The sequence below is a fragment of the Dendrobates tinctorius genome, unplaced genomic scaffold, assembly GCF_039654945.1.
Source record: "Dendrobates tinctorius isolate UK_male_01 unplaced genomic scaffold, ASM3965494v1 ptg000016l, whole genome shotgun sequence".
In the NCBI taxonomy this organism is placed as follows: domain Eukaryota; kingdom Metazoa; phylum Chordata; class Amphibia; order Anura; family Dendrobatidae; genus Dendrobates; species Dendrobates tinctorius.
The window spans coordinates 57,539,663-57,676,465 of NW_027361684.1; the positions used below are offsets into that span (position 1 = coordinate 57,539,663).

At 44.4% G+C, this 136,803-nt stretch overlaps 1 protein-coding gene across 1 annotated transcript; it reads left to right on the forward strand.

Moving 5' to 3' along the window:
* Positions 1-49,178: 49,178 nt before the first annotated feature.
* PDK3 (pyruvate dehydrogenase kinase 3) lies at positions 49,179-121,182 on the forward strand. The gene is made up of 11 exons (XM_073565900.1): positions 49,179-49,505; positions 88,850-88,991; positions 90,333-90,404; positions 94,330-94,514; positions 96,966-97,055; positions 98,589-98,666; positions 99,532-99,608; positions 107,065-107,166; positions 110,728-110,838; positions 113,934-114,047; positions 115,960-121,182. The coding sequence occupies exons 1-11, from the start codon at positions 49,400-49,402 to the stop codon at positions 116,101-116,103; spliced, it is 1,221 nt and encodes a 406-aa protein (XP_073422001.1). The 5' UTR covers positions 49,179-49,399; the 3' UTR covers positions 116,104-121,182.
* Positions 121,183-136,803: the final 15,621 nt, after the last annotated feature.

Genomic DNA, 136,803 nt, shown 5'->3' on the forward strand with positions numbered 1-136,803 from the left:
AACACATCGCGGTAAAAAACACAGTATGATCATTCATTTTGCGGTAAAAAACACATTTCCAACTATATTCTATGAGAATGTGGATGCTCCGGAAAAAAACGCATAAACGCGCAAAAAACGTGTTTTTCCTGGAAAGGAGTCCGGTTTTTAGTCAGGAATTTTCTGCATACGTGGGTACATAGCCTTAAGATTGTCTACAAGCGTGTTTCGATACTCCAGCATGCTTGCATCACTGTGACGAACGTCAGCTTACGCTGAGTCGTTTTCCTTTTTTGAGTGGAACCTCTGAGCCGTGGTGCCCACCACCTAGAGCGAGCTGACCTAGTGAGAACCCACCCCCAGTACAGGGAGTGTCAGGGGCAAGACCAAGGGGGTGAGCCACCACGGCAGCTGGACCAGACGGCCGGCTCAGGGAGACACTATTGAGTGTCTGGCAACAGGACGGACAGGATACCAAACACAAAACGAAGTCACAGGGTTTCTTCAGCAAAACGTGGTTTCACACTTTATTCAGGTGCAAGGCATAAACAGGGAATCAGGTGCAGGGCACAAACGGAGAAACACGGCAAGGTGCGTGCAAGGGCACACCAAATGTTCTAGACATAACACGTGCACGAAAAAATACCAGAGGCCAGGGCAGGGTACGTGTTAGGGATCACACCAGAGTTCCTAGAGGGGATGCGTGCTAGGGTACGCCAGAGTCCAAGACAAAGTGCGCGCCGAGAGACACGCCAGAGTCCAAGGCTGGGTGCGTGCAAGGACACGCCAGGATCCAAGACGGGGTGCGATGGCATCGGACTCCTGGCAACGACCGACAGGGTCCAGGCATCAAGCTGCGGACATCAGCTCTGGATATCAGGCCGCAGTCATCTGGTTCCGGACCTCTGGCAGCGGTCGGCAGGTTTCGGGAATCCGGCAGGCAAGCCAGGGTTCAAGGGAAGGTGCGTGCTTGGAGCCACGCCAGGGTTCAAGGCAGGGTGCGTGCTTGGAGACACACCAGGATCAGGTTTACAGGACGGAGGCCTGCGCATGCCGAGGGGCATGCCAGGGACAGGTACAAGGACGGAGGCCTGCGCGTGCAGAGAGGCACGCCAGGGACAGGTACAAGGACGGAGGCCTGCGCGTGCAGAGGGCACGCCAGGGACAGGTACAAGGACGGAGGCCTGCGCGTGCAGAGGGCATGCCAGGGAGAGGCACAAGGACGGTGGCCTGCGCGTGCAGAGGGCACACCAGGGACTGGTACAAGGATGGTGGCCTGCGCGTGCGAGGACACGCCAGGGACAGAGTACGAGAACAGGGTTAGGGCCTGTGCGTGCAAGAGAGCACGACAGGATACAAGGCAAAACCTGCGCGTACTTTTATAGAAGCACGGGGAGGTATGCCAAGGGCAGGCGAGGACCTGCGCGTGCTATAGAGAGCACGCAGAGCACAGTGCAGAAACAGCGTGAAGTGCAAGGAAGCACAGAGAGCATGGCTGGGACTCTGGCTAGCTGATCGGGCTGCGGCACTGACAGACGGGCAAGACTCCAGCGAACCCGACTGAGGCATGGCAGGCGACACAGCTGTCACTGACCGACGAGCACAGCTGAGGCACAAGCAGGCGGGCACGGCTAGGGCGGGCACGGCTGAGGCACAAACAGGAGGCTAGGAAGGCCAGGTGCATGCAAAGGGCACATGAAGCAACAGAGCAAGGCAAGACAAGAAACCAGGCAGAGCATAGGCAGAGTACGGAACCAGGAACGGAAGCATAGGTAGAAACACGGAGTCAGATCAGAGCGAGAACGGAGCTAGCAGCGGAGCGTAGGCCGAAGCCCAGAGCCGGGCCAAGGGAGAGCCTTGGAACTAGCCTAGAAACGTGCAAGAGAGCACAATAGGAAAGAGGAGGAATGGTGCATGTGCCAGAGGGCACTACAGAGCACCATAGGAGAGAGCGAGGCAGAGCAAGCAAAGACTGAGACCATATGGAGGAACAAGGCAGAGCAAGGCAAGGTACGGAACAAGGCATAGCGAAAACAGGCAAGGCAGGGAACATAGAAAGTACTACAAGGCAAAGCAAGGCACGGACAAACATGGCACGAAGGACAAACACTAGACAAGACACGAGAGAAGAGACGGAGTATGAGCATGGAGCATGTGCAGAGACGTACGACAGAACAAAATGCAAGGGCACAGAATAGAGGGAGCGACCCAGCAGACCAAGCAAGGGAAGCAACACAATACTCAGGCCCTGAGCATAGGAAGGGGCGGTCTGATATAGGGCATAGCACCTCCACTTCCGGGTCAGGACCAGGGAAGAACTTCCAGTTCAGTCCTCCAGGATCACAGGGAGCAGTCACATGATCAGGATTCCAGACATGCAGGGATGATTGCAGAACCAGTGCTGAAACCTAGGTAGGTCACATGATCAGAGTTCCAGACATGCAGAGATGAATGCAGAACCAGCCTCTGCTGGAACATAGGAAGGACACATGATCAGGGGTTCTAGACATGACGAAACGATCACAGAAGGCAGAGCAGAAACGCAGGCATCCCGCAGCTCAACAGTCATGAGGTGAGTGTGCACACTGCCTTAGGGAACATGCAGGATAGCAGACATGAGATGCGCGTGCACACCGCTCCAGTGGTCATGAGGCAAAACAGGCATGGCGGACATGGCGAGCATGACAATCACTTTCCAAGGGAAGAAGCAACTAGTAAAATTGAGTCTTGTACCGTGTATCTAACAGAGTGGCAACCCAGTAGTCACACTATTTCTAATCATAACAACTTACAAATTCTGCTACATCTAGATGGCAGGGTGCATTGTTGCATGATGCAACTATACAGCCTGCTATCCAGCAGAGACACTGAGCAACGTGTGCTAGCACTGCTCAGTATCTCACTGTGAACTCCTATGACCTTGGTGATGTCAGTGAGGTGACAGTTCACCATGAGACACTGAGCTGACCAAGCACACACAGCTCAGTGTCTCTGCTGGCTGGTAGGCTGTATATTCGAATTATGCAACAATGCAGCCTGCCATCTAGATGTAGCAGAGCTAGACGTGTTGCGGGATTATCTTCTTGGTGGACAGGTAAGGAATATTGTTTATTATTTTAATTCTGTTAGAGGGGACATTTGCTTCAGTGGACTGGGCAATGACGTGTGTATGGTTTAATTTAGGTTCAAGAAGGGAGTCTGGGTCATTCTTTCAATTACAGGAATTTATTCTGGGTGTGTTTTTACACAATGTCACTATGGGGTTAGTAATGGGGGCTTCTTATAGATGCCTCTCCATTACTTACCTCTGGGCTTGATGTCACCTGACAATACAACCCCCCCAATTATCACCCCACTTGCCACTGCACTAGGGCAAGTGGGAAGAGCGAGGCTAAGTGCCAGAATTGGTGCATCTTATGGATGCCCCTTTTCTGGGGTGGCTGAGAGCTGATGTTTTACGTCTGGGAGTGGGTCAATATCCATGACCCCTTCCTAAGCTATTAATATGAGCGCGCAGCTGTCTTCTTAGCCTTTGCTGGTTAGTAATTATAGAGGACCCTAGGTTATTGGTTTTTGTATACAGCTGTGAGCTGATATTAATAGCCTGGGAAGCTCCATGGGTATTACTCCCTTTCAAGGCTATAAACATCTGCCCCCAGTTGTCAGCTTTCCCTCTGTTGGTTACTAAAATTTTGGGGGACCCCACGCAATTTTTTTCTGAAATTAATTTATGTCAGTCACACCCCACTTTCCCTCACACCTGATTTTCCTTAGCCACACATATATTCAGTACCATTGGTCTGCCCCAGACAAAGTCTGCTCCATCTAGTTCAAATTCCATATTTCAAATTACAGATTTCTAATTACACTACTCTGAATTAGACTAGAATTGGACTGGAATTAGACTGTAAGGTAACGGACTATAACACCACTACAATGCTTCAGCTTCTTGTTACTATCACCCCCCATACTACTCTATTTTTCCCTAAATCCTGTAATCCCCCCACCTAATAAGGAACTAGTCAGTTCCCCCTCCATCCTCCCCAGCCATCTCACCTCCTCAGAACTGATCCTCCACACACAATCCTTTTTCTCCAGACACACACGGCCACATCATGTCCTATCCTGCTCCCACCTTCTAACGCTCTGTCTGCTACTCCTCATTGCTGGCGACATATCCCCAAATAATGGCCTTCCTCAACACATCCCCACACTCATTTCTAACACCCTGCCATGATCCTCTACACGTTTTTGCAACCATGACAACCTCATACCTATTCATTCAGCCCCCACTCCCCCGATCCCCCTACCTGAAGCTCTATGGAACGTACGCTCTGTCTGCAACAAGCTGTCGATTATCCATGACCTCTTTATCACCAACAAACTCTCCTTCCTTGCCATCACTGAATCCTGGCTCACTCCGTCTGACACAGCCTCTCCAGCTGCGCTTTCCTTTGGCGGATTCCATCTCTCTCACACCCCTCTCCCCAGCAACAAACGTGGTGGAGAAGTTGGCTTGCTCCTGTCTGATACCTGCTTCTTTACCCCTATTCCACTCCCACCCTCCGCTACTCTTCCCTCGTTCGAGGTGCACTCTGTCCGCATTTATTCCCCCTCCAACCTCCAACTGGCTGTCATCTACTGCCCCCCAGAACTAGCCATCTCCACCTTTCTCGACCACTTCACCACCTGGCTACTTCATTTCCTCTCTGCTGACATCCCCACCATCATCATGGGCGATTTCAACATCCCCATTAACACTTCCACCACGGCTGGCTCTAAACTTCTATCGCTCACAGCTTTCCTTGGCCTCACTCAATGGTCCTCTGCGGCCACTCACAAAGATGGTCACATGCTGGACCTTATTTTCACCCGTCTCTGTTCCCTCACTAACTCACCCCTCCCCCTGTCTGACCACAACCTACTGACATTCTCTTCCCTCTCCTCTCCCACTGCGCAACCCCACTCCACAATCTCGCTCACCCTTGCAGGAATCTCAAACACTTCAATTTACAATCACTCTCTGAGTCCCTTCTCCCTCTTACAGACATAGATTCCCTTCATGACATAGACGCTGCTGCCACTTTTTATAACACCACAATAACAGCAACACTTGATTCGGCGGCCCCCCTCACGCAGAGCAAAACTCGTACAATCAACAGGCAGCCCTGGCCGACCATCCTGACCAAAGAAGTGAGACGGGTTTCCAGGGCCGCTGAGTGGAGATGGAAGAGAACCCATTCTACCAAGCACCTCAACGCATACAAGCAGTCCCTTGCCAGCTCCAAGTCCATGCTCTCTGCCACAAAACAAACTTACTTCGCATCTCTCATATAGTCCCTGTCTCACAACCCTAAACAGCTCTTCAACACTTTCAATTCTCTACTCCGTCCCACAACACCTTCTCCCTCTCCTCTCATTTCTGCTTTTCTGCATTTCAGCTCTCCACTCTCCTGTCAAGATTACACCTCACCACTTGCACGCTTGACCTGCTCCCGTCCCACCTCATCCCTAACTTTGCCACAGTCTTCATCCCAACTCTAACACACCTCTTCAACCTTTCACTTACAAATGGTGTCTTTCCCTCACCCTTCAAACATGCCTCAATCACACCCATCCTCAAAAAGCCCTCCCTCGACCCATCCTCTGTGCCTAACTATCGCCCAATATCTCTTCTCCCTTACACTTCAAAACTACTGGAGCAGCATGTATATCTTGAAGTGTCCTCCCACCTCTCCTCCTGTTCCCTCTGACCGGCTACAATCTGGCTTCCGACCGTATCACTCAACCGAAACTGCCCTAATTAAAGTCACTAACGACCTACTAACCACCAAGAGCTAGCGACATTACTCTGTCCTCCTTCTCCTGAACCTGTCTTCTGCCTTTGACATCGTGGACCATTCCCTTCTGCTACAGATTCTCTCATCTCTTGGCATCACAGACTTGGCCCTATCCTGGATCTCATCATACCTAACAGACCGAACATTTATTGTCTCCCTCTCACACACCACCTCCTCACCTCGCCCCCTGTCTGTCGGTATTCCTCAAGGCTCAGTCCTAGGACCCCTACTCTTCTCCATCTACACCTTTGGCCTGAGACAGCTCATAGAAACCCTCGGATTGCAGTATCACCTCTACGCCGATGACACGCAGATCTACCTATCTGGACCTGACTTCACCTCCCTACTGACAAAATCCCACAATATCTATCTGCTATCTCAGCCTTCTTTTCTGCCCGCTTTCTCAAACTGAGCATGGACAAAACAGAATTCATCATCTTTCCCCATCTCACTCTACCACTCCACCAGACCTATCCATCAATGTCAATGGCTGCTCGCTTTCCCTAGTACCACACGCTCGGTGCCTTTGGGTGATCCTCGACTCTGCCCTCTCTTTCAAACCACATATCCAAGCCCTTGCCTCCTCCTGCCACGTCAAACTCAAAAAAATTTTGCGGATCCGTGCATTCCTCAACCATGAAACAACAAAAACACTAGTGCACACCCTTATCATCACCCGCCTCGAATACTGCAACCTCCTATTCTCTGGCCTCCCCTCTAGCACTCTGGCATCACTCCAGTCCATCCTACCCTCTCCTGCCCGACTAATCTACCTGTCTCCCCGCTATTCCCCAGCCTCCCCCCTATACCAGGCCCTTCACTGGCTTCCTATTGCCCAGAGGCTCCAGTCCAAAACCCTAACCATGACATACAAAGCCATCCACAACCTGTCTCCTCCATACATCTGTGACATGGTCTCCTGGTACTTACCCGCACGCAACCTTTGATCATCTCAAGATCTCCTTCTCCACTCCCCCCTTATCTCTTCTTCCAACAACTGCATACAAGACTTCTCCCGTGCTTCCCCCATACTCTGGAACTCTCTACCCCAACACATTAGACTCTCACCAACAACAGAAAACTTCAAGAACTTGAAGACCCACCTGTTCCGACAAGCCTACAGCCTGCAATGATCCTCAGTCTACTGAACCACTGCACAACCAGCTCTACCCTCTCCTAGTGTATCCTCACCCATCCCTGTAGACTGTGAGCCCTCGCGGACAGGCTCCTCTCTCCTTCTGTACTTGTGTGTCCCTTGCCTTACACATGTTTATTGTACCTGTCTATATTTCCCCTTTTCACATGTAAAGCTCCATGGAATAAATGGCGCTATGTAAATGTATAATAATAATGTGAAATAATACATGTACAGTAACCTACAGAAGCACTGCTCTAATTATATGTGACTGATATCTTTATATCTACCTAAGCTATGTGTATATATCTATTCAATGCTATTTTTTCTCGCACCCATTGATTTGCATTACTGAGTCTCGTCTAAGATACGAGAACAATCGCAGCATGGTGCAATTCTTTTCTTAGTGTGAATTCAGCTGGAAAAAATTGCAGATGAGTTAGTTGTGACTCATAGCTTAACATTCGTCAGAGTGCAATCCGATTTTTTTATTGCAATGTGCTCGTCCATTTTTCTTGCAGACGAGTATGAACCCTAACAGTATGTTTGGTACCATGAGCCCCCATCGATCGCTGTAATCCATCCTCCATCCGCCTGTGCGGCGACTGTCCTCAACTTATAGATATTATCTCTTCCTTAACTCCTCTTCTTCCTCTGTGACCACCACCTCCTCCGACAAACTATTCAAAGTGTGTTCCAGCATGCAGATGACTGGAATAGTGATGCTGATGATTGCATTGTCAGTGCTAATCATTTTAATAGCCATTTTAAAACTGTGCAGAAGGGAGCAGAGGTCCTCTGTGCCCGCTCCGCAAGCATGATCTGCACCATGTCCGTACTACTTTGGACCAGGTTATGCAAAATAACATACTGCACCAGGTCTTATCACTGGTGCCACAGTCGCTGCAACATGTGGAGAGTGCAACTCCACACTGTCGGCACATCGCATATCAATCGGTTAACCGGTAGCCCAAAAGACCTCACTAGCGATGCAAGACGATGACCCACGGGGTGCAAACGGCGGAAGTGAGCACACAGCGACCATGCTTTCTGCAGCAGCGCATCCACAGTGGCAGAGAAATTGCTGGGCCACCAGGTTAAGGACGTGAGCCATGCAAGACATGTGTATGAGGTTGCCCCGGCATAGTGCCGCCACCACGATGGCATCATTATCACACATGGCCTTCCCTGCGTCCAGGTTCAGTGGAGACAGCCATTGCTCAAACTCGGCCTTGATAGCTGTCCACAACTCTTGAGTTGCGTGACTGAGATCTTCAAGGCATACTAGTTTAAACATTTCCTGATTGCAGTGAGCCCTGGCTGCACAGAACGAGGGGGAGGGATTCTTTCTGCACTGTTGGAAGGTGTGTCTCATTAAGGGAGGGGTTGAGAATGAAGGTGGAGACCCTAGAGAAGGTGGAGGAACAGAATCAGTGCAGGAAGTGTTAGATACAGAGGTTTGTCCAGCAAGCCTTCGGGATTCCTATACTTGGTGTCTAGTGATTTAGGTCACCAACCATATGTGTTCAGTAGTTTCATTCTCCAATCTCTGTTGTCTAGTAGTTTAGTTCTCCATCTTCTGATGTGTAGTGGTTTAGTTCTCCATCCTTTGGTGTCTAGTGGTTTACTTCACCATCTCTTGGTGTGTAGTGGTTTAATTATCCAACCATAGGTGTATAGTAGTTTAGTTCTCCAACCCGTGTTGTCTAGTAGTTAAGTTCTCCATCCTCTGGTGTATACTGACTTAGTTCTCCATCCCCAAGCACCGTGCAGGCCTTGGAGAGTCCAAGACTTGTGGAACAGACCCTTCCCCGCCTTCCCCCACAGCAACCAGAGTCATCCAGTGCCCAGTCACTGAGATGACATGCTTGCTCATCTAGGTGTCAGTGGTGAAATGCACACTGGCAGACATGGATATTTTCAAGGAACGAGCTAAGCTACTCAGCTGTGTACCTCTAGGTTCACACCAAGTGGAATCTACAACCTCATCATCAACCTGTGTTTTCCTATTCCTCGCTCTGAGAGTCACCCTCTTCTTCCTGCTCTGACAGCACAATACAGTCTCCATGCACCTCAGGAATCTGCGTCTCATCAGGATCACCTCCACCCCGGGGGGTTAATGACTGGTGATAAGGGTATGGACTCTGCTAGGACTGTACTTTGTCCTGCCCCAGATGCAACTGAAAAAAATTTTGGGCATCAGTACAGATGCTTTTCTCTATTTTGAGTCTGTGAATCTTTGGAGAAGACCTCTGATGACCATGGAATAGAATGTATGAACAGCTCTGCAGACTCTTCCATCTGTAGTTCCCCACAGTCAGCTGGGCAGTTGGAGAGTTGTGACATGGGGGGAACCAGAGTAATTGGAGTGCCACCTCTGTGGCCTGTACTATGTGTGATGCTGAGGTGGAGGAAGAGGAAAAGCCACTTGATGCAGTGCTTGAAATCCAATGAACCACATGTTGTTTCTGATCCTCATATACAAGGCGAAGATGAGGGCGTCCCGCAAACTCGCTGCTTCGGGGTAACCCTGGACTCTTATCTCTCCTTCAAAACACATATCAATGCCCTTTCCACTACAACCCAAAAATATTTTCCAAATCCGTACGTTCCTTAATCAAAAATCTGCAAAAATTCAAGTCCATGCACTCTTCATTTCCCACCTCGACTACTGCAACCTTCTGCTTTATGGCCTCCCTTATAACAGTCTCGCACCCCTCCAATTGATACTAAACTCTGCTGCCCGACTAATCCATCTATCCCTCTGCTATTCCCTGGCCTCTCTCCATTCTGTCAATCCCTTCATTGGCTCCCCATTACAGAATTTAGTTCAAAACCCTAATCATGGCATACAAAGCCATCCACAACTTGTCTCCTCCATACATCTTTGACCTAGTATCCCGGTACTTACCTGCACGCAACCTACGACCCTCACAAGATCTCCTTCTCCACTCCCCTCTTATCTCCTATCGTTAGATATCTCCTATCGATATCTCCAATCGTTACACCGATGCCTCTACCTTGTGACAGTCATTACACTGGCTACCCATCCACTCCAGAATTCAGTATAAACTTATTACCCTCACCCACAAAGCCCTCCATGGCTCAGCACCACCCTACATCTCCTCCCTTGTTTCAGTATACCACCCTACCCGCGCCCTCCGTTCTGCTGATGACCTGAGGTTAGTATCCTCAATAGTCAGAACCTCCCACTCCCGTCTCCAAGACTTTACACGTGCCGCGCCAATTCTTTGGAATGCACTTCCCAGGTCAATACGATTAGTCCCCAATCCCCACAATTTTAAGCGTGTCCTGAAAACGCATTTATTCAGACTGGCCTATCGCCTCAACACATTAACCTAACCTATCCCTGTGTGGCAGAGCCAAAAGTTTTACCATAACCAGGTTCCCAGCATCATGTTCCCACATGCTTTATGCATCCATTAGCCCTCTGTGTCTGTACTGTTACACACTTAACATTATGGCTGGTCCATACAATCAGGGCAACTGTTACCACCCACCTTTCGTGTCTACCTCTTTCCTCATAGACTGTAAGCTTGCGAGCAGGGCCCTCATTCCTCTTGGTATTTGTTATAATCTACTGTATGTGATTATTGTTATGCTGTAATGTCTATTGTCTGTACAAATCCCCCCTGAAATGTAAAGTGCTGCGGAATATGTCGGCGCTATAAAAATAAAATTTATTATATTATTATATTATTATCTCCTCTTCCTAGAATCAAATTACAAGCATGTAGCACAAAATGGACTCCATTCTGAAGATAAGCACAGATCCCAGAGGATGGTTCTGAATCTATCAGACATGTATAGTATATTCTGTGCATATCCCAAAATTTCTGAGTTGGGAATGTCCATTAATTGTCTGTTTGAAAGGTTCCTTTTAACTGGCATTGATTAGTACTGTCCTACAGAACAGGGATAATGATGTGTGCTACCTAAATGCAGAACTCAATGCATCTATATTAATTCTGCTATTTTTTTTGCTTCATTTCTTATGCCCGTGAGATTCTCATTCACAGTAATTTATGTGGGTACTTACGCACATCAAGTCAACTGTGCACCACTACAAACGATGACACAATTACTCCTGTATGCAAACATTTTAATGAAATATTATGGCAGAAGAAACAAGAGAACGATAAGAAATTTGCACATTTCTCTGCATGAAAAGGATACCAAACCGCCTGTCCTCATTCACAGAACTACAATGTGTATGAAACTTGCTACCATTATCATAGTCTTATGAATGCTGTACTATTTTATTTAATTCTCACCTCATATTTGCAGTTTCATTAAATGTAGTCAATCATCTACTTTAAATGGAGGTATATTACATACAGTTGTGTGAAAAAGTGTTTGCCCCCTTCCTGAATTCCTATTCATTTGCATGTTTGTCACACGTAAATGTTTCAGATAACAAAACAAATTTAAATATTAGACAAAGATAACACAAGTAACACAAAATGCAGTTTTTAAATGAAGGGCTTTATTATTAAGAGAAAAAGAAATCCAAGCCTACAGGGCCCTGTGTGAAAAAGTGATTGCCCCCTAAATCTAATAACTAGTTGAGTGACCTTTAGCAGCAACAACTGCAATCAAGCATTTGCGATATCTGGCAATGAGTATTTTACAACGCTCTGGAGAAATTTTGTCCCACTCATCTTTGCAGTATTGTTCTAATTCAACCATATTGGACGGTTTCTGAGCATGAGCAGATGGCCAGACATTCTCCTTCAGGATTGTTTGCTAGATAACAGAATTCATGGTTTACCACAGCAAGTGTTTCAGGTCCCAAAGCAGCAAAACAGCCCCAGACAATCACACTACCACTACCATAATTTACTGTTGGTATGATGTACCTTTTCTGAAATGCTGTGTTACTTCTACATCAGATGTAATGCAACATACACCTTCCAAAAAGTTCAAATTTTGTCTTGTCAGTCCAGAGTATTCTCCTAAAAGTCATGGGGATCATCAAGATGTTTTCTGGCAAAACTGTGATGAGTCTTCATGTTCTTATTGCACAGCAGTGATTTTCATCTCGGAGCTCTGCCCAGTCTTTTTCTTATGGTGGAGTCATGAACATTGACCTTAACTGAGGCAAGTGAGGTCTACAGTTCTTTGGATGTTGTTGTGGGTGTTTTGTAACCACTTAGATGAATCGTCGCTGTGCTCTTGGGGTAAATTAATTCGGCCGGTCACTCCTGGGAAAGTTCACCACTGTTCCATGTTTTTGCCATTTGTGGATAATGGCTATAACTGTGGTTCAATGGAGTCCCAAAGCTTTAGAAATGTTAAAACTAAAAGAGAAAGAGCGCAATAGGGTCTTACCCAAGTAAAATGGATATAAATCAAGCTATTATACTCACCAATAACAGGAGAGTTTCAGGCACAAAGGAATAGAGGTCAAGCTGCTGCACATCCAAATGGCCACTCAGTGACCATAAATCATCAGATTTACAAAGAAAGAATTTTTGGATTTAAACGTGCGCTGCTAGACAAACGACTCCTTGCAGATTGTATACTTATATACTTTTAATTCCCAACGCGTTTCGAAGTTAACACTTCTTCCTCAGGGGATGATATGTACAGACAGCCAAAGTAGTTCCCGGTTTTATACAGACAAAAAAACAACTACTTTGGCTGTCTGTACATATCATCCCCTGAGGAAGAAGTGTTAACTTTGAAACGCGTTGGGAATTAAAAGTATATAAGTATACAATCTGCAAGGAGTCGTTTGTCTAGCAGCGCACGTTTAAATCCAAAAATACTTTCTTTGTAAAGCTTTAGAAATGGCGTTTTAACCTTTCCCAGATTGACAGATCTCAATTACTTTGTTTCTCATTTGTTCCAGAATTGTTTTGGATGAGGTCTAGCTTTTAAGGATTTTTTGGTCTACTTCACTTTGTCAGGCAGGTCCTACAGTTGTGGCCAAAAGTATTGACACCCCTGCAATTCTATCAGATAATACTCAGTTTCTTCCTGAAAATGATTGCAAACACAAATTCTTTGGTATTATTATCGTCATTTAATTTGTCTTAAATGAAAAAACACAAAAGAGAAGGAAGCAAAAAGCAAAACATTGATCATTTCACACAAAACTCCAAAAATGGGTCAGACAAAAGTATTGGCACCCTCAGCCTAATACTTGGTTGCACAACCTTTAGCCAAAATAACTGTGACCAACCGCTTCCGGTAACCATCAATGAGTTTCTTACAATGCTCTGCTGGAATTTTAGACCATTCTTCTTTGGTAAACTGCTCCAGGTCCCTGATATTTGAAGGGTGCCTTCTCCAAACTGCCATTTTTAGGTCTCTCCACAGGTGTTCTATGGGATTCAGGTCTGGACTCATTGCTGGCCACCTTAGAAGTCTCCAGTGCTTTCTCTCAAACCATTTTCTAGTGCTTTTTGAAGTGTGTTTTGGGTCATTGTCCTGCTGGAAGACCCATGACCTCTGAGGGAGACCCAGCTTTCTCACACTGGGCCCTACATTATGCTGCAAAATTTGTTGATAGTCTTCAGACTACATAATGCCATGCACACAATCAAGCAGTCCAGTGCCAGAAGCAGCAAAGCAACCCCAAAACATCAGGGAACCTCCGCCATGTTTGACTGTAGGGACCGTGTTCTTTTCTTTGAATGCCTCTTTTTTTCTCCTGTAAACTCTATGTTGATGCCTTTGCCCAAAAAGCTCTACTTTTGTCTCATCTGACCAGAGAACATTCTTCCAAAACGTTTTAGGCTTTTTCAGGTAAGTTTTGGCAAACTCCAGCCTGGCTTTTTTATGTCTCCGGGTAAGAAGTGGGGTCTTCCTGGGTCTCCTACCATACAGTCCCTTTTCATTCAGATGCCGACGGATAGTATGGGTTGACACTGTTGTACCCTCGGACTGCAGGGCAGATTGAACTTGTTTGGATGTTAGTCGAGGTTCTTTTCCAACATCCGCACAATCTTGCGTTGAAATCTCTTGTCATTTTTCTTTTCCGTCCACATCTAGGGAGGTTAGCCACAGTGCCATGGGCTTTAAACTTCCTGACGACACTGCGCACGGTAGACACAGGAACATTCAGGTCTTTGGAGATGGACTTGTAGCCTTGAGATTGCTCATGCTTCCTCACAATTTGGTTTCTCAAGTCCTCAGACAGTTCTTTGGTCTTCTTTCTTTTCTCCATGCTCAATGTGGTACACACAAGGACACAGGACTGAGGTTGAGTCAACTTTAATCCATGTCAACTGGCTGCAAGTGTGATTTAGTTATTGCCAACACCTGTTAGGTGTCACAGGTAAGTTACAGGTGCTGTTAATTACACAAATTAGAGAAGCATCAAATGATTTTTCGAACAGTGCCAATACTTTTGTCCACCCTCTTTTTTATGTTTGGTGTGAAATTATATCCAATTTGGATTTAGGACAATTCTTTTTGTGTTTTTTCATTTAAGACAAACTAAATGAAGATAATAATACCAAAGAATTTGTGTTTGCAATCATTTTCAGGAAGAAACTGCGTATTATCTGACAGAATTGCAGGGGTGTCAATACTTTTGGCCACAACTGTATTTAAATGATTTCTTGACTTGTAACCTGTGTGACAGTGATCAGGCATGGGTGTGGCTAGGGAAATTGAACTCAGATTCTCAAAGATGTGATAAACCACAGTTAATTTGTGTTTTAAGTGGAGGAGGTGGGGGCAGTCACTTTTTCACACAAGGCCCTGTAGGTTTGTATTTCTTTTTCCCTTAATAATAAAGACCTTCATTTAAAAACTGTATTTTGTGTTTACTTGTGTTATCTTTGTCTAATATTTACATTTGTTTGGCGATCTGAAACATTTAAGTGTGACAAACATCCAAAATGATAAGAAATCAACTGTACGTCTGTATACCATAAATACAAGCACACACATATACATACACCATACATATATACACATACACACATACATTTGCTGTAATAAAGTACATACACATATCCCTTACATACATACACACATATACCCTACATACTCACACACACATATACCATACAAACACTCACATATTCTGTACACACACATAGACACACATAAATACTGTATGGTGATGAGCGAGCGTGCTTGGATAAGGTGTTATCCGAACATGTTCGTGTGCTAATAGAGTATCTTTGGCGAGCTCTAATACTATGTTCAATTCGTCGTGGCTGAATGTCTCTTGGCTGTTAAACAGCTGCAACATATGCAGGGATTGCCTAACAAACAGGCAATTCCTGCATGTGTTGCGGCTTGTCAAACAGCCACGAGACATGCAGCCAGCTGCACCGACGGTATGTCCGCCCGAATCTAAAGCTCAAATTATATGGAAAAACTTAAGTAGACAGTGTTTTCCGGAAATACATTTTTTACAACAAAATCATAACCTAGTTGTTTGCCAGTTAGATAAAGCTGACTGTATTGTCTTTCTAGATGCGTCCATGTACTTAAAATTAGCTTTATCGATTCTTTACACAAAAATACGTATAAACGGTTACTTTCTGACACTACTATTAAAGACTCTCTTTTCAGTTTGTAAGAGGGTCCAGCAATAAGAGTAGTAAATACTAAAATTATGAGATATTTACAACCAGATCAGCCTACTGTTCCAAGCTTTCATGGATTACTGAAGATGCATAAAAATATTTTTCCTTCTCCTTTACGCCCCTTAATTGAAGGCATAGGATCTCTAATTATGTGTCTAAGGGAAAGGGTAGATGACCATCTTTAACCTCTATACAATCAAAGAATAAAAAATCTACAGCACCTCATAGCAATAAGGGGTCAACTTTACCCACAATAGAGGCGCATGTCAATTCCAGAGAGTCCTTCCCGGAAAATATCCAGACATCCAAAAAAAAGATCATGTAAGATCGAAACGTCACCACAGATGACAGAATAAAGAAACAGAATTTTTCACCAACTTTTGAGGTGCAGTCTTCATTTTTTATTTGGACATCTTTAACCTCTAGTCACTAGGATTCCAGGTTGTATAAGGAATAATAGTTCTAAAAATATTTGATGAATTTACTTGGAATGAGGATTTTTATTTTTTTAGATGCGATGTTAACTATTTGCATTCAAGTATTCCCCATCACTTTGCCCTTGAAGCAGTACAATACCACTTGAATCAATATAGCACTTATATCAAGGAATTTAAGCACCAATCCAGGGTTTTCTTTTCAATGTTTGAGTGGCGCTTTGTTAGGCTCACCTTCTTGTGGCTTCACCTTTTACTGACGTCTCTCTGGTCCCATGGCAAGAAGTCAGAAGTTACGCCACAAGAGCTTAAAACAACTCTATGACAGCCAGAAAGAGGCTCTTAAAGAAATGTATTGAAAAGTGAGCTCCAGTGCGCTCCATGACACACTGGAACTGCCGACAGGTCACTTTTCACCATGGACTGGAAATGGATAAAGGAGGCAGCAGTTGAGTATGAGACAGGAGAATTGTATTTTAAAGCACCACTCCAGTGGTGCAATAGAAAATAAACACTGGAGTGGTGCTATAAATATTTCATTCTCTCTGTATTCTGCTCAGACATGATTTCTTCACATTTGATGGGAAATACTTTTTACAAATAGAAGGTTATAAGGTGCTACAAAGGACTTTAAATTTTCCCCACCTCTTCCAATACTTTTAATGGTTTTGATAAAACAAATCTATTTTTGATTAGATTGTCTGGTACGGCCGCTATGTCGACGATCTTCTTTTTGTCTGCTCTGGCAACATAGCGACTTTTCTCATTTTCTCATATATTTGAAAGCAAATAATTACAATTTTACTTTCTGTTCTCCTAAGTCACAAGTTTCCTTTTTGGATATTTATTGGATATTTATCTTATTGGTGTTCCTGTATCTGTCAAGGTCCATATTTCACATTACAGGAACAGTGTCTCAGGTAAGACCATTTTACAAGCATCCAGTTGTCACTCTCATCATACAGCCAAGGCGATTTCACATGGTGAAATTTTGTGTGCTTGCATATCTGCTCCGATGGCAGCACTTTCCATCGGTAGAGTGCTGTTATCAGTGACAGACTATGGAGCAGGGGTTATAATAAACAAGATGTTAAATCGGCCTTAAATAAAGTTAATGCTCAAACTAGAAATACGACTCTCTAAAGTTATAATAAAAAAACTATCAAATCAATTTATCTTCACTCCACATTGCTTTTAGTACAGCTTTTAGTGCACAATTTAATCAAACTAAGTGCATCATATTGAAATATCTGCCAATACTCATTCAGGATAATATTTAGAAAAAAAAAGTAGTAGATTTTTGATAATTATATTGTCTCCTAGTTGTTTCCTGGAGCAAACAGCTGCTTCCACATGCCTTTCTCAAAAAGGATTTTTTTTTTTTTATTGTGCAGGTAACCGCTGCAATGTTTGTACTTTTGCAGCAAAGAAGAACTGCAAATTTTCATTGCTGCATGGTAAAATAATAATCTTTATAATAATCTTTATTTTTATATAGCGCTAACATATTCCGCAGCGCTTTACAGTTTTTGCACACATTATCATGGTAAAGATCGCTGTACACATGATTTCATTAACTTGGACTCGCACCATGTCATTTACTTTAGTAAATGTTGTGTCTGTCATATGCTGTATATTAGTTCTACCCAAGAAACTCAAGACACACTGCAGAACATCTATCAGTACCAAGAATCATTCCTATTCTGACAAAGTAAAACATTTTGTTAACATACATAATGGTGATACTGCTAATCTGATCTTCTATGGGATTGAAATGGTGAAAAGTCTGAAGAGGAGAGGTATCTGGGAGAGACATCTTACTATGAGAGAAGCTCTATGGATACAGACATTAGACACAAAGCATCTGAATGGAAAAACCTCATCTGACATTAGGAGCAGCACAAAAATGATGTGGCAGGAGTTTCACGGCATGGGTTTCCGTGGCTGTATGTAAGCTGCACATTTCCAAACACAGTGCCAAACATCAAATGGAGTGGTGTAGACCTCACCACCACTGGACTCTGGAGCAGTGGAAATGTATTCTGTAGAGTCACAAATCCCTCCTATCTGACAGTGTGATGGCCGAGTCTGGGTTTGGTGAATACCACGACAATGCTACCTGCCTGACTGCATGCGGCCAACTGTAAGGTTTAATAGAGGGTGGATAATGCTTTAGGGTTGGTTTTCAGGGGTCAGCCTAAGCCCTTCAGTTTCAGTGAAGGGAAATGTTAATGACCCAGTATATCAAAATATGTGGAGGTCTAGTTGGGGCAGAAGTGCACAATAGGCAAATAACCCAAGAGAAATAAGAGAGGATGAGAGAAATGGTGGTGATCACTGGGTGGGGTTGTGTACGGACACAGAGCCTTAGAATCCGTGGCTGCGGCCCTGTGGCTGGAGGAATAATTCTTCCAGACAGCAATTCACTTTAGTAGAGATAACACGGTACTTGAGCTGAGCATGTAGGAATGAAGAATCATCGATGATAAAAAAGAAAGGTTTTTATTACACCAGCACATTTCGGCGCCGGATTGGCACCTTTTTCAAGGTAAAAAAACAAATTGAATGAGGAATAAGCCTTTAGCTTAATTTCTTTCAATCCTTTGAAATCTCTTTAAATTTTAGTTGAATTGGATTTGCAGTTCTTGTCATTAGTGCTACTGTAGGAGAGATTCAGCTCAGTTCACATCACATGTAGAGCCCGTGTGGAATGTATATGTTGGAAAGATCTCCAATGTTATGTGTAGTGTGTCCCATAATAGTGGTAAGCAGTGGAATACAGCAGCCATAGGCTCACATCATAAAAAGTATATTATGTGCCATTCTTTTAGTGACTGCATAGCTTTGTATGGAAAAAGTATAACGTATTACTCTAATCAATAACGTAACAGAAAAAAATGAAACAAATGTATTCTGACCTGACACTGACCATAAGGAGACAGTTTTGGCCTCCATTGGATAAAAGATGGCGTAGAGATGTATGCTTATACATATGCCTATATAGATGTATGCCTATACCAGGAAAGATCTTTGAACAAATTATTAAACAACATGTATGTCAGTACCTGGATAAGAATGAAGTGATTAAACAGAGTCAGCATGGGTTTGTAACTAATAAGTCATGTCAGACTAACTTAATTTCCTTCTATGACGGAATCACTGATTGAGTGGATCAAGGAAATGCTGTAGATATAGTATATCTTGACTTCAGCAAAGCATTTGACAAAGTATCTCATACAATCCTTATTGAAAAAATGACTAAGTATGGAATGGACAAAGCAACTGTTAGGTGGATTCATAACTGGCTTAGTGATCGGACCCAAAGAGTGGTCGTAAATGGTTGCACATCCAGTTGGAAGAATGTCTCAAGTGGGGTACCACAGGGCTCTGTCCTGGGCCCTGTATTGTTCAACATCTTTATCAATGATTTAGATGAAGGAATTGAGGGTAAACTGATTAAATTTGCTGATGACACAAAGCTAGGAGGGATAGCTAATACTAGAGAAGAGAAAGAGAGGATTCAAAAAGATATAAATAAACTGGAGAAGTGGGCAGTAACTAACAGAATGGTTTTTAACAGGGAAAAATGCAAAGTACTACATCTGGGCAATAAAAATGAAAAAAGCATATACAGAATGGGAGGAATAGGGCTAAGCAACAGCACATGTGAAAAAGACTTGGGTATACTAATAGATCACAGACTGAATATGAGTCAACAGTGTGATGCAGCAGCAAAAAAGGCAAATGCAATTCTAGGATGTATTAACAGAAGCATACAGTCTAGATCACGTGAAGTCATTATTTCCCTCTACTCCTCTTTGGTCAGACCTCATCTGGAATATTGTGTCCAGTTTTGGGCACCACATTTTAAAAAAGACATTAACAAACTGGAGCAAGTTCAGAAAAGAGCGACCAGAATGGTGATCGGTCTGCAAACCCTGTCTTATGAGGAAAGGTTGCAGGATTTGGGAATGTTTAGTTTGCAAAAGACTGAGAGGAGACTTAATAGCTGTCTACAAATATCTAAAGGGCTGTCACATTGTAGAAGGATCAACTTTATTCTCATTTGCACAAGGAAAGACTAGAAGCAATGGGATGAAACTGAATGGGAGGAGACACAGATTAGATATTAGAAAAAACTTTTTGACAGTTAGAGTGATCAATGAGTGGATCAAGCTGCCACGAGAAGTGGTGAGTTCTCCTTCAATGGAAGTCTTCAAACAGAGGCTGGACAGACATCTGACTGGGATGATTTACCGAATCCTGCTTTGAGCAGGGGGTTGGACCAGATGGCCCAGGAGGTCCCTTCCAACTCTACGATTCTATTATTCTATGATTATGTAAGGGGGTGAGATATTATGTCCTTCTTGCTTCCCTTCCTCTAACTGCCATTGATTTGTTAATGTTTACATGTTGCTAATATTGATAATGTACACTACCGTTCAAAAGTTTGGGGTCACCGAGACAATTTTGTGTTTTCCACGAAAACTCATACTTTTATTAATCAAATGAGTTGCCAAATGAATTTAAAATCTAGTCCAGACATTGACAAGGTTCGAAAAAAAAGATTTTTATTTGAAATGATTTTCTCCTTCAAACTTTGCTTTCGTCAAATAATGCTCCCTTTGCAGTAATTACAGCATTGCAGACCTTTGGCATTCTAGCAGTTAATTTGCTGAGGTAATCTGAAGAAATTTCACCCCATGCTTCCAGAGGCCCCTCCCACAACTTGGTTTGGCTTGAGGGGGACTTTTTGCGTATCATACGGTCAAGCTGCTCCCACAACAGCTCAATGGGGTTGAGATCTGGTGACTGCGCTGGCCTCTCCATTACAGATAGAATACCAGCTGCCTGCTTCTTCCCTAAATAGTTCTTGCATAATTTGGAGGTTGCTTTGGGTTATTGTCCTGTTGTAGGATGAAATTGGCTCCAATCAAGCACTGTCCACAGGGTATGGCATGGCGTTGCAAAATGGAGTGATAGGCTTCCTTATTCAAAATCCCTTTTACCTTGTACAAATCTCCCACTTTACCAGCACCAAAGCAACCCCAGACCATCACATTACCTCCACCATGCTTGACAGATGGCGTCATTGCACTCTTCCAGCATCTTTTCAGTTGCTCTGCATCTCACAAATGTTCTCCTGTGTGATCCAAACACCTCAAACTTGGATTTGTCTGTTGATAACACTTTTTTCCAATCTTCCTCTGTCCAATGTCTGTGTTCTTTTTCCCATAGTAACCTTTTCCTTTTATTAACCAGTTTCAGATATGGCTTTTTCTTTGCCATTCTGCTCTGAAGGCAAGCATCCCGGAGTCGCCTCTTCACTGTAGACGTTGACACTGGCATTTTGCGTGTACTATTTAATGAAGCTGCCAGTTGAGGACCTGTGAGGCACCAATTTCTCAAACTACAGACTCTAATGTACCTGTCTTGTTGCTCAGTTGTGCAGCGGGGCCTCCCACTTCTCTTTCTACTCTGGTTAGAGCCTGTTTGTGCTCTCCTCTGAAGGGAGTAGTACACACGGTTGTAGGAAATCTTGAGTTTCTTGGCAATTTCTCGCATGGAATAGTCTTCATTTCTAAGAACAAGAATAGACTGTCAAGTTTCACATTAAAGTTCTTTTTTTCTGGCCATTTTGAGAGTTTAATAGAACCAACAAATGTAATGCTCCAGATTCTCAACTAGCTCAAAGAAAGGTCAGGTTTATAGCTTCTCTAATCAGCCAAACTGTTTTCTGCTGTGCTAACATACTTGCACAAGGGTTTTCAAGGGTATTCTAATCATACATTAGCCTTCTTACACAGTTAGCAAACACAAAGTACCATAAGAACACTGGAGTGATGGTTGTTGGAAATGGGCCTATATACACCTATGAAGATATTGCATTACAAACCATACGTTTGCAGCTAGAATAGTCATTTACCAAATTAACAATGTATAGAGCGTATTTCTGAATAATTTAATGTTAGCTTCATTGGAAAAAACTGTGCTTTTCTTTCAAAAATAAGGAAATTTCTAAGTGACCCTAAACTTTTGAACCGTGGTGTATATGTTGAATGCTTGCGGTACTGCTACATATGAAGATGTATTATCGTATTATCGCTCACTTTACTGGTACTGCCACATTTCTATATGTGTTATCATGCTCTTGAGACTGCTTTTCTTAATGTTATACTGTATATATTGTAAAGTAATGTACATTGATATTTATGTACAGATGGGTAAGTCAGTGCATCCTTTTTGGGGGAAACTAGAGGAGGGCACTTTAGTAGATAGTTCTTATACATAGGGTAAGTGTAGTTCTGTTGTGGGCCACTAGATGGGGGCATACTAGTGGGCCTTATAGGTATAGCTGATAGGATGTTTATAGAGGGTTAATTGTAGGAGGGGCTGCCGGGTAGAAAGAGAGAAGTTTTTAGGAAGTTAAGTCAGATGGGGCCAGGGTGCCCTAGTGTCCACATGGGCTATAGGCCCGGACAGCTTGGCAGCCACGCAAGGTTAAAGTGCTGAAGCCCACGTTACCCACAGCCACTGTGTGTCATAGCAGTGGGCCAGAACAGGAAAGGAAAGATGTGAAGATTTATCACCTGGGCAGATGCTTTTAGGGCAGGAGTCGGTTGGACTGAGGAGAAGAAGGAAGTTGGAGCTTCGACGAGATCGGTACAGATGGGCCGGATGCTTTACCAGAGGCAACCAAACCTGGTGACTGATGATTCGGGGTGTGGGGTGAAAGAGGCAGAAGGAACTGTCATCATGGCGAGGTCAGGCCAGGAATGAACTGGCGAGCAGTCTAGGACAGTCCAGTCCAGGCGTGTACTGCACAGAAGCGAAAGCCAGAAAGGGAAAGATGAGGAAACAAGTAAATGTCATGATGTACCAACTGTGGATGTAATGTAATAATCTTTATTTTTTTAATCTATATGAAAAAATAAAGATTAAAAAAATAAAGATTATTAGTTTTCTGTAGGGGAAGGACTTTACATAGATGTTTCAGTAACTTGGTAACAACTACAGTCCTGTCCCTCCCTTACACTTATAGGAAGGTAGATACTCTGGGTGTTTGCACCAACCAAAGGCCTATCTATGGTTGTTCCGTTGGATGGTACAGTAACAGATGTCATGTAGCGCCCCTGAGGGTTTAGTTGCCACAGAGGTACTGCACCTCCTCCTGAGGTGTGGTACCCCACCATACAGGTAAGTTGGAGGCTCCTGACCACACTCCAACACCTGCACCCATCATCACAAAGTAGTGTAGCAAAGTCACATTGCGGCTCCCTGCTTGGAGTGTAGCAGAGCACCTTTGGTGGCTCCCTGCTTGGAACACGAAACGTGCTGGGAGGTGGGTGGAGTTAGAATACATAAAAGAGTGGGAAGGTTTAGGAGTTCAGTTGAGAGTTGAGTTCAGTTCGGAGGAGAGGAGATCCCCGAGAGAGGGATGGAGGAAGGAAGTGCCGCAGCAGATCACAGTGACCTGGGACGGGAAAGGAAAGAAATAGAGACAGACATTGAAGAGAACCCTGATCTTCCATAAGAAGGAGAAGACTAGTACGTAACGTAGGAGTAAAAGGGAACAGAGGACGTGGGTTAGAAGAGAACCCTGCCTAGAAGTTCTAAGCGCAAGGCCGAGGCCGGTCCCTGAGGTTGCATGGATACTAAGGGTCCTACAGCAGACACCGGTGGAATAGTGGGCTGTAAATGCACTACTCCCATCTAAGACTTGAGGGCACAACAGCAATCTTGATAGTGAGCCGGAACTTAGGAGTAAGAAGTCCCCGAAGCAGGCTACAGCTGTCTGCCGTACAAGTATAGTTCTTGGGAACATCTGACAGGAGGAACTCCAGTGTAACTCAGTACTGGGAGTACTTCACTCAAAGGCGCTATAGAGGAGACGTTCAGAAAGGCACATGTTGGCGGAGTGTTGGAAGGGAGCATTCCATCTTGCTTGGAGGTTGACTGAGCCCCTGACCCGGAGGACACAGTACGGAGGCAGGCACCTGTTGGTACTACAGACTGTAAGTAAAGCTTTGGAACTACAAGCCCTTGTGTCCTCCATTTATTCCGGCGCCAACATCCTCAACACTGCTACATTTCTGCACCATCCACGTCTCCCCGCTATCATCCCCTTTACACTGCCCTGGGACTACAGCTCCACCTGTAGGGAGCTTCAACATCTTTGCTGCACCACACCACTAGTCCCAGAGGATCTGCATGCAGCGTCGGCTTAACATCTCAATTGCCAAACACCACAGGTGGCGTCACGAACTATTCATCTAAATCTATTGTATTTCCACCATTCAATCTCCCCTATTAATTGGGCGCCCAGGGCCACGGACCGGGTCACTGCTGCCGTGACACATCCCGCTGATACCCACCCGGTACCGAGTACCCCACAGCCCTGGGAGGGCGACCCAGTCACTCATTTGGAAATGAGAAAGGCTGAATTTATATTTCCTATGCACAGCAGTGTACAATCCCTCTGTAATCGTTCACATTCCAGGCCATTTTTTAATATAGAAATTAATACTGTCTCACCAACCTACGGCACTTTTGAGACATAGACATTTTATTCTGTCTATTATACAACATGACCCACAGACCAGTATACCTTGTGCTACCTCCAGGAGAACATTTCTATTGTCTAGTATGCCAATGTATAATTCTGTTTTTTTTCTACTCTACCAGACATTTTAATATAATATTGACTCAGTTCTCAAATTTATTGCTGCTGAAAGCAGTTTTATTGTAAATGACCATGTGGTAAAATGATATTTGGCTGCAAAACCATCCGGCCATTACCAATCATAAAGCAGAAAGCAGCTTTATGTGCAACTTCATAACAACACACTTACAGGAGTCCTCATCAGATGTACATTTTGGTATTTCACAGAGAGAACACGTACCCAACACAGTCTATAGGGGGCTGTTTATGTCTGGATTTTTTTTCAGACCAAAACCTGATTCATCAAAGCAAAGTGTTTTTGATAGATTTTTGAAGTAAAACACTTAAATAAGTTGCAAAACTTTTGTGCAATTGAAGGTTTTTACCGCAGTCCTAGCCAAATCTGCCAAAGTGGAAGGAACATGGAGGGGAGGGGGTGTGGTGATGCCCACCTCACAAAGTCTTTAAAAGTTACACCACATAAGTTGCTATCTTAGACCAGAAATGTATTCCAGTCCAATTGGGGAAATATTACTGGAAAAGCACAATGAAGCGCTCATCACTGATAAGATGTACCAAATAATTCAATAAGTGGCGTGTGCTTCTTATTGAATTCAGTGCACCTTACTCCTTTACACCCTGATTAAGATGGACGTACGAAGCACTAGTCTTAAAGGGGTGTTCTCAAATAGCTTTAATTAGTTAGACAGCATGTAAATAAGCAACCTTACAATTGACTTGCTTTGTCTATTGGCTGTGATTCTCCTGCAGTGAGAGCTTTTATCTTTTATAGTGTACAGCTCATTTCCATGGAGCCCTGACCTCTGCCCTGTTTTCTCTATGTGTTGATATAGTAAAAATGGAGTAGAGCCCAGAACAAACCACTAATGGCTGAATGTGTTATAGCAGAACTTATGCTGAGCTTCACAGTTTCACTAGGGACACGTTCTCATGTTCAGTATTACGTCAGTAATTGACACCAATATTTGAAAGCCGAAATAAGGAGTTGGTGACAAAAACAGAAGTGGTGACGTGACTGTTATACTTTTCCTCTGATTGTTCCACTCCTGGTTTTGGCTTACTAATACTGATGGAAAATTCTGACCAAATACTGAACATATGAACATGGCTTAGTACTACAGCTCTACTATTCTCCAGAACTGTCACTCAAGGAGGAGAGGCCGTCCTGCCAGAGACCAGGAAGTAAGGAAACTTTCAGGGTATGTGCACACGTATGCAGAAAATTCCTGACTGAAAACCGGACTCCTTCCTCGTGTTTTTTGCACAAAAAACGCGCATTTTTTTATGCGTTTTTCCAGAGCATCCCCAGTCTCAGGCTGCATTCACACATCGCGTTTTTTTCACATTTTCTTGGTTTTTAATGTGCGATTTTGCCGCGAAAATGCAAAAAAACAGCATCCCATGCAATCCTATTGGATTCCGCAATGCTGTGTTAATGCTGCGGATTTTCCAGCGGTGGAATTGCATCACGGAAAAATCCGCAGCATGCTCATTATTTTGCTGAATCGCGGCAATTCCGCCCACATAGGAATGCATTGTTCTACTTTCTTTTCACATGTGGCTGTGCCCACCATGCGAAAAATAAGCAGAACATTTGCGGATGGTACCCACGGTCTGGAGGAGACGAGACTGTCCTCCGGGCTCTGGGTACCATATCCCTGTAAAAAATAGAATTAAAATAAAAAAAATCGGGTTATATTCACCTTCCGATGTCCCGCGCAGCGTCCCCAGGCTTCAGTGAAACACGCAGCAGGTCCCGTTCCCAGTAATGCATTGCGGCAATGACCTTTGCTGACGTCACTGTCTCGCGATACTGTAGCGGTCTTGCGAGACCGCGACATCATCAAAGGTCAGTGCCGCAATGCATCATTGGGAAGGGACCTGCCGGAGCTTCGCGGAGGCATGGGGACGCTGCAAGGGACATTGGAAGGTGAACATAACACAATTTTTTATTTTTTTTAACATTAGATCTTTTTACTACTGATGCTGCATAGGCAGCCTCAATAGTAAAAAGTTGGTCACACTCGTCAAACACTGAGCGAACCAAAGCTCTCTTTCGGGCCCAAAAGATGAATGAGTGGCCAACAATCAATATGATAATAGGACCTATAAAAGAATAAAACAGTTAAACCAACAGAGCAGGACGTATGTACAATTTAGCTCTATTAGAATCCCAACGCACCAGAAGCTGAATTTGCATATCCCCTAAACCTGCTCTAGCTGCCTCAGTGGCAGCCCCATTTCGAAATGAATGTGATGAAAAATTCAAATGCCCTAAGTTCAGACGACCCAGGCATTTTTTAAGTACTGCAGAAAATTGAAAACAAGTAACAGGTTCCCCATTTTGATGAACAAACAAGGGGCCTGCCACGTGCGGCTATATGGAACACCACTGATGAAGATTAGCTACCGGGCACACGGGAGAGCCTGGAATTTCCCGAAGCTTTATACTTACACCATATCCAAGTTGATCCATCTTAGAACGGCGAACCAGCAAAGTCACTGCAGAAGACAAAAATGAGAGATCTTCCGCTTGCAAGCCGGAGGCCCTATTACGACTATAACAGATCAATTCCTCAATATGAAAAGCCCCAAAGAATGCAGTGACAAAACAAAAACGAAACAGACAAACTTCAAATGGGGTAAAACAAACATCCTATAATGAAAACCAAAGCTTAAGCAATAAGTCCAAAGAAATCGGCCGGCGTGCATCCACCATAAAATGCAGCTTTTTCACACTTTTTAGGAACTGCCTAACAGGAAAAAGGCTCATCAATGAAGTTCCTCTGTAAAGCTGAAGAAAAAAGGAAACTCCAACGAGCAGTTTAGACAAACTCGAATGGCGTAAGCCTCGAATGGCGTAAGCCTCGATTGGCTAACATATCACAAAAAGATAGCACACAATTAATTCTATTATTGAGGACATTAAAATCCCTAGAAACACAAAAAGTACACCACTCCTGCCAAGCAGCTGCATAAGCAGCTCAAGTTGAAGGAGCTAACGGATTCCTGACATAACTTAGGGCTAATCTAAAATCAGAGACGACACCTCGGAAGGCACCACCATCCCGTTGCGGTTCACCGTAGGGTAAGCCTCCTGAAAACGATTCCATTGCTGGTGAGAGGAAACCCGCAGGATCAGGGGTGGACCTACTGCCCGTGCAGCCGGTTCATTGCACGGGGGCCCCAGGGGAGAGGGGGCCCCTCCAGCCTCCAGCACCGCATGGCTAATTATGCCATGTGGAGCGAGCGCTGCAGAGCCAGCAAGGAGGAGAGGAGAGCAGCCCCCCTGCAGGAGGCAACGGGAGGGGTCTGACTCCTCCTGAGGCTGCGTGCTAGCGCAGCCCAGTGCAGAGGAGCCAGCCCTGAGGGCTGAGGTGAGAGATCATCAGAGATCAGCCAGCGTCAGTGCCATGGGGCCGAGGAGAGGAGGGAAGACTGTGGTGAGAGTGGACTGAGATAATCAGTGACCAGCCAGCAGCATCAGTGCCATGGGGGAGGATAGGAGGGAAGACAGACTGTCAGACTGTCACTCACACTGCCGGCCCTGACTGTGGCGCCGGCCAGATGGTGGCTGCAGTTCAGTCGCAGGTCAGTGTGACTGAGGGGGGGCTATATACCATGTTGGGCTGTATTATACCATGCTGGGGGGGCTATATACCATGCTGGGCTGTATCATACCATGCTGGGGGGCTATATACCATGCTGGGGGGGCTATATACCATGCTGGGCTGTGTCATACCATGCTGGGGGGGGCTATATACCATGCTGAGCTGTATCATACCATGCTGGGTGGGCTATATACCATGATGGGCTGTATTATACCAATCTGGGGGGCTATATACCATGCTGGGGGGCTATATACCATGCTGGGCTGTATTATACCATGCTGGGGGGGCTATATACCATGCTGGGCTGTATCATACCATGCTGGGCTGTATCATACCATGCAGGGGGGCTATATACCATGCTGGGGGGGATAAACACCATGCTGGGCTGTATTATACCATGCTGGGGGGGCTATATACCATGCTGGGCTGTATACCATGCTGGGCTGTATCATAACATGCTGGGCTGTATCACACCATGCTGGGGGGGCTATATACCATGCTGGGCTGTATCATACCATGCTGGGGGGCTATATACCATGCTGGGCTGTATTATACCATGCTGGGGGGCTATATACCATGCTGGGCTGTATTATACCATGCTGGGGGGGCTATATACCATGCTGGGCTGTATTATACCATGTTGGGGGGGCTATATACCATGCTGGGCTGTATTATACCATGCTGGGAGGGGGTATATACCATGCTGGGCTGTATCATACCATGCTGGGGGGGGCTATATACCATGCTGGGCTGTATTATACTATGCTGGGGGGCTATATACCATGCTGTGCTGTATTATACCATGCTGGGGGCTATATACCATGCTGGGCTGTATTATACCATGCTGAGGGGGGCTAAATACCATGCTGGGTTGTATTATACCATGCTGGGTGTTGCACCCGCCAGCGCTCACCTGGGGTCCTCCTCCTGCTGGCGCTCCCCCTCTCCGCTCTCACACCATCCCCTGCCTGGCTTTGCAGGGGCTCGGCGCGTCGGAGGTCCGCGCATGCGCGCTCGCCCTTCCTCGGCCTCTGTGTATCCTGGGGACACGTGACCCGGTGGCTCCGCCCCATCATGGCGGCGCCCACCGGGTATTTCAGCTGGGCGTAAGGACAGGTAAGACGCCTGTGTGTCTTAGCCCATGGCGCCTGCTATCCTTGCGCAGCGTCACCCTTGGCCATCAGGTCCCCGCGCACCCTCTGTACAGCGCTCTGCTCTCTGCCTTGGTCCCCGTCTGTAGCCTGCTCCCGTGTCTCCCTGTCACTGCCTACCTTCCTCCCTGGTTCCTCTGTTTTCCTCCTCCTGTGTTCCCTGTTCCGGTCCCTCTCCTGTACCTATTGTTGCCTGCCTCCTGTACTTTACGCTCCTTCCCCTATCTCGTTCTTTGTCTCATTCCCTAGGTCCAGTCCCGGTTCCGTCCTGACCCTTCTGGCTTCCACTGCCTGCTTCCTGCTACCTTGGATCTACTCTACCCCTCGTATACCTTCCCACACTCTGATCTGCTCTCCTGTATTTACCCCGGGTCGTCCCTTTGGTTCCGGCTGTCGTGGTTCCATCTCCCTTGGGCCTGCCCCTAACGCTCCCTGTAAAGGGGGTGATCATCACCTGGTCCGCTCGCCCTCGGGGGCTCTGGAGCCACGACCCAGAGGGTCCACTCTCGGGTTTCTACCTAGAACCCTAACAGAACACACAGGCCATGGACCCCGCCGGAGCCGCTGCGGTTCAAAAGGAGCTGCTCTTTTTGCGGGAGAACCAAACCCGTATCATGGATTTCATGAAGTCCATGGATTCCCGTCTCTCTGCGCTCAAGGCCTCCGACCCGGGGAACGCTTCCCAATTGGCTGAACTGCAACAAGAGCTGGCACAGCAGAGAGATTCCCAGGCCGATATTCTTAGTTATATGGCCTCTATAGACGACTGCTTACACTCCCTGCAGGCGGCCGCCGCGTCCCCTGGCTCAGCTTTGGCACCTCACCCACCGCCCCGCCTAGCTAGGGCACCTCGTTACAACGGGGACCCCAAGCTGTGTCGGGGTTTCCTGAACCAGTGCCGTCTCCACTTCGAACTCCTGCCCCAGCAATATCCCACTGAGCGGGCCAAGGTGGCTTTTATTGTCTCCCACCTCGAGGGAGACGCCTTGGCATGGGTTAATCCTCTCTGGGAGCAGGATGACCCTGTGGTCTCCCAGTTAAGTACCTTTTTTGAGACAATTCCTCGAGTATTCGACAAACCGGGCCATCTGGCCTCTACCACGGAATCCTTATTCAACCTCCACCAAGGGTCCCAAACCGTGGGTCAATATGCCATCCGGTTTCGGACCCTATCCTCGGATTTGGGGTGGAACAATGAGGCATTGGTAGGGGCCTTCTGGCGAGGGCTTGCGGGTCGTATTAAGGATGAGTTGGCTGGACGTGATACACCCACCGCCTTAGAGGAACTGATTTCACTGGCCACACGTATTGATCTAAGATTCCAGGAACGTGCTCATGAGAGGAGGCTCCCACATTCTTCCCCAGCCATCCGTGGACCACCCTGCCCTCGGCCCGGGATATCCGCTTCAGCTTCTATGCCTGAACCCATGCAGGTAGACCGGCTTAAACTATCGGGACAACGCCGGGAGGGGAGGCGCACCAATGGTCTCTGTTTCTATTGTGGCAGCGACTCTCATCTGGTCCGTGCCTGCCCGGAACGTCCTGGAAACTCCTCCGCCTAGGTCAGGTAAGAGAGGCCTCCCTAGGTGTATGTGATACCTCTCTACCCCTCACTCTGTCCGTTTTGTTGCACGTTGGTGGTAAACGTTTTTCTTTGGCGGCCTATGTAGATTCCAGCGCAGCAGGAAATTTTATTCGGCTTAAGGAGGTTCTTAAATTCTCGGTTCCGGTTAAGACCTTAGAAACTCCACGGATCTTCACTTCCATGGACGGTAAACCTCTTCAAGAGGCAGTTACCCTGGTCACCCATGAGGTAGAACTCCAGGTAGGGGCCTTGCACAAAGAGAAGATCGCCTTTTATGTCCTAGCGGGCATCTTGCACCCTATTCTTCTTTGTCTTCCCTGGTTACGGGCCCACGAGCCTACCTTATACTGGCATAAGTGCCATATCCTGCGCTGGGGAGAGTCCTGTGGGGCGGGGTGTCTGCTGCCGGTGCGTCCCGTGGGTGGTTCCCGTTCCCTTCCCCTGGTTTCCGGGTTGCCCAGCTCTTTTTCGGACGTCTTTAGCAAGAAGGAGGCCGAGAACCTCCTGCCGCACTGACCCTATGATTGCCCCATCGATCTCGTCCCTGGAGCCATCCGCTCTCGCCGGCAGAGACGCAAGCCATGTCTGAGTACGTTCAGGAGAACTTGGCTAGGGGTCTCATACAGAAGTCTTCCTCTCCTGCGGGCGCAGACTTCTTCTTTGTCAAGAAGAAGGAAGGGTCGCTCCGCCTGTGCATCGACTACAGAGGATTAAACAGCATCACGATAAAGAACAAGTACCCGTTACCCCTCATCCCCGAACTCTTTGATCGCCTTAGAGGAGCCCACATATTTACCAAAGTTGATCTCCGAGGAGCCTATAACTTGGTCCGAATTCGCGCTGGGGATGAGTGGAAGACCGCGTTCAATACTCGTGACGGCCACTACGAGTACCTTGTTATGCCTTTTGGCCTCTGCAATGCACCTGCAGTATTCCAGGAACTCGTCAACGATATTTTTCGAGACCTCCTCTATTCCTGTGTCGTGGTTTATCTTGACGACATCCTTGTCTTCTCCCCGGATCTCCCTACCCATCGGCGGGACGTACGGCAAGTGTTGCTACGTCTTAGGGAGAACCACCTGTTTGCCAAGTTGGAGAAATGCGTCTTCGAGCAACCGTCCCTGCCGTTTCTAGGATACATCATTTCGAGGTCTGGTCTGAAGATGGATCCTGAGAAAGTGTCCGCTGTCCTGAACTGGCCTCGTCCCCTTGGACTCAAAGCCATCCAACGCTTCCTCGGCTTTGCTAATTATTGTAGGCAATTTATTCCTCACTTCTCCATCTTAACCAAGCCTATCTCTGCCCTCGTACGCAAAGGGGCAAAACCCCACCTCTGGCCTCCTGAGGCAGAGGACGCCTTCCAAGCTTTGAAGAAGGAATTCTCTACAGTGCCTGTTCTCCACCGTCCGGATGCCGATAGACCCTTTATTCTTGAGGTCGACGCATCATCTGTTGGAGCTGGAGCAGTTCTCCTGCAAAAAACCTCCACTGGTCGGACTGTCACATGTGGATTTTTCTCTAAAGCCTTTTCCCCGCCCGAGCGCAATTATTCCATTGGGGACAAGGAAATACTTGCGATAAAACTGGCTTTAGAGGAATGGCGTTACCTTCTCGAAGGAGCTGTCCATCCCTTCACCATATTTACCGACCACAAGAATCTGGCCTACGTCCAGTCTGCTCAAAGGCTCAACCCTCGGCAAGCCAGATGGTCCTTATTCTTTGGACGCTTTGATTTCGAGCTCCACTTTCGGCCGGGTAAAAAAAATACCAAAGCAGATGCGCTATCGAGGTCATTCCTCCCTACGGATGAAGAGGAGGGTCCTGCTCACATCATCGATCCAGCGAAAATCGTCACTTTAGCTCCTCTAAGTTTGGTTAATCCACCACCCGGCAAGACCTTGGTATTGGACCATGACAAAGTAAGGATTCTGCGTTGGGGACACTCCTCTAAAGTCGCCGGGCATGCTGGAGCCAAAAGGACTCTGTCCCTCATCTCCCGCCATTATTGGTAGCCATCGCTCAGCCAGGACGTCTTGAAGTTCACCGCTTCGTGTCCCTCCTGCGCCCAAAATAAAGTCCCAAGACAGTTATCCTCTGGTCTCTTACATCCGTTGCCTATACCTTCGGTCCCTTGGAGCCATATCGCCATGGATTTTATCACGGATCTACCTCCATCCTCCGGCTGCACTGTCATTTTGGTGGTGGTGGATCGTTTTTCCAAGATGGCCCATTTTATCCTTCTGCCTGGCCTGCCTTCGGCACCCGAGTTGGCGAAGATCTTCTTGCAACATATTTTCTGACTTCATGGTTTTCCCCAGCACATCGTGTCTGACCGTGGTGTTCAATTCACCTCTCGATTCTGGAGAGCCCTCTGCAGCTCAATGGAGGTAGCCCTGGATTTCTCCTCTGCCTACCACCCAAGTAGAACGAATCAACCAGGTGTTAACCTCTTATCTTCGGCATTTTTCTAATGCACACCAGAGCAACTGGGTCTCGCTGCTTCCTTGGGCTGAATTCGCCCACAACAATCACCCCAACGAATCCTCTTCCAAGTCCCCCTTTTTTGTGGTTTTCGGACAGCACCCGGGCATTCCCCTTCCCGTTTCCCCCCGCCTCGGGCGTGCCGGCGGCAGACTCCTTGTCCTCAGAATTCTCTAAAATTTGGGAGGAGATAAAAGGGGCCCTTGAGAGAGTTAGCGATCGGATGAAGAGGTACGCCGACAAGAAACGCCTTGACGTTCCTCCTTATCAGGCGGGCGATAAGGTCTGGCTATCCTCGCGTTTCGTCCGCTGTTGTGAGTTCATTTTCCCCTTCATTACTGAGGCCCGAGGAACTCCCTCTTCTGGTAAAGAAAGGTAGTGAGCCTGATTATCAGACACCTGAGGCTGATGATGATGACTGGCTGAGTGGAGTTACGGACAGGATATAAGGCTGCTGACGCCCTTCTGCCCTGCGGGTGATTTCTCTGTGGGATCCTTGGAGACCAGTCTGAATTCCTGCTTCTCTAAAGCTAAGTTTGCTGCTCGGCCTTTTGCTTTTGTGCTTTGACTTTGTTTTGCTTTGTTTTTCTGGATTTCTGCCATTCCCTGCTGGGGTGTGCTGAATTCATTTAGCTCTGTCTTCTGAAAATACCTGAGTGCTGATTTAGTTTTTGAAGCCTAGCTGCTTCAGGGCCTTTTTCATATCAGCTTGTTGGCTTATGTCTTTGATAGGGTTTTGGCAGATTGCAGACAGCAGCCTTCCTGTCCTTTCCTATCTAGATAGTTGCGGGCCCCGTCTTTGCTCAGTCTATCTTTCTGTCTGTGCTAGTATTTTCATCTTGCTTCACCGTCATTATATGTTGGGGGCTGCCTATTGCTTTGGGGTCTGCTCTGGGGAAGTTTAGATTTCCCCTTTCTTTCTTTAGGCCTATTTAATTCTCTGGCTGTGATCGAGGGGTCTAGGGCTTCGTAGGAACCCCCCACGGCTACTGCTAGTTGTGTTGATAGGTTCAGGGGTCTGCAATCTGATAGTTGCCAACTTCTCTGGTTTTCTGGACTTAGCTTGTATTTCTGCTTTTGCCTCCTACGGTGACTCATTCATAACAGAATCACCCGTTATACCGCAGATTCTAGGGTACTCAATAGCAGGAAAGAATTGTAAAAAAAAAAAAAAAAATGTGTATATTTTTTCCTCTATATCTCTGAGGCCGTAGGGGGAATTTTTTTTTCTCTCAATGGAGATAAAGCAATTGTCTGATCGTGTGGAGCAGCTCGCTGCGGAAGTGCGGGAAATTTCCGCCTACTCTGCTCATTCACATGCTGCTGAACCAAAGATTCCTACACCTTGAACCAAAGATTCCTACACCTGATGTATTTTTTGGGGATCGGTCTAAATTTTTGAATTTCAAAAATAATTGTAAATTATTTTTTGCCTTTTAGCCTAACTCGTCAGGGAGCTCCGCGCAGCAGGTTAAAATTGTCATCTCTTTGCTGCGTGGCGATCCCCAGGATTGGGCGTTTTCTTTGAAACCAGATGATCCTATTCTGACTAATGTGAACGCATTCTTTCAAGCTTTGGGGTTGTTGTATGATGAACCTAATGCCATTGATCAGGCTGAAAAGACCCTGCTGGCATAGAGCCAGGGTCGTGATTCTGCTGAATTGTACTGTCAAAAATTCCGAAAGTGGGCAGTACTTACTACCTGGAATGATAATGCCTTGGCTGCTCTCTTTCGGAAGGGGTTGTCAGAAGCCGTAAAAGATACTATGGTGGGATTTCCTGTTCCCTCTGGTCTTGACGATTCTATGTCACTAGCCATTCAGGTTGATCGGCGTTTGCGCGAACGCAAAGCTGCACGAAAGGTGTTTCCGCCTGTTGAACAAATGTCTGAACCTATGCAATGTGATAGAGTTTTTTCCAGAGAGCAGCGTCAGGAGTTCAGAAGGCGTAATAAGTTGTGTTTTTTCTGTGGAGATGCCTCGCATATTATTTCTGTCTGTCCTAAACGAGAGAAACGCTTTGCACACACGTTTTCTGTTGGGGGTGTTCAACCTAAGTTTCTCCTGGCTATTACTCTGATCTGCTCCCTGTCCACATTTTCCGCCAAGGCTTTTGTGGATTCGGGAGCAGCCCTAAACCTAATGGACTTGGATTTTGCTAAACGTTGTGGATTTCCGATGACACCTCTGCAGACGCCTATCCCTTTGAGGGGGATTGATGCTACTCCTTTGGCTAAAAATAAACCCCAGTTTTGGACCCAGGTGGTAATGCGGGTCGCCCCAGACCATCAAGAAAATTGCAGATTTTTGGTGTTGCATAATCTGCATGATACTATTGTTCTGGGGTTTCCCTGGTTACAGATTCATAATCCAGTTTTGGATTGGAAATCTGTGTCTGTGGTGAGTTGGGGTTGTCGGTGTGCCTTTAGTGAGGCTCCGGTGTTTTCCACCTCTCCTCAGTCGCATGATGTTCCTGATTATTTGGTGGACTTTTATGATGTATTTAGTGAGAATGAGTCTGCGTCTCTGCCCCCTCATAGGAGTTATGCCTGTGCAATAGAACTGAGCCCGGGGTGTAAATTTCCCAAGGGTCGGCTCTTCAATTTATCTGTACCCGAGCACGAGGCTATGCGATCCTATATTAAGGAGGCGTTGGAGAAGGGTCATATTAGACCATCCTCGTCACCCTTAGGTGCCGGGTTTTTTTTTGTAGCCAAAAAGGATGGATCATTAAGACCTTGTATTGATTATCGTGCCCTCAACAAAATTACTGTTAAATATCAGTATCCGTTACCCCTGATTTCTGATCTATTCTCCAGAGTTAAAGGTGCTTGCTGGTTTACCAAGCTTGACCTCAGGGGGCGTATAATCTTATTCTCATTAAGCATGGGGATGAATGGAAGACGGCGTTTAATACTCCGGAGGGACATTTTGAGTACCTGGTGATGCCTTTTGGGCTCACTAATGCCCCTTCTGTCTTCCAGTGCTTCATGAACGACATTTTCCGAGATTTTGTCGATAAATTTTTGATTATCTATCTGGATGATATTTTAATCTTCTCCAAGGATTGGGATTCTCATGTGGAACATGTTCGGACTGTGTTCCGGATCTTGAGGGAGAATTCCCTGTATGTCAAAGGATCTAAATGCCTTTTTGGAGTACAGAGGATTTCTTTTTTGGGATTTATTTTGTCCCCGTCAACTATTGAAATGGACCCGGCCAAGGTACAGGCCATTCACGATTGGGTTCAGCCCACTTCTTTGAAGGCCCTCCAGAAGTTTTTGGGTTTTGCTAATTTTTATCGGAAATTTATAGCAAAATTTTCCAGTATTGCCAAGCCATTGACTGATTTGACTAAAAAGGGTGCTGATGTGTTAAATTGGTCTCCGGAGGCTGTTTCTTCCTTTCAGGAGCTGAAGCGAAGATTCACCTCCGCCCCGGTTTTGCAGCAACCTGATGTCTCACTTCCATTCCAGGTAGAGGTGGATGCTTCTGAGATTGGTGCAGGAGCTGTTTTGTCCCAAAAGGATCCTGTAACATCTAAAATGAATCCCTGTGCTTTCTTTTCCCGAAAGTTCTCTCCATCTGAACGTAACTATGATGTGGGGAATAGGGAACTGTTGGCCATGAAATGGGCATTTGAGGAGTGGAGACATTGGTTGGAGGGAGCTAAGCATCAAGTCGTGGTCCTCACTGACCACAAGAATTTGATTTACCTAGAGTCGGCTAAGCGCTTGAACCCTAGACAGGCTAGGTGGGCCTTGTTTTTTACACGTTTTGATTTTGTGGTTTCTTTTCTTCCTGGAACAAAGAATGTCAAGGCAGACGCCCCAGGAGCTTCTTTGCTGATTCTCCTGTGGTGACCAAGCCTGCTACCATCTTAGGCGAAGGGGTAGTTCTTTCTGCCATCTCGCCCGATTTGAGACGTGCTCTGGAAGAGTTCCAGGAGGACAAACCTGAGCGTTGTCCCAGTGGAAAGTTGTATGTTCCTGACCAGTGGAAGAAGAGAGTGATGTCTGAAGTTCATTGCTCTGCTTTGGCTGGTCATCCAGGTATTTTTGGTACTAGAGATCTGGTGAGTCGGTTTTTTTGGTGGCCCTCCTTGTCTCGTGATGTCAGGAATTTTGTGCAGTCCTGTGGGACGTGCTCCCGGTCTAAATCGTGTTCTCGCTCTAGTGGGTTGTTGATGCCTTTGCCTGTCCCCAAGAGGCCATGGACCCATATTTCAATGGATTTCATCTCTGATATGCCTGTCTCTCAGAGGATGACTGTTATTTGGGTGATTTGTGATAGGTTCTCTAAGATGGTTCATCTTGTACCACTCCCTAAGTTGCCGTCTTCCTCTGAGTTGGTGCCCCTGTTTTTACAACAGGTGGTTCGTTTGCACGGGATTCCTGAGAACATTGTATCTGACAGAGGAGTCCAGTTTGTGTCTAGATTTTGGAGAACTTTCTGTTCCAGGCTGGGAATTCAGTTGTCCTTCTCTTCTGCTTTTCACCCTCAGACCAATGGGCAGACAGAGAGAACAAACCAGACCTTGGAGTCATATTTGAGATGTTTTATTTCTGCTGATCAGGATGATTGGGTTTCATTTTTGCCCTTGGCCGAATTTGCTTTAAATAATAGAGCTAGTTCTGCCACTTTGATGTCACCTTTTTTTTGTAACTTTGGGTTTCATCCTCGATTTTCTTCAGGGCAGGTGGAGCCCTCTGCCTGCCCAGGTGTTGACACTGTGGTGGAGAGAATGCACCAGATCTGGGACCAAGTGGTGGATAAGTTATCTCTCTCCCAGGAAAAGCCCAGCGGTTTTCCAACCAACATAGGACCATTGGTCCCCAGTTTAAGGTTGGTGATATGGTGTGGTTATCATCAAAAAATATTGCTATGAAGGTGGCTTCTCCTAAGTTTAAGCCTAGATTTATTGGACCTTACAAGATTGTGGAGATTATTAATCCGGTCTCTTTTCGTTTGGCTCTTCCTGTCACATTTAAAATCCATAATGTGTTCCATAAATCTTTGTTGAAGAGGTTTGTTGAACCTGTTGTTCCGGGGGTGGCACCTCCAGACCCTGTATTGGTTGAAGGTAACATGGAATATGAGGTAGAGAAAGTACTGGATTCCCGTCTGGCTAGACGGAGACTCCAGTATTTGGTTAAGTGGAAGGGTTATGGTCAGGAGGATAATTCCTGGGTCTCTGCCTCTGATATTCATGCCAAAAGATTGGTGCGTGCCTTTCATCGGGCTCACCCTGATCGCCCTGGTGGCGTAGTTGAGGGTTCGGTGACCCCTCCTCAAGGGGGAGGTACTGTTGTGAGTTCATTTTCCCCTTCATTACTGAGGCCCGAGGAACTCCCTCTTCTGGTAAAGAAAGGTAGTGAGCCTGATTATCAGACACCTGAGGCTGATGATGATGACTGGCTGAGTGGAGTTACGGACAGGATATAAGGCTGCCGACGCCCTTCTGCCCTGCGGGTGATTTCTCTGTGGGATCCTTGGAGACCAGTCTGAATTCCTGCTCCTCTAAAGCTAAGTTTGCTGCTCGGCCTTTTGCTTTTGTGCTTTGACTTTGTTTTGCTTTGTTTTTCTGGATTTCTGCCATTCCCTGCTGGGGTGTGCTGAATTCATTTAGCTCTGTCTTCTGAAAATACCTGAGTGCTGATTTAGTTTTTGAAGCCTAGCTGCTTCAGGGCCTTTTTCATATCAGCTTGTTGGCTTATGTCTTTGATAGGGTTTTGGCAGATTGCAGACAGCAGCCTTCCTGTCCTTTCCTATCTAGATAGTTGCGGGCCCCGTCTTTGCTCAGTCTAGCTTTCTGTCTGTGTTAGTATTTTCATCTTGCTTCACCATCATTATATGTTGGGGGCTGCCTATTGCTTTGGGGTCTGCTCTGGGGAAGTTTAGATTTCCCCTTTCTTTCTTTAGGCCTATTTAATTCTCCGGCTGTGATCGAGGGGTCTAGGGCTTTGTAGGAACCCCCCACGGCTACTGCTAGTTGTGTTGATAGGTTCAGGGGTCTGCAATCTGATAGTTGCCAACTTCTCTGGTTTTCTGGACTTAGCTTGTATTTCTGCTTTTGCCTCCTACGGTGACTCATTCATAACAGTCCGCCTTAAGATCCCCTCTTATAAATTGGGTCCACGTTATATTGGTCCCTTTGAGATTTTGAGTCGCATCAATGACGTGGCCTATAAACTAAAGCTACCTGCCTCTCTGCGAATTCCCAATACCTTCCACGTCTCGCTCCTAAAACCCACAGTACTTAATCGCTTTCACCCAGCTTCCTCCCGCGCCCCTCAATCTAGCACCGCAGAAGACATCTTTGATGTCAAGGACATCTTGGCAAAGGAGAGCCGTCAGGGGTAGGACCTTTTTTCTTATTGATTGGAAAGGGTTCGGTCCTGAGGAGAGGTCGTGGGAACCCCGAGAAAACATCAATGCCCCTCATATCATGAGAAAATTCTTGTCCCGCCTTAAGAAGGAGGGGAGTAAGAGAGGGGGTACTGTTGCACCCGCCAGCGCTCACCTGGGGTCCTCCTCCTGCCGGCGCTCCCCCTCTCCGCTCTCACACCGTCCCATATGGCTTTGCAGGGGCTCGGCGCGTCGGAGGTCCGCGCATGCGCGCTCGCCCTTCCTCGGCCTCTGGGCATCCTGGGGACATGTGACCCGGTGGCTCCACCCCATCATGGCGGCGCCCACCGGGTATTTCAGCTGGGTGTCGGGACAGGTAAAACGCCTGTGTGTCTTAGCCCATGGCGCCTGCTATTTTTGCGCAGCGTCACCTTTGGCCATCAGGTCCCCGCGCACCCTCTGTACTGCGCTCTGCTCTCTGCCTTGGTCCCCGTCTGTAGCCTGCTCCCGTGTCTCCCTGTCACTGCCTACCTTCCTCCCTGGTTCCTCTGTTTTCCTCCTCCTGTGTTCCCTGTTCCGGTCCCTCTCCTGTACCTATTGTTGCCTGCCTCCTGTACTTTACGCTCCTTCCCCTATCTCGTTCTTTGTCTCATTCCCTAGGTCCAGTCCCGGTTCCGTCCTGACCCTTCTGGCTTCCACTGCCTGCTTCCTGCTACCTTGGATCTACTCTACCCCTCGTATACCTTCCAACACTCTGATCTGCACTCCTGTATTTACCCCGGGTCGTCCCTTTGGTTCCGGCTGTCGTGGTTCCATCTCCCTTGGGCCTGCCCCTAACGCTCCCTGTATAGGGGGTGGTCATCACCTGGTCCGCTCGCCCTCGGGGGCTCTGGAGCCACGACCCAGAGGGTCCACTCTCGGGTTTCTACCTAGAACCCTAACACTGGGCTGTATTATACCATGCTGGGGGGCTATATACCATGCTGGGCTGTATCATACCATGCTGGGGGGGCTATATACCATGCTGGGGGGCTATATACCATGCTGGGCTGTATTATACCATGCTGGGGGGGGCTATATACCATGCTGGGCTGTATTATACCATGCTGGGGGCTATATACCATGCTGGGCTGTATTATACCATGCTGAGGGGGGGCTATATACCATGCTGGGTTGTATTATACCATGCTGGGCTGTATTATACCATGCTGGGGGGCTATATACCATGCTGGGCTGTATCATACCATGCTGGGGGGCTATATACCATGCTGGGGGGCTATATACCATGCTGGGGGGGCTATATACCATGCTGGGCTGTATTATACCATGCTGGGTGGGCTATATACCATGCTGGGCTGTATTATACCATTCTGGGGGGGGCTATATACCATGCTGGGCTGTATTATACCATGGTGGGCTATATACCATGGTGGGCTGTATACCATGGTGGGCTGGGATGTATACCATGTGGTGCTGGGCTATATATATACTATGCGGCTGTTATATACCATGGGGGGTACATTTTACATTATATTCTATAAGGGGAGGCTGTGTTATATAATATGGGGGGCTACATTATATTCTATGGGGAGGTGGGCTGTATTATATTCTATTTGGGGCTACATTATATTCTATAGGGGGCTGTATTATATTTATTATATTCTATGGGGGCTGCATTATACTATGTGAGGAGGGCTACATTGTATTCTATGGAGGGGCTACATTATACTGTTTACGGGGCTGCATTATATCCTATGAGGGGGTTGCCATATATTCTATGGAGGGGCTGCATTATACTGTATGGGGGGACTGCATTATATTCTATGGGGGGGTTACATTATGTTCTATACAGATATTATATCCAGCCCTGCATAGCCTCCATATTAGATAACAACAAATATCAAATAACTTTGTTGCCCTATGAAGGGTTGGGGAGGCCCGAATAATTTCTTGTACAGGGGCCCACTACAGTCTGTGTCCGCCCCTGCGCAGGATTGTCATGCAAATCAGTGGTCAAGCTGATCTCAGCCATGAATTAAGATGTAAACATTTAAGAACAATATGTTGGAGAAGCTTGTTAGCTATATCCAATTTGGACGAAAGTGTTAATGACCATGACCGACCCGGGGAAGAAAAATGCAACAAAACCCGACGATAGGAAAAACAAGAACCCCAAAGCTCCACCCAAATTAGGATTATCAGCAAATCCAAAACCACAGCGTTAGAACTCAAATGTACCGCTACAAAGAAAAGAGGCCACGAGGAAGCACACCATTCGTTCCCATACAGAATCCCAAAACCCCTTGAAGGAAGAACATGCCAAAATTAACCTAAATCTTCCGCTGCTGAAAAAGGGATTGGATACAGCAAATCCCATTAAAATCTTTTAAAAAATCTGACCAACAGGTCAGACTTTAAAGGAACAGTAATCTGAATATGGGATCTAGGAAAAGACGCCCCTTTTGTAGCCTCATACATACGCCGAAGAAAAGGGCGGCCCATAGGCATTATACGAAGAGTGAAATTGAGGCTCCCCAAGATTGGAAATCCCTCAAAGTCGCTTTATCCTTCCCCAGCATAGCAAAAACCAGACCCTTCAGCTTACAAATTTTCTCGTCAGATAAGCTGAATTCCATCTTGGTAGTATCGATGGTAATGCCCAGATACTCAAGGCGGCGACAAGGCCGCACAGTTTTATCGGGAGCTAATGGGACTCCAAATGATTCAAAAGAGAATGGCACTCAGAAGTGCCATCCCTACCAACAAACAAATAGTCATCAAGGTAGTGAAGCACTCTGCCAACAGGGCAAATAGAGCTCACTCTCCATCCCAAAAAGGTCGAAAAAGCCTCGAAATAAAAACAAGATTAAAAAAAGCCCATGGGCAAACATCGATCAAAATAAAAATGCCCATCAAAATAAAAACCGAGAGAATTAAAACCCGAAGGCCATATTGGCAGTAAACGAAGAGCCGACTTAATGTCGGACTTAGCCAGCAAGCAGTTAGCGCCTGAACGTTGTAAAAGCTCTACCGTACAATCAAAGGAGCTATAATGAACCGATGAGGTAGAAGGATCAACCTCATCATTGAGAGAACCCCCTTTCGGAAATGACAAGTGATGAATGATGCGAAATGCACCATGTTCCTTTTTAGGAACAACCCCTAAAGGGGATATCCTAAAATCCGGAAAGGGGGGGCTCAGAAAACGGCCCAGAAATACGGCCAAGCCGCAATTCTTCAGCAATGTGCAACGTTACTGCCGACATATGAGAAAAAAACGATGACAAATTCCTTACTAACGAACAACCGTGGCCCCGAAAACTGGGAACCTTAAAACCAAAACTAACACCTTCAATGAGAAGGAGCGCCGTCTGTCTGTCTGGGAACCTGGCGAGTCACGATAACATTTTTGCCAGATTCACTGGTGTCATACCTTTTAAGAAACTGCTCACATTCCTGGACGGTTAACTGGCCCTGTTGCTGCTGTTTTTTAAAACATTTGAACGCAGAATGATTGCCCCCACTGAAAGAGCAATCATGGCGAAACCTGCAAGAATTCAACCACTTACAGGTAGATTCATTAAACGCAAAACAAACTCCCTTACGAAGAGTCTGTCCAGCAGATGGTTTGGAAGATGGAGTATGCTGGAGTAACATCAGGTTAAGCCATAACCCGACGTCTTTCACACCCCAGTGTAATGAAGGATGAACCGCCAGCTTCTGCCGGAACGATTCATCATATTTCAACCATGCGACATCGCCAAAATTGCGGTACGCCTCCATGATGATATCCAAATGCTGAATCAAACCACTACACAAAGAAGGAGACTGTTCTCCTAAAACCGAGGCGTAGATCACGAACGCCTGTAACCAAGAATGGAAAGACCGATAAGCCTTGTGCTTATCCGAATCTTGCTCAGATTTGTCATCCTTCTTGTCCCCTTTGTCCCTATTAACTGGCAATAGGGAAAAAATATCTATATATTCCCTATTCCAGATTTTCATTCACATGTTAACGCTTCTTTATAAATAGACTCAGACACATTAGACTGAGCAATTGGTAATGAAGGAGAAATCCCTGAGCCAACCCCACCCTGCCTCCCAGGGAACACATTAGCCAAAGCTTGACTAACTAAAGATTGAACTAACTCCAAAGAAAGACCTTGAGTGGCAGAAAAATTAGAAACTGCAGAGTTCTCACCACTAGTCTGAGACAGACGAGGACGGGCACCAGCATGGAGACCGACAGCAGGAGACGCCGACCTCACAGGAGCAACAGCCGGGGCACCAATGTCGTCACGACGATGAGGGAAGTCTTCATCAGAGGAATCAGAGTTTGACATCCAGGCTCTATGAGCGACGTCCATCCTGGAATCCAGCAGAAGTTGGTGTCCAGAGGAGGATCCAGGTAGCTGCAAGTTCATGGGAGAAGAAGCAGAGGCCGAGACAGAAATAGCAGGCCTCTGGGTGGCACAGGCTAAACCATCCAAGCCTGCAGATGGTGCTCCCATAGCAGAAGACAGAGGCCTATGAGTGTCCATAGCAGGAACCGCAGCAGGGAGAGAGACAGCAGGTGAGCTGGACACAACAGTCCCGGGGCCTCTTGGCTGGTCTCGCGAGTTCCGCTGAGACTCCCGTGGAGATGACCGGCGACGTGACGGTAAGACATCACGCTTATGCGGCCGCTTACCCCACGAGGAAGAAGCAGGGGAAGGAGACCTCCGGTGTCTAGAAGGGGGCTGGCGTCTCTTCCCTGGATCTGGGGACGGTGAATAGCATTCCCTGGGAGGCTTCTTCTTGCGCAGACTGCGGCCTGCAGCTTCAGGTAAATCACTGGTTACCGGCGGCTCCGATGCTTGAAAAGGCATAACGGGGGCAGCAGGGCCCTGTGGTAAGGCCAAACAGGTCCGCAGCCAGTCCTCACCCCCGATTGACCGCCTCTGAGGAGAATGTCAGCCACCAGCTGGTCCATTGTTTGATGTTCAGAGCTGATAATGAGCTCTGACAGGAATAGCTGGCTATAAATAGCCCCCACCTTGCCGCCAGAAATTCACCAGCCAATCAAAAAACACACCTGGACTTACACATGTGATTGGCTGGACATAAATCAATTGTTAAACATACCTGACAGAAGTTGGCTAGCAACAACAAAAAACATCCTATGCCTTTCGGCTGTAATAGATTAACCCATTAAAACAATAGGGGCCCGTGTTACCATGCCCTCCCCCGTTAAACACTTAGGGGAGGTTTCATTACACAGATAGTAATGCCTTGTATCAGAGTAAGGTCACTACGGCCTGGCCCAAATGTGTTCTGGGAATCAGAAATTGCAACAATGTGGGCAAATAATCAATTCTCACAGATTTGAATAAGTGTACTGAAGGAGATAGCAGAAGAAATTTTTGAACCCCTCTCCATAATCTTTGAAAATTCTTGGAGAACAGGAGAAGTCCCAGAAGACTGGAGAAGAGCAAATGTTGTTCCTATCTTCAAAAAGGGGAAGAAGGTGGACCCAGGCAACTGTAGGCCGGTGAGTCTGACTTCTATACCAGGAAAGATCTTTGAACAAATTATTAAACATGTATGTCAGTACCTGGATAAGAATGAAGTGATTAAACAGAGTCAGCATGGGTTTGTAACTAATAAGTCATGTCAGACTAACTTAATTTCCTTCTATGACGGAATCACTGATTGGGTGGATCAAGGAAATGCTGTAGATATAGTATATCTTGACTTCAGCAAAGCATTTGACAAAGTATCTCATACAATCCTTTTTGAAAAAATGACTAAGTATGGAATGGACAAGGCAACTGTTAGGTGGATTCATAACTGGCTTAGTGATCGGACCCAAAGAGTGGTCGTAAATGGTTGCACATCCAGTTGGAAGAATGTCTCAAGTGGGGTACCACAGGGCTCTATCCTGTATTGTTCAACATCTTTATCAACGATTTAGATGAAGTAATTGAGGGTAAACTGATTAAATTTGCTGATGACACAAAGCTAGGAGGGATAGCTAATACTAGAGAAGAGAGAGAGAGGATTCAAAAAGATATAAATAAACTGGAGCAGTGGGCAGCAACTAACAGAATGGTTTTTAACAGGGAAAAATGCAAAGTACTACATCAGGGCAATAAAAATGAAAAAAGCATATACAGAATGGGAGGAATAGGGCTAAGCAACAGCACATGTGAAAAAGACTTGGGTATACTAATAGATCACAGACTGAATATGAGTCAACAGTGTGATGCAGCAGCAAAAAAGGCAAATGCAATTCTAGGATGTATTAACAGAAGCATACAGTCTAGATCACGTGAAGTCATTATTTCCCTCTACTCCTCTTTGGTCAGACCTCATCTGGAATATTGTGTCCAGTTTTGGGCACCACATTTTAAAAAAGACATCAACAAACTGGAGCAAGTTCAGAAAAGAGCAACCAGAATGGTGACCGGTCTGCAAACCCTGTCTTATGAGGAAAGGTTGCAGGATTTGGGATTGTTTAGTTTGCAAAAGCGAAGACTGAGAGGAGACTTAATAGCTGTCTACAAATATCTAAAGGGCTGTCACATTGTAGAAGGATCAGCTTTATTCTCATTTGCACAAGGAAAGACTAGAAGCAATGGGATGAAACTGAATGGGAGGAGACACAGATTAGACATTAGAAAAAACTTTTTGACAGTTAGAGTGATCAATGAGTGGAACAAGCTGCCACGAGAAGTGGTGAGTTCTCCTTCAATGGAAGTCTTCAAACAGAGGCTGGACAGACATCTGACTGGGATGATTTAGCGAATCCTGCTTTGAGCAGGGGGTTGGACCAGATGGCCCAGGAGGTCCCTTCAACTCTACGATTCTATGATTCTATGTGTTGTTTTTAAGGGGTTAAATGACTTTGGGCCACTGATCTCACAGCACCATTACACAGATAATGATGCCCCGCATCAAATTCAGATCACTGCAGCCTCGCCCAATTGGGCTGTATACAAATCACATACGGTCATACGGCCGCTGGTCCTGGTGCCGACACTGGAGAATGGTCACAGTGGGATGTGAGGATTCACAAGTCTGCAGTCACATTGTCACATAGAGAGACTGCAGACTTGTCGCTTATGTCCAGACCAGTACAGTGCCGACTGACCTGAGGAGCTTCTGCCAGGTTGCAGTTTGCTTCACTCCTGCATGCTCAGATTGGCTCAGGCACACTGGGTCCTAGTTCCCACCATGCATTTTACTCAGACACTTCCTGGTCCTGCCTCACTGCCTGCAAACTTCATCGGTAAGTGGGGATGGTATTACATTGATTAATAAAAGTTGCCATTTCATGGTCACTGGGGGGGTGAATGTGAGAGGATGGGGGTATTGTGGGGAGGGGGGACAGGGCACTGGGGGGAAATGTGAGATGATAGGGGTATTGTGGGGGCTGAGGTGGGCGATGGGTGACAGGGCATTGGGGGGCTGATTATTATACTGTTGTTATGAGATTATATGCACTCCATCACAAGTACTCCATCAAGGGGACCCGTAGAAGCGCTTATTTGCATGAAACAGCCATTGTCCTAACACAGTATCCACTGAGAACTCTCCTGCCTCTGCAATGTTAAGATGTCTCAATAAAGAATTGAATTTTAAAGAGACGGTGAGTGCCATCTATCTTTTTTCTTATCTATTATCAATACTATCATTAGCCTCCTAAAGGTCCGGGTCTTGCCATTCTATATATAGGGGAACATCATACTGTATGTACAGGAGCTGTGGGCCCATCATACTGTATATAAGGGAGCTGTGGGGGCATTAGACTGTGTAGAGAAGCTGTGGGCCCACTATACTGTGTATAGTGGAGCTGTACATAGGGGGAACTTAGGGGACATTATTATGGTAAATGTTAAGTAGGCACTTAAGCATTATTGTTATACGGGCACTCAGAGTATTGTGACCATCAAAGTTGCACATGGAATATTATTACTTTCTGGGGACAAAATGTGGAGGGCACGAGCACAGGGCAGTAATATTAATTAAGGGGGAATTTTACTATCTAGAGAGCACAAAGATGGCATTATTACTATGTAAGGGGCACAGTGGTGGCATTATTACCATGTAGGGGGCACTGTGGGGGCATTACTATGTGGGGGGGGGTAAGAGGAGCATGGATATTGTACCGCACAGTAGGTGCAGTAATAGGGGCACATACGGCAGCAGCTCAGTGTTGGGGTATCAGCCGGATGAGGAGTTTGCACAGGATGAGGAAAGATGGGGACAGTTCTGTAAATGAGAGAATTCAGATATGTTGTTGTTGTAATCTCTGCAGATGAGTCTTGGCTGGAGAAGTTGTCATGTCGGTCTGGGCCAGATGGAAAAGATGGGAAAAGTGAACAACTCCATAAGAAGGAACGTCATCTGTAAGTCACCATCTATAACTGTGCTGTGATCTCTTATATGGTCTGCAGGACTGGTATCCACCACTCTATGGTCTCCATATAGTAATATCAGTGTTTGTTTTTGCATATAGATTTATTTTCAAACAACACGGTCATCTGCTGATGTTCCCCTATGGTCACAATTTGGGTGCACCACATAGCTGTAGTCAGGATTACCTGGTTAGGGGCCCACTCAGAGTTTTCACCCCCCTCCCCAGGTGAAACCCTAGCTACGCCTCTGGTCCAGGCAATGTAACTTACTCAGCTCAGCACACAGTTGCAATTTGCTGACTTTGATGGCAGCTTTTATGATCAGTCACCACTCCGTCAGCTTTACTAAAAACCTGATTTTGATGTGGAGCTGCCGGTTTTGTGCTGGTGCTGTGAGATCAATGGCCCCAGGTGATTTAACCCTTTAAAACCAGCAGTAACTCATTCAAACCTGTGAAAACTTGCTATTATCCCACTTTGATGCCCAGATCCCGTTTGGGCCGGGCCTGAGCGCCCATAGATAGAGGTGGGCATCACTATCTGTGAGTGAGCTCAGTGGCCCAAAGTCATTTAACCCTTTCAATTACGCCCTTCGTGCCCACCTTGATGCCCATTTTTGTGCCAGTTTTATCATTTTTTGCAGCTGCTTTGAAGTGTGGTTCTCATACAAACAGAAAAAAAATGCAGAATAAGAAACAACGTCAGCACCGTGACGTCATCAGCCGGCAGCTCCCTCCCTCCCCAGGACATCGCTCACAACGCACGCACTAGTGCTCCAGCTCCCGGGTGACGTCAGAGCGCCCCGCCCACTGGTTACCTGCACAACCTTCCTGAATGAGAAAAACAGCTTTCACACCTCTTTACCAATCAGGAACCAAGAAGCATTGGAGGGGCGGGGACTGACTCGGCGACACGCCCCTTTCCTGCCGGCCGTGGCCGCGCTTTGTCTCCTGATGCAGGGATGCCACCAGAACGTGCCGTGTGCGGGCACGCGCGGCCATGGGGGCGTGTCCGAGGCCTCTGCCGCTGGGGTGGGCGGGCTCCAGTGATCGCTGGCCTTGGGCTTGTTATCAGTGGCCGGCGTTGTGCAGGGGAGCGCAGTCAGCATCAGCGCTGGTGACTATGTGACAGCTGGCGGCGCCGTCACCACTGCTGCGGTCTGCACCTCGGGAGCCGCAACATGAGGCTGTGTGTGAACCTGCTGAAGAGCACCATCCCCAATCAGATAGAGTACTACTCCAAGTTCTCCCCCTCCCCGCTCTCCATCAAGCAGTTCCTGGATTTTGGTGAGTAGATGTATGATGTCAGGTGTGATGACGTCATGACGATCACATCCCAAATCCATCAGTGCAGGTAAGGTGGGGTTGCCCCTAGCAACCAGGTGCATATCTCCCATTTCCACCCCATAAGATGCAGTGACTGCTCCTCTAGATGTTGGCAGTGGTGTTATACGCAGGTCCCAGGGTGCTGAGTATTGGGGTCAGGCGTCGCTATGTTACTGTGTGTGGTCCCATCGGTGGTCCGGTCTCATCAGTCTGCCTATTCCTGCACTTGGACAACCCAGCTGACTTTACTTTTATTATTAAAGGGCACCTGTCACCCCCCCAGGCGTTTTTAAGTAAAAGAGCCACCTTGTGCAGCACTAGTGCTGCATTCTGTCAAGGTGGCTCTGTTACTTAGCGTCCCTTCCACCGCAGAAATAATCTTTTTTAAAATTGGTCAGACATACCTGATATTTGACAGGGGGGCAGGTCTTTCCCCCTCTGACCGAGACGCCTCACATCCGTCACTCATGTCTTCTTGCGTTGTTTGCTCCGTCTCTTCATTTTTCTTTTCAAATCCTGGCACCTGCGCTGTAGTACGTATTCTGGGGCATGCGCAGTGACCGCTGCCTGTCCTCTCATGACTTCCTGGCCTTCCTATCGCGCCTGCGTAGACGCACGGCCAGAGATCCCGCCCCGCAGTCGCTTATGAATTATTCACACTGTGGGGCTGGTAATCTTTGGCATGAGAGCCGCAGATAACTACTGCGCATGCCCGAGATTCCCAGCCCCGCAGTGTGAATAAATCATAAGCGACTGCGGGGCGGGATCTCTGGCCGTGCGTCTACGCAGGCGCAATAGGAAGGCCAGGAAGTCATGAGAGGACAGGCAGCGGTCACTGCGCATGCCCCAGAATACAGACTACAGCGCAGGCACCAGGATTTGAAAAGAAAAATGAAGAAGCGGAGCAAGCAACGCAAGAAGACATGAGTGACGGATATGAGGCGTCTCGGTCATAGGGGGAAAGACCTGCCCCCCTGTCAAATATCAGGTATGTCTGACCAATTTTAAAAACGCTTATTTCTGCGTTGGAAGGTACCCTAAATAAAAGAGCCACCTTGACAGAATGCAGCATTAGTGCTGCACAAGGTGGCTCTTTTACTTAAAATCGCCTGGAGGGGGTGACGGGTTCCCTTTAAAGGCAATCTGTCACCCTTTTTTTGGCCTATTAGCTGCCGGCATAGACATCGGGGCTTATTTACAGCATTCTGTAATGCTGTAGATAAGCCTCCGATGTAACCTGAAAGAGAAGAAAAACACGTTATATTATACTCACCGAGGTGGGCGGTCCGGTCCGTTGGGTGTTGCGGTCCGTCGCCTCCCTTCTTCATGCGATGACGCCCTCTTATCCCGTCCTGAAATGGCTCTGGCGCAGGCGCATTGCTCCGCCCTGTTGAGGGCAGAGCAGAATTCTGCAGTGCACAGGCGCCAGACCTCTCTTGACACCTGCGCACTGCAGGACTCTGCCCTCAACAGGGCAGAGCAATGCGCCTGCGCCAGAGCCATTTCAGGACGGGATAAGAGGGCGTCATCGCATGAAGAAGGGAGGCGCCGGACCGGACCGCCCACCTCGGTGAGTATAATATAACGTGTTTCTCTTCTCTTTCGGGTTACATCGGGGTCTTATCTACAGCATTACAGAATGCTGTGAATAAGCCCCCGATGTCTATGCCGGCAGCTAATAGGCCAAAAAAAGGGTGACAGATTCCATTTAAGGTCTAAGATCGGCTAATCAAAAACTGCACAAAGCCCCCCCCCAAAAAAAATAAACACCGTATATATTTTAAGGCCGCGTTCCCACGGAGAATTTGGTTATGTTGCAGATTTTCTGCGTCTATTCTGTAAACTCTGTCGCCTGCGGGGTTGTTAGTGGGTTTTAACTGCATTTTTGACTCAGCAGGTTTTTTTTTTTTTTTTTTTTTTTTGGGGGGGGGGGAGGGGGGATTATTTTAATCAGAATGTCATGTCTTACATAAAGCTTCTGTGTTTTACTTTTTTCCCATATATCATTCAACTGTAAAGCGTATACCGACTGCAAGGGGAATTCTTGTTGCGGATTTCAAACAAGGCGCGGGTCACACAAAAAAAGGCCACGAAATATTGGAACACGCAATTTTATATATTCATTTTTTAACCTTTGAGATGTTCCTGCGGAGGCCGATGTGACAAATCCTGGAATCTCTGCCATCCCTCCGTAAATCCTTCACACTTGACTGAATCCGTGAAAATAATTAACACAAGCTTTCTTATATGCTTCATAACCTAGTAATGAGACCCACTCCAGAGAGTTACATGAAGGGTCATCCATAGGAGTCATGACCTGCCCAGATATGAGGTCTTCATCAGTTATAGAGAGAAAGGTTCCCGATAAGCCTCATCTACACTCTTAGCAATTTAGAGATAGCATGAATAACATTTTGTATGGTGAAAAGCAAGAAATGGGTTAATGGCCCTTAAAATCTTACCTGTAATGCTTGAAGCTTCTCAGCTTGTTTTTTTTCTCCTTTTATACTAATGTAGTTAAAGAAGTTGTCCACTACCCCTCGCTTGGCCCCTCGCCTCCTGTGTTGGCGCCGTTCCCAGTGTGGCGGCACTCCATCTACCGGGGCCACTGTGCTGTTGTTGTGACTCCGTCACCCAATCAGCGCTGGCGTCACTGTCCCCGCCTCCTTTCGAATTGAGCAGGAAGAGGAAGTCCGATATCGGCAGCAGCCCGGATTTCCGCTTCCTGTTCAATCTGTCCGAAGGCAGAAAGCTGCCAATCAATGGTGTGGGCAGGGTTGTACTGCATGGCAGCAGACTTGCTAGCCCTCTAGTGATAATCTCCTTCTGATAAAATGCTACAGTTAGCAGCCCAATAAGTGACACATCACTAGAATTAAGGTCTCTGTCTATACATTACGCTGCTCTAGGAGTAGGTGGAAATAACTTGTTGACAGATTCCATTTAACTATATAAAGAAATAATTGCTCTGTTATTGAAGCATGGTATCCCTGCCACAAGTAGTAACTACCTGTTCATTAGGGTTGCTGAGCTCACAAGACGTAATTCCTCAAATTATCCATCTACAACGTGTTCTGGATCAGCATTTGCTAGCGCATAATGCAGTCACATGACGCTGTAGGGATGTGATGGCTCCACAACAATTGGGCCTTCTCTCATTGCTAGATGAGGAGACTTAATAGTTGTCTACAGATATCTGCAGGGATGTCACAGTGTAGAGGGATCATCATTATTCTCATGTGTGCATAGAAATGCGAGAAGCAATAGAATGAAACTGAAAAGGAGAAGATACAGATTAGATATTAGAAAAAACTTTTTGACAGTGAGGGTGATCAATGAGTGGAATAGGCTGCCATGAGAGGGGGTGAGTTCTCCTTTAATGGAAGTCTTCAAACAGAGGTTGGATAGACATCTGTCTGAGATGGTTTAGTGACTCCTGCATTGAGCAGGGAGTTGGACACGATGACCCTGGAGGTCCCTTCCAACTCTAACATTCTATGATTCTATCAAAGCTTATAGCAGCTAATCTCAGCTTCCATTTTTTAAACAGTTCGGGTAAAATGAAAGCTGTTCTGTGATTGGTTGTAATAAGCAACACAGATAGAAGTTTTTACTATATCTTCACCCCCCACCACCACCACCATTGTGTACACAGTTTGAAAGTCCTACAAAAAGTTCAAACAAAATTAGATCAAAACCACAAAGTCTGTGTAGTGGAGGTGTGTGCCCTCTACGTAGAGTATCTGTGGAGTGGAGGTGTGTGCCCTCTACGTAGAGTATCTGTGGAGTGGAGGTGTGTGCCCTCTACGTAGAGTATCTGTGGAGTGGAGGTGTGTGCCCTCTACGTAGAGTATCTGTGGAGTGGAGGTGTGTGCCCTCTACGTAGAGTATCTGTGGAGTGGAGGTGTGTGCCCTCTACGTAGAGTATCTGTGGAGTGGAGGTGTGTGCCCTCTACGTAGAGTATCTGTGGAGTGGAGGTGTGTGCCCTCTACGTAGAGTATCTGTGGAGTGGAGGTGTGTGCCCTCTACGTAGAGTATCTGTGGAGTGGAGGTGTGTGCCCTCTACGTAGAGTATCTGTGGAGTGGAGGTGTGTGCCCTCTACGTAGAGTATCTGTGGAGTGGAGGTGTGTGCCCTCTACGTAGAGTATCTGTGGAGTGGAGGTGTGTGCCCTCTACGTAGAGTATCTGTGGAGTGGAGGTGTGTGCCCTCTACGTAGAGTATCTGTGGAGTGGAGGTGTGTGCCCTCTACGTAGAGTATCTGTGGAGTGGAGGTGTGTGCCCTCTACGTAGAGTATCTGTGGAGTGGAGGTGTGTGCCCTCTACGTAGAGTATCTGTGGAGTGGAGGTGTGTGCCCTCTACGTAGAGTATCTGTGGAGTGGAGGTGTGTGCCCTCTACGTAGAGTATCTGTGGAGTGGAGGTGTGTGCCCCCTACGTACAGTATCGGTGGAGTGGAGGTGTGTGCCCTCTACGTACAGTATCTGGCGGGCACTGAAATATTCTCCCCTTGTACCGATAGCTGCTAGTGGAGAACTCGGCGTTGCATTGGACATAAGATGTGGCATGTATTCCACGGTATACCTCCAATGCATCTGAGTCCTACTATGGTTCCATACCAGCTGGAGCCATATTAATATCAAGGGCAGGAGGCCTCGCACTTTACTATCGTCATCCAGACAGTGTTGATAAAGTGAGGCTCTGCCGGCAATATCTAGAAAACCATATTTACAAGACCGGCCTCCAAATTTTCTGATATTCACAGCATCTGAAAGCCCGCACTCGGGATCATGCTACCCCAATCACCTCCTGACCATTTGTGAGGCTTCTCTAGTGTTAGGATATCTAATTAGTCTGTTCAGTTGCCTCAGCACCGTAAACTGGGCAGCCAGAAAATGACCTGTCCATAGGAATCACAAAGGAACTAGTCAGTCAGGACTGCATGATCGTCATAGACGTCTTAGACCACCATCTTCTCGCCCTTGGTTACTCCAAGGTCATTGGGTTAGTCACGTCCTCCTGCGATGTTCCTTCCACATTCTGCTTGTGGGACTGATCAGACTCCTTCGATGAAGCTCGTGTTGCCCCAGATGTCGTTACCACACGTTTACTGTGTTCTCAGCACGATGCACATCTTACGAAGTTCAGATTTTATGGAGTATTTTTGACTCCTCAGGATGACTCAGCAAGCGCTCTTCCTCTTTTCTTCACCTTCCAAAGATACAGCATGACTGTACCATCGCTCATAAAATCGTGAGCTAGACAGTATTATAATTTATGAGGCTTTGCTGAAGTAGCAGAATATTTTAGGTCTGAGCAAATTTTAATTTAATCACTCTAGAATTAGAGGAAAAGTTTACTAAGTTTTACCATTTTACACTGCTGTTTTTCGAAGTACTAATAACCTGAACATCTTTATCCACTCAATCCAGCATTATAAGGCTGCCATGGGCTAAAAAAAGGAAAAATAATACAGAAACTCACTATATGACATTATAGAGGCTTTCACAACTAAAGGAGACTGCTTTTGGATGGTAATGGTTACAGCACAGCACAGATATTGAAGTTGACGATGTGAGAGCATGTTCCTTTCTGCTGTATGAAAATGAATCTTCGAAAAAAAAAATAATATTTTTTTAATGTTATTTTACGGAATAAATTTTTTTTTTTTATTTCACCTCTCCGTTGCAGAGATATTAGTAAGCAAAATATTTGGCACCTGATGAGTTAAAAGGATTTTCCGGTGTAAACCATTAAGTCTGCAGTCACTCTGTATGACTGCAGACTTGTGAATCTCCCCCAACGCATGCACTGTGCGCTGCAGGGATTTGCTGGTCTCTGTGTCGGGACCGGAGGGTATGTATGAGTTACGCATATTCTTGTATCAAGTGAGGCTGCATCCCCTAGTCGGCCGTGTCACAACACACTAGATAGGGCGCAGTCTCACTCAATACAAATGTATGGAGAGTGCGCCTACACCAACTGGCCGGGAGTATGCATAACTCATGCTGTACATACCCTTCAGTCTCGACTCTGGCACATAGCGTGTGCGCTGGCTAGATTCATGAGTCTGCAGTCATCCAGAGTGACTGCAAACTTATAGGTTTGGACTAGAAAACCCCTTTAACACGCACTTGGATTTAACATAAGTGATCAGATGGTTTTCACTGGGGATGTGCACTTCTCATTCTATGATGTTGCCCAGTCATAAGTAGGCAGCAAGACACTGGAAAAAGAGCATGTCTTGGAGAAGGCTTCTCGGTGTGTGAGATGGAATCATACAGCTGTGATCTCTTGCATTATTAGAAAGTGGTGGGAGTAGAGCACAGATGACTAAATGTCGTGGTTTACTGAGTTTACAGGATTGGGTAATTCTGGGGTTAATCTGGATGGCCTCACTCTGGGATTCTGGGAGGCTTTATATAGCCTCATTGTGGGGTCATTCCTCGTTGCTTATACTTTGACCCTTGGCCGAGTGTGTGTGACCTTGTTGTGCCTGTGCTTTGTGCCTGTTTTACGTTATGTTTGGTTCTGATCTGGTTCTGTCCCCATTTAAGAGTTCTGTCTGCCCCATCTGTACTGCGCTGCCATCTCTGTGTATGACCCCTTGGCTACGTCCTGACAACCCTCTGTCTGCCCCATTTGTACTGCGCTGCCATCTCTGTGTATGGCCACTTGGCTACGTCCTGACAACCCTCTGTCTGCCCCGTCTGTACTGCGCTGCCATCTCTGTGTATGACCCCTTGGCTACGTCCTGACAACCCTCTGCCTGCCCCTTCTGTACTGCGCCGCTCTACCCGTGTATGACCATCTGCTTTGTCCGACCTGAGCTTGCCCTCCCGAGCCACTGCTGCATATCCCTGGGATAGCTGTATCCACACAGGACTCCGCGGTAACCCCTCCCCCTCCTGTGACGCTCGGTCACATGACCGTAGGCCCTGCTACTAGACGAGACCTCAGCATCCCGGCTCATCGCGGCTCTCAGGGCTCGTCTGCTTGAGCTCCTACGCTGCGCCAGACCTCACGCTCCCTAGCGGTGGGTGAGTTACCCGGTTCAGCTGTGGCAAGTTGCTGGAGCTGACAGGGTTGTGACACTAACACCCTTCAAATAAGGCCCCAGAGTGGGGAGAGGGGAAGCACAGCTAAGTTTAGCTATGTCACACTACAAGCCCTTAAATCAGCCCTCCTTCTTTCAAGCATTGTCCCCTCTATTGTACTTCACCTCCATTAACACTGACTATTGTCTGTTGGTGAGAGTTCAAAGGTGTCACTATCACACTTGGGTAAAAAAAAGAAAAATTGGGAAAACCCTCACTGTGTGGTAAATGTGCAAATAAAGTCCGTGGAGCCTCATTTAAGAGTCTCAAACACGGGACTAGCCAGATCTTCCTCCAGTGAAGGACCAAGCCAAGGAGTGGCTCCTTTCGGAAACCACCATTACCACCATATTAAATGGACCTTTAAGTCAATATCCAGCTCTTTACGCATTTACAGATATGACAAGGGAAATACCAAGGCCAGGTATCCATCCACAGACAGCTGTTTCGGGGTGTTGCCCCTCATCAGTGTGGAGTAGGATTCTGGCTAGGTGGGAACAATGCCTAGTAGACCAACATCACGAAACAATCACTGACCTCAGGGAGACCAGTCAAAGAAACACTGCGGCAGCCGGCAAAAGCGCTCAATCGGTGAAATCCTAGGTGCATTGCTCCCTGGGAAATACGAATATGCAAATAAAGTCCATGGAGCCTCATTTAAGAGTCTCAAACACGGGACACCTAGGATTTCACTGATTGAGCGATTTTGCCGGCTGCCGCAGTGTTTTTTTTGACTAGTCTACCTGAGGTCAGTGATTGTTTCGTGATGTTGGTCTACTAGGCATTGCTCCCACCTAGCCAGAATCCTACTCCACACTGATGAAGGGCAACACCCCTATACAGCTGTCTGTGGATGGATACCTGGCCTTGGTATTTCCCTTGTCATATCTGTAAACTCGTAAAGTGCTGGATATTGACTTAAAGGGCCACTTAATATGGTGGTAATGGTGGTTTCCGAAAGGAGCTACTCCTTGGCTGGGTCCTTCCCTGGAGGAAGATTTGGCTAGTCCCGTGTTGAGACTCTTAAATGAGGCTCCACGGACTTTATTTGCATATTCGTATTTCCCAGGGAACAATGCACCTAGGATTTCACTGATTGAGCGCTTTTGTCGGCTGCCGCAGTGTTTTCTTTGACTGGTCTCCCTGAGGTCAGTGATTGTTTCGTGATGTGTGGTAAATGTAGCATTGCTCCTTGTTAACACAGCCTTTTTTATATTTCTCCGAAGGCTGCATTTGCCAGATATATGCCTTGCCTTATTATGGCTGGTGGGAAAATTGCACGCTGTGTCATCCTGATCTAGGCCGGGGTCACACTTGCGAGTGCAATGCGAGAAACTCGTGCAAGTCTCTCTCCTCAATACCCGGCACTGCCGCTGGCACTCGGGACCGGAGCATGCGGCTGCATGTCTTTCTATGCAGCTGAACGCTCCTGTCCGAACCAACGGCGACAGTGCCAGGTATTGAGGCGAGAGACTAGCATGAGTTTCTCGCATTGCACTCACAAGTGTGACCTCGGCCCTAGAAATAAACGGTACTTTTGAGAATTTCACTCATCTGCATTCCCCATTGTCACTTACATGCTCTTTCCCTTGTCTTCTTTCCTCATAGCTTCCATGTGTCTTTGTAAATATGTAGTCCTGTATATATTCTGTTATTTTTCACTTGTTTTTTTCATGAATATGTATTAAATGCTAATGTATGTTGTGATGTCACATAAGGTCAACCCTTTATATAGTACTTCCGCTGGTATAATGCCACATTCTCTGACTAACGACTTCGGCCAGAAACGCGCCGTAGAATGGGCACGGTTTAATTGTCTGGACAACCCTTTTTTAACCATGTGAAATAAAGCTACTTATTTTTATTCATACGACCTTGTGGATCCTTTTTTTTATTTTTTTTGTTTGTCACACTTGTGTGTTTTGTGTTCACAGCAACTTGTAATAGCTGTACAGAGAGAGCAGAGCAGGCCACTGGTGTGTGAGACATATAATGACAGCCTGCTCATATATGACCTCATCTTAAAGATGCTAGTCACATGGGCTCTACTCCCAGCACTTTCTAATTATGCAGGAGGTTAGACCAGGATATTAGGGCTGTATCATTACATCTCATACACTGGAAAACCTGCTTTAAGATGTTATGGGGGTTTGATCTTCTTCTGCTGTGTATTGTTGCCTGCTTATGATGGTTCAGCATTATACTGGGAGAAGTACATGCCCGCAGCCAAAATAAATTAAAAAAAAGACGTATTACATTGTGTTCATTTCAACATGAAAAAATTAGTAGAAGGTCATCCTTAACCCCTTCACAACCTATGACGCACTTATTAATGATGAGCGAATGTGCTTGGATGTTAGCCGGGTATCTTCGGCGTGCTCGACTAATATGGTCAAGTCCCTGCGGTTGTTGGCCCCTGTCTAACAGCCTCAAAACTTACATCTGCAGGGACTCAAACGTATTATCCGAGCACGCCCAAGATACCAGGATCACATGTTATCTGAGCACATTCGCTGATGACTAATGCCTGTAGATCATGGTCGGCTAGGTGTTCCCGACCTTTCGCATATAACCATGGCGATTGTGCATGGCACAGGACATGTTCCCACACCATTGCGGCTTACATGATAGCCAAGCCCCAGTTGTCACAGCCAGGAGCTTTGCCCGCACCGTCCCTGGCTGTTTAACCCCCTAAATGCATCGATCAATCACAACATTTGAGACGCCAGAAGAGGGAAGGGGCTCCCTCTCCCATCTGTTCGACGTCATCGCGAGGGCCCGATTGTTGTCAAGCTGACTTCTTCAATCGACGATGGCCTGCTTGGACCATGCCAGGGGCATGGTCTTGGAAGCTTCTGAAAGTGCAGCACTGCCTGGTATAATGTACTGTCCAGCTACATATGGGGTATTGTCACATTCAGCAGAAATTGTGTGACAAATTTTGGTGCCATTTTTACACATTTTCCCATGTGAAAATGTAAAATCTGGGGCTTAAACAACATTTTTGTGGTAAAATGTCATTATTTTTCTTCACTGCCCAACGATATAAAATTCTGTGACACACCCGTGGAGTTAATATGATCACTGCAAACATAAAATAATTCATTGAGAGGTCTGTTTGTAAATTGGAGTCACTTATGGGGGGGGTTCTGGCAATTCAGGGGCTCTCACAGTGGGTCATGGCACCCACAAACCATAACAGTAAAATCTGCACAGTAATATGGCGCTCCTTCCCTTCTGAGTGTGCACTGTGCCTGAAAGGTGTTTCCTGATAACATGTAGGGTAAATTAAAAATTTTGTGCTAAAGCAACATTTTAATGGTAAAAATGGAATTATTTTTCGCCGTTCAATGGTATAAAATTCTGTGAGACACTTGTGGTGTCAACATGCTCACTACACCCCTAGATGAATTCATTTAGAAGTGTAGTTTGTAAAATGGGGTCACTTATGTGGGGGTTCCACTATTCTGGCACCTCAGGTGCTCTGCCAATTGGACATGGCAGCCTTAAACCAGTCCAGCAGAATCTGAACTCCAATATGCCACTCCTTCCCTTCTGAGATTTGCACTGTGGCTCAAAAGCAGTTTTTGACCACATATGGGGTATTGGCATACTCGGAAGAAATTACGTAACAAATAGAATGGTCCATTTTCTCCTATACTCACTTTTGAAAATTGAAAACTTGTCAAATCTGATATTGCATCCACAATCTATTTCAGCCAAAATTGTGCTCCAGAATTCAATTGGCGGTTCTTCCATTCCAAGCCCCGCTGTGTGCCCAAGCAATAGTTTTCCATCACATGAAAAATTGCACAACATATTTTTGGGCCATTTTCTCTTGTTACCCTTGTGAAAAGAAAAAATTTGGGACTAGAGCAACCGTTTTACTGGAAAAATGTATTTTCACTTTTACAGCTCAAATTCTAAAATTCTGTGAAGCACTTGTGGGTTCAAGGTGCTCACTCCATTCCTATATAAGTTTTTTGAGGGGTGTACTTTCTAAAATGGGGTCACTTGTGGGGGGTTTCCATTTTTTACGTCAGGGATGGGGAACCTTTTTTCTGCCGAGGGCCATTTGGAATTTTATAATAGCGTTCGGGGGCCACATAAAATTATTAATAATGATGAGCAAGTATACTCGTTGCTCGGGTTTTTCCGAGCATGCTCGGGTATCCTCTGAGTATTTTGGCGTGCTTGGAGTTTTAGTTTCTGTCGACGCATTTGCTTGATTTGCAGCTGCTGGTCAGCCTGAAAACATGTGGGGATTCCTTAACAAGCAGGCATTCCTCACATGTATTCAGGCTGTCCAGCAGCCATAAATCATTCAGCTGAGGTGACGAAAACTAAATCTCTGAGGTCCCCAATAGGCAGGCAAATGTCACTATTAGGCAGCACAGGTCCCCCAATAGGCAGGTAACTGTCCCCAATAGGCAGGTAAATGTCCCCATTAGGCAGCACAGGTTCCCATTAGGCAGCATAGGTCCCCAATAGGCAGACAAATGTCACTATTAGGCAGCACAGGTCCCCATTAGACCGCACAGGTGCCCAATAGGCAGTATAGGTCCCCATTAGGCAGCATAGGTCCTAAATAGGCAGGCATGTCCCCATTAGGCAGCACAGGTCCCCATTAGACAGCACAGGTGCGCAATAGGTAGTATAGGTCCCCAATAGGCAGCACAGGTCCCCAATAGGCAGATAACTGTCCCCAATAGGCAGGAAAATGTCCCCAATAGGCAGGTAAATGTCCCCATAAGGCAGCACAGGTCCCCATTAGGCAGGAAAATGTCCCCAATAGGCAGGTAAATGTCCCCATTAGGCAGCACAGGTCCCCAATAGGCAGGAAACTGTCCCCAATAGGCAGCATAGGTCCCCAATAGGCAGGCAAATGTCCCCATTAAGCAGCATAGGTCCCCAATAGGCAGACAATTGTCACCATTAGGCAGCACAGGTCCCCATTAGACCGCACAGGTGCCCAATAGGCAGTATAGGTCCCAAATAGGCAGTATAGGTCCCCAATAGGCAGGAAAATGTCCACATTAGGCAGCATAGGTCCCCAATAGGCAGGCATGTCACCATTAGGCAGCACAGGTCCCCATTAGACAGCACAGGTGCCCATTAGGCAGTATAGGTCCCCAATAGGCAGCACAGGTCCACAGGTCCCCAATAGGCAGATAACTGTCCCCAATAGGCAGGAAAATGCCCCCATTAGGCAGCACAGGTCCCCATTAGGCAGCACAGGCCCCCAATAGGCAGGTAAATGTCCCCATTAGGCAGCACAGGTCCTCATTAGGCAGGAAAATGTCCCCAATAGGCAGGTAAATGTCCCCATTAGGCAGCACAGGTCCCCAATAGGCAGGAAAATGTCCCCAATAGGCAGCATAGGTCCCCATTAAGCAGCACAGGTCCCCATTAGGCAGCATAGGTCCCCATTAGGCGGCACATGTCCCCAATAGGCAGGCAAATGTCCCCAATAGGCAGGCAAATGTCCCCATTAGGCAGCACATGTCCCCATTAGGCAGCACATGTCCCCATTAGGCAGCACAGGTCCCAAATAGGCAGCACAGGTCCCCATTAGGCAGGCAAATGTCCCCATTAGGCAGGCAAATGTCCCCAATAGGCAGGCAAATGTCCCCATTAGGCAGCACATCTCCCCAATTGGCAGCACAGGTCCCCATTAGGCAGCACATACTGACCTGGTGTTGAACACAGTGACTCCTGGATGGCTCCCAGGCCCCGCACTGCACACACAGCAGCACATGGTCACCACCGCACCGGTGAGCGGGGTGATGAAGAAGGCAGGCCGCAGACCAGTTCCGCGCAGGTCACACTCTGACGCGCGGTTACTCGTCCTCTTCATTAGTATCAGTGCGCGGGGGCCGCTGGGGTCCAGCGGGGTGTGCTCAGTCCCCGTCAGTGCGTGCACGTATCAGTGCGCGGTATCCAGCGGGCGGGGCTAGGAATAGGAAGCAGAGCAAGAGTGCTCCTCTGGCTCCTGCAACAAGATACCCGATTGCGGCTCTGGAGCGGCTGCGGGCCTGATCAAATGATATGGCGGGCCGGATGTTCCCCACCCCTGGTTTAGGCACATCAGGGGTTTTGCACATGTGACTTGGTGTCTGCTATCTATTCCAGTCAAATGGCACTCCTTCCTTTCCGAGTCCTGCTGTGTACCTAAACAGTACTTGGGAGAAATTGCACAGTCCATTTTCTACCATTACTCTTAAGAAAATGCAAAATTTGGAGCTAAAATAATATTTTTATGGGAAAAAGTCAAATTTTCATATTCTCCTTCCACAATACTTTAACCCCTTCACGACCTTGGACGTATCAATATGTCCAGGTCGGTAGGTACTTATAGACCTTGGACACATGGATACATCCTTGCAATTTTTTTTTTCTTTTTATTTATTCCCATCTCACTCTCCCACCCGCGCACAGAAGCTGTACTCACAATATCGCCGCCGAGTGTTCAGCTGATATGACAGCTGACACCTGACACTGCCAGGAGCGGAGAGGGGACCTCCTCTGGTCTTTGATCGGTGCCACTCTTACGTCATTGCAGGGACCCGATCGTTGCCATGGTGACCCGATGTCATCATCACGACATCCTGGTCACCAGAGCTAGCAAGATTGTTACACCATGGTCAATGCATGGTCAAACTTGTCTGACAGTCCAGCACTGACAGTTTATAAAGTATAGCAATGCTTGTGCATTGCTATGCCTTATAAGTGATCAGAGACAAAAATGTAAAAGCCCCTTAGAGGGACTAAGTAAAAAAAAATAATAGAAAGGTAAAAAAAAAAAAAGTATTGTACTCATAAACAAATAATTTTTATGTAAAAAGAAAACAAAAAAAGTACACGATTGGTATGGCTGCGTCCGGAATGACCCGACCTGTAAATCTGTCCCAATAGTTAACCCCCAGTGAACACCATAAAAAAAAAAGAGGCAAAAAAGATGCTTCATCACACCGCCGAACAAAAAGTGGAATAAAACGCAATAAAAAAGATAAATGTGAATAAAAATGGTACAGCTGAAAATGTCATCTTGTCCTGCCAAATACAATACAAGGAATAAAGCTACCTTATCAATTTTACAACACTGAACGGCAGCAAAAAAACTATTCCTGAATTGCTCGTTTTTGTTCCTTCTGCCTCCCAAAAATCATAATAGAAAGCAATAAAAAAAAAAAGTCATGTACCTGAAAATTGGTGGCAATAAATATCTGTTTGTCCAACAGAAAAAGCCCTCACATGACACTGTCGGCCAAAAGCATCACTACACTTGTTTTATAAATTCCCAAAGTGGAAACATTTCACACCTCTTAGTGTCTTTGATGGAGAGGCCAATTGCAGCCTGATGCTATCTATCTATGAGAAAGGTCACAAAAATAGTGTTCAATGAAAATAATGTATTCATTGGTAAATTAACCATGGTCCAGTCACAAACCAAGGATTAGAATATTAACATGAGAGGCTGGTTTGTAAATCCGATCTCCAAGATAGTCTATAAATCAGGCCTGTACACATAGAAGCCTGTTCACAGTGAGGGGAAGCCTAGCTGTTATGCTCTATTCCATACCCCCCCCCCCCTTGGGGACAGAATACCAGAATGCAAACTTCGATATTTCGGTACGTTTTCTCCCTTTTATTTTATCGCTGTTTTTGCATATTTGTATGCCACTTTTGAATTCCATTTTTATATCCATTTTAATGTAAGCACTGTACCTTTTATATTAAAGTTTAAAACTTTAATAAGTCTTAACCTTGTTGCTCTAAAGAATCCATAGCCTTAAAGTGTGTGATCCTGGTGATTGGCAGGCAGTTGTAGTAATATTAACGGAACTCATCGCCCGTGTATGAGCGGGGTGCGTGGTCTGTGTCGGGGTGTGATTTATGCTCCCTCTGCAGCATAGAACAGAGGTTGAACGCTGGGCTGAGTGAGAACAGATAGATTAACCCTTGCAGGCACAACCCCAAGTCACGTGCTGAGAAGCAGGTACGTGACAAATTGGTGGCAGCGGTGGGATATACCAATATATCATCCCTGGTAATTAATGACAGTGAGCTAACAGGAATCCAAAACAACTTTTCAAATCAGGATATTTTTAAGCAAGAGTGCAAAGATGCATGTGACAGATTTGTCTAGAAGGGGCTATTCACTATAGTCCCTTAATAAAGCTAAAGTGAGAATTGGCATCGATCGAAAAATGTTACTGTATAAGGATTCTCAAAGGAATAATCACACAACATGTTTTACATTCTCTACGGAATATAGCCCACAATTCAATAATATTGTCAAAGTTATTAAATATTTACCAATGTTGAATCAGGATTGCAAACTCAAAAAAGTACTTGATAATGGAATACGTTTTGTGGCAAAAGAAGCTCCTACTTTGGGATCGATATTATCACCCAGCTTATTTTGTAGTAATGAGTCTAATTTGCATGCAAAAGGAAAAAAGACTTGGATAAATCTAAAAGGCTTGTTTGGATGAGGCGCGAAGCGCTGCATAGCTTGCCAATATGTATATAAACCTAATAGGATTATATGGTGACTCAAATTTGTCATATATCACATTAATGATTTCATAAATTGTAACGATGCAATACTACTATTGGTGTGCAATTTTTTGTAATGTCACCTATTTTATATGGCTCTTTAAAAGCTATATTTTATTGCTAAGATTAAGTTGGATTTCCTGGATTTCACTGGATTTGACCTGTTTTCCCTTTTGTGGAGGATGTCAACTGTTTAGGCACATCAGGGGCCCTTCAAACACGACATGATATCTGCAGACCATTCCATGAAAGTCTGCATTCCAAACCGTCACTCATTCCTTTCTGAGCCCTGCCATGCCCCCAAACAGTAGTTTTTCCTCTCATTTGGAGTATCTGCGTGCTCGGGAGAAATTGCACAACAAACTGGTGCAATTTCTCCTGTTATCCTTGTGAAAATTGGCTAAAAGAACAAAATGTGTTATTTGTTTTTCATTTTTACAGCTTAACGTTATAAACCTCTGTGAAGCATATGTGGGTTCTAGGTGCTCACCAGACATCTATATACATTCCTTGAGGGTCTAGTTTCCAAATTGGGGTCAATTGTGGGGATTCTACTGTTTAGGCACATCAGGGGCTCTCCAAACGCAACATGGCGTTAGCTAATGATTCAAGCAAATTTTGTGTTCAAAAGTCAAATGGCGCTCATTCTCTTCCGAGCCCTGCCATACGCCCAAACAGTAATTTTCATCCACATATTGGATGTCGGCGTACTGAGGAGCAATTGCACAACAAATTGAACTCTGCATTTTCTCCTGTTACCATCGTGAAAATATAAAAAATTTGATCTACATCCAAATTTATGTGAAAAAGATACCGTATTTTGCGGATTATAAGACGCATTGGATTATAAGACGCACCCCAAATTTTGAGGGGAAAAATAGGAAAAAAAAAACTATTTTTAATAAAATGGTGGTGCCTCTTATAATTCATGCGTCTTATTGCTTACCGGGGTGGTAGCTGTGATGAAACGGGGTACCAGGGTAGCTGCTGGAGGAGGCAAGAGTGGTGAGTTGCTGCAGGTCGCAGGCTGGGATGACGCGATGTTCCAATGTGCAGAACACCGGGAAAATTTTTCATAAATAAGTGTTAATCATAGCAAACTCATTTTACCACTATCATAAAGTCCAACATGTCAAGTAAAAACTTTCTCAGAATCACTGGGATCCGTTGATGCTTTCAAGAGTTATTACCACATTGTCACATAAAGTGACAGTGGTCAGACTCAGATTTAAAAAATTTGGCCTGGTCATGAAGGTCAAAATTAGTTTAGTCACTAAAGGGTTGAATTGTTCCCCATTCTGTAACAAATATGCTTATATATCAGGGGTGTGTGTTATGGAGGCAGGGATAGTGAAGATTTGGATTGATCGAAGCATTCTTTTTTTCATTATTTATCCCCCTAATGGGGGATCTACAGGTCATAACATTAACAGGTACACATCTTCTCCATGCACTGTGGTGGTTTACTCATTATTAGTGATCAATGCCATAGCAATCAAGGTCATTCTTAAGTGTTGTCTTACTTTTTCTTACAGTAAACTGTGTCCTTGATAAATCATGTTTTCCAGTTTTTATGACTTGCATGATCTCTTCAAAGATAATAGCATGGACAGTCTTTTCTTTCTTCGCAGTAGCTTCAATCTTGTTTTGTACAGGAAACCTTCAGCCAGCTTGTTCAGAACAGCTAGTCACTGATTTATGATCAAGGGCGATTGCAAAGTTACTGTTCCGAGCTCGAAACCTTGATGTGAAACTGAAGACAGGCTAATCCAATAAGAAAGGTAGTTGGATTCGTTACTAGTCCTGGTAATCAGCATAGCCGAAACTCCTAGGTGCTTTCTCTTAGTATCTATTTTTTTTCCCATGTCTTTAGCAAGGAAAGGGATTTTTGTGTTTGGTTTCCGCACTACTGAATGAACTGAGACGTACAGTACATTCCGGTAGATGAGTTGAAAAGGTAGTGGTTTTCTCAACACGTTTCGCAGTACAAAATGACTTCTTCCTCAGGATTGACCACATGTACGTGATTTCTCCTACAATTCCTTTGAGTTTTCATGTCTTTAGAAGTTCTTATGTTCTCATAATATAACCAGGCTTTTGTATTGATTCATCTGTTTTCGGATGGTTTGTTCATTGTGCTTTTTCACTTTTTTTCTCCACCGAAATAAGGCTCATGTTCCATCAATTGAGAGTTTGTAACTGGATTCAAAGAAAAATAAGGGCAGACATTGTCACCTTTGTTAAACCAGTAGTATAAATTACCTGCAAAACACAATCATTCTAACTCATTAGTCAGTTTACTTTGATAAATGTGCTAACACTGCACCGTTCCATAGAGAGTAGCTCCTATTATGTGTTTGGTCTGCTTACTGGACAAGAACTAATATGGGCTGAGTGCAAGGACTTGTGTTTGTATAACTTTTTCATTGCTTTTGCTACATTTAGCGAGTAGTTTTCATTTTCTTGTCTCATGTGTAAATGTTTAGTTAGCTACAAGATTAGCTCCTGTGCCATGGTACAACAGCCCAGGGCAACTGAACCTATCCAAGTTTACACTAATTAGTATTTGCTTCTAACAAATCTGAATGATTGTGGTAGACTGCACTAAAAGTGGCCACACACCTCAGAGAAAAGTAGATGGTGATAGAACATGGGGGCACAAGACCCATTAGCTATCCCCAAAAAGAACATCATGGTATATATAAATAAACAACACAAGACACTTCTTAATGGTAAAAACAATGGCCGAGGTGCTTTATTATGAGATTACATAAATAGTAAATGTGTCATGATCCATGCTGGATCATGACAGATAAAATGCACTAGTAACCTTTTTTTTCACTGTTGGTGATAGCGTCTTTTTGGGATTCCAACTACGGTGAAGGGAGCAGCTGGCTGAAGGTTGAAGCCACTGCAGAAACCTGGTGAAGTTTAGCAGCTTGCTTGAAGATTGGAGCCACTGCTGAAACTGGTGTTGAACTCTAGCTGCCCGGTGTCCGCAGCAGAGTGAGATGGTGAAGGTGGCAGCTGGCTCTGAGGGGTCGAGCCACTGCGAAAAGTTAATCTAGTGATGCACTCTGCTGCCTGGTGCTGCAGCTGAGCAAGATAAGTCTTTTTGTGTTTCCCTGTTTGTATTTTTCCCTGGTGTATAATAGTACAGCGGTGGGGCCAGTGCCTACATCACCCAGCTCCCTGGCAAGGGATAGGTGTAGGGTGTGCTAGGGTGACAGGTATCCGGATTGGCGACAGGTGAGGAGCCTGTATAGGGAAAGTTAGGAGTGTGAGGGACACTGACTCAGGGGAGTGCAGGAGGTCTCCACGTCCCCGTTCCCTATCGCAGGGCCCTCCGTTGTAACTGTTTCCCCTTTCCCCGTGTCTTACTGTTTCAGTTACCGGCCTGCGGGTCGCGTCACACAGGACAGTTACACATGCCTTGTCTTGTTGTTTTAGTACCGGCCTGCGGGCTGTGTCACACAGGACGGGTCCACGTGACAAAATGTTAATAAAGTAATAAACCATAAATAAATTAATTTAATAAGAATAAGTTAATATTTTCTTAACTTCAAGCAACAATCGACCCAACCTAAAGGGGCGATTTTACCCAAAGGAGACTTTACTCCAACAAGAACAATCCACCTGATACCATCAGGCGACTATTCTCACTAATATTGCACCTCGACGAATCCATAAAGATCAATGACATCAACAAGGGAGGGAGGGCAAGTGTCAGTTTCTCCACCACTGGAATGAGGCAGCTGACTGAAAAAACTGTTTACCGTATATAGTTCACTTTCCCGCCCTTTTTCAACTGACCAATCTCCCTTGGTCACACAGGCTAGAAGAAACCATTCACAACCATTATCCTTGTTCCTGAAATACATTACTCGGACAAACACAAATATAAAGAAGTTATTAACAGTCCTGAGAATTATAATAACACCATCTTTATGTTAATAATATACTCCAAAAATCCCCTAATTAGATATATACGTTTAACCAAATTTATTACAAGAACAACAAATTAAATGAGGGAAGGAAGGACCTGTGCCCCCATGTCCACCCCCTGCTAGCGCTAATGGGGTTTCCCAATTGTTAAACGAACGATCATTTCGCCAAAGCAGCTATTAACAACTTCATCCATATTGACTGGTACAGTTGCTCATACTGGCCATATATGCTTAAAGTAGCAGGTGATTGGTGTTCCTTGGCTCTTGGACCACTCTTCTGATAATTCTTTTCACTCCTCTGTCTCAAATCTTGTGGGGAGCACCTGGTTGTGGCCGGTTTATGATGAAATTGTTTTTTCCACTTCTAGATTAAGTCCCCAGCAGTGCTCACTGGAGCCCTCAGTAGTTTATACATTTTTCTGCAACCAATGCATCAGTATGTTTTGGAACAAAAAGGTTGTGAAGGTCTTGAGACAGCTCACTGGTTTTACCCATCATGAGATGTTTCTTGTGTGGCACCTTGGAATTGAGACCACTTTTTATAGGCCATTGGTTGACCCAGCTGATATTATTTTTCACTAAGTGGCAGGATTGCTTTCTAGTTACTGATAGATTTCATCTGGTGTCATGACTTTCCGCGGCTTTTTTGCACCTCTAAGGCTAGTTTCACACTAGCGTTACCGGGCGAAGTTCACGGCCGCCGCTAAAGTCCGCCCTGGCCGCGCCCTCTCCGGTCAGCTCCTCCTCTGATTGCATGACACTGCATGCGATCATCGTACCCTATATTTAGCGTTGGGTACGCTGGTCGTGCGCTGGCATGATTTTGCCGGCGCATCCGCCATTTTGGCGCTACGCCGGGCGCACAAAAATGCAACAAGGTGCGTTTGGCGCACGTCGGCGCAGCGCCAAAAGGGCGCAAGCGCCGGCAAAAGCATGCCAGCGTACCCAGCGCTAAATATAGTGTACGCTGATCGCATGCAGCGTCTCATGCGATCAGAGGAGGAGCTGACCGGAGGGGGCACAGCCGGGGGCGGAGCTTAGCGGCGGCCATGCGCTGCGCCCAGTAATGCTAGTGTGAAACTAGCCTTACTTCATGTGTTCAATACTTTTTCCCTGTGTCATTTCTCATTATTACATTTAACTTATTTTATGGACACCTATGGTTTGATTTCTTTGCCTGTGTTGGTTGGACAGGTGGTTGACGACATCTGGTGGGAATTTCATGTGAATGGCACCTTTAGAAATATATTTACTCTTGAAAATTGGTGACATGTTCAATACTTATTTCATCTGCTCTGTATATAAATCAGCCAATATAAGGCCTCTGTCAGACATCAGTTTTTGTTTTGCGTTTTGCACTTTGTACTATACCTGACAGTCTACATTTCACAATAGTAATTAGCTTTTTGTAGAATTGATCATAGCAGATTTAGTAGACTCTCCCACCACTCTTTTATCAGTAGGTCTGAAACCCGCAGTGTACCATAGTTACCAGCGCGCTGGTGCAGGGGGCAGGTAACCAAGGTAAACAGCGGGTTTCTAAGTGCCGCGCGGCGCTTAGAAACCCGCTGTTTGCCTTGGATACGAGCTCCCTGCACCAGTGCGCTGGTATCTAAGGTACACAGCGACGCGCTTGTCGTCGCTGGTGCTGATCGCTGGTGAGATCTGCCTGTTTGGCAGGTCACCAGCGATCATGTAGCGACACACCAGCGATCCTGACAAGTTCATATCGTTGTCGGGATCGCTGGTGAGTCGCTATGTGTGACGGGGCCCTTAAAGATGCACCAGTGATCCCGACAACAATACGACCTTGTCAGGAGCGCTGGGAGCTGCGAGCATGCAGGTTTCTAAGGTACACATCGGGTAACTAAGTGACGCGCGCCGCTTAGTAACCCGATATTTACCTTAGATACCAGCTCCCAGCGCCTGCTTAGAGCGCTGGGAGTCTCGCTAATCGTTGCGCGCTGGCCAGCTGGAGAGCAACGATCAAAAAAATGGCCCAGGACGATCAGCGATACCTGGCGGGGGGCCGGTCGCTGATCCCTGTCACACACAGCGATCTCGCTGGCGAGATCACTGTGGCATCACAAAATCAGCAATCTCACTAGCGAGTGCATGTGCAAGGTCGGACATTACCATGAGAGATGGATTCCCTGTGGTGCCTCTGTGCTGGATGCGCTTCTACAGGAAAACACATTGTTAAATACCGTGTCCAATAAAGCGCCAATGTACAGAGTCTGTCCTCCATTTTCCATCTGTTTCATGCGAATCCCCAAAGACTTTAATTACCACGTCTGATCCGCCAAATGTATGAGAACAGATCAAGCTCTGACTCGCACAGACCGGGAGACACGGACCTGTCTGTAAAATGGATGTGTATGGATCAATGAAAGTCTATGGGACTGTGTGGTGGTCAAGAAAAAAATGCACGTCTGACCGAATCCTACAATCTATGACTTTTCAAATGGTTATCTCCATATAAAATCAGAAGCATATGGAGGTGCATTAATAACTCGGCGGTTGTATGGCGCGCTATTGGGGCCATGTGCTTTTATTGGCACACTATTTCATTTTAGCTTCATTAATCTTTTTGGAATTGGTAAAACAAATGAGATATTTCTGTCTCTGCATCTGTGATGAGAGGTAAAATCGAGAGAATAAACGCTCATATTGCAGAGATGGGGTAATAAAACCTTCTCTAGACATTATTATTTTACAATATTCCTAGGTAAAGCAGATAAACTACATGAAGTACTTAATGTAAGTCAATTGAAATGCATTTGAAAATGTTAGTGTAGTAAATAAGTAATCTCCCCAGGGCGCCATAGAGAATACATGCTTTAATCATAAAATGTATCCATGTATTTATAGATTGGCTGACAATTGACATCCTAGCAGCCTAATTGATTCTTATCTGCAGACCAATTGTGTTCCTGCTCCTGTGCCCGTACAAATTGCTAGTCGCGGCGTGGAGTGAGGTGGCCGGCGCTCATTACTAGTCCAGATAAGCTGACAGCATGAAAAGTGTAGATTGTATACCTCCTGACCTCTGCAGAAGGGCGTCCAACATACTGATCGCTGGGCAGACGTGCGTCGGTGCAAATAAATTACGCTCTCTAACAGAATAGAAATCAGGTAAATGGTCTTTGCTCCTATTGAACATGTGATTGGTTGGGTCAAATATATATTTTTCAGATACTTAAGTGGCCACATAATAAGCTGAAATAATTGTGCTGCTCCGAAAGAACGTTAGAAAAAAAGCAAATCATGGCAGCGGCTATTTATCTGTAAATTAAATCCACCACACAGTGAGTGAAATGGTGCTTTCCTATAATCAACACGTTATCCACCACCCAGAAACAGCTCGATGTATTCTTGTAAATCCCTTTTGTATGGTTGTAATTATAGAGCTTCTTTGAAGAGTTTGGGATTTTTTTTTTAATAATATTTGACTTTTTTTTTTTTATTGTTGCAAGACAGATCTCGGCCTTTGTCACTAAGGGGCTCGGCGGTTATGGGAGTTTTACATTCAAGAGTTAATGGGGCTGATATGTGCAATGCGTTGCTATTGTATATCAGCTAGTGAAGTTGAATATCTTGAATAAAGTATGGTCTTAGGCTACTTTCAGACTTGCGTTATGAGGCGCAGGGCCGCCGCTAAGCTCCGCCTTCGGCCGCGCCTCCTCCGGTCGGCTCCTATGGGCGCATGACGCTGCATGCGACCGGCGTACCCTATATTTAGCATTGGGTACGCTGGCCGTGCGCTGGTTTGCTTTTGCCAATGTGTTGCATTTTTGTGCGCTCGGCGCATGCGCTGGCAAAAGCAGGCCAGCGTCATGCGCCCATAGGAGGAGCTGACCGGAGGAGGCACGGCCAGGGGCGGAGCTTAGCGGCGGCCCTGCGCTGTGCCTCATAACAGAAGTCTGAAAGTAGCCTTATTTAGTAAATCGGTGCAGAGAAGAAAGCCATCCAATTGAACAAAATTTTGTGACACACCTGTGGTGTCAATATGATCACTGCACCCTAAGATGAATTTATTGAGCGGTTTAGTTTGTAAAATGGGGTCACTTATGGGAAATTCTGCTGTTTTTTTTTTTTTCTAATTAAAATTTTTACAGCTCTACGTTATAAGCTTCTGTGAAACACCTGTGGATTCAAGGTGCTCAATGCACATCTAAATAAGTTCCCTAAGGAGTCCAAAATGGTGTCACTTGTCGGGGGCTCTCCAAACGCGATATGGTGTCCGCTAATGATTGCAGCAAATTTAACATTAAAAAAATCAAATTGTGCTCCTTCTCTTCCGATCCTTGACATGTACCAAAACAGTAGTTTTCCCCTACATACAGGTATCTGTGTGCTCAGGAGAAATTGCACAACATATTTTGGGGTCCATTTTTTCTGTTTTGGGTCTAAAGTAAAAATTTTTGTGAAAAATTAAATGTGTTTTTTTCCCACACATGCCTTTAATTACTGTGAAGCACTTGAAGGGTTGATAAACTTCTTGAATGTTGTTTTAAACGTCTTTAGTGGTGCAGTTTTTAGAATGGTGTCACTTTTGTGTATTTTCTGTCAGAGAGACCACTCAAAGTCACTTCCAATGTGATGTGGTCCTTTAAAGAAAAAATGGTTTTGTAAATCTTGTTGGAAAATTGAGAGATCTCAGGTCAACTTTTTAACCCTTTTCCACATTTTTTTTAAATATATTATAGTATTATGACACATATACGTCTGAATTGGTTCACAAAATTTTTTCACTAAGGACTATGATATTTAGGCCGGAGTCACACTGGCGAGGAATACGGGAGAGTGAGAGGCGCAAAAAAGCACGCATTAGACACGGACAAATGATTTTCTATGGGGTCACTCGCACCAGGCGTATATTTCTCCTCAGTATCCTACGCTCCGTGCCACTCGCAGCATGCTGCGATTGTCAGGGTACTACGCCCGTAGTACGCCAATGCAAGTCTATGGGTGCGCAAAAAATACGGATTACACACGGACCACACATGTGACTTGCGAGAAATACGCACCAGGTGTCTTTTAGAAACCCTGTCATAGGGTTCCATTATATGTCCATTTTGCAAGCCTGCGAGAAAATCTCGCCATACAGATTACATACGGATGCTGACATGCGCAAAATACGCGACCACACCTTGATTACGGATGACATACGGAGCACTATTTAGGGGTCTGTCATCCGTATTACGCATGTAAAATACTGACCGTATTTTGCGCAGGTTAGTGTGACTCCAGCCTTAAAGTCACTATAGCACGTTTATTTTCCAGATAATTAGAGATGGGAGAACACCTGGATGTTCTGGTCCTGTGGGTTCGGCCGAACAGTTACAAAAATTTCTGTTTCTGGTACCAGAACAGTACCCGGACCCCATTCACTTGAATAGGGGGCCCAAACATCCAGTGTTTGCTGCGCTGTTATGTGCATGACAGCGCAGCAAACACCGCTTGTGACCAGCGGGGAAATCATCCCCGCCAGTCACAGAGCCGCAGTTCCCACGCTGTCAAAGGACACTGAGAGCGCTCAGCTGTGATCGGAAAAGTTTACCTCCGGTCACTGGTGTCAGCTGATGGGACTACTGATCCCATCATCCAACACCTGCTGCCGCTAATTACAGTAAGAGCAGGAGCGGCGGATGGGAGTATTCATCAGCCACTCCTGCGCTGTAAATAAATAATTTAAAAAAAAAAAAAACGCATGGGTTCCCCTATATTTTTGCTAACCAGCCAGACAAAACTCACAGCTGGGGGCTACAGCCCTCAGCTGTCAGCTTCAGCAAGGCTAGTTATCAAGAATAGAGGGGTCCCCATGCAGTTTTTTTAAATTATTTAAATAAATTTTAAAAAATGGAGGGGGTCCACCCTTTTTTGACAATCAGCCTTGCTAACGCTCACAGCTGGGTGCTGGTATTCTCAGGCTGGTAAGGGGCCATGGATATTGGCCCCCCAACTTAGAAGTAGCAGCCCGCAGGTGTCCAGAAAAGGCACATCTATTAGATGCACCAATTCTGGCGCTTTGCTTGGCTCTTTCCACTTGCCCTGTAGCGGTGGCAAGTGGGGTTCATATTTGTGGGGTTGATGTCACCTTTGTATTGTCAGGTGACATCAAGCCCATAGCTTAGTAATGGAGAGGCATCTAATGTATAAGGCTATGTGCACATGTTGCGGAATTCCCGCGATAACTTCTGCGGGAATTCCGGAATTCCATTCCACGGGAAAATCGCATTTTAAATTCCGGCGATTTTCCCGCGGAAAAACTAGCGATTTGTAAGCGTAATTAGCTTGCAGAATGGTAGCGTTTTCCAAGAGATGTATAGCATCGCTTGGAGAACTGATTGACAGGTGACCATAGTGTTTGACTAGTGTGACCAACTTTTTACTATTGAGGCCGACTATGCAGCATCAGTAGTAAAAAAGATCTAATGTTAAAAATAATAAAAGAAAAAATCGGGTTATATTCACCTTCCGGCGTGCCGCGCAGCCTTCCCGAGCCTCAGCGATGCTCCCGTTCCCAGTAATGCCTTGCGAGACTTTTGATGACGTCGCAGTCTCGCTATACTGTAGCAATCTTGCGAGGAATAGGGACCGCTACAGTATCGTGAGACCGCGACATCATGAAAGGTCTTGCAAGGCATTACTGGGAACGGGAGCATCGCTGAGGTCCGGGAAGGCTGTGCTGGACGCCGGAATGTGAATATAACCCGATTTTTTTTTTTTTTTTTTTTTTTTTTTATACAGGGATATGGTACCCAGAGCCCGGAGGACAGTCTCCTCTTCTCTGGACCGTGGGTACCATCCACAAATGTTCTGCTTACTTTTCACATGGTGGGCATACCCACATGCGGAAAGTAGGCAGAACAATGCATTCCTATGTGGGCGGAATCCCCGCGATTCCGCAAAATTAATGAGTTTGCTGCGTATTTTTCCGCGATGTGATTCCGCCGCGGGAAAATCCGCAGCATTAGCACAGCATTGCGGAATCCCATAGGAATGCATGGGATGCTGTTTTTTTGCATTTTCGCAAAAACGCGCGTTAGAAACCGCCGCGAAAACGCAAAAAAAACGCGATGTGTGAACGCAGCCTAAGGCACCTATCCATTACTAATCCTACATTTGTATGGAAAATAAAGACACAGCCAGAATAAAGTCCTTTATTTGATATAAGACTAAACACAGTTTTCCACTTTTTTTAAATGCCTAATTCCAGCCAAGCCCTCGTTCTCTTGTAATAAAAATAAAAAAAATATATACCATACCTGTCTGTCGTTCTGTCCCACGCCGTAATCCATGTCTGGGGGATAAACAGTTTTCAACCTGGACGGTGCCAGGATGTGTCCGTCCAGGCTGAGAACCACTGGTGACTGAACTGCTGTGAGCGCAGCCTCAGAGATCGGTGGTGACATCATAGAGGTTATGTCCGGTCACTGAGGCTCCATTCCCAGCCGGGCTGAACTGTGGTGATCTCGGTGACATCCCCTCTTGCACCATGAGCGTACTATAGGATTAGTATTGGATAGGTGTCTTATAGATGCCTCTATTACTAAGCAGTGGGCTTGATGTCACCTGACAATACAAAGGTGATCAACCCCACAAATATGAACCTCACTTGCCACCACTACAGGGCAAGTGAGAAGAGTCGGGCAAAGTGCCAGAATTGGCGCATCTAATAGATGTGCCTTTTTTGGGCAGCTGTGGGCTGCTGTTTTTAGGCTGAGGGGCAATATCCATGGCCCCTTACCAGCCTGAGAATAACAGCCCCCAGCTGTGAGCTTTAGGAAGGCTGGTTGTCAAAAATGGGGGGGACCCCACGCCGAATTTTAAAATTATTTATTTAAATAATTTTTTTAAAAAAGCGTGGGGACCCCTCTCTTCTTGATATCTAGCCTTGCTGAAGCTAAGAGCTGAGGGTTGCAGCCCCCAGCTGTGAGTTTTGTCTGGCTGGTTAGCAAAAATACAGGGGAACTCGCGCCGTTTTTTTTTTTTTAAATTATTTATTTACAGTGAATACTCCCATCCGCCACTCCTACTCTCACTGTAATTAGCGGTAGCAGGTGTTGGATGATGGGAGCTGTAGTTCCATCAGCTGACACCAGTGACTGGAGATAAACTTTATACCTCCAATCACAGCTGAGCGCTCACGCTTTTGACAGAGTGGGAACCGCATCTCTTGACCGGCGGGGATGATTTCACCGCCGATCAGAATCGCTGTTTGCCACACTGCCATGCACATGACAGCGTGACAAACACCCGGTGTTCTGGCAGCCGAACCTGAACAGTAACACGGACTTCTTGGTGAAGTCCGTGTTCGGTGTCCGTGCCCGAACAGTAGGTCTTTGGTACAGACACCGAACTTTACTGGCTGTCACTCCACTTTGCAATGCCATGCTCTGTGGACAGCGCTTGATTGGAGCCAATTTCATCCTACAATAGGACAATGACCCAAAGCACACCTCCAAATTATGCAAGAACTATTTAGGGAAGAAGCAGGCAGCTGGTATTCTATCTGTAATGGAGTGGCCAGCGCAGTCACCAGATCTAAACGCTATTGAACTGCTGTGGGAGCAGCTTGACTGTATGGGACGCAAGAAGTGCCCATCAAGCCAAACCAACTTGTGGGAGCGACTTCTGGAAGCATGGGGTGAAATTTCTCCAGATTACCTCAGCAAATTAACTGCTAGAATGCCAAAGGTCTGCAATGCTGTAATTGCTGCAAAGGGAGCATTCTTTGACGAAAGCAAAGTTTGAAGGAAAAAATTATTTCAAATAAAAATCTTTTTTTTGAACCTTGTCAATGTCTGGACTAGATTTTAAATTCATTTGGCAACTCATTTGATTAATAAAAGTATGAGCTTTCATGGAAAACACAAAATTGTTTGGGTGACCCCAAACTTTTGAACGGTTATGTATGTATGTATATATCACCCATTCCCCGGGCGCTCTGCCTTTGCTCTCTCCAATGCACTAGAAAAAGGCGCCATCCCCTGGATGCAGATAGCGGCGGCTGCTGCCGAGGACAAGGTGTGGCCCGTAGGCCACTGTTTTCAGCCCCTCAGCCGGATGTGGCCAGCGGGACGCACTTTGCGCAGGTCTGGTCTAGAGTAATAAGACTACATGCTCAGCTCCTTGTTGTGGTGTGGCTTGCAAAGCTGGTAAGGCTGGCTTAACACATTTAATTTTATTCCCATTTATCCATACACAGACGTGTTTGTCCATCCACATCTTGTTGGCTTTTCTTCTAGCTTCCTAGTTGTGAAACATTCATCCTTTTGGATTTTGTTCTACAACAAGCCGTTGGTGACAGAGAACTGATTGTGGATTAATGATTGGCTGAAGTTCAGATCAGGTCATTTGCGTTGGCAGAGAATTGGGAAGTCTGCATTGCTTCTGGATATTGTTCTGCCCCCAATACAGTAGAGTATCAGACAGCTCGCCAAGCAGATAGTAACTGTCTAAGGAAATCGTGATTGGGAATATACTCACATAATGTAGAATAATACAATGCACACCTTCAGATGTGAAAGTTAATAGAGCTGAAAGAGATGACCCACCTTTGGTGAAGATTTATACCAGGTTGCAAAAATGTTAAAAAGTTTTAGTTTAATTGGCCCTGGACTTTCAAACAACTTGATCTAATTTGCTATACCGGCCGACCCCAGGTTATGAACTAGGTAGGATTGTTTGTAAGCTGAATTTGTGCGTAAGTTGGAACAGATCTGGCAAAAAAAAACAAACCCTAAAACTTAATACTCCTCGGCGTCGCTCATTGCTGACCTCTTCAGGTACCTGCTGTCCAGTCCTCTTCTTTACACCATCGCATTCTGCATCTTCAGCCTCTTCATGCCTTGACTCGGCCAAAAGTCGTTGCCCATTATTGATGTTGTGATGTGGATGGAACGATGGGTAGCAGGTCCTCTTCTTTACGCCATCGCATTCTGCATCTTCAGCCTCTTCATGCCTGGACTCGGCCAGAAGTCTTGGCCCAGTAGTGATGTTGTGATGTTACAACACAGTGTCCTTTGATGCCTGGACATGACCAGAAGTCTTGGCCTATACTGAAAAAGCCAGAAATGTCAAAAGAAGTGGATGGAATGGCTGGTAGCAGGGCGGCTAGAGAAGTGAGCGCTTAGGTGAATTCCAGTAACTAGGAGATGTTTGTGAGTCAGATGATGGTAAGTCTGGGACTGCCTGTATGGTGATAAATGGACAATCTGCTTATAACTTTATTTAAAAAAATATGTTGCCTTTTCCAGGAAAATCAGAATAAAGTGCCAACCAAGGTGTCTCCATGTCTAACTTGCTGTCTATTGCCAGTTGTCAAGTGTAATCCATCTCTAGCAGTAGAGATGCTGTGACATTATGGGAAGTGCGGAGATGGGTCTTTATCTTTCTGCACTTGATCTCCTGTCTGCTGTCACATTGCGTACAGGTACAACAGGGAGATGAGCTTTTAGTTCAGGCAGGTCATTGGACAATGGTGCAAGAGATTTGAGACATTTACCGGACGTATTAGGCTGTAATGGGAAAAAAAACAGTTTTAACTTGTTGTGTGATGGTGAGAGCAGCAAGTCCATGCGTTGTATTCTTGTTTTGGATCCAAATCTCATGTACAATGATTTTTTTTATAATGGGACCAAATTTTATTCTTATAAATGCGCCGTCTGTTGCTGCATAGATGGCCGCCTGTCCCTTCCATTCTGTCTGCCCTACGTATGACCTAAATAGTTGTATATTTAGCCACTATATTCTATTTAAAGCTGGAATTGCCCTTTCTGCTTAAATGACGTCACAATGATCTCTGAGTGATCGTTACTAGGATGTGGATCCCATTATTTCCTGTAGATCAGGAAATCTAGACTCTGGAGAGCAGGCAGCTGATATGTGCTGTGATGGATGCCCTTTAGAGATCCTGCGTAATGTCCCAAGTGTATTTCCAGCAGTCAGCCAAGAAAATTGCGTCTGCAAGCCAACTCCTTAACATCTGAGAGGCTATGAATAGATTAGAGCCTCCGCCGATATGGCAGAAAGTGTTAAATGTCAGAAAGTTTTGTGAGGCCGTAAAGCCGCAAACAGTTAATTCTTCCAGATCTGGTACTTGTGTCTGGCCCAGAATGTAGCTTCTATCTTCACTTACAAGATGGGTTTAGCCCATTTCTATCATGTAACTAATTTTCGCACAATGCAAAAGGTGGTCACTGTATACTGAGAGTTTCTTCTTATGTGCTGATTTGCTTCCATCTGCTTGGTCCAAGTAGCTGAAAAAAGCAAATTCCATGGTATGCCAGAAATGCGCACAAGATGGCAGAAATAGCAGATGGAAGGCATTGTGGGCCCAATGCATTATTTGTAATTTATTGAAGTCCCTTTGCAGCATGTCAGTTTGATCCAGTGTTCGAATCGCACTCAGCCATGCAAGTTATTGAATGTGTGGAAAACATCGAACTCCACTCTGATGAAATCTGAGTGCATTCCGCTTTCCACAGACTTACACTGGAGAAATTAGAGAATTTTTTTTTCTCCATCTTCTCATCCAATAGAATTGGAGCACACTGATCAGAATTGATCAGTGTCATTTGCATAATCGGTATAATTCTCTCGGCTGACAGAATCTGCCCTAGTTACCCTAGTGATGTATAGGTCTGTAGACTCAAAGCAATATACAATTTTTAGTTACCGTATATACTCGTGTATAAGCTGACCCCCCCCTAATTTTGCCACAAAAAACTGGGAAAACTTATTGACTCGCGTATAAGCCTAGGGTGGAAAATGCAGCAGCTACTGGTAAATTTCAAAAATAAAAATAGATACCAATAAAAGTAAAATTATTTGAGACATCTGTAGGTTAAATGTTTTTGAATATCCATATTGAATCAGGAGCCCCATATAATGCTCCATACAGTTCATGATGGGCCCCATAAGATGCTCCATACAAAATACGCTTCATATGCTGCTCCTTAAAAGCTTATGGCCCCATAAAATGCCCCATATGCTGCCCCATATGCTGCTCCATAAAAGGTTATGGCCCCATAAAATGCTCCATAAAGGTTATGGCCCCCATAAGATGCTCCATAGATTATGCCCCCATAAGATGCTCCATAGATTTTGCCCCCATAAGATGCTCCGTAGATTATGCCCCCATATGCTGCTGCTGCAAATAAAAAAATGACATACTCACCTTTCGTCGCTGGGGGACAGGTGCCGGTGTCACCGCTGGCTCAGGACCCCGGCACCTGAGATATTCACTTGTCCTTGTTCCAACGCTGCTCGCCGCTGTCTGCCGGGTCCTCTGTCAGTGACTGTTCAGGCAGAGGGCGCAGCGCGCACTAACCACGTCATCGCGCCCTCTGTTCTGTTGCCTGAACGTCACTGACAGAGGACCCGGCAGACAGCGGCGAGCAGCGTTGGAACGGGGACAGGTGAATACTGCATATACTTACCCCCTCCTGGCGCGGTGTCTGCAGCCCCCCGCTTCTCCCACCGTCTCCCTTCCGTCTCCCCTGCCAGGGGGGGTATATATGATCTGACACCCCCGCTCCCCCTCCCCCGCCAACCCCCTGGCATATATGACTCGCGTATAAGCCGAGAGGGGGACTTTCAGCCCAAAAAATGGGCTGAAAATCTCGGCTTATACGCGAGTATATATGGTATCTCAATTTGCAGGTTTTTTTTTATTTAAATAGGAGAGATAAAAATTTAATTAAAAATTTACATAGCCTTTATGTTTTTGCCTAAGTCATTAAATATTCTTCACATAGATAGCACCTGCATGGGGTCAGCCATGATCCCATGTCCAAGGATCAAGGTGATGAACCCTTTCTATTTGGTTGGACCCCAATAGTTCATGTCTGAGGAGAGAATTAGGGTAAGTGCGCACGTTGCGGATTTTTCCGCTCGGATTTGGCAAAATCCGCAGGTAAATCAGCAGGTCAAAAGACCTGCATTTTATCTGTGGATTAGCCTGCGGTTTGACACCTGTACAGTGGAGCAGGTGTAAAACCGCTGCAGATTCTGCACAAAGAAGTGACATGCTGCGGATTTGAAACCGCAGCAAATACGCGCGGAAAAATCCGCAGCATGCGCACTGCGGTTTTCATTTTCCATAGAAAATAAAGGTACTGTACAACGCAGCAGAAACTGCTGCGGATCCGCAGGGCCAAATCCCCTGCAGATCCGCAGCGTGTGCACATACCCTTATACGCTCGGCTACCTCCTAACCTAATGCACCTGTCGCAATCCTATATTATATATTACATCGTGACATTACAATGTGTTTGTGTGGTAGAAATGAAGACATGGCATTTTTTGTCTTGTGGGGATCGAGTTGCTGAGGGTTGGCAATTCATTTATAAATGGCTCCTGATAAGTGTTCTGCTTCATAAACCTGTTGGACATTACATTGTAGTTCTTTTGAAGGGTAAACATTTGATGAAACCTTTTTTGTAAAAGGTTTGTAGCCTCGATATAAGAATAACCTTTTCCAGAATAGTGAAAAAATGGACCAAAAATAGAAGAGAACTCATTGATTAGAGAGGTTTATAAAATGATTGTAATGGTGCCATTTCAGCAGCCATGTTAATTAAGTGTCCATTGTAGATAGCAATTTTTGTGGGGGTGAAGTAAGGAAAAGTCTGTACTCACAATTCAATGAAATAAAAATTGTAAAAGCTTTTAAGAAATTGCAGGTCATGAAGAACTGTGCTTCCGTTTACTGCTGTAGAACATCTAATATCAGGTGGTATTACCAATATAATGGAAGAGAAGTGGTAGTCCTGGTCCATGTAGGAAGGCGCTAGCGCACTGATCCTAAAGGACTGGTCACTTCAATCTGATGACCCGTAGTTGCGCTCCAGGATACAGCTTGCAATATGATGGGTATGGTGCCAAAAATATATGAAGAGTTCAGTTAGGCCTGAGCATACATGTGTGTTAATGTGTCGGACGGAGCTCCTCTTCAGCCATAACAAAGCTTTCAGCATGATGGCATCCAGCAAATTGATTTTTCTTTACCCTGATATCTGCCTTCAGTAAAAAGTCTGGCTATCCTAATCGGACAGAGACACTGATTCCAGTGGTGTGTCACTTACTGGTCTGCTTGCTGCCATTGGGATAAAATCACTGTTTTATCTGCTGCACAACTATCAGTTCTCTGAATGCTGAGCTTTGTATAGCCCCGCCCCCACCACTGATTGGGCAGAAAGTTGCCAATCAGTGGTAGGGGGCGGGTCTATACAGAACAAATGAATATGTAGGACTATGTGGCAGCAGGTTTACTAGTCCTTTATTGATAAAACAGTGATTTTATAAAAAAAAATAATAATAATAATAATAAACAGCCTAGTAAGTGGCACGCCACTGGAATCAGAGTCTCTGTTTCTTCATTATTCTTCTATAAGATTAAGCGACAAAAACCACCTGATGACTGACTTCCTAATCGTTGCCCGCATCTTAACCCATTTTGAGTGGCCTCAGTGAGGTGGAAAAAAATAAAGATAAAACCCAACTATTGCTATAGAATAAATAACTTATGTTAAAGGCCTCCGTGCTGCAAACAGTGAATGGCTGATCAGGCAAAACCAGTCACCATTATCAATGGGTGTGCGCATCTAGAGATCTCAGCTGATGTTCTGGTCCAAGAACATAAAGACCACTTGATGTTAATTTCACACTCGCACCTGAGGACCAACACAGGCGGCAGTTCTTCAGACTCCAAAAAGCCAGTAGATGGATCACCACACCACTAACTTTTCAGTCTTAAAACAGCAAACAATAAGGAGGTATCCTGCAATGGTGAAGACTAGTGGGCAAAACGTTCCTCTGCAAAAGGGATTTTATTCTACTAAAACAAAAACTGCATATAAAACCAGTCTCCAGATCACCTGCCGGCTCGGAGTTTCACCTCTGCAGCATGTCCCCTATATACACTAAAGGAGGATATGTCTTGGTCTTTTTTGTTTTAAGATGAATAGGGAGGAGTGGTTTGGTGATCCATCTTTTGGCCATGTGGATTTTAAAGAGGTGCTATCATTGCTCATATGCAAGTGTGAAATAACAAGATCAAGTATTCTTAGACCGGAAAATCGGCTAAGCCTCTTTCACACATCAGTTTTTTGCTATCAGTCACAATCTGTCGTTTTGTGGAAAAAAAAAAATGGATCCAGCAAATGATTGTGCTGGATCTGTTTTTTTCTCATAGACTTGTATTAGCGACGGATTGTGACGGTTGGCCACACGTTTCATCCATCGGAAAATCTTTGTCCGTCGGCTGGAGACAACAGACAAAGTAAAAATTTTTGTGTACGTCGAAAAGTCGGACAGCGCCGGATCCAGCGCCGTCCGTCGTTGGCTATAATGAAGGCCTATTGACACAGGATCCGTCGCTGTCCGTCAAAAAACAGAATCCAGCGATGGATTCTGTCTTTTAAAACTGAGCATGCCTGGAATATTTTTTTTTTCCTTTAATTTAACCCCATTTTCCATTCTGGCACAGAAAAAATTCTCTCTCTCTCTCTCGTTCTCTCTCCCTCTCGAATCCTGTATCCTGTTGCTTTAAATTCCTCGACGGATCCATCAAAAAAACGGATCCGGTGCATCAGTTTTTTGCACTCTTCACAGGATCCGTTTTTTTCACACTTTGATCGATTGTGACTGATGGCAAAAAACTGATGTGTGAAAGATGCCTAAGCTCTCTACTTGCGCTCCTGAATAAAAAAAAAGAAATACTCGCCTTTTGGTCTGGCAGCGCTACTATGTACTCCAACATCCGGTGATGGGGGAAAGGTGTGATCACGCAACTGATGCAACCGATGAGTCACTGGTGCAGCCAAAGAGCGACTGCTGATCAGCTTCAGCTATCACATTTTGTCCAGATGGAGGAACTTGTTAATTTTGGTGGGACCAGCTGACCATCCTATGTGTATGGGTCTTTCCACCCCACCCAGACAGATGATTTCAGGGAGGGGAGATAAAGATCAAGCATGTAGAATTTGTTTTGTTTTTGTGTGATCTCTCTCCCAAGTATATTTGTGCATAGGAGGTGGGGAGAGATGGCTGCCAGCCGAACAAGCATTCATTGGACCGCTATCTAATGCTGTATACACACCATTTATTTTGCTGATTGCAGATAATTTACAAAGTTATAAACAATAATATTCTAATAATGAAGAACCATCGTGGAATTATGCGATATAAATAAAACAACCTCAACATAGCCATTTCTTTAATTGCCAAATGATACTTTAATGTTGAAAATTTAGGGCTTTTTTTTTACAATTTCCAAAACATGAATGTGGCGCCCCCAGGAGTATGGCCGCCACAGTGGCTTTGCCTTCCTCCAGGGGAGGGTAATGCCAGGCTTGGAGGCAATGATGGGTCTCTCTCGCAGTCAATCTATGCATACAACACAGTTCCACTCCAGGCCAGCAGGGGGAACTCTGAACCGGAATTAAGGGGAGGAGTGCTCTCTGAGGGCCAAGAGGATGTGGTGGTTAGTCATTTAGTCTGCAGAGGGTGAAGTGTGCAGACGTGTGGAATGAGCGCTGAGATAGAGCTGATAGGAAAAGCTCCTCTCTGGAGAGAGCGCATGAACTGGAGCCTGGTCTCCACGGTTGTACGGATACTAACGGTCCTGCAACAGACACCAGAGGAGTAGGAGGCTGTAAATGCCCTACTCCCATCTAAGACTTGAGGGCACAACAGCAGCTTGGATAGTGAGCCAGGACTTAGGAGAGAGGAGTCCTCGAGAGAGGCTACAGCTGTCTGCCGTGCAAGTGAGGTGCTTGAGAACATCTGACACGATGAACTTCAGTGTAACTCGGTACTGGAGATCCCGCAAACAAGCGCTAGTAAGGAGACTGCACAACCCATCTGCTGAGAGAGAATCCCTGAATTGCTTCCAGGCTAGCCTGCTCCAATACCATCTGTAATCAGGACCCTGGACTGCAGTTACCAAGTAAAGGTACAGAAATTGCACCCTGCTGTGTCTTGTCTGCTTCCTACCTTTCCGGCACCACTACATCCCCGTGCCGACCACATCTACACTGCCCTGGGACTATAGCTTCACCTGTGGGGAGCTTTTACATCTTTGCTGCACCATACCATCAGTCCCAGCAGATCTGCATGCAGCGTCGGCTTAACACCTCCCTTGCCGAGCACCACAGGTGGCGTCACGAACTATTCATCTAACTACATTCCACCATTCACATCTTCCCATTACTTGGGCGCCCAGGGCCAGGGTCCGGATCACCGCTGCTGTGACACATCCCACTGATACCGGCTCGGTACCGAGTACCCCACAGCCCTGGGAGGGTGACCCATGGATACCCATAGCGAACATGAGGAGATACAGATAAACTTACTTAAAGAGGTTGTCCACTACTAGGACAACCTCTTCTTGATCAAAATATTTGGCACCGATAAATACCGTAATAAAGCCTATACTCGCCACCTATGCTGGTGCCATTCCTGTGGTATCGGCACTCACTCTCCCCGGACCTCTCGTGCGGTCTCGGACAAATCGAACATGAAGAGGAAGATTAGACTGCAGCTGATCCTTGGCTTCCTCTTCATGTTCAATTTGTCCGAAGGCGCTGATTGGGTGCTGGTGTCACAACACCCCCGGGGAGAGCGTGTGCTGACACTGTGGGAATGGCGCCGGCAAGAGAAGTGAGTATAGGCTTTGTTATTATATCAGGGCTAAATGGGCAGTATGAGAAGTTGTCCAAGCTGTGGACAACTTCTTTAAATGTTTGTCCTTTTAAAACATATCCATAAGGCAGCAGAACATAGACTTTAGTTGCTCGCAGTGGAAAATATATCACATATTTGAGTGATAGAAAAAAAGAGTAAAACAAAAAATACAAGATCTGACCCTTAGCTTGGCCTCCTGAATGCGTTACATTCTGCACTGAGTATTCTTAGCATGTTGTATAATAAACCTATGATTATTATCAAAAGAAAAGTGGGTTTTGCCAACCTAGAGGAAATCCAGCCAGAAAGACTTGTTGAAGTAAATACTTAGCCTGCGAGATTTCGTTCAATAGCCCACCGTAATGTCAGCTAATTAATCTAATGTTGTAAGCAGTGGGCATTCAATAATGTAAGTGAATGTGGGGGAGTCGGTGTTTATATTCCGGACAGGGCAGCTATTAAAAGAGGCTCATTGTGTAAGAACATTCACATAAGGGAGATAAATTCTGGTTATTTTTGTTAATAACTGAAAATGTTTTTCTTGTTTTTTTTATTTTTTCTTGAAACCATATTTTTTCCCCAAATTATTGTTTTTTCATGATAATTAACGTACAGTAATTTATGTATTTTCACCTTGCTCTTTCTGGAATTTTTAAAAAATCCAATTTCACATTCAAAATGGCAATTTGTAAAGTGTCAGACATTTGTTTCCTCGGAGTGATGGGTTTTAATATCATGGGAATTATTACCTGGTGTTTCTTGTACATGCATTGTATCCAGCTTGGAAATGCTGTGCCTTCTATGGGCTGCATGGCATGGAGTACAAGAAGCTCAGTGGATTGATTGATATATAGGTTTATGGGAAAGGATTCCAGCATAAACTAGGATTTATTTCTCTGAATCTCTGACCTTTACGACCTGACAGAGCTGTATGGCAGCTTGTTTTTTGGGTGCAAGATGACGTTTTCAGCTATCCCTTTTAATTTACATTTTACCTTTTGATCACGTTTTACTCCCCCCCCCCCCCCCCCCCATCCTTTTTTTTTTTCCTTCTTGTGGTGTGATGAAAAAAATGTTCAGTTTGATTTTTCTCTTTATAGGTATATTTTTGAGTAAAATGTAAATAGTTCTTTTAGTCTACAAACTTCTGCAACATGCCTCCGAATTTCCAAGGAATACATTTTTTTGGGTTTTTCTTTTTTGAAATGTAGAAATGGTCAAAATTAAAAAAAAAAAATAAAACAGTGCTTTCAGACCTCAAATTATGTAAAGAAAACAAGTTCATAATCATTTATAAACAACAATACTAAAGTTTTAACGCAGGAAGAGTTCAGATATCAATATTTTGTAGAATAACCTGGATTTTTAAAAACAGGTTTCATGCGTCTTGCCATGCTTTCCATCAGTCATTCACACTGCTTCTGGCGCAAAAATTTAAGCAGTTCTTTGTTTGATGGCTTGTAACTATCCATCATCCTCTTGATTACATTCCAGAGGTTTTCAGGGGGGTTCAGGTCTGGAGAATGGGCTGCCCATGACAGATATCTGATTTTGTGGTCTCTTAATTTTTGTCAGAGTTATAATATATATACGGTATATTCAAATCCTTACTCATTCTGGGCTTAGGTATCCGGAATGACCGGATCCATATATATATATATATATATATAATATATATATTTATCTATCTATATGTAGATAATATATTATATATTTTGTGGATCCGGTCATTCAGGATACCTAAGCCCAGAATGAGTAAGGATTTTAATCAATAGTTCACATGTTATATTCAATCATTCCCCACAATCCTATAAATCATTCCGTTCAGCTTTCCCCGCTCTGTAACTTGCTGCCCGCAGATCACATAGCATGTCCAATGTGATGAGTTCCTTGCTAGAGTATCCCCTCCCCCATTATCATCAGAAACATAATCTAAACGTAACCTAATCTGCATATACCAGGAACACTTACCAAAATGAGTAATGCTCTTGATTACATTACAGGACGCAACAATGCCTGTGAGAAAACGTCGTACCTCTTTTTGCGGAAAGAACTACCAGTTCGGCTTGCAAACACACTTAAGGAAGTTAACTTGCTGCCTGAAAACTTGCTCCAGAGGCCATCGGTGAAATTAGTACGGTCCTGGTAAGTTACCTTTTGAGATTCCTTTGAAATTAATTTGTGATTTCTAGAAGTTCATTGTCAGTGGGGGATCCAACTGCTGGGACAACTGTGGTCAGCAGAGAGATGTCTGGCCCTGTCATTGTAGTAACCAACATTCGTGTGCAGTTCCATCTTGTTCTAGTGAGTTGGGCTGCACCACACACAGGCCACAACTCAGCACACTCATTGATCTCTTCTTAGTAATGTTTTCTTGCGGGCTCATACACCTTAGATAAATTAGTTCTGCCAACAGCATGTAAGCGTCCTATGACTGCTGCCCATGACTCTGGCGTGTTGGATATCAACATGGCCAAGAATCCTGCTGAAGTTTCAATTTGCTCCATATCTGGATTATACATCATATAATAAAAAATCAGAATGAGATGAGTAAACAAATGTAATTATCAAGATATTCAGCATTTTATCTATATTTGGATCTGTAAATATATCCCACAGAAGTGGCGTTTTCCTTTAAATCGTGGTAGCTAGATGTCACCTGATGGTGGTTCCATATAAGATGGCAGTTGGTACACAGGTGGCCGACCTAAGACGAGTACATCAATTTGCATAGCAAAGTTAGATTTGTGAGGTTGAAGAAGCTTGACAGCCGGAGAGTACAGAAAGTTCCCGTAGACTTATTTAATTGCCTAACCTAAGGTGTGGAGTCTACGTATTTCTCTTGTTCTTGACTGCAGGTTGTGGGCTTTACCAGTTGAACACTCAGGGTGCAGCACTCATGATAGTCCTCAATAGATGGACAGGTTCCAAGTGGGAGATGGTTAGGAGACGTGGTTGAAACAAATCTGGATCTGTAACGTTCAGAACATGCGAAGCCGAGGAATTTATTCCTGTACACCACCAGTCAGATCAAAGCAGGGTCAGGGTAAGCTGGTTCAAGCATAGGAAGTAATTAGAAAAAAGCAAGTAATTACTGGAGCATTTCCCTCTTAAGAGTTCCTGTAATCTAACTTAACACATCACTATCTTGATTTGGCGACTGTAGACCGCACGTAGCAGGATGCTGTAGTGTCACATTGGTGACATGATACCACAGCTCTGGGTCAGGATGACAGCCGATGGGTCAGATGGAGCGCCCCTGAAGCTCATGGTGACCTGCAGTGACTGATGGCATCAACTGTGCTCATGTCCGATAGACTATATTCAAACTCCCTTTTAAAATGTATGCTTTTTCATCCAATAGTAATGATATTTTTTTGTTTTAATTAAAATATAGCAAATAACATAATATAGCAGCACAAGAAAAGCCTGCAGATTTCAAGTACAAAGAAAGTACAGTGAAACGATTGTTTGTTTCCCTTTTAGGTATATGCAGAGTTTTCTTGAACTTTTAGAGTATGAGAATAAGAGTCCGGATGACCCTGATGTCCTGTATGAGTAAGTAAATTTGTGCCTCTCTTACAATGAGCACTTGGTGCCATACAGGAAGTCCGTACAATTTCTATTAAAGCACCAGTCCAGCTTTTATGTTTCTTTGCAGCCACTAGTGTAAGTTTCCTGCACCTAGTATTATACTCACAAGCCGCTGTCTTCATCTGTTATTGGCGCCGCTGTGCTAACAGACGGTCTTCTGCAAGTTGAGACCTGCCGGATCGCTCAAGTGTTGGCTGGCAAACCGGAAGTCACAACTCAATGTCAGTCTGAGAGTCAGAACGAGACTCTTATACTTCCATTGAAAGCTTGTGACCGTCAGACGTTGCGGTCACAAGATGGTGATGGGGGACCAGAGTGGTGCTGGGAACAACTGAAGACAGCAGCTGGTGATTACAAGACTACGGTCTTGGAGCTTAAATTTGTAGAACCACTCCAGTGCTGAAATAAGAAATACAAACGCTGGACTGGAGCTTTAACAAAAGCGGACAGCACTACCATTTTTTTGGACCATACGACGCACCCCAAGTTTTCAGAAGGAAAATGGGGAAAAAACTAATGCATCAAATTGGGTTTGTCTTACAGTCCTAAATTCCGATTACCCGGGGGGGGGGGGGGGTTGGGGGAGATCGGCAGCACTGGTAGCAGAAGGACTCGGGCAAATCTTTCCGGTGGTCCAACGCTGCAGGGCGATGATCTTGCTGCCATCCCAGCCTGGTGCGGCAGATTTTGCGGTGCTCGGTGGTGTAGGGGGCTCCGGCAACATTTTCTGATGTCCAACGCTGCAGGGCGATGATGGTCAGAAAATGCTCGGTGGTACCAGGGGCTCTAGCGACATATCCTGAAAGCCCGGAGCCCCCACACTTCTATTGCCTCGATGCTGTGGCCTCTGGAAAAATGGCCGCCGTAGGTGGCGCATGCGCAGATTGAGATCTCTGCAACGATATCTCATCCTGACATCTCAGGAGACAAGATCTTGGAGCCGAGATCTCATTCTGTGCATGCGCCACCTCCGGCGGCCATTTATCCAGAGGCCACAGCATTGAGGCAATAGAAGTGCGGGGCTCCGAGCTTTCAGAAAATGTCGCCGGAGCCCCCGGCACCGCCGCACCATCATCGCCTTGCAGCGTCAGACTAGTACCACCGGAAGAAACGCCCAAATCCTGCTGACACCACGCTAAGTGTAAGTACCATACATTCTGACTAGAAGACGCACCCCCGTTTTCCCCCCAAATATTGGAGGGAAAAAGTGCGTCTTGTAGTCCAAAAAATACGGAAGATATCCTAAGAATTGTCTGGTTTCCTTTTAAAGTGGATCTTTCACCTGATTTCCTAATATAAACTTTATATTCTTAGATCTAGATTAAAAACACACATGTGACATGCACAAATGTGAACAAGTCTGTTGGACAATGTTCACACCACCCTGACTGAAACACAAACAAAGAGCACAGAATGACAAATGTGCAAAAATACCTTGCAGTAAGACATATGACAGTAGTCAGCAAGTGCTGATAAAAGGTAATAACAAATACAGGGTATTTAGTCGATACGTTTTTTTGCAAAAAAAAATGTATGCCAAGCTGCTCCACCTCATCAAGGTAACCCGTATTGAAGCAGTCCCTATCTAATGTATTTAAAACCTGAACATATGAACAGTGTCTAGATGAGCAGGATTAAGACAGGCGCTTTCTAGTATGGGCACGTGGTACAAGACAGCTCCTTATGTGCATGTCACACAAGAGAGGGGTGGGGACTCTCAAATCATGCATAAGCACGAAAAAAACTGGATTAAAAACACACATGTGACATGCACAAATGTAAGCAAGTCTGTTGGACAATGTTCACACCACCCTGACTGAAACACAAACAAAGAGCACAGAATGACAAATGTGCAAAAATACTCCAGTTTTTTTCGTGCTTATGCATGATTTGAGAGACCCCACTCCTGACTACTGTAATATGTCTTACTGCAAGGTATTTTTGCACATTTGTCATTCTGTGCTCTTTGTTTGTGATTCTTAGATCTAGACCTGATGAGGCTCTGGCAAAAAGTTTTGAAACTGACAAAAATTTTGATTTTCAAAAAAATTTGCTGTTTCAATGTTTTTAGATTTTTCCTTCAGGTGTTTCAGATGTTTCTACGGTTGCTGAAGTAAAATTATCAGCATTTCATAAGATGTAAAACTTTTGCAAGTAAATACATCATGTTTATTCAAGATTCATTATTTACTGTGATGTCCCTTATTTTTCAAGACTCCTGCAGTTTTTCCTGGCAGCCGGATGTCAGCTACTGGGCCAAAAGCTGACTGATAGTAACACATTCTTCACCCACTTTGAGGAATGCTAGGTTCTCATTGAAATTGAGATCTGGGAGTTTCCTGTCCTTAGACTAAAAATTTCAATGTTTTGTTCACCGATCCACTTGGTGATAACTTTTGCCTTTTTACCTCCCTCATGCTAGAAAAAGCATTGTTCATCACCAAATTGCTCTTGGATCGTTGGGAGAAGTTGGGAGAGGATGTTTATATCCCATTGTTTATTCATGGTAGTGCTCTTTGTGAACTTCGTGAATGAGCCCCCTCCGCTGGATGAAAAGCAACTCCTCACATGTATGGTCTTGAGATGGTTTGTTGTTGGCACTCGCCTTCTCTTCTCTTCTCTGGACAATCATTCTTGTAGATGTTCCAAATAGTCTGCAGGAAGTTACATCAGAGAAAATAACTCCAGGAAGTACAGGAATTGGACTGCAAAGTTATTTTCTCTCATGTAGAACCTCCAGCCTGTTTGGGATATCTGTAAGAATGTCTATCTGGAGAAGAGAAAGTGAACGCCATTATGGTGTCCTGTGTCATGCCAATAGTACAAGCATCCTTAGACCATGACCATTCATGTGTGGAGTTGCTTTTCATCCAAGGGAGTGGGGTCACTCATAATTTAGCCTAAGAACACTGCCATGAATAACGAGTGTTATCTAAACATCCTCAAAGAGCAACTTCTCCCAATGATCCGTGACCTATTTGGTCATTAACAATGCTTTTTCCAGCATGATGAAGACCATATCAGAAGGCAAAAGTGATAACCAAGTGGATCGGTGAGCAAAATATTGACATTTTGGGTCCACGGCCAGGAAACTCCACAGATCTCAAACCTATTGAGATCCTGTGGTCAATTCTCAAAAAGTGGGAGGACAAACAAAAACCCAGAAATTGTGATAAACTCCAAGCACTTATTAGACAATAATGGGCTGTCGTCAGTCAGCTTTTGGCTCAGAGGCTGATATCCAAATGCCAGGAAGAACTGCAGAAGTCTTTAAAAATAAGGGTCAACGCTGCAAATATCGAGTCTGTGTATAAACTTGATATATTTGTCAGTAAAAGCTTAAAAACTTCTGAAATGCTGATAACTGTACTTCAGGAACCATAAAAAAATCTGCTAAAAGTCGAAAACGCTGAAGCAGCATACTTTGTGAAATCCAAAATTTGTGTCCGGTCTCAAAAGTTTTGGTCATGACTGTGGTATGTAACTACTAGTTAAGGGACTGGACTGTGTGGTCATTAAGACAGGAAGTGATGTCATTTGGTAGCTGCAGACAGGATGACCTCATTTGGAGCAGAAGACCTCTGTTGTTGTTTTTATTTTTATGCTAAAGGAACTATTGGTTCAGGAGGTGAATTTTGGTTCCACTAATAGATCCAGAACATCCGGAATGGGTTTATTGCTGTAGACTCGGGACAAAACAAATTCTAAGTTTCCATAGCTCCTCTGTGGGGAATTTGTACAGGGCAAACATTATGATTTGCAGCTTTCACTTGATTACCTCTAGCCTTCTATGTATAAAGCCTGCTGCTGTGCTACATTGTGTAGGAAAATGCTGCTCTATTAATACAATTAAAGACTTATTTTTTTTCCCTTTCTCCACCTTTTTTAGCTTTTTAAATATCCTCATTCAAGTGAGAAATAGACACAATGATGTGGTCCCCACCATGGCCCAAGGTGTGATTGAATACAAAGAGAAATATGGATTTGACCCTTTTGTCAGCAGTAATATCCAGTATTTCCTGGACAGGTTCTACACAAATAGAATCTCGTTCCGTATGCTCATTAATCAACACAGTAAGTATCTAGTCGAAATCTAAAGCAGCTTGTTGAAAATATAAGTGTGCGCTATTTTGACTGCAAATATTTCCTGAAGGAAATTGTACATGCACAATGGTGGTCATGTTGCAAAAGAAAAAAAGAAGAAGAAAATTACGTTAATTTTATTATGTTTCTAAGCATATTATGTAGACCAAAGTCAGATCTAGCTTAGAGGTTTTCCCACAAGCAAAGTTCATTTTAATCACTAGATCTTGGAATAATAATAATTTCCACCAATTGATGTGTTAATAAGAAATGTTCCTGTGCTGAGATAATCTTATAAATGTGTCCCTGCTGTGTACTGTGTAATGGCTGTGTCTGACCGTACAGGGACATGGTCTGATCATACCACAGCTGCTGGGCAGGGGAGGAAAGAAAAGAGAGGATGTAGACAGGACAGCAGGAGATCATATATGTTTCTGTCTGTGAGGTAAAACATTTCCCTCCTTGTTTAAACCCTTTCTGACATTGGGTGTAATAATACGCTGATGTCGGACTCCCTCCGTTTGATGTGGGGTCCGGCGTTGAGCCCACACCTTTTCTGTGCACATTGTCTGGCACAGTTTCAGTTCTGAAACTTTTATTATTATTCCTAGATCTTTAATTAAAATGTACTTTGTTTATGGGAAAACACCTTTAAAGAATCCCTCCATTATGTATTTTTTTATTCATTAAATGTGTATATAATGTATTGTGAATGTATTAATATACTCGCCTACCACCACTTTCTCCTGCATCCAGTATTGTTCTCCTCTTCTAAGTAATGTCACCACTCTTCGGACTCTCCGGATCACTCTAGGCTCTATGAAAGGCTGTCGTGTCTTGCTCTGAGCCTTGGTCTGACACTCCGTAGACTTGCACAGTAAAAGCCACTTCCAGGTCACAGAGCAGCATGACCCAGACAGTCTGTAGAGTGGTGACGTCACTCAGAAAATGGGAAGAATGGCGCTGGACACCGGAGAGAGTAGCGGTGAGTGAGTATATTCATACACTCACACTGCATTACTTGCACATAGACACATTGAATGAATAAAAAACTTAATGGGAGTGCTTCTTTAAGTGGCTGAATCAAGCTTCGGTTAATAATGGAAATGTGTACTCCGCTCAAAAAAAGGAATCCGAACACAGAAATCACACATCCGATCTTAATGAATGAAAGATTCAGGTTGATAATCTTGCCAAACAAGGATAAAAAAAAAGTTTTAAAGTTGGCTGTGCTGCTGGAAAAAAAGACTCTTGCTGCGGTAATATTTAAAGGTCCTTTATTGTGCCTTACGCGTTTTTGTGCCACACTGGCATCTTTATCATGTGAAGAAATCGACAAGCGACTCGGACAACCACTGATAGCACCTCTGATAGAGAAACTCACCTCCTACATTGGGATTTTACCCTATGTGTGCACTTCTCCCTCTAACTTTTCCTCAATTTGAAAATCTAGACTGATATAAACTCTGTACTTTTGTTGCGAAAAAAAATGACTCTTTAACGGTCATTGCAAACCAAAATCAACCAACTCGGGGCTGGATTCCATATCTCTGAAAATGAAAGTGAAAAATTTAAATCACAGACATAGAATTTTCATGAATTTCATCACGGCAACTCATAATGCGACACCATAGTCCCATAAGCCTTTATGCACTTCTGATAACGTCTGGGCGTACTCCTTATGAGAGCAGATGCTGCACTGATCATGTCTCTGAGGTTCTCAATTGGATTTGGGGATGAAGAACATGAGGACCGCGGTCCAGGATCTGCCTACATACACTGGTCACTTCAGTGTGGGACTTATCTTACACTGGGAGGAACCTAGGGTCCCTTGCATCAGTCTTAGTTCTGACAATGACTCTGAGGATTTCCTCTAACTAACCACAGCCAGTATACGAATCACATTGAAGTTTGTATAACCCTTCAAGGATTGTTCCTCAGTGCATCACTAACATATTGTTCAGGGGCATGCACACTAGTAGCCCACAGGAGGTCATTTTGTAGGGCTATGGTAACAATCCTCCGGTTCCTCTCTTCACAAAAGATCAGATAGGAGTTCCTGCTGCATGGTTAATGCTCTTCTGTGGCCATGTCCCAGTGTCCACGTATAACAGCCCATGTCCTGCTGTCTGCTCCATGTTTTTGATACTGTGCTAGGAGACTCGGGAAACCTTCTTGCAACAGCACATATAGATGTCATCTTGGCGAACCTAGGCTACCTGTGCAACCTGAGTGGGCTGCAGGTTCATATTACTTGTAGGAAAACTGTAGAAGAGTTCGTCTAGATGGATAAAGAGAGAGGGATTATCTGTGGCCACCACTCTTCCATACTTTGTTGTCTTGCTGTTGCCTCTCCCGTGCTCCTGTAGTATATACTTAAATCATTTCTTCATTGAATCCCCCATCCGTAGAGATGAATTCTCTTATCTGTTTGCTTTTAAGCTCTTCTGTTTGGAGGGGACATAAATCCTGCACATCCAAAACATATTGGCAGCATTGATCCCTCCTGCAATGTTCCAGAAGTGGTGAAAGGTATGTTTTCTACAGTTTTTATTCATTCTAGTTGGAAATATTGGTGTAACTCAAAAATATGTATCAAGAGATATTAATCTGAAGGTCATAGTTTATGGTTCTGTATAGTCGACTGAAAACTAATCAAGTAACTTTGCAAATGCATAGCTATTTGTTATGGTGTATTTTCTTTGAGAGCTGCGTTCACACTACTGCTGGTTTCTATTAGAAATAGTTGATAAGCTTGTGAGCTTACACATATGACAGCATAGCTAAGCTCATGGTTTAGAGACCTTTTCATGAATGTATATCCCCAACTTTAACATACAATGAGCAATGGATGCTGGGAGATTTGAGTTTACTTTTAAAGAGTTATCCAGGACTTGCTAACTACCTGCCTGTTCTGCCTGGCGCTGTCTCAGAGCGGTCAATGATGTACTGCAATTCAGCTGCTCCATGTCAGTAGGACAGCTCTTCTTCCAGGCGGCTCTGTCAATGGGGCGTGACTTCTTTTGTCATGCTGATTGACACCCGGCTTTCTGCTGTTAAACAGCAGGTTATAACAGCTGTCAATAAACATGATGTTGGCAATCACCCACAGTCAGCAGAGCGGAAGAGAATGCGCTGCTCTGTTGATGTTACGTCAGCGGGAGCCGTAGGATCTCCGGCAGGAGCTTTGTCCCGACAGACATCAGCAGGGCACAACAGGCGGTAGTTAGCCACTATCTGCCTGATTGCTCTTAGCAAAATAGTAAAAAAATATATATATATATATATATATATAGTCGTGGATATCCCCTTTAAGGATTTATGTTCAATAGAGGCAGATCTGGCAACTGCTCTGGAATTGCTGGAGTGTTTGCTGCATGAGAAATGCAGTATTACATACCATGAATGTAGAATGGCCTACCAAATATTATATTGCATGAACATTCTGCGTATTGAAGCTGCTCTTGTATGTGGTGACCTGATCCATAAATGACAGTCCCAAACTGGGGACTCGCCTCTGATGTCCATGTGCCTTTTAAAGGGGATTTCTCAAGTTTTTAAATGGGTAAACTTGTAAAAACAATCCAACCTTGCTATCTACCTCCTATTAAAAATCTTTTCTGTCTTCAGTAATGGAGGGATTTTTAGCCTCATAGAGTACAGCTTGTTGCCTAGATTACCGGCCACCTCTGTAGTCTGAGCGGCACTCTTAAGCTAGCCGGATTGCTGGATCCTACCAGCCTCAGTCGCTCTGCCGTTGCCCCATGCTGCAGAGGTAAAGTTGCCAGCAACTATGCTACCGGTCTGAACTGTCAATTTTTTGGAGCCTTTCCACCTCTGGCAAAGCAGAAAGTTAGGTACCAGTAGTGGTGTGCTCCGGAAAATATATCAGTAGAAAAACCCTTTAACAGCGCTTATAGAAAGTAGTTGTCTTCATGGGATAAATCCTTGATCATCCGTAGTGATTTGTAGTAGCGGAGTGGGTTACATTTTTTTTTTAACTCTTTACTTGCATTATGACTTTGGTTAAACCTTCTATACATTACTACATGTTCTTCTTGACAGATGCTTATGATACGGCAAAAATGCTGTGTGAGCAATACTACATGGCTGCTCCGGAGCTTAAAATTGAAGAGTTTAATGGTAAAGTATCCGCTATCATATACATATAATAAAGTGATGTGTGACGCCAGCTTTAGTATAGTATCCGATAGTCCAGAAATACGACGCATGAGTAAATGGTGTCCTGCCAGATAACCAGGAGTTTACCTAACAGGCCCTTTATGTCTACGGGGACAACTACACTGGATCTTGATGTAAAAATTGATACATGTGCGTGTCAGCGCTAAAGCTATGTTCACAAAGGTTTTTTTGCCATCTTTGCCTTTGCATTTTTGTTATTTTACTGTCCCAGCAAAGGGAATGAACTTTTTCCAAATCTCATGCACATGTTGCTTTTTTTTTTTTCCTTGCAGATTTGAAACCGTTTCACATCTGCAACATCTCTAATCTTTCAGTGTTTTTTCATTGTGTTTTTTTCAGCTGTTTTCACCCATTTAAGTGAATGACAAAAAAAATGCACAAAAAAGTGGCAAAGATGTGTGTGTTTTTAATGCAAAGTTTTTTCCTGCCACAAGACTCATTTTTGATGCAGAATTGTCTTTGACATGTGCACATACCCTAATACATGTCATGGCCATACCTCCATTTATCAACCATGTGGTGTCGGAGGATTCCCAACTGTCCATTATCTTCAGTGATACAAAGTTTATTTAGAGTATTGTAAAGTGCGGAATATGTTGGTGCTATATAAATAAAATTATTATTATTTATTATTATAATACATACTGAATGTTTATATGTCCAGTGGTTCACAATTTCCAATAATCTGACATTTTGGTAACCCCTAGATAATTCTAGTTTGTAGCTATCTTTTGTATATATTATATTTCACCTACTTCTGTTATATTTATTAGCTTTTTATACATTGTGCTTATTTCTTTGGCAGCTAAAGCTCCCGGTAGACCCCTGCAGGTGGTGTATGTGCCCTCTCACCTGTTTCATATGTTATTTGAATTATTTAAGGTAGGTTCACAACAAGGAGCTTTAAGATTTAGCTTTTTTTTTTGCCAATATTCTGAATAATGTTCAGTGTGTATGTAAATACAGTGCCTTGCGAAAGTATTCCTCGCCCCACTTTTCATTGTTTGACTTTCCACAAAAATTAAAAAAAAACAATAAATTTCTTTGAACTTCACAATTGTGTTCCACTTGTTGTTGATTCTTCACCAAAAATTTACATTTGGTATCTTTATGTTTGAAGCCTGATATGTGGGAAAAGGTTGAAAAGTTCCAGGGGGCCGAATACTTTCACAAGGCACCGTATATGGGTGTGTTATGTATGTATATGTAATATATATACTTATATACCTGACCTATATAAGACGCTGTAGACAGTGGTCGCCGCTCTGCAGGGGTCAGCGTGACCATGTGTTTTATGGTTGGCCCATACCACAGGAGACGTGTGCAGGCCCCTTCAGCTGCTTTCATAGGTGAATATACCCTCATGGCGGAAAGTTCTGCAGCCGTCCCGTTCATTTAAAAGATAAAAGTTGGCTAAATGGAACCAATTTTCAGTTGCAGAAATTTCTGCTGCAAAATCTCCAGGCGTTTTTGATGCGTGTTTTGTTTTCTTTTTTTCCTCCTTCATTTGATTGAGTGACAAATGCTGAAAGAATTGACAGGCCGCAAAAGCTTTGGTTCTCATCCGCAAGATGAAAATAAGTAGCATGTACATGACATTTCAGAAATTTCATTCACTTTGCTGACCCTGTAAATTGCATTTTTTTTTTTTTTTTACATTACATGAAATTTGCATGCCGTGGCTGTTGGAAGAGGGGCACCATTGGCCTCATCTGGCTAGGGCACCAAAATATCTTGTTTTCTTTCCAGTTTTCCCCATTGGGATTCGAATGGCTTTGTATCGAAACTACTATGGCAGTTTTCTGTAGCATGCATCTTTCCTACACAATCCCTTCTTTATATATATAATTTTTGCTATAACTTGCAAATGAAATGATCATTGAACAAGTCTCTGAATGTTCTGCTTGCCAGATGGATGCAGGATTAGTGTTCAAACTCTTAAACCTTCCTTCATCATCATTTCCATCCTTCTTATTCTAAATTATTTGGGTCCCTAGAGGCCCGAGCAGTCGCCCCGTCTTCCTAATGTTCTTCTCTAGACATGATTTCCATGACACAATACACCACAGAACTGGACACCATTAAGTCCTTGTGTTTTGGTCTTATTGTAGCTAGTATCGCGCTGTAGATGTCTGCTATTGGGCTTTACAAAGAATCTTTCCACCTGAAGTTAAAAAGAAATGGAATTGCCTGACAAGTTTTTAACAAATTCACCTGGATTCACACATTGCAGACTTGGTACACTTTTATGCTGCAATTGTGGTAAAACTGAATAATTTCTGCAGCAATTCTTGAAAATCGCAAAAACTGCACTGCGGCAACAGCGTGTGCACATGGCCTAACAAGCAGGAATAATGACCTAAAAATCACTCAAAAGTCCCATTCACACAGCAAACTGTATCAGGACAAATGATCATTAATACCATTTATTTGTTGTTTACAGCGTACCCCATATTTACAGGCAAATGTGCTGCCGACAACAAACTTCTTTTAAGGTCAAATGTCCGTTTTTCACTTACGTGTTCTGTGTATGTCTTTCACAGATAGAACACGTGCACATTCTAATCTATGGGTCTGTTCACAGGTCCGTGGTGGTTTGTGGATCACATGTCCAGGAAAAAAGTCAATTATTTTTGATTGGACTCAGAAATCAAAATTACCCATATAGGTCTATGGGTCCATTGAAATCGCAGACCGCACGCGGATGGCATCAGTGTGCAATCGACATGCTGTCCATGATTGACATTCAACACTGTGCGGCGAATAAGTCTCCTATAGGAGTAACACCGGGTGCAACTGATGCGCTAGAAAGTGTATGTGATCAAGAAAAAAAGAGAAAGATGGCGCAAATTGCAGTGCACACACAGAGAATTTAAATAATGTGGCTTTATTGAAAGACGTGTTAGAGGACAATTACAAGTTAAAAACATTTAAAACATTAGAAAAAGACCTGCAAAAATAGTAAGCAGGCACAAAAAGGAAACAGATCCCATATATAGACAAGTCAAATATTGTGAATAATGCATAAGAACGGACATGGCATTAAAATTAATGCAATCACAGGAAGATCCATACAGAAGTAATCAAGCATTAGGAGATGTAGCATGAAATTTAAAGTAGATGCAAAACTTGGCAATCCTAGATAACAAGAGTATGGATACTGCTGTCAAGAAATTTATAGGGAGGTGTGTGCAGACATTAATGAACTCCATGTACAATACACCCTGTGAGCCATCCAGAAACCATAAATGCAGATAGAAATATTTACCAAATTAGGGTATCCCATGTGCCGGCCAGACCCAACGCGTGTCACTGCTGCATGTGCCTGTTTATTAGTTGCTGCGACTCAAACATATTATTCGAGCACGCCGAAGACACTCTATTAGCAGCATGTGCAGATAACACCTTATCCAAGTATGCTCACTTATCACTAATGACTAACATCGTAATGGGTAGGAAAAGCTTCGTAATCAAATTTTTTTTTTTCATACCTGAAATTGACACACTGATGGTAAAAACTGACACTGGCCAAACATTGATAGAGCGCAGATCCAAAACCCTGATACACTCCTAATGGACGAGATGATGTGATCACCTCATGAAAATGATAATCACTTTCTAGTCTTTGGAATTTCTTGAAATCTATGACAGCACCTGAGAGGAATTCGCTCCGATCACTGGACAGGACGCCGAGCGCACAATTTAAAAAGGCAACTCCCACTTCCTTATTCAACGTGGTTTCCAAGAAATCAAGAAGGAATCAACCCATTTATCATCGTCATTCTTGTTATTTATATATTCATTCAACCCCTTTCTTCATTGTGAAGAGAAGATTGAGAACAACCATAAACCAGAAGGAGGGAATAAATAAGGGTGTTTGTCATGAGTTTCAGGAAAATCAAATTACTGGTAAGTAATTATCATTTTTCCCATCACCCATGACCGCACTTGAGAGACAATGGCATACGAATGCTCTGATAGGGAGGGAGCACCCCTGTAAGATCTTACACCTGAGGAAAGATCTCAAGAATATCCTAGTTCAAGGGATAGTGCTTAAGGAAGATTGAAAGTTTTAAATATCATTCAATCAAGATAATGTCTCTATTGTTTTGGAGCTCTAACAAAAAAGCACCAACAAAAATAAAATAGGAATTCCTTTAATGGGTACAACTTTTTTCCCCAGAAATTGACTAGGGGCAGTTAATTTAATCTAGTATCACTACTCCAGCACTGCAATAAAAAGCAAACGCTGGAGTGGTGCTTTAACCCCTTTACTACCTTTGATGTATATGTACATCAAAGGTCGTGTCCCAGCCATCAAGTGCCTCTAACAGCCACAAGTGGAGCAGTGCTCCACCGGCGGCTGTTAAATAGCTAAATCCCTCTGTCAATAACTGACAGCGGAATTTAACACACACCAGCCGGAAGCACATCACTAATCACGCCAATCGGCACCCTGTCACGTGATCATGGGACACCGATGGGTTGTCATGACAGTCAGGGATCTGCAGTAGACCCCCGTGTCTGTCATTATGATCCTCCTGTGAAAGTTTTCTTTTGGCCGACATTCATAGGAGATCATGATTTCTGCTATTCATAGCTGTGCTGAAGCCCTGCCATGTGTACCTGCTATCGGATGATCGCAGCTTTAAGTCTCCGAAGTAGACTATTAAAGATAGTAAAAAGAAAAGTTTTTAAAAATAAAAAAAATCTCAACCCGTTGAGAATAATAACACCATAAACAGAAACATATCGCTGCGTTCAGAAACGCCTGATCTATCAAAACCTAAAATAAATAAATTAATCCAATCGGTAAATGGCGTAACGAGAAAAAAAATTGAAATAAAATTCCAAAAAAATAAGAGCCTATCAAAACACAGCATCAGCCCCAAATTAGCATCTATAAAAACGTTAGCTCAGGGTGCGAAACATAAGCCATCACATAGCCCCAGATCCTGAAAAATGGAAACAGTACGGCTCGCAGAAAATGGCAACAAAAACAAAAAAATTTTTAGTTTGTTTTTTTTTTTTTTTACAAATTTCCATTTTTTTCACTACCTAAATAAAAAAGAACCTATACATGTTTGATGTCTCCAAACTCGAACAGACCTGGAGAATCACATTACCAGGTCGGTTTTACCATATAATGAACATGGTAAATAAAAAATAAATTTCCGGGTAGTCAAGGAGCTAAGGCTGAATCTGGCATAGATTTGAGTTTGTGGAGTACAGACTTCCCACCTTGCTCCAGATCCATTATGATCTCTTTGCCACATTTTAACCAGCCCCCCATGCTGTTGCATTAAATGTCTCTTGAGTAATCACCCTGTGTACCCCAACAGCTGTCTCTAGAAAATCTGCTTTAGTGGTCGAGCCCAACATTATGCAGCTTTATTCCTGCGCACTTAGGTCACATCCAAGACATTGGCAAGAAAGGTAATAAAAAGTGAAGCCCAAACTTCTGAGAAAACATGGTCATTGGAAAATGTCTGTATGCCAACTTTACATACCGGAATAATCTCGCTTCTCGCATTATGGGTCAGAAAAACACGTTTCCCTTGAATTTTCCACGTAATTCTTCCGGAAACCAAGTAATAATAGTGTCTGTTGGAATCCAGTTAAGGATAAAACGCCTTGCCATAATTATTCCGAATTAGAGGTATCACTCTCCTGATCTTGGCTCTAGTTCAACCTGGTTACAAGAGTAATTTACTGCTATAATAAGGGATAACACGACTTGGGTGGTGCGAAGCAGCAAGCATTTCATTTCATAAGAAAAGATTGGCAGTTTCCACAATGATATATTGTGGTGCCTTGTTCCACGCAGCCCTTGAGCAACAATTTTATTAATAATTGGGCATTTAAATAGCTACTTTATTCCGATGTTAAGCCTATTACCTTGTTATTTTACTTTTTATAATTAGTAATCATAGGAGCAGAAAGTAGTAATTTCGACTCAAAGAAGACTTGAGTTCAGTCGTCAAGAGTTTTAATTATGTTGGTGCCAAAAAAAAGCACATAGCAACAGTACTCCCCTACTGATTCGGGCAGGCAATGCTTCCACGGCCGATACCTACACCATAATCAGTTGGTTGGTTCCTCTCCAAAATTTCATAATAAAACAAGATTATACCTTAGGTCTGTCCTCACTCGATCTGCTAGTGACTTTTCTGTACTTATGTTGTACTGTAATCTCCACAAGTTACTAGTTATTCCTTTCTGCTGATCCCTGACCATTACCTTTAATGCATAATGTAAATCCAAAACTGAAAGCTTGTGGGTCTGATCTCCAAGGCTGCTGGGCATTAGTATTGTTTACGGGGTCACTTTAGGATGGATTGTCTTTGGTTAATAGGAATAATTCATAATGTCCATTTGTATCGGTTGTGGTTGTGCAGAAATTGTCACTTCCAATGGATTCCCCATGTCTGATGATTAGTAATAGTGATGAAACCAAAAAGCCCATCTTAGTAGTAATTTATTTTACAGATATTCCAAATGACCCCACTAAACAGGGATAACATGTCCTGGGCCATCAGCATTTAAAGAGATTATATGATCCGAATTCCCAGTGCATTTCACTCACTTATATAGCACCATTAATCCCACAGTTCTTTACAGACATCATCATCACTGTCCCCATTGGGGCTCAAGTGCTGATCCAGCAGCGAGAAATCAGATTTTGAAGTTGTGGATGGAAGTGTATGGGGTGTTACGATGCACTTACAGCTTCTCACCCTGCAGACGACCGTATAAATCAGACAAGTGCTATCTTTCGTTTTGACAGATGGCACTCGTACCCGTGTTATACGGGGCTGTGCACATGTCTGATTTGCCTCGGAGAGTCAGATGGCAGTGGCCCATATAAGTCTAGATAGATGGAAAAATAATTCAAAATGACATCCAACTGCGGTCGGATTTTCACGGACAGACCTAATCGAGAAGGTGGAGAAACTTGTTTTTTTTTTTTTTCTCTTCACCTTTGATCAGAGTTTGATCAGTGTGGGATCGAATTTTTTCAGAGTCTGATTACTATAATCAGAAAATGGTGGTGTGACCCTCACCTTCTGCTGTATTTCCTATCTAGGAGCACACTCCCCTGGCTGTCTCATACCAGCAGCACTTTGGTGTCAGAGAGGAATAAACTGGCTTATCTGTTATAGGGCTATTCAGTTATTCAGTCATATAATGATTTGACAGGGCCCCTTTTAAATGGCTCTCTTTGACCTGACTAGGTTGTTGTGCTTACTTTGAGATTACTTTGCTTACTTTGAGGTTTACATGTCAGAATCATCAACAAACTGGAGCAAGTTCAGAGAAGAGCAACCAGAATGGTGACTGCTCTGCAAACCCTTTCTTATGAGGAAAGGTTGCAGGATTTGGGAATGTTTAGTTTGCAAGAGAGGAGACTTAATAGCTGTCTACAAATATCTCAAGGGCTGTCACATTGTAGAAGGATCAACTTTATTCTCATTTGCACAAGGAAAGACTAGAAGCAATGGGATGAAACTGAATGGGAGGAGACACAGATTAGACATTAGAAAAAACTTTTTGACAGAGTGATCAATGAGTGGAACAGGCTGCCACGAGAAGTGGTGAGTTCTCCTTCAATGGACAGAGGCTGGACAGACATCTGTCTGAGATGATTTAGTGAATCCTGCTTTGAGCAGGGGGTTGGCCCAGGAGGTCCCTTCCAACTCTACCATTCTATGACTATATAATCCTTTTCTTTTAAAGGATTGAGTCCAGTAAAATGGTCACTCTTACATGTCAGGGTGGGGGGGAATGTTCAACTGGGATTTTACAACAATTAAACGGATTTTCATAGTGAGTACACCCAAATCATCTGGTCTAAAAGGTCTATTTGATAATGCATTGACAAATCTGGTTACTGTATGCATGAAGAGAGGAATCCACTGGCAATATTTCCAAGCAGTAAAAACCATCCAGGTCATCACTCAATTATAGTCCAGAGATGGCAGTATAAGACTCATTTGTGCTTCAAATGTGAGGCTCATTGGCACAGTGGTAACAATGTTTGCGGCACACCTACAGATAAACCCTTGATTGTTATCTCTCTGCCTCAACACAGTGTAGACAGAGAACTGTCATCAGTGGTCCTGGCGGGGTCATACAGAGCTCATCACTGAGACAACTAAAGGAGGTAAAACAGTGATATTTACAAAAATACAACAAGAAGCACAGTAAGTGACACATCACTGGAATTAGGGTCTCTATCCCCATTGTATGCTGCTCTCAGATTGCGAGGCATAGACCTGCATAAACATAAGGTCCAATTATCTAATAAAATCTCATATTGCCAATTATGTTCCCCCAGAATTCAATGAGAGCCACAGTGGAGCAGCATGAAAGCCGTGCAAAGGCCCTGCCACCTGTAAAGACACTGGTCACACTTGGGAAAGAAGATCTATCTATAAAGGTATGTCCATACCATAAGTTGTCCCCCATTCTGGATGTATAAAATGAATATTTTTTAATGGTGGATTGGAAACATAAGATGATAACAAGTTTGTAACTGTTACCATTGTTTATGCGTATTTACAGACATAAAAAGGTAGATGTCAGTAGGATGGTAATAAAAGGATCATGGGAACTCACGTTGGTATCGACCTCTGTTTGGAGACCAGTAAAGCTGGTCATCGATCATTTAACTTCATAGATGCTGTGGTTTTAAGCACATGCTTTCCTCTATCAGCTATTATATGCATGGCCAGCTCCAGGTTTTCATGGGCCCCAGGCAAAACGGTCTTGGTGGGCCCCTTTAACACATACCACGATTCATTATGCACAGATACGTCAGAGAAGTATACAGTGAAAGAAATAACTATTTGATCCCTTGCTGATTTTGTGAGTTTGCCCACTGACAAAGGCATGAGCAGTCTATAATTTTAAGGCTAGGTTAATTTTAACATTGAGAGATAGAATATCAAAAATAAAATCCAGAAAATCACATTATACAAAATATATACATTTATTTGCATTTTACAGTGAGAAACAAGTATTTGATCCCTCTGCAAACAAGACTTAGGCTGTGTACCCACATAAGCGTTTTTTTTCGCTTTTTTTAAGCGTTTTTTCCATGCAAAAACGCTTAAAAACGCATACATTAAGCATCCCATTCTTATAATGCAATCTGCAATTTTTGTGCACATGATGCGTTTTTTTTCTGCATAAAAACGCATCGCGGTAGAAAACTCAGCATGTTCATTAATTTTGCGGTAAAAAGCGCATTTCCAACTATATTCTATGAGACTGGGGATGCTCCGGAAAAAAACGCATAAACGCACAAAAGACGCGCGGAAAAACACGTGTTTTTCCTGGGAAGGAGTCCGGGTTTTAGTCAGGAATTTTCTGTATACGTGGGTACATAGCCTTAATACTTTGTGGCAAAACCCTTGTTGGCAAGCACAGCAGTCAGATTTTTTTTTTTGTAGTTGATGATGAGGTTTGCGCACATGTCAGGAGGAATTTTGGTCCACTCCTCTTTGCAGATTATCTCTAAATCATTAAGATTTTGAGGCTGTCACTTGGCAACTCGGAGCTTCAACTCCCTCCATAAGTTTTCTATGGGATTAAGGTCTGGACACTGGCTAGGCCACTCCATGACCTTAATGTGCTTCTTTTTGAACAACTCCTTTGTTGCCTTTGGCTGTATATTTTGAGTCATTGTCTGGCTGGAAGACCCAGCCACGACCCATTTTTAATGTCCTGGCGGAGGGAAGAAGGTTGTCACTCAGGATTTTATGGTACATGGCTCCATCCATTATCCTATTGCAGCGGTGAAGTAGTCCTGTGCACTTAGCAGGGAAACACACCCAAAACATAATGTTTCAACCCCAATGCTTGACAGTGGGAACGGTGTTCTTTGGGTCATAGGCAGCATTTCTCTTCCTCCAAACACAGCAGGTTGAGTTGATGCCAAAGAGCTCAATTTTTGGAAAACTTCAGATGGGCCTGTACATGTGCCTTCTTGAGCAGGGGGACCTTGTGGTCACTGCTGGATTTTAAACCTTTACGGCGTAATGTGTTACCAATGTTTTTTTTGGTGACTGTGGTCCTAGCTGCCTTGAGATCATTAACAAGTTCCCCCTGTGTAGTTTTACGCTGATCTCTTACCTTCCTCATGATCAAGGATACCCCACGAGGTGAGATTTTGCATGGTGCCCAGATTGATGTCGATTGACAGTAATTTTGTATTTCTTCCATTTTCTTACTATTGCACCAACAGTTGTCTCCTTCTCACCCAGTGTCTTACGTATAGTTTTGTAGCCCATTCCAGCTTTGTGCAGGTCTATGATCTTGTCCCTGACATCCATAGAAAGCTCTTTGGTCTTGCCAATGTTGTAGAGGTTACAGTCTGACTGAGTCTGTGGACAGGAGTCTTTCATAAAGGTGACTATGTAAGACAGCTGTCTTTAATGCAGGTAACGAGTTGATTAGGAGAATCTAACTGGTCTGTAGGAGCCAGAACTCTTAATGGTTGGTAGGGGATCAAATACTTATTTCTCACTGCAAAATGTAAATTTATATAATTTGTATAATGTGGTTTTCTGGATTTTATTTTTGATATTCTATCTCTCAATGTTAAAAATTATCCTACCCTTAAAATTATAGACTGTTCATGTCTTTGTCAGTGGGCAAACTTCAAAATCATCAAGGGATCAAATGTATTTCCTTCACTGTAGGTTTAGTACAATGCCAAAGATTTCACTTATTTCTTACATTACATGAGTGATATCTATTGTAAGTTCTACAATTGCTCAGAAACAGGCGAATCCTTGCAGTGCACAGTGTGTGCCCTGGGGGGAATTCAAAAGACTGCAGTTACACAGAGTAACTGCAGACTTATCGATTTGGGCCGGACAGCATAGTCCTCCATACAGTATTATGAGCACCACATAGTCCTTCATATAGTATTATGGGTGCACCGCATAGTCCTCCTTACCGTATTATAGGCACTTCATAGTCCTCTATACAGTATTATGGGCACCGCATAGTCCTCCATATCATATTATAGGCACTTCATAGTCCTCTATACGGTATTATGGGCACCACATAGTCCTTCATATAGTATTTTGGACACTGCATAGTAATCCATAGATAAAAAATAATCAAATACTCACCTCTCCCTGTTCCCACACTGTTCCAGTCTCTTCGGCGTTTTCTGTTCCTCTACTCTACTCAACACAGAGGGAGCGCTGTAGTGGCGTCATCGTGCCCTCTACGCTGAGACGTCACAAAGCTCAGACATAGAGGGGGAATGATGAGAGAGGGAGCGTTAAAAGTACGATGCTGGGGCGTGGTGGGCCTGGTGTTGGCATCAGGCCATCCCGACTCACGGGCCCCATAGCGTGCACGTGTCAATTTATTATTTATATTGCATAGTTAACAATGAAGTACTGCAAAAAAATTGTGGAATTGCTTGCCAGAAAAAGTCAAAGGGGTTTTACACATTTAAAACCTGTATCTAAACACTTGTATATTTCCAAAACAACGAATAAATATTATTTAGTCTCTGCGGGTTCAACGCTGCCTCTCTGCTGCTTATTTGGTCTTTGTTACTGGCTATAATGGTTACATTATAACTACAGTGGACATCACTCCTGCAGCCAATTACTGAGCTCCTCAGTAGAGGAGGATGATATGAGCTGCTAAGCTCAGTGATTGGCGGCAGTGGTGATGTGTATTGTAGTGGTGACATCACTGCTGCCAGAAATAAACACCGGACCAGTAGTCTATGTAGTATATGTGCATTTAGATATACCGTATATCAAAATGGTGCCACACAAGACTTTTTCCACAAAATAACAAGTCCATACACAATTATATATCAACAGCAAAATAAAAAAGGTTATTGTCCTAGAAATGCAACAGTCTCCTTAAATCAACCTTCAAAATCAAAGTGAAGATGAGTAATTTATTGTAGATTTGGTGCTTGTCAGCTCCTAATTGAGAAATCAAACCCTTTCCCCATCCCTAGATCAGCGACCAAGGTGGAGGAGTGCCACTGAGGAAGATAGATCGCCTATTCAACTACATGTACTCCACAGCACCCAGACCCAGCCTGGAGCCGAGCAGAGCGGTTCCATTGGTAAGCCGGAAACCTCTTGTCTGTCTTATTGTCAACTTTTATAAAACAGAGAAAAGTAAAGGGCAGGGTTGGTATTATGGGCAGAATGAAGCTGATTTTAAGTGCATTTGTTATTAAATGTTTTGCTACGTATCATAACATAATAGAGACTTGGGTCTGTCTCACGAGAGTAAAATCCTATTCTAATTTAACTCCTTAATGACCATTGATACACCTTTTAATGGCGGCAGTTAAGGGTACTTATTCCTCAGCACCCCTTTTTAACGGCTCTGAGAAATAAGGATATAGCTCCCCCCGGCGTCGGCTACCGGTACCTCCGATGTCCCCCGGTCTCTCCGGCTCTGTCCCCTGACCCTCGGCGTCTTCTTCCAGGAAGAAAATGTCGGGGATCTGCCAAGATCTGCCGGCCTGCACTCGGTAACAATAGGAGATTTTTACTATTGTTTCATTTTGATCTCTGTGACAGACCCTATCAGTGATCAAAATAAAAAAAAATAGTAAATCAAACCTCCCTATATCACCCTCTTAGTTAGGTAAAAATAATAAAATAAGAAAAAAAATGTTTTTATTTCCATTTTTCTATTAGGGTTAGGGTTGGAGCTAGGGTTGGGGTTAGGGTTGTGGTGTTGGGGTTAGGGTTGTGGTTAGAGTTGGGATTAGGGTTAGGGTTGTGGTTAGGGCTAAGATTAGGGTTGGGATTATGGTTAGGGGTATGTAGGGGTTAGGGATGTGGTTGGGGTTAGGGGAGTGTTGGGGTTAATTTTGGAGTTTGAATTGGGGGGGTTCCACTATTTAGGTACATCAGGGGGTCTCCAAACACAGCATGGCGTCCACCATTGATTCCAGACAATTTTGCATTCAAAAAGTCAAGTGGTTCTTCCTCCCTACTGAGCTCTGCCATGTGCCCAAACAGTGTCTTTCCCCAAATACAGAGTATTGGCATACTGGGGATAAATTGCCCAACAAATTTTGTGGTCCATTTTCTCCTGTTATTCTTGTGAAAATAAAGTTTGATCCCAAAGTAATTTTTTTGTGAAAAAAATAAAATGTTCATTTTTTCCTTCCACATTGCTTTAGTTCTCGTGAAGCACCTGAAGGGTTAATAAACTTCTTGGATGTGATTTTGCTCACCTTGAGGAGTGCAGTTTTTAGAATGGTGTCATTTTTGGGTATTTTCTGTTATATTGAGCCTCCCAAACTCTCTTCAAATGTGAGATGGTCCCTAAAAAATGGTTTTGGAAATTTTGTTGGAAAAATGAGAAATTGCTGGTCAACTTTTAACCCTTATAACATCCTAACGAAAAAAATATGTTTCCAAAAATGTGCTGAGGTAAAGCTGACGTGGGAAATGTTCTTTATTAGCTATTTTGAGTAACACCACTCTCTGATTTAAGGGTACCAAAATTAAAAGTTTGAAAATTGCAAAATTTTCTAAATTTTTGCCAAATTTCCGTTTTTTTTTCATAAATTCAAGTTATATAGAAGGAATTTTACCACTAACATGAAGTGCAATATGTCACGAAAAAACATTCTCAGAACCAGTGGGATACGTTGAAGTTTTCCAGAGCTATAACCTCATAAAATGACAGTGGTCTGAATTATAAAAATTGGTTTGGTCATTAAGTACCAAACTGTCTCTTTCACTAAGGGGTTAAAGGGAATTCTCCAGAAATGTTTAAACCCTCTCTCCAAGACCATTAATATAATTAATAGAAAACTTTTGATGCATAATAGAGACCTGAAGATTTGATCAGTGGAGATGTCGACTTTCCTTCCCCCTATCTCCACCACCCCCAACTATCCAGGAGTATTTAGACATCAGTTTTTCACATACGAATCCTATCCATTGTTATGACTGATATTGTAGACTATAATAGGTAGGAGTTCTATGGGACTCCATGGATTTTTACTTACTGAGTGGTCTTTGCCAAAACGCAGAGACATGTCTGATTTTGATCTGAATCACTGATCCAACCAAAAGTCTATGGTTGTGGGAAAGAAATCAGATGGTACTCAGATGCCATCTCTGTGTGCTATCAGATCTTCATGTTTGAGAGGAGAAGCTTGAGAAACTTCTCATTTGCAAAACATAAACTGATGAAACTCTGATGGTACAAATTTTGACACATGGATGCTGAAAATTGGTCTATTTTTTGCATAATGGAAAGATCACTGATGTCTGAATGAGCCCAAACTGAAACAAATGAATATTGGTAGAGAAGTTACGAGGCTTCACCGTTACTGAGCTGTCTATAGGCACTCGGCTCATATCCCCTAAATGTCACAAGATGCTCTGGCAATGGTATTACTGGCATCACAGGGGTGGGCATATCATTGGTGTAAACCAGTGCAAGAGGTGGACATATCATTGGTGCAAACGAGTTCCCCGTATAGAGGCTCAAGAGGTAAGGTGCCCATTTTTATCTACAAAGCAGATGGATCTATGCATTATGATGATCTATTGGACTGCAAAGGGCCCATACACTGTTGTAGCACAGGGGTCTCTTCTGTCTGTGTCCGCCAGTGATCCAGTAGGTTGTCACTCCTCTGCCTACAAACAATAAGTAAGTTACAAATCACATACCATAGAAGAAGAGCAGGACAAAAGCACAGCTGTATAACCTCGGGTTAATGAAGCTGCACACACATCAGGGAATACGGGTGCCACTTCCAAGAGAAAATAATTTAAAAAAATCTGTGTATCCATAGAGAAGAGCGTGGATAGGCACAATCCGTCCCGTGCAAAAAAAAATCCTTTATTGTGGCATCCTGTTACCAACAGCAGGCAGATAAAACGATGGAGCAAATACAGACGACTATCGTTTCGCGCTTACATTGCGCTTCAACAGGTCATCATCATGACCTGTTGGTAACATAATGCCACAATAAAGGATTTTTTTTGCACTGGACGGATTGTGCCTATCCACGTTCTTTAAAAGTTACAGTTCATTTCACAAGGGTGTCCAGACAAAACTAGACACTAGACATTATACACTATAATGATGGGGCTAAATACTATTTCTGGTTTCTTCTCTAAATCCCGTCATAAAGATGGTAAAGAAACTAAAGGTGTCCTTATTATCATTTACTTTTAGGCTGGTTTTGGGTATGGATTGCCCATCTCTCGTCTCTATGCTCGTTATTTCCAAGGAGACCTTAAACTCTATTCGATGGAAGGTGTTGGTACAGATGCAGTAATTTACCTTAAGGTATTACTTCCAAAGCTCCAGCCAAGATTTATGGCTTTTATAATCGTATCTTTAATACATTCAATAAAAGGCTTGTCCAGTATATAAAATAACTCGTAAAGGGCACCTGACAACAGATACAGTTGTGTGAAAAACTGTTTTCCCCCCTTCCTGATGTCCTATTCTTTAGTGTGTTTGTCACACTTAAATGCAAAAGAATAGGAAATCCAGAAGGGGGCAAATACTTTTTCACTTAACTGTACATACTGCCTGAACCATTGGCAGCATGTATCACACTGACTGTCTGAATTCAGCCATGTAGGCTTGACTGCAGCCTTTCCCAGAAAAAACATGCTTTCAAAGCCATCGGGGACCGAGCCGTGCAGGTGACTAGTCAGATAGGTGGATCTCCGGAGGCTTCTCCCTGCCCATTGCCAGTGACTACTGTGTGTGTGTGTATAGGAAGAAACCTGTCAGAGATCTATCACTCAAGGGGAGAAGGCTGGGAGAAGTCACTGGGGACCAGAGCACACGGGAGACTAAGGGCCCCGTCACACATAGCGACTCACCAGCGATCCCGACAACAATATGAACTTGTCAGGATCGCTGGTGAGTCACTACATGATCGCTGGTGAGCTGCCAAACAGACAGCTTCACCAGCGATCAGCACCAGCGACGCCGAGTGCACGGCGTCGCTGTGTACTCTAGTTACCAGCGCGCTGATGCAGGGAGCCGGTAACTAAGGTACACGTCGGGTTTCTAAGGGACGTGCGTCACTTAGAAACCCGATGTGTACCTTAGTTACCAGCTCCCTGCATCAGCGCGCTGGTACCTAAGGTACACATCGGATTTCTAAGTGACGCACGTCCCTTAGATACCCGATGTGTACCTTAGTTACCAGCTGATCGCTGGTCTCCCGCCTGTCACACGCAGCGATGCGTGCTGGCCAGCGGGAGACCTGCGATCAAAGAAATGTCCAGGGCTTTCCAAGAGCGATCAGCGATAGCGGCAGGGGGGCCGGTCGCTGATCGCTGTCACACACAGCGATTTCGCTGGTGAGATTGCTGTTTTGTCACAAAACTTGTGACTCAGCAGCGATCTCGCTAGCGAGATCGCTGTGTGTGATGGGGCCCTTAGGCTTTTGCTTTGACACACCAATCACTAAATCATCAATCACCCGCAGCTCCTGATCCAAAGCTCCGTTCCATCTGGTCTCCGCCTACTGGTCCTTCTCAACACTTTGGAAATGGCAGTAAACGCAGCTCATCATATTACTGGCCACAGCTTTGAATTGCCTCAACCAGCGATTGAGCTGGATTTTTTTTTTTTGCCTTCTCTGATGTGCTGAGAAGGAACCAGGCGGACTGAGTAAGTGTTGAAACTTGAGCTGTGGGGGGATTGGTGAGAGTAAGGGTGCTTTCAAATTTCATTCAGTGGCCCCCTGTTGAGGCTTACTTCTGAACCCCCGCAAAACTGGTTTCGGACATATGTGTCTGTGGGGCCATAAACTATAATAGAGCCGGCAGAGTGAACATGTGCATCATTTTCGAGTGTGTTCGCCTACAGGAGGCAGACACTCAGTCATAGTAGACTGCGTGTGACTATCTGCCTCCAGTAAGTGTATACACCTAAAAATTATGGACGGCAGAGCTCACGTTTGCTCTGCTGGCACCTTTATAGTCTATGGCCCCATCGGCGCATATGCTCGAATCCCATTTTGCGGGGTGTTCAAGTGTGAGCCCCGACAGGGCCAATGTGTGGGTGGTGAAATGCAATATGAAAGCACCTGAATACTGTTTTCACTTATTTTTTTCATACTATTCTGAGCCCCTTTAGAAATATTTTATGTTGCTAGGCATGCCTTTTAATAAATGTTGTATTTTTTTTTAAATAATACAATTTTACCTTTTTCTTTTTTTTTTTTTGCGATTAGGCCGTTTCTGGAGAGTCATACGAAAGACTGCCGGTGTTTAACAAGTCAGCATGGCGACACTACAAGAATGCCGCAGAAGCCGATGACTGGAGCAACCCAAGCAGAGAACCGCGAGACGCTTCAAAGTACAAGGCTAATAAATAAGCCGCCCTCAGGATTGGCATGTATTGTGCCCTGGGCAGTGTCTGGGGTTACACAACCACTGTAATGTTAACGGAAATTACTCTTAAAAGAAGGCCCGTTCTCTGCCATTCACATTGTACCTTCTATGACGTGTAACTGAAATGATTGACACTTGGTTGGATTTAACCAGACGTGAGGGTCTGCACTGCTGTTTATGGATCTATGTAGTTAATGCGGTCACTTATGTTAATATTTTAATTTGTTTTTCACAGTTGATTTGTGAAATTAACGTTCTATTTGGTCTTGGTTGTCACCAAGGATTGACGTTGAAATGTGGGAGAATATTTAACGTTTTTGTTCAGCTAATATACCATTGCCTATGCAATAAAAGTTCACCAAGTAGTGCAGGTATCAAAACACAGTAGTGAATATAATAAGAGATATTGCTGTATAGGTGTAAGATATTGGTCATATTTTAGGCTTGTATATAGTAGTTGTTGAGGTATTGGCCTGTACAGAGTGGTCCATTGATCACAGCCTTTAGCATTAGTATAAGGTAGGTATGCCACTTTAGGGGACAGTGCTGCAATATTACTATTTTATATTGCATGTAAAAAAAAAAATAGTACTGTTTCGCAAAATGGCTGTTTTACCCAATGTGAACCTGCGGTAACAAACATTTTTTAAAGAATGACCTTACTATGTAATAAGAGAGATATAATCTTTATTTTGTGGGCTATGTGTATAATTCAGTGCTGATATGAAAATTCTGTAGCGATATGGGGCAATGCATAACGGAGTATTTAACGGGTATTTATTAAATTGTAGCTATATTTGCCTATTAGCTGATTCCTACGGTTAATAACTGCAAACATCTTATTGTGCTCGGTTGGGGGGGAAGGAGTCTGCCAATCAACTCAATGGAAAATCTTCTGTATTTCTTTTATGTTCTAAAATACTTCAGACCAAAGAAAAAAACCGGTATAGACTCAATTGCACAGATTACGTATATTTTCAAGATATCATAATAGTGTAATCATGTCCACAGTCAATTGAAGAGGATGCCTTTTACTGTCCCATTCTTACCTGTACAGCCTTCAGCTTTCACCTCCTCCGGATGTCAGTTACATCCGAGGGGGAGGGGGGAGTGAAGCCAGTGCTGATTGACTGCAGGGATGGCATGACATAACAATGTCACAAGAGCCCTGGGAGAGCTGACTTTGGAGATGAGAAACATTGGTATTGAGAAGGGGTGGTTGTCCGAATAGTGGAGAACCCCTTTAAATTATGCTTCTATATTAACCAGTTTTTCGAACATTTTCTGTTGGCTCTTGTCCACGTCGTTTCCTATATTTAAAAGTAATCCTGAAATCTTGTAGTTTTCCCAATGACCACTAAGTCTTTTAATAGGCTGACACTTCCCAATCTTCAGAGATCATTTCTCAGCAGACATTATGATCACAGTCAGGATGATAATGTCAACACAAGATGCCACGATTCACAATAGGTGATTGTCACCACTTACCTCCCCCTTCCCCCCACAATGACCTCTGCACAGTTGCAGATTAATGTACTTGTGTCTGCTGTAAAGTATATCTCTGAATGCTCTCAGTAGCATCTCAGACAAAATGGTTTATGGAAGCATGTACAGGAAATGGGAAAAAAATATTCAGGAAATAGAACAAATTAGAAAAAAAGGTTTTGTCTTCTGATTTTAATTGTTAAAAAAATTTAGGTGAAACATTTCCATTAAAAGAACATGCCACTAAAATGCAAAATCAAAACCTAGAGTAACGTCTTAGTGATATCTGAGAAATCTAGTGACTATTGGAGTATAGGGCCTGTCACACTAAGCGATATTGCTAGCAATATCGCTATAACGTCACTGGTTTTTGTGACGTTATAGCAATATCGCAATGTCTGATACTTACCTCCGATCGCTCCCCTGCTGGTTATCGCTGATCGCGCGAGAACGTCCTGGGCCGTTTCTCGTCGGCCACTTCCTGCTGGGCTTCCTGCTGTGACAACGAGCGACGCGGGCGGGAGGACGTCAGGATCGCCTCGTCTGACAGGTAAGTAACGACCCCCGACCGCTGCGATGTCGCTGGTGAGATCTGCCTGTGTGGCAGCTCACTAGCGACCACTTAGCAATGTACCAGTGATCCTGACCGGGTCATATCGCTGGTCGGGATCGCTGGTACATCGCTAAGTGTGACAGTACCTTCACCATCATTCGCAGAAAGGTTTTCTCCCGAGTTTCTTGATACAACCAATAAGATTGTCCTGCCTATCTGACATTGTGGTGTGGACATTTGTACTCTATTGGGAACAAGCACCACCAATCACAATAGGTGATGACACTGCCTAAAAAAAACCCCAGTGACCATTGCAAGATTTTTATCTTTAATATAGATTGGGACCCAAAAAAAACTTGTCCAATAATTAACAAAATAAAATGCATTTAAAATTCAATCCTGATTTACACAGTAGGTCATTATCTGATGATGGCTTCCATTTAAGAAGATTGGAGGATAAATAAAATCAACAAAAAGAGCAAGTCAAACCTGTAGTTTTCTTGAGACAAGATGTGCCCAATTATCTAACCTGCATAGGCATGTTTATGGAAACATCACGGGGATTTGCTGTTTGATGCTATATTGTTTTTTTTTGTTTTTTTTAAATGTGCAACAGATTTTTATGGATTTTTTTATGTATTTTTTTAAAGAGGATATCTCCATAGAATCAACCCTCATAAGCCATCTATAGGGACACACGGGTCATAGGAAGGTGAAGAAAATCCCTTGATATCTGATTTTATGTCTTATTTCAGAGAAATTCACATTTTTCTTAATATATAAAATGAGTTGTTAAGATCTCTGGGACAGAAACAGATCAATATGAGAATCTACCTCTAAATAAAATAAATGAAAGGGGAAATTGCCGCCTTTTATGTTGAGTCACACTTTGCTTTCATAATCACACACAGCTTTGCATTGAAATCAAAACGAACACGGTACAGCAGAACTGAACTTAGTCTCATTACTAACACATTTGCAGCTGCAGTTTTTCTCTCTTTAGTGCTGCAGCTTTCATCTCACTGGCAACCAGTGTGGAGAAAAGAGCAGGGCTGACAGCATTGTGAGAAGAGAGCTGCAGTTGCAAATGTGTTTGTAATGAGTCAAAGTTCACTACTGCTGTATTGTGTTAAGGCCCCGTCACACTAAGCGAGATCGCTAGCGAGATCGCTTAAGCGTCACCTATTTTGTGATGCAGCAGCGATATTGCTGGCGATATCGCTATGTGTGATACTTACCTCCGACCAGCTCCCCCGCTGGCTATCGCTGATCGCGTGAGAACATCCTGGGCCGCTTCTCGTCGGCCGCTTCCTGCTAGGCTTCCTGCTGGCGCCGACGAGCGACGCGTGGACGCGGGCGGGAGGACGTCTTCATCGCCGCATCTGACAGGTAAGTAACGACCGCCGACCGATGCTACGTCGCTGGTGAGATCTGCCTGTTTGGCAGCTCACTAGTGACCATTTAGCGATGCACCAGCGATCCTGACCTGGTCGTATCGTGGTCGGGATCGCTGGTGCATTGCTAAATGTGACGGTACCCTTAGCCCTGATCTCACTGCAGAGCTGTGTGTAATGATGAGAGAAATGTCAGTCATTACATGTCTCACACTGGTATTGCCCCTTTTCATTTAAAATAAGCTAAGGATGCAGATTCTTGGGGAGATCCTTATCCGGTCCAGAAATCTTAACACGTCATTTGCATATTTAAAATGCATGGATTTCTCTGGAAATTGGATTAGGATTGCAGATACGCATTAAGGTATTATTTTATCTTTATGACAGCTTAGAAGGGTCGATCCTACTGCCAGATTCCCTTTAAATCTAACATTGGGAGGGACAAAGGAAAAAACATTATCAATAAAATCACCAATAGTCTTGAGACTTTATGGCTATTAGGGATTTCAAAGATGCTTTGAGTACACAGAAATCTACCTATCATATTGATGATTCCTTGGTTAGGTAAATGTACAATTGGTGCGTTACATTCATTATTTTCACATAATAACATAGTGTACAAATATATTCACACATGCAATTTTTGATGTAGTATTTTTAATTTTGCTCCGCTAAATCCAGCTCTGTTATACTTCTCTTTTCACTGTAGTTTCCACTTCTGAAAAAAAATAAAAAAAAACACCAGAAACACCTATTCTGTGTGACCCCTGGCACACTCCTGTCATTGTGTTGTGTAAAGAAAGCATTTTAAGTTTTATTTTTATGTTACATAATTTTTCAATCTGTTTTTGTGCTGCTTTTTGCCTTATATATTCTTTTTTTTCAAGTCATTATTTATGTAAAATAATAAGCATATAAAAACTTGAATTTTTGATTTTCACACACTAGGCCTAATATTAAGGTTAGGCCTGCTCGTACTCCCTTTTCTCTTTAGCAGGACATGGACATTAGCAGCAATAAGCTGAATCAGACCCTATTTGATTAGATACAAGCATTTGCTGTGCATGCTGACATTTGGGCAAAGGTCAGTGTGTAGAGAGGGGGGACATAACCTATTGTGAATAGTGGATCCTGTCATATCTGCTTAGAAGTGTTATCTGTCATTGCAATCCTGCCTGTGATGATAATGAGACTGATGAAAAGATATCTGTACAAGAAAAAAAGTTTATCGCTAGTGTAAAGCATAGTGGCCAGTGTGAAAGTTGCAAAATTTCACTCTTCTAATATTGTAATTATAGAAAACTGAAAACAAGTACATTTAATATAAAAACTTGATTTAAAAAAATGGTTCATTTTCTCATGACTTTGTAGTCTTTATAATGAGTTTTGTTAAAACAAACTCTTCCTGTTCTTGTTCCTTTTGACATTTATGTTATAAATTTTGTATCCGATTTTGTATTGTGGGTCTCCAGCGTTATGTATTATTTATATTGTTGCGTTTTTCAATGAACTGGCTGCTTTTACTCTTCTGGATCATTTGGATTAATTTATGTTTCCCTAATGGATTTGTATATCATGTTTAAAAAAAAAATTGATTCTGGGAGAAATAAACTTATTTTTATTTTATAAAATGTTTTTTATTTCCTTTTTCTACCTTGTCTTTTATTATAATTAATAAAAGGCTTCTGTTACATTCCATTAATCACAGACCAATAAAAAAAGTCAGAAACTGAAGCCGCTGTGCCAGTGTGAACACAACCTGAAACTATTTGCCTTTGAAGATGCTGTAAGATCTTGCCTTACCAACTACTGTCTATGGCCAATCCTTTCAGAGAGTAATATGAGACTTGGCCAAGCTGATATTGAGGGGACGTTTAGGGCAGATAAGCTAGTGATTAGCAAACGTGCTCTAATAAGATGAAATCTGAGCATGCTCGAGTGCTCGAATAATATGTTCAAGTCCCCGCACCTTCATGTCTCACGGCTGTTCGACAGCTTCAACACATGTTGGGATTGCCTAACAAATGGGCAAACCCTGGATGTGTTACGGCTGTCGAACAGCCACGACACGAACATATTATTTGAGCATGCCGAATACACTCGGTTAGCACTCAAGCATACTTGGATAACACCTTATCCAATCATGTTTACACATCACTACAGACTTCATGACAAAAGAGAGGTTTCATTTGCAATATGTAGAGAAGTATTACATGGTAGACGGTATGGGGAAAGACTAAAGGCCCCCATAAAATTAAAAAAAAAAAAAAATTAAAGTGGTTGAATGATTGTATAATGAACTATCATAATGCCAACACAGTCATTAAAGATGGCATTTCATCAGTTTTATTATGTTAAACTGGCCATATCATGGAATGGTGGCTGCAGAGCTGAATATTTTTTATATTTCTTATCGCTTGTTGCAGAGATATTCGCTTGTAAAGTTTAGATTCTAGTTTGCCCTTCAACTGATGGGACGTTAGCACAGATTCTTCTTTTGGGGGCGTGTACTTTTTCCACTGCATGAGATTGACCAATCCTAAGCAGGAGGTGTCATTCAGGTTAAAGAAAATTCCCCCCAGAGAAGGTCAGTACAGGCTCATTATGGAAAGACATGTAATCACACATGCAAGTGAGCTGTGGGGGGCATTGAGAGCACAGCTGTAGGTCATTACATGTCTTTCAATAACTCAGAGCCTGTACTGACCTTCTCTGGGGGGCGCTTTCTTTTTGTCACATCCTGCTTGTGATTCTTAAACCTCATGTAGGGGAAAAAGTGCCCCATAGCAGCGATTTGTCTAACACCCCCTTGGTTGATAGTGAAATCAGGATATAAACAATGGAAATGAGAAATTTAAAAAATAACTTGTATATTTTATTGAGCTCTGCAGCCACTATTCTATGATTTGATGAGTTTAACCTGATAAAATTGGTGGCAGGTCCTCTAAGTGCATATTGCTCTTAGTCGCTCAACCAAATAATAGATGTTCAGTGCCAGCGGGCAACAAACCAACAATCTTTCTGGAAATATTCTTTCACCAAGAGGTTTAACCCCTTCACCCTGAAACCTGTTTAAACATTCCTGACCAGGCCAAATTTTAGAATTCTGACCAGTGTCCTTTTATGAGGTAACAACACTGGAACGCTTCAATGAATCCCACTGATTTTGAAATTGTTTTTTCATATGTTGTACTTTGTTAATGGTAAATTTAGGCCAATATTATTTGTGAAAATATCAGAATTTTGGCTAATGCTTTGAAAATTTCACAATTTTCCAAATAGTAATTTTTTTATACCCTTAAACCAGAGAGTTATATCACACAAAATAGTTAATAAATAACATTTGCCACATGTCTACTTTACATCAGCACCATTTTTTAAACAAATTTTTTTTCGTTAGAAAGTCAGAAGGGTTAAAAGTTGATCAGTGATTTCTCACTTTTCCATTAAAATTTACAAAACCATTTTTTTAGGGACTACATCACGTTTGAAGTGACTTTGAGGGGCCTATGTGACAAAAAAATGCACCCCTCAAAGTGCTCAAAACCACATTCAAGAAGTTTATTAACCCTTTAGGTGCTTCACAGGAAGATAAGCAATGTGAAAGAAAAAAAAAAAAATTTTTTTCCAAAAAAATGTTGCTTTAGCCCCAAATCTTTAATTTTCACACAGATATCCGGAGAAAATAGATTGTACAAATTGTTGTGCAATTTCTCGAGTATGCCGACACCCTGTTTGTGATAGGAGACTGTTTGGACACACAGCAGAGCTCGGAAGAAGTGCCAATTGAATTCTGGAGCACAATTTTAGCTGGAATAAATTGCGGATGCCATGTCACATTTGCAGAGCCCCTGACATGCCAAAACCGCAGAAATCCCCACAAGAGTAATTCATGAATGGGTGTAGTGAGCATTTTTAACCTTCAGGCGATTCAACAGGATTGGGCTGAGTCAATAGAAAATTATTTGTTCCACAAAAAATGTTGCTTTGGCCCCATATTTTCCAATTTCACAAGGGATAATAGAAAATGAAGACAATTTGTCACGCAATTCTTCTGAGTACGCCAATATCTCATGTGGTCGAAAACTACTTTTGAGGCACAGTGCAAAGCTCAGAAGGGAAGGAGCACCATTTGACATTTTGAATGCAAAAATGGCTGTAATTAAGATTGGACGCCATGTCGTGGTTTGAGAGCCTCTGATGTGGAACCCCCTCCACAAGTGATCCCATTTTGGAAAAAAAAGAACCCTCAAGAAATGTATCTAGATGTGTGGTGAGCACCTTTAAACCCCCAGTGCCTGCCTCACAGAAGTTTATAAGGTAGAGCCGTGAAAATAAAATAAACATTTTTTCCCACAAAAATGTTCTTTTAGCCCCAATTTTCTTATTTTCAGAAGGGGAGAACAGGAGAAAATGCATCATACATTTTTTTTGTGCAATTTCTTCTGACTGCACCAACACACCATATGTGGTCAAAAACTACTTTAGAGACATAGTGCAAAGCTCAGAAGGAAAGTAACGCCATATTAGGGTGCAGATTTTGCTGGAAGGTTTGAGGATGCAATGTCACACTGAGTTGCCAGAACAGCAGAAATCCCCCCCATAAGTGACCCCATTTTACCAACTATATTCCTCAATTCATCTAGGGGTGCAGTGATCATATTGACACCACAGGTGTGTCAAAGAATTTTATACTATTGGGTACAAAGAAAGAATTATAAAATTGTTACCACTAAAATGTTTTAGCCCCAAGTTTATAATTTTTATAAGGATTAATAGAAAAAAAATGGACCACACAATTTGTTGTGCAGTTCTTTAACCTGACAAAAAAAAGTAATGCTTTTTTGGAGTGTTATCTAATATATAAAGCTCAAAGTGTGTATGTATGTATGTGGGTGGGTGTGTGTGTGTATGTCCGGGATAGGCATCCGCACCATCGCAGCTACAGCCACAAAATTTGGCACAATCACACCTCTGGACCCCGAGAGCGTCCTAAGCTATGTTGTGAGGCGAAATTTTAACCCCGCGCGTTCCAATTCACCAAACAATTTTGCCCCTGTCTACATAATGGGGAAAAAGTGTGTGCGCGTCAAGCCCCGCCCCTCATTATGATGTCAATGCCCCTATCTACATAATGAGGAAACAGTGTGTGCGTGTCAAGCCCCGCCCCTCATTATGATGTCACAATGGTTGCCATGGCGACGCTGTAAGCATCAAGCCCCGAAGCTCATTATGATGTCATAATGGTTGACTATGAGATGGAGGATGTGTGATGGGTATATGGGCACTGGACTATGGGATGGAGGATATGTATGATGGGTATATGGGCACGGGACTATGGGATGGCGGATATGTATGATGGGTATATGGGCATGGGACTATGGGATGGCGGATATGTATGATGGGTATATGGGTACGGGACTATGGGATGGAGGATGTGTGATGGGTATATGGGCACTGGACTATGGGATGGAGGATATGTATGACGGGTATATGGGCACGGGACTATGGGATGGCGGATATGTATGATGGGTATATGGGCACTCGACTATGGGATGGAGGATATGTATGATGGGTATATGGGCATGGGCCTATGGGATGGAGGATATGTATGATGGGTATATGGGCACTCGACTATGAGATGGCGAATATGTATGATGGGTATATGGGCATGGGACTATGGGATGAAGGATGTGTGATGGGTATATGGGCATGGGACTATGGGATGGAGGATGTGTGATGGGTATATGGGCACTTGACTATGGGATGGAGGATATGTATGATGGGTATATGGGCACGGGCCTATGGGATCGTGGATACGTATGATGGGTATATGGGCACGGGACTATGGGATGGAGGATAATTATAATTTGCTATAACTAACCACAGTTAGTTATTATGCCCGGGCAGCGCCGGGCTCTTCAGCTAGTATTTCATAAAAATATACCCCAGACCACAGAATACTGTATTGGGGAGAAATTTGTAACGGGCGCCCGGGTGTCAGCTGTGGCGAGGGGCTTTAACTCTTCCACACCCGGACGCTCCATCACTACAAAAATAAGGTGTTCGTCTGGTGATGTGTTATGTGCGTGCGGTGATGCACCCACCTGCTGAACAGGGATCTTCTCGGTCTGCAGCACCTCAGATCTTCGTATCAAAAGATTCGTTCCAGATGCCTTTCTTCCTAACCGAAGCACACTTCTCTTCAGACCTTTCCACACTTCTCTCAGAACTGTCTTCACAGACTCACTTCCTGAACTCCACCCATCAACCACCCTATTGGTCCTTTAATTTAACTATTGCTATCTCCTATATATACTCTAGAGTGCCCCCCTAGTGTCCCGAACACTACGACACCCGTATTATCCAAATGGGTAGGCCTAACTATGCGGCTAACTGTCCCTATCTTAGTCCCTTTCACAATACTCATTACATATATAACAGTATGGTACACATACACAACACACACGATGAGGGTGCACGTCACTCCTTTACATGCCTTCCTTCCTAATCATGGTCGTCCCCGCCATGACAGAACCTGCAACTATAAGAATAATTAGACATTTATGGCACAACAATCAAATTGCACGTAGTCTCCTGAAGACTTCGGTGGGTCATCCATGATCCCGGCTCCACTCGGTTGGAGCCCTGAACAAAGAGTTCAAGTTCTTTTCAATCAGGGTCCCGCGGACCCACAATACTTTGCTCCTGCAACAAAACAGCATTCTTTCCTGCAGCCATTCAGACCCTTCCTGCTCCAGGTAGCCGGACACAGGAATGTTCACACGTCAACTTCAGCTTCCATCCTGACCCAGAAGGTCAGCCATGAGTTCACACAGAGTCACGTTTTCGTCCTGATCCATCAAATAAGCGCACAGTTCACACAGACCTGATCCGTTCAGGTCATCTTCACACAGGTCCGGAGGACCGCTTGACAACAATACACATCTTCTTTACCGTTCAGGTCATTACTTCCTTCAGGTCCAGTGGACCACATGATGACAATCTTCACAGTCCTGACCCACTGGGTCAGAGTCTCTCCACTCAGGTCCAGAGGACCACTTTGATGGCAACTTACTCAGTTCCTGACCCTTTGGGTCCTTCAACAATCCAGTGTTTTCCCCCTCCCTTCTGTGAGAGCTCCAAGACTTCATGCAGCCATGATGGATAACCCTATAAGGGTTCTAGTCCCACAATCCAGCAGGGGATGCGCAACGGACGCAACAAAACTTGGAAGGGGGAAAACAAAATTCACATTTTCTCTTCATCCGCAGCTAGTCTGGCTGCCAAATCTTCTGTAACCACGGTCAGTTGACTGCCTTCACATCCGGGCTCCTGCCCTCAGGGACACAGAACAGTCCCACAACTTCAACAGGTGCAACCAGCACAACTTCTCTTTGCAAAAGGAGCAGTTTTTAGTCACTCTCCTTCATCCTCCAAGCGGGTACCGGGGGAGCATTCATCAGCAGCAGCTCCATCCTCCCGGTCCCGAGTATCATCTGCAGGGCTCCGTGCCCATATGCTAGAGGATCTGGCTGATTCCTGCTCCTTTGAGATAGCAGCACTGGTATTCACAAACCTCCTTTATGCTGTAGGCCTCAGGCATAAGGCCTCATGCACCCGGTCCCATTAGAGATAGGCCTTCAGCTCTTCATCTTCATCTGGGGGTAGCAGATCCACAGCCACTGCAAATTACCCCCGGGGCCTTTTTCTTTGAAGACTGACACGCGATCCCCTTCTTGCAGCGGCCGTAGGTAGCGCACTGAGCTGGCGCTGACAAAGCCATTATCAAAGGTCCGCGATTCTCTTATAAAGCCATACCCCGCATTCTGGTTGGTGTGGACGAGGATGCCTTCTGTCCCTTTCCCCACCATGGCTCCACCCGGCTGACACAGCTCTTCATATCTCCCGTTTACGCCGTTTCTTCCCTTCCACCACCTCCGCTATCCAGACCGCCTGACCGGGTGATGGAAAAGGCCCCTCTCCTAGTGACCGTTGCTGTGAGGGGACTGGGGGATCGCGGAGTTGCACATCCGCCGCAGAGTCACAGCACGGGTAAGCGGGTGTCGGGGCTCCGGGGCAGATGGAGAGGAACTGAGGACCGCGGGACTCTCAGACGCATGACCGGGGACGGTGAATGCTGCAGTGCTCACCGCCGCTTCCGGGGACGCCTCCAGTTCCGTGGAAGGCATCGGAGCATCATCCGGATCTTCAAAGGTTAGCTCCCGCAGGGACGAGTCCTCCGATCCCGCTTCTCTTCCCGGCCAGGCACTGCAACACTCTTCTGAGTCAGGCTTCGGCCTCCGGTCGCCATCTTGGTGCTCCCGCTTCTGCTGTTCAGTGCCTGGCAGCCGCCAGAACTGTCCATCAATCTCCATGGGGTAGAAGCCCCAGTCATCCAATCCTCCTATTTCACAGACTCCCAATAGCCATCCGGGGTGAGCCCACTCCTGTTCCTTCCTCCACTTCCATTCGATGCAGCCGATGCCACCGCTGGCCCGAACACAGGAGTGAGACATCTTGTCCGCTGCTGCCTGCTCCTGCAATGATGCCGTACACTCAGCCACGCAGGGTCCTGCTTCCTGGCCCCTCCCGGGCCAGGGTGGAGCTGGCTCCGGCCGCTCCTTCACACCTTCGGTCTCGGCCTCCTCAGGGATCTGCTCCTGGAGGCCCAGCTTTTTTCTGCACTGCGCCCACCACGGGCGGGCTCTGCTCAAGAAGGGAGGGTACCGTGGCATAAGGACTCCTCCTGTCCGGCCGGATTTTCTCTCCAAGTAAGGTTTGTGACGCCCACGATGGGAGGAGCTATCATCAGCCTCCACGCCCTTTTCCATCTTGTTAGTACTCATGGCCGCCATCTTTACTGGACTGGGGTTCCCTTCATTTTCTTTCAGCAAAAGTTCTTCACCCTGCTCGTAGCGCCACTTTGTAACAGGCACCCTGGTGTCAGCTGTGGCGAGGGGCTTTAACTCTTCCACACCCGGACGCTCCGTCACTACAAAAATAGGGTGTTCTCAACATATTCCACAAGAAGGTATATCATGTGGAAAAAAAGTGAAAATAAGAGAAAATACGCCCCTGGAAAAAGCTACATAGCGAAACGGCACTCGTCGGGCGGGGGGAGACTCCTGTGGCATTCCCTCAGCTGTTACCGGTGGGCGCTGCACCGAATCCGGCACATTCTTCTAACTCCGGTATTAACAACCAGTCCCCGGTTTATATCAGGCACTATATTTCTATTATACTCTGTGCAGCTCCCTGGCACACTTTACTCATTAACCCTTTAGCACGCTCAGGACGCTAATAGTCACATGGGCAATGTGCAAAACTGTTTCCTTTGCAGATACTCAGCAGTAAAAAACCATGGCTTTTGTCTACTGAGGCATGTTAAACCCTGCAGTGATTATTTTGCATGTCAATACCTCTTTATATTTACATCTAATTTATATCTACTTTTTCCACAGCCACACGGGCAATGTGCAATATTGCCTTTTTGCAAAACCTAGTAGTAACAAGCAATGCGTTCATTGTCATCTACTATGGTGCACTGACTCTGGCAGGAATTATTATTATTATTTTTGCATGCAAGAACCATTTTTGTATTCATATTTAAATCTACAGGGTTATTATTGTGTGTGTGTAATATTATTTTATTACATCATTGTATACTGTTTTGCCGCAGCCTATCCCCCTTTTTTTGGAGGCCTTTTGCCCTGTCTTTTTAACTTCTTTTAATAATATTTAATAAAGAATTATTTTAAACAATCAATATTTTCTCTTATTTTCCACATGATATACCTTCTTGTGGAATATGTTGAGCTCAGTATTGAAGTGACTTTGCCTTTCTAAAAAAGGACTATGAGATTTAAAAATAGGGTGTTCGTCTGGTGATGTGTTATGTGCGTGCGGTGATGCACCCACCTGCTGCACAGGGATCTTCTCGCTCTGCAGCACCTCAGATCTTCGTATGCACACAAAAAAAATTGCTCAGAGCCCTGGTATTTTTCCAAATAAACTTTACAGGATTCAGGTTTCTTCAGGATAATTACAGTCCAACCATTTTCTTCATACATCAGTATCTCATCTCCTATAATCTCCCTGGTCTGCCCCATCTGCTTCTTCTCCTGAATCCTGGTATCCAAGCCCGAAGCTTCCCGAATCCTCTGACTAGCTATCTCCAAGTGCTCCCCGTTCATATTCCTCATCCTGAGCGAATATCCAGTTGCCGCTTGCAACTATTATATGGACCATAGGTCCCCGAACGCTGCGGGAGGTTACCCGTGACACTATCAAAAGATTCGTTCCAGATGCCTTTCTTTCTTCCTAACCGAAGCACACTTCTCTCCCGACCTTCCCACACTTCTATCAGAACTGTCTTCCCAGACTCACTTCCTGAACTCCACCCATCAACCACCCCATTGGTCCTCTAATTTAACTATTGCTACCTCCTATTTATACTCTAGAGTGCCCCCCTAGTGTCCCAAACACTACGACACTTGTATTATCCAAATGGTTAGGCCTAACTATGCGGCTAACTGTCCCTATCTTAGTCCCTATCACAATAATCATTACATATATAACATAGTATGGTACACATACACAACACACATGGTGAGGGAGCATGTTATCCCTTTACAAAGTCAACCCAGCAAAAAATTTTAACGCTTTTTTCCAGTGATAGTAATGTACCACTGGCCATGGAAAACTGTATGGGTAATTTAACCCAGAGAATGTTTTAAATTCTTTTTTGGAATGATAGATATCACTCCAGACCACAAAATACTATATGGGTGAGAAATTTAACCCAGTAAAATTTTTTACGCCTTTTTGTGTTCACAGAAATATACCCCAGGCCACAGAATATTCTATGGGTGAGTAATTGTATCCAGAGAAAAATGTCAAAACTTTTTTGGAGTGTTATATAACACTAAAATGTACCACAAAGCACGTAATACTCAATGGATCACACAATATATCGTATATACTCGTGTATAAGCTGACCCCCTAATTTTGCCACAAAAAACTGGGAAAACTTATTGACTCGCGTATAAGCCTAGGGTGGAAAATGCAGCAGCTACTGGTAAATGTCAAAAATAAAAATATATACCAATAAAAGTAAAATTAATTGAGACATCAGTAGGTTAAATGTTTTTGAATATCTGTATTGAATCAGGAGCCCCATATAATGCTCCATACAGTTCATGATGTGCCACATAAGATGCTCGATACAAAATACACCCCATATAATGCTGCACAAAGATTAATAATGGCCCCATAAGATGCTCCATTCAAAATATGCCCCATATAATGCTCCAAAAAGTTCATGATGGGCCCCATAAGATCCTCCATACAAAATACACCCCATATAATGCTGCACAAAGGTTAATAATGGCCCCATAAGATGCTCCATAGAATAACATGCCCCATATACTGCTCCATAAAAGGTTATGACCCCATAAAATGCTCCATAAAAGGTTATGACCCCATAAAATGCTCCATAAAGGTTATGGCCCTATAAAATGCTCCATAGAATATGCCCCATATGCTGCCCCATAAGATGCTCCATAGATTATGCCCCCATAAGATGCTCCATAGATTATGCCCCATAAGATGCTCCATAGATTTTGCCCCCATAAGATGCTCCATAGATTTTGCCCCCATAAGATGCTCCATAGTTATGCCCCCCATATGCTGCCGCTGCTGCTGCAAATAAAAATAAATTACATACCTCTCGTCGCTGGGGGACAGATGCTGGTGTCACCGCTGGCTCAGGACCCCGGCACCTGAGATATTCACTTGTCACCGTTCCAATGCTGCTCGCCGCTGTCTGCCGGATCATCTGTCAGTGATGTTCAGGCAGAGGGCGCGGTGTGCACTAACCACGTCATCGTGCCCTCTGCTGCCTGAACGTCACTGACAGAAGACCCGGCAGACAGCGGTGAGCAGCATTGGAATGGGGACAGGTGAATACTGCATATACTTACCCCCTCCTGGCGCGGTGTCTGCAGCCACCCCACTGTCTCCCTTCCTTCCTTCAGAGGTCATGTTGTACCGCTCATTAAAGTCATGAATATGCGCATATTCATGACTTTAATGAGCAGTACCACGTGAAGGAAGGAAGGGAGACTGTGAGAGAAGCAGGGGGCTGCAGAGACGCGCCGGGGGGTAAGCATGATCTGACACACCCACTCCCCCTCCCCCGCCGACCCCCTGGCGTATATGACTCGCGTATAAGCCGAGAGGGGGACTTTAACCCCAAAAAAATGGGCTCAAAATCTCAGCTTATACGCGAGTATATACGGTATTCAATTTCTTCACACACACACACACACACACACACGAACAAAAAAAATAATGCAGCTATGTATTTTGCAAGGGACTGCATAGCCCTAATCACTGTATGCAGACTGCATTCTGCCACTCTCCCTCCCTCCTCTTAGGCTGTGTGCACACGATGCAGATTGGCAGTGGATCCGCAGCGGATTTTACCGCGCAGAAACGTTGTATTTCTGCATTGTGATCTACAGTAGCCTTAAAATCAATGTAAAAAAAAAACGCTGTGCAGACGCTGTGGATTTTTCCGCGTGGTTTTCCCGCGGTACAAAATCCGCAGCATGTTACTTCTTTTGTGCGGTTTTCCATCTCCCCTGTCACCAAATCCGCAGGGGGAAAACCGCGATGGAAAACCGCACAATAACCGCATGAAAACCGCATGAAAAATGGAAGAAATCCACAGGAAAAATGCAGGTCATTTGACCTGCGGATTTCTTCCATTCTGTGTGGAAAAATCCGCAGGGCCAAAAAGTACGTCTGCACTCAGCCTTAACAAGATTTGCACACGTTGCGGATTGGCCTGCGGAATTTTCCGCACAGAATCTGCATCTCTTGGCAGAAAACGCAGGCCAAAATGCTTTCGGATTACTTGCGGATTTGTTGCGGATTATCATGCGTTTTTGATGTGCAGATTTGCCTTACTCAATGTATAGTCAATGGGTGCAGAAACGAAAGAATTGACATGCGGAAAAAAAAACGCTGCGAATCCGCGTGGATATTTCTGCAGCATGTGCACACCAATTCTCAAATTCCCATTGACTATCATTGGTACTGTAATACACTACGGATTTGATGCAATTCCGCGCTTCCAAAAACGCTGCAGAAACGCATCAAAATCCGCAACGTGTGCACCCAGCATAAAGATTACTGTACACCAAGTTGACAATTAGATTTATGTCAGCTGAACCTGAAGATATCGGCTGAGTGTCTGTTATATGTGAGGGCCTCCCGATGCTCCCCCATAGATGATGCTAGGGAAGAGCAGGATCCTGCATGTCCAATATTGAACTGCCAATGATTTTGTTCATATATATGACAAAAGAAACATTGACACTCTGCTGTATGGGTCAATATATGTAATAGGCAGCAGCAGCCTGGCCCCCCCATGTCCCTTGTCCAGCCTGGTCCCCCCCCATGTCCCTCGTCTAGCCTGGTCCCACATGTCCTTTGTCTAGCCTGGCACCCATGTCTGTTTTCCTTGCCCCCATATGTGCATCCTGGCACTGAGATCTCAACTCCTAAGATCTTGGTGCCGAGATCTCCATCTGTGCATGCTCCGCCCACGGCAGCCATTTTCCCGGAGTCCACCGCATAGTAAGCCATGTAAGTGCAGGGGCTCTGGGCTTTCACAAAATGTCGGTAGAGCCCCCACACCACCGAACACCCACAGCGGCGCATATCAGAACACCCCCTCATCCCAGCCTGCGGCCTGCAGTAACGCTCCACTCTTGCCTCTTCCAGCAATAAACCTGGCACACCACTTCACCGCAGCCAAAACCCCCGGTAGCAATAAGACACAAGGATTATAAGAAGCACAACCATTTTATTAATAAAAAGATTTTTTTCCTAATTTTCTCCTCAAAATTTGAGGTGCGTCTTATAATACGGTGCATCTTATAATCTGCAAAATACGGTATGTGATATGGAGAATTGAAAAAACACAATTTAACAAAAAAAAACAAACTTGTTATAAAAACCTGACTCAACAGGTCAATTTGAATTTCAGCAAATACATATTGTTCTTTGTGTAACAAAACATTTTTGTGATGTTGTTCACAATCTTCTTTGCTTGCAGTCATTCAATGAGAGCTTTATTTACTCTCAGGCAAAAAAAATGGGTCCTAGTCAAGTGCAATCACACAGGTGCACAGCTCATTAGTTACAATACGCTTATCAGAGAATCGAGTGAATAGATTTCTATCCACTAGAAGTATAAATAAAGGTTTCTATTTAATGACTGCAAGCACAGTGAGCTAGTTGGAACCACTGCTGTTTAACCGCTTAAATGCTTCATAGGAGATCGTTAATTTCACCATATTCAGCAATACTAAAGCATTTCCGAATACTGTGTAAGCAATCAAACAACTGCAGGTTCCTCTAGAAGGACTAAACAATATGTAAAAAAAAGTTAAAAAAATGTTAGCAAAATAATCAACCTTAAGATTTAAATAACCTCTTTTGCAATTCTGAATGTTAAAAAACAAACAGATTTGGTACTGATGAATACATAAAAGGCGATCTATGAAAATATAACATTATTGAAGTCATATGGTAAATGTGTAGAAGTCGCAGGAACGCGGGATGCAGTAACGGATCGTAGGCAGAGAAAGGGTAAACAGGGGGTTTAATTCTACAACGGATACTCCACGCAGGGAGAAATAGCGAGGAAATTTCCTTAATACGACAACTTGTGGATTTGAACACAGAAACAAAACTGGTAATTAAGTCTACTACCCCTGAATGTATTGTTTTATCAATCTGGCGATAAAAGCAGCAAATCTCTTAGAGGTAAATGGCAGCGTCAATGCTGTGGCGCGGTGGGGTTCTGACATAGTCCTGGAGAAGATGGTGTCCTGGGTCCTGGAAGGCATGGAAGTGGTGAAGACAATGTCTCTGTCCTGTACAGGGGTTTTCTCTATGCGGCGGTTGTATGCGGACTGATCAGGGCAAAGTTCAAAACGAGTGACCCGCCTCTCCGGTTGATATGGGCGCGTTACTACGCCCCATCCACAGACCCTGTGACTAACGGTCAGCGGTTTCGTTACAAGACTCTGACGACAGTCTCTGGCAATGGTACTATGGTGTGATGTCACGGGTGACTGGATACTCCGCCTCCAGCAGGGCGAATTTCTATGACACCTGTGACCCTGGATACACCGCCTCCAGCAGGGCGAATTTAAACAATGAAACGTGCAGCCAGATACACCGCCTCCAGCAGGCGAATTTCAATAGTTACACATGTATCTGGATACACCGCCTCCAGCAGGGCGAATTTACAGAGATAAGGTAAAAACTAGGGAAACCAATACAATGGAGGGCCCTGCAATAGGGAACGGGGACGTGGAGACCTCCTGCACTCCCCTGAGTCAGTGTCCCTACACTCCTGATGATCCCTAGGCAGGTTCCGCACCTGGCGACGTGCAGGATACCTAAAAACCCTAGCTCGCCCTGCACCTATCCCTTTCTAATGAATTGGACGGTGCAGAAACTAATCCCACCACTGCACTAAAACACACATAAGGAAAGTTACAAACAGGGAAAACCACTTAGCTTTGCTCTGTTGTTATTGCTCCCAGCAACAGAGTCCAGCACCTGAGTGCAGCTTTCCTCCTAGAAAAGCTGCTACTTCACCAAAGCTTTGTCAGAGCTGCAAGGAACTCTTCACTGTTGCTCCTTCCACACCAGGACTCTGACTGAGCTGCTAGGAACTCTTCTCTAGCTCCTTCCTCCACCAAGGATGGTTGGAAATGACCAATATCACCAACAGTGAGTGAGACCACCTGACTCTCCTTTATAGGCAAGAGCCAGAGCCATCACACCTGCTAGTGATTCTCGTGTAATAATACTAGCCACCACCAGGGGCAAAACTAACTTTAAGCAAACAGCTTAAAGGAAAAAAAGTTACATGTGCTTTTATCTGTCACAATCCAGCATGGATCGTGACATATAGCCTCTAAGACTTAGGCCTGCTCGCTCAAGATAACCCACGGTGGGAGCGCTGACACTGACCTCCTGCGTACTGCACGTTCCCGCCAAAAATCCCTGGTCTCCGCTATTGGTCGGAGCACTACTCTCTGTGGCTGCTTCAACATCCGGCTCGGCTCTGCTCTGTGTGCATGGCTCCACACGGCTCTGCTCTGTACAGTTCTGCTCTGCACGTCTCTCTCTCTCTGGATTACTGCTGGCCACACTGCTTCACTCAGCACAGCAGTCCCTGCCCCTCTGATCTCCTGCAGACCGGCCAGCCGCAACACCGGTACCCTGTGTTAGCATCTTTGCAACTCTACTTCCTACTAATCTAGCTCATTCTCTATCTGTGGATAAGCTGTGGTAGAGGTGAGGGCTGATTTAGCTATTGAAATTTCTACTAAAACAAAGCAAGAAGTGGGGTGCCAGGACCCAGGCCTAATATCTTGATTTAAGGGAAGCTTTTTTAACCAGATGACTAAACACCGTAAATTTACAGCATTTGGTCCTGAACGTTAACCCTGTGTCACTGTAAATTTAAGGAACAGGAACAAAGCTCCAGCAGGTTTGGTCCCAGCTGTTAGACACAGCAAAGGACAATGAGGAGAAGACAGAAGTAGATGATAACAACTTCTGTCTTCTCTTTTGAATGCTGAATAGTGTTCAGTAAATGCTAAGAATCAAACAGAAACATTAGCACCTGGCCATTACATGATCGCTGGGTCGCTTTTATTCTCTTGTAACAAGTGCTCCGATGGAAGCCCTAGTTATATTGGGAGTAAATGAACAATAAAAAAAAACTATGTTCCCCAGAGATCTTTTATTATGTCTTAGGTGACAAATTAAGTGAAAATACATTTTATTACATACTAATTGAAGAATAAAATAAAAACCTATACATATTAGCAATCTACATGACCATAATAACCTGGAGAACTCATTCAAAAGGTGATTAAGTGTGAAACGTGAATGACAAAAGTATTAACAAAAAAACTAAGCCAAAAATTGCTCTTTTCTTTATTTTCGTATCAAAGAAGAATTGTATATGGTATGCGGTAATTTCTACATATGCCAAAACAGTGCTAAAAAAAATTACAATTTTCCCACATCAAGCAAAGCATCCCACAAACAAAATGAAAAAAAAAGTACTAAAGTGCTCGTTATTCGAACCGAGCAATTCCTAATACTCGCATGCTCGTTTTGAGCAACGAGTATAATAAAGAGTATAAGAG

Coding starts and splice junctions, on each gene's coding strand:
- PDK3 (XM_073565900.1), top strand. CDS start 49,400: ATGAGGCTGTGTGTGAACCTGCTGAAGAGCACCATCCCCAATCAGATA. Junction 88,992..90,332: donor GTGAAATTAGTACGGTCCTG/GTAAGTTACCTT, acceptor TTTCCCTTTTAG/GTATATGCAGAGTTTTCTTG. Junction 110,839..113,933: donor CGAGCAGAGCGGTTCCATTG/GTAAGCCGGAAA, acceptor ATTTACTTTTAG/GCTGGTTTTGGGTATGGATT.